Source organism: Euleptes europaea, chromosome 11, assembly GCF_029931775.1.
Source record: "Euleptes europaea isolate rEulEur1 chromosome 11, rEulEur1.hap1, whole genome shotgun sequence".
Classification (NCBI taxonomy): domain Eukaryota; kingdom Metazoa; phylum Chordata; class Lepidosauria; order Squamata; family Sphaerodactylidae; genus Euleptes; species Euleptes europaea.
In genome coordinates this window covers 30,732,040-30,838,937 of record NC_079322.1, presented here as the reverse complement: position 1 = coordinate 30,838,937, position 106,898 = coordinate 30,732,040, and the positions used below count along the sequence as shown (strand labels likewise).

The following is a 106,898-nucleotide window of genomic DNA, read 5'->3' as shown; positions in this document are numbered from 1 at the left end:
TTCTTTCTTTCTTTCTTTCTTTCTTTCTTTCCTTCCTTCCTTCCTTCCTTCCTTCCTTCCTTCCTTCCTTCCTTCCTTCCTTCCTTCCTTCCTTCCTGCAAAACTGAAAGTTGTAAAAACCAATATTTTAAGCATTCCACTTGCTATACACAGAAACATAAAGGCATTCCTTGCCTCACTTTTCCTTGGGATACCGCCCCCCCCCCGCAAGCCCCACATTGTACCACAGTGCTTCACAAAAAAACAGCCAAGCCCACAATTGGTAGCCCTTTGGAGAAAGCGCTCTTTCCAACATTTGCTAGATGAAAAGAGGGACGATCTTGTGTATGTCCTCTCCCAGCACAGGAGCCTCTGGGGCAAAGTTTGTGAAGAGGGCACGGCTAAGTGCAAGACCATCGGCTTAGCATGCTGAAGGTCCCCGGTTCAGTCCCTGGCTTGTCACGAGAAAAGGATCTGACAGTAGGTGATGTGAAAGACTTTCACCTGAAACCCTGGATAGCTTCTGTCGGTCAGAGTAGACAATACTGACCTTGATAGGTAGGTGCGACTCAGTGGCTAAGGCATCTTCACGGGTCATTTTCTGTGGCGGGATCCCCTGTGGGAGCAGTGGAATGCCATCTCTGCCACGCTCCTTTTCACTCTGACGGGCCGTGCGAAAGGAGCATGAAAAAGTTGCAATTGACTGAATTCTTGAGGTACCACCAGGGCCCAGGCAGAGAGGAGACAAGAACTAAGAGACGGGCGCTTCTAGATGCCAATGCCATCGCAGCTTGCTCAAGGAGAGATGACGAAGGCAGCTCCTATCTCACAGGAGTGGAAGTGGTGCCACTCGCACACGCTGCCATTCCCACTTCTGCAATTTGTGGGAGAGAAAGAGGGCTAGGGTTGCCAGCTCCAGGCTGGGAAATACCTGGAGATTTTGGGGGTGGGGCCTGAGGAGGGCAGGGTTTGGAGAAGGGAGGGACTTCAATGCCATAAAGTCCAATTGCCAGAGTGGCCATTTTCTCCAGGGGAACTGATTGATATCGCCTGGAGATCAGTTGTAATAGCAGGAGATCTCCAGCCACCACCTGGAGGTTGGCCACCCTCACGAGGGCCCAGAGAGAGAAGGCAGAAATTGGCTGCCACAAAGAGAGGGGAGGCAGCAGGTCTCAGGGGTTGGCAATGGGGACTACTCAGCAGGCAGGTCCTTACAAATACTTGAAGGGTTTTTTATGCGATTATTTGTTTTTAAGTAGGTACTCCCCAAAGGCATCTGTGGACCTGACTGCAATTAATCCTGACTCATTCAGACCTGTGAATGACTGTTCGCTTTGTAACCCCAGAGAAAATAAAATTGCTTCTAGGCAAAGGTTGTTTTGTAAACGAGAAAAGATCTTGGCTTTTTTTCGGACCATCCAAGTGCTGAAGGATGATAACGATTTGTGTTCTCACTGAATTGGGCCAAGATCCAATATGATCTATTTCTTTGCAAGGAAAATGTATGGATGCCAGGACCGTGTGACTTAACACAGCCAAAGGCTATTAATTAAATGCAAAATTCCCCTGTGTGCCAGATTCCTCAAAGCGTACCAGGAATTCATCTGGAAATCCTTTCAATTTCCCTGTAGAAAATATCCTGTCTTCTGCCACATTACTCATTTAAAGGTAATGATGAAGTACCACTTTGGATTCCTATTACTAAACACCCAATCTACAAGTTGTCAGGATAGCTGCACTGGCTGGGAGATTTCTGAGCTTCTCCCTGACATATTTACACCTCAGCTTTTCCCAGCATTGAATCCGGAAGCCAAAGCCAAATGAGAAGTTTGAGGCCTTGCAGGTCACTTTCCACCACAGATGTACGTCTGGCCATGAACATCTCTTAAGTAGCAAAGAGTCTGAGCTACAGATCTGGTTTGAATCTCACACTTCTTCTACAATCCATAGGCTTAAGACTCAAGGCTGTAGGCCTAAGACTCAAGCCACATTCTCTCAGATAATAATAACCTACCTTACCAAGTATTCCAGCTCAGGGAACAATGGGGACAAAGAATAAGAACGGAGAATAAGTAAGGGACAGGGTAGAGCAAGACTCAGAGAGACATGGCCTTGTCTGTCTATATTGTGAGGTAGGTGAGGCTAAGAGAGAGTGACTGTCCCACAGCCAAGTGGGGATGTGAACTGAGGTCACCCCAGTTCTCTCTCTGTGTGTGTTAAGTGCCGTCAAGTTGCTTCTGACTCATGGCAACCCTATGAATCAATGTCCTCCAAAATGTCCTATCTTTTTTTTTTAATAAATTTTTATTATTTTTTATAACATAAAACAAAACATACAAATAAAAAGAAAAAGAGAATACAAAAGAGCACTTACTTAACAATTAATACTACTTATTATAATAAAAATTACGAAATTCATAATGCCCTGAGAAACCACCACCCACCCTGATATAGTGTCCCATCACCACTTTGGACTTCCGGAGAAGTGTTATGACAGTTTTAAAAAATAGATATAATAAAATCATCATAAAAACCATTAATCAGTTATCTACAACTCATTAACTAAATTAATAAAATTCATTTTCGCCAGTTTGTCCCAATATGCGACGGCCTTTGACCATGTTTTTTTTAAATCTTCCATGTCCTTTCCATGTAAGGACTCTGTTAATTTGGCCATTTGCATATACATCCATAATTTCTCCAAGCTTTAATAGAAGGTTTATTTACTTGCTTCCAGGTTTTAGCTATTATAATTCTTGCCGCTGCAGAACTATATTGACATATGACTCTATCACATCTGTCTAAATTGTTTTCAGGTATACCCATAGACAAAAGGAAGGGTCCGTTTTCACTTCAGAATTAATCAAATTATTAGTTTCATTTAATACTTTTCTCCATTTTTTTAATTTTTTACAAAACCATTATGCATGCATAAATGTACCTTTGTCTTTTCCACATTTCCAACATAAATCCGAATCACCTTTTTTCATCTTGCTTATCATAACAGGAGTAATATACCATCTATAAAACATTTTATATTGGTTTTCTCTTATTTCATTGGAAATTGTAAATTTATATTGTTTTTCCCACAAATTTTCCCATATTTCCAAGTCAATATTATATCCTAACTCCTTCATCCATTTCACCATCACTGGTTTAATTCTTTCATGTTCTAAATTCATTTCAATTAATAATTTATAAATCCATCCTATCAATCCTTTATTTCCCTTGTTTAATATAATTTCAAATCTGGATTTATTTTCATTAAAACCCTTCAACTTATCCTTATTAAATATATCTTTTAATTTATAATACATAAACCAGTCTTTTATTTTAAGCTCTTCTCTACACTTTAACAGCCAAGTCCCTTCCTTACACTCTATAATCTCTCTATAAAAATCCATATCTAAATTTAGTTGCATACCCCTCTTCATAAATGCTTCTACTGGATTAATCCAACCTGGAGTTTTATTTTTTTTAAAATCTTTTTTATTTTCTCCAAGTTTGGAATAAACCAGATCTAGTAATATGAGAATTAAATTATTTATTTACTTTCTCTTTCTCATACTACAAATATGCATGCCATCCAAAACGTAAGTTGAAACCTTCCAATTCTAAAAGTTTTATATTCTCTAATAATATCCAATTCTTTATCCAATTAAAACAAACTGCTTCATAATACTTAAATTGGGTAACCCCAATCCTCCTGTTTCCTTTAGTTGAATTAATTATACACTATTCTATGTCTTTCTTTTCCCCATAAAAAGTTTAAAATATCTTTCTTCCAACCTTTGAATATATGTACTCCTTTTATAATTGGAAAATTTTGGAACAAAAAGAGCATTTTGGGTAATACCATCATTTTAATCACAGCAATTTTGCCCCATAGTAATAGCGGTATTTTCCCCCAATGTTTAAAATCTGTTACAATCTGTTGCCATTGTTTAATATAATTATTTTGAAATAAATTAAGATTATTTTGAGATTACCATATACCCAAATATTTTATTTTATGTTTAATAGTGAAGCTCGATTTTTTAATTAAATCTTGTTGCTGTGAGAGAGTCATATTTTTAACCAATATTTTGGTTTCACTCTTATTTATTTTAAAACCTGCAAGTTTTCCATAAACCTCCACTATTTTATTCCAATTTTCAACTTGATCAATAGGATTTGTTAAAAAACATACAAGATCATCTACATATGCTTTAATCTTAAAATGATTTCTCCCTATTTGAAATCCATGTAAATCTTCCATTTGTCTAATCTTTTTCAATAAGACTTCCAGCACTACTATAAACAATAAAGGAGAAAGAGGACAACCTTGTCTAGTACCTTTTAGTAATTTCAAATTGTGTTGATAATGTACCATTTATCAACAGCTTAGCTGTCTGATAACTATATATATTTTCAATAGCTGTTTTAAACTTTGTTCCCACTTCTATAAAGTCTAATATTTTCTTCATAAAATTCCAATTCACATTATCAAATGCTTTTTTGGCATCTAAAAATATCATAGCTACCGGAGTTGTAACGCGTATTCTAAAAGATCTATTACCACTCTAACATTTTGACTGATCAATCTACCTGGTAAAAACCCCGCTTGATCTTCATGTATTGTCTGATTTAAAACAATTTTTAATCTGGATGCTAAGATCTCTGCAAATAATTTATAGTCATTATTCAATAATAAAATAGGTCTATAATTCTTGACATCTAATAAATCTGAATTCAATTTCGGTATTAATACTATATTTGCTTGTTTCCAGGTTTGGGGGATAAATCTATTCTGCAAACAAGCGTTCATTACTCTTAATAAATGTGGAGATAATAGTTCTTGGAAAGTTTTATAATAAAGTGCTGTAAATCCATCCACCCCTGGAGATTTATTTAATTTACTCTTACCTATACCCTTTTTTAATTATTCCATAGTTATTTTGGATTCTAATATCTCCCTATTTTCTTGTGATATTTTTGCCCAATCGAATTGGTCAAGATAAACATCCATTTCCCTTTCTGATGTTGAATTTTTGCTATACAACTTTGTATAATATTCTACAAATGTTTCCATAATTTTTTGTTTATCTGTTAATACCTTTCCATCTTTCTTAATTTTCAAAATTGGTAATTTTTCCCCTTTCTGTTTAAGCTGCCATGCTAACAATTTACCTGGTTTATTCGCAAGTTCAAAAAATCTTTGTCTATTATACATTACTTTCCTTTCAATTTCAGTAGTTAATAAAAATTCATATTGATGTTGTAATTTTTTCAAATTATTTAACTGTTCCTGTTTTGCTAATTTATCATGTAAATTTCTAAGCTGTCTTTCTCCTTGTCTAATGTTTTCTAATATATATATGTATATATTTGTGCCTCCTTCTCTTTGAACCATCTTGTACTTTGTTGTATTAAAAGTCCTCTAATTACTGCTTTACCAGCATCCCATATTACCTCTTCCTTTATTCCCTTATCTAGGTTGTCAGAAAAATAATTTTGTATATCTATCTTGAGTTTGTCTACTATTTTTTTATTTTTTTTAAATAAAAATTCATTTATTACCCACGGCTTGTTCCTTCTATTATCTATCTTAACTTTTACTGAAACTGCATTATGATCTGATAACACCCTAGGTAAAATCTCAGCATCCTCTGAGATGTTTATCAAACCTTTGGAAAGCCAGATCATATCTATTCTTTAAAAGGTAAGGTGTCTAGCTGAAAAAAAAGTATATCCCTTTTTACTCCCATGTAACAGTCTCCATACATCAAACATCTCCCATTGATCTATAAGATTATTAAAAATACCAGGTAGCTTACCCTCACAGTCCCCCCCCCCTTTTTTTTTTTTTTTGCAGATCTATCTTAGGTTCTACTACCCCATTAAAATCTTCCATCCAAATCATTTTTTCTGTAGCATGTTCAGCTAAAATTGTTGTCAAGTTGTCATAAAATATTTTTTTATTTATATTGGGAGCATAAATTGCTACCAACAATACCTTTTGAAACCACAGGTAATTTCTATCAACAAAATTGTTCAGCTTTGGCCGTATCTGTGATCTTAAATCTTTTGGCTTTGAACAAGAAGGAAATGCCTTGTGGATACTCCCATCTGAATTGAATCCCATTGAACTTCAATCTTTCTACAATCTCAGCAAAATCTTTCCTCTTTCTGAGTAGTCTTCAAGGAATCTCTTTCATCATTCTCATAGGGATGCCCTCTATTGTTAGAGGGGTTTTGTAATGTTTATTTAAGATGAGATCCCGATAGCTTCTGGAAAACAATTGAACCAAACAGTCTCTTGGCACGTTGTTTTTAGCTGCAAAAGCAGAATTAATCCTGTAGGCTGTAATGATCATTCCTTCCACAACATCTTCTTCTTCATGTAGAAATTCTGCCAGAAGATCCTTTAAAAATTTTTTTAAGTCTGTTCCTTCAAGTTTTTCTCTCAAACCACATATACAAATAGAATTTTCCTTTATTTTGAGTTCAAGCATTGCTATGTGGTCTTCCCTTTTTTCTTCTCTCTCCTGAGCTGCTTCCGCCGACATTTCCAGGTTGTCAACCCTCTTCTTGGTGTCTTTATTGTCCTGTAAGCACTTTTGAAGTTTAGTGTCCATTTTATCCTGACACACATTCATAGCTGAAATGGAATCTTGCAAGGCAGCAATAGCATTTGTATTTTGAGAGATGGCTACAGTAATTTGAGAGATAGCTACAGTATTTTGACTCAGCTCTTGTATCATTTCTGTAACCTCTTGAAAGGTTTTTGTCCAGAGTTCATGCAAAGAGTTCAAAGTCACCTCAGGTTTTGATTTAGCAGCCATCTTCACAGCAATAGAGGTACTTATTAGAGAGTGAAACAACTGGTGTTATACTGGAAGCTGAACTTCTGGGTTGTTTAATAGTCTGCTGCACTTGCAATTGTTTAGCTCCTTTAAAAAATTCTTTGGAGTGTTTCTCTGTTTTATCTTTGTCTTCCATTGAATTTAAAAAACAAGCCTGGCTGAAATTTGTAATCCACAGAGGGGTGTGTGTGAAGATGGCGTTTCTTGTTTAAAACATCAGCTTGGGATCTTTGTTATAGATGAAAATCACACAGTATATAAATCAGATCTTAGAGAGAGTCTAGCACATTATCTTCTTTGCCTAATTATTTCATGCCAGTTTTTATCACCTTAACTTTTATACACAGATCAACTTTTGGCAGTGTCTGGCAAAAAATATTTTGTACTGCGCCACAGGTGGCAAAAAGCCCAGATTCACTTTAAATGCAGTTAGTAGAGTTATAGTCAGTAGACTCAGTACTTTAATTTCCAAGAACCAAACTGTCCAACACCTCAGTTGTGATTTTAATGAAGTAAATTAGAAATAGAACAAAAGAAACTTGCTGTTCATATCGGAAATTCCCCTCCTCGGTTTCCTGGCTACTGCAGAAAATGGCGCCCGCTTCTCGGGCTGCACCCGTCAGAGCGACCCCCGCCAATTTCTCGGTGGCAATCGCTACAATGACAGGCAGCCCACTGGCATCCAATTCAGCATCCCCTCTTATGCCGAGGGGTGCCGCTTGCCAGGTGATAGGGGGCCGTTTTCCCAGCCCCCAGCCGCTTTGAGCCGGCGCGCGATCCGCCACGCGTTCCGAGGAGCTCCCTCTCCGACCCGGAAGTCCCAAAATGTCCTATCTTTGACAACCTTGCTCAGGTCTTGCAAATTGAGGGCTGTGGCTTCCTTTATTGAGTCCATCCATCTCTTGTTGGGTCTTCCTCTTTTCCTGCTGCCCTCAACCTTTCCTTGCATGACTGTCTTTTCCAGTGACTCTTGTCTTCTCATGATGTGACCAAAATATGATAGCCTCAGTTTAGTCATTTTAGCTTCTAGGGTCAGTTCAGGCTTGATTTGATCTATAACCCACTGATTTGTTTTTTTGGCAGTCCACGGTATCCTTAACACTCTCCTCCAACACCACATTTCAAAGGAGTCTACTTTCTTCCTATCAGCTTTCTTCAATGTCCAGCTTTCACACCCATACATAGTAATAGGGAATACGATGGCATGAATTAACCTAATCTTGGTGGCCAGTGACACATCCTTACACTTCAGAATCTTTTCTAGCTCCTTCATGGGTGCCCTTCCCAGTCTCAATCTCATTCTGATTTTTTGGCTGCAGTGTCCCTTTTGGTTGATGATGGAGCCAAGGAACAAAAAGTCTTAAACAATTTCAATTTCCCCAGTTCTAGTCCAACACTTTTAATAATTACACCACACTGGCTTTCAAATCCAAGAAAAAGGGTGTGTGCACGCTGGGCAGGTAGAAGCCTGGCTGGAGCCATGAAGCAGCAGGAGAGGAAATGCATGCTGACACATGAACACATGAGCACATGAAGCTGTCTTCTACTGAATCAGACCCTCGGTCCATCAAAGTCAGTATTGTCTACTCAGACTGGCAGCGGTTCTCCAGGGTCTCAGGCCGAGGTCTTTCACATCACCTGCTTGCCTAGTCCCTTTATCTGGAGATGCCGGGGATTGAAACTGGGACCTTCTGCATGCCAAGCAGATGCTCTGCCACTGATCCACAGCCCTTCCTACCACTGAACGTCAAGAGGGCCCAGAGCAAGACTCTGCAGGTATAAGGCTGTAGGTCCAGTCCCCTGCATCCTCAGCGCAAAGCATCTCAGGTAGCAGCGCTAGGAAAGGTTGTTCTCCACCTAAGGCTGTGGCGTGCCAGCCAGTCAAAGAAGACTGTATTGGGTAAAATCAACCAATGGGCTGAAACGGCCACTTTTGGTGCGCAGGTATGACAATGGGATCCCATTGCCCCCGCATCTTCAATCGTTCAACTCGCCAATAGTCTCAGTTCAGCTTCATAGATTGCGCTGTCACGCCTGGTTCCTTCGGATGCCAAGTCAAAGAAGAAACTAACCCACAGAATAGCTTTCGCCCCCTCGAAAGAAATAGACCAAGGCCCAGATATTGATCTGTTTGGAGTGGAGTGATGGGCTGCAATCCAAGCAGAGCACTTTGTGCTGAAGTTAAATCAGCTTGCAATCAACCAAGAAGAGATGAGTGAAAAGCACAGTCTGTGTGAGAGAAAAACAAATCCGCACGGCTGGGGTCGGCTCACATTTCATTGCGAGGGGGCTCGTTTGTTAAGGCTTTTTTTACAAAATTGTGAGAGAGGGTTTCCAAAAACCAGAATATTCCAAACCAAGTGAGTGTGAACTCCAGTTCGTTTCCAGAAGCAGAAACTGGGGCTGTTAATCTTCAAAGCCATAAATGGTCTGGACCATGGCCTCAACAGCACTGAGGGTGCCTGTCCTCTAACATCTTCCTCTGGGGACTTTCTCCACATACACCCAACTATGGAGGCAAGACATCTGGCTACATGGGACAGATATGTCTCAGCATTGGTGCCAGTGAGATTCAAGTGACACCTTCATTTAGGTTTTCCAACTCCAGTTTGGGGAATTCCTGAAGATTTTGGGGGTGGAGCTAGGGAAGGGTGGGGTTTGAGGAAGGCAGGGACTTCAGCAGGTAGGGTTGCCAGCTCCAGGTTGGGAAATAACTGGAGATTTTTTGGGCGGAGCCTGAGGAGGCAGGATTTGGGGAGGGGAAAGACCTCAGTGCCATAGAGTCCAAGTGCCAAAGCAGCCATTTTCTCCAGGTGAACTGATCTCTGTCAGCTGGAGATCAGTTGTAATAGTGGGAGATCTCCAGCTAGTACCTGGAGGTTGGCAACCCTATCAGCAGGGTATGATGTTATAGAGTCCCCCTTCCCAAATAGCCATTTTTTCCAAGTGAACTGATCTCTGTCATCTAGATATGAGTAATTCTGGGAGATCTCTAGGCCTTAACTGGAAGTTGGCAGCTCCCCTTCATTGTTTGCATATATTTGAATGCATGACAAAAGGCTCTCTGTTCTGCCCTGATTATGGTTAGGTTGGGGTGTTTATGCTTCTCTTTTAATTAATGCTGATAACCTGATGCCTTTAAACATTATTACAATTTTAAAACAGCTTCAATCTGCTGTTTTACATCTTACAGATTTTATGTGTTTTTAGTTTTATCTTGATTTAAAAAAAAACCTACAACAGTTAATAGAGTATTGATTGTAAGCCTAGGGTTGCCAACCTCCAGGTACTAGCTGGAGATCTCCTGCTATTACAATTGATCTCCAGCCGATAGAGATCAGTTCCCCTGGAGAAAATGGCCACTTTGGCCATTGGACTTTATGGCATTGAAGTCCCTCCTCTCCCCAAACCCTGCCCTCCTCAGGCTCTGCCCAAAAAACCTCCCCTTGGTGTCAAAGAGGGACCTGGCAGCCTTATGTAAGCCCCTTGGAGTTAATGAAAAGAGTAGTCTAAAAATAATTGGCACCACTAACACGATGATATATGAAGGCTGCTGTATCAGTCCACAGCAAGCTCTCAAGCCATATGCTATTTAGCTTGCAACACAAAAGAGCGTGCAAGAGTTCTTCATCAGACTGGAGGATAACAAAGTAAAAGGGGGGGTGGAAGGCAGAGATTCTGGCGCTGACTCGAAGGCTGCTCAAGGGCATCTTGTCTAGTCTGCCTGGTAGATCTGAATAGATCAAGTGGTACCAGGTGGGGATGTATCAGGCTGCACTTCTGCCTTCCTGTGTGTGGTTAAAAACACAGTTAAGAAAGAATTAATGTCCAGGGGCAAAGCCATCTGTTGTGATCAGAAGGTATAAGGTGCTTTGAAGCGCATCAGGGAGTTCCTGGGATCCTGACAGCCGTTTGTTCTCCTAGGGAAGAGAGCCATAAAAATACACCAAGGGCTCAGAGAGAGAAGAGATGTTTTCTACAGAGAGGTCGCCATTTGTTCTGCCTGCCGGGAAGGACAAGATCAATAGCTGTTGTAAAACATGACCTGAGTGTTGAGATGTGTAGGACGAGAGCCCTAGGTTGATTGGTAGATTGGGGTTAGGGTTGCGAGGTCCCTCTTCACCATCGGCGAGAGGTTTTTGGGGGCGGAGCCTGAGGAGGGCAGGATTTGGGGAGGAGAGGAACTTCAATGCCATAGAGGCCAGTTGCCAAAGCAGCCATTTCCTCCAGGTGAACTGATCTCTATCAGCTGGAGATCAGCTGTAATAGCAGGAGATCTCCAGCTAGTACCTGGAAGTTGGCAATCCTAATTGGGGTGCACCTTCCCACATGGGTCTAAATTCCTTAAGTCTGGATTCGGAGAAGCTTCCCGCCTACAGGACAGGAAGGATTAAAAGGTTGGTAACATCTGTGACAAGAGCCCCGTGGCGCAGAGTGGTAAGCTGCAGTACTGCAGTCCAAGCTCTGCTCACGACCTGAGTTTGATCCCGACGGAAGTTGGTTTCAGGTAGCTGGCTCAAGGTTGACTCAGCCTTCCAGCCTTCCGAGGTCAGTAAAATAAGGACCCAGCTTGCTGGGGGTAAAGGGAAGATGACTGGGGAAGGCACTAGCAAACCACCCCATAAACAAAGTCTGCCTAGTAAATGTTGGGATGTGATGTCACCCCATGGGTCAGGAATGACCCGGTTCTTGCACAGGGGACCTTTACCTTTAACATCTGTAAACTTTTGTCCAAATGCTGGGAGCTGGATTCCTCTGAATGGAGCAGTTGGGCGTCTGGAGGAGCATTTGTTCCACAAACATCCAGAAGGACTATCAGAGGTAACTCTTCTGTATTGTTAAATGTAGCTTAGTGTTCTGTTTTCTATTCTTTTCCTTAGATCTGTGACAACAGGCTGGAAACTATTTTCCCTGTCTTGTGCTCATACCTTAATCTGTAGTGATAAAGTCCTTTCCTGTTTAAGAGCGCAGATTGTAATTCAACTCCTACTTGCGCACTTTAGATCACTCAGTCACGCCTAGACACAATTAAACGTGCAAGCACAGAAGAAGGGTTGGAATAGTCAGAGAACTCTATCCTTTGCACTTGGCTCAGAGACGACTTCTACCGGTGTTCCCCAAGTCATTGGTAGCATAGGAGGCTGGATTTCTTAACTTGGGGTGGTGGCACAACAAAGAGGAACACGCTTCACATGCACATGAACACACATGTAAGCACACATAGACGCAGGGTGGGTTTATGACACCATCTACGGTACCTCCTGGTGATGTCTAGAAAGAGGAAGCTGAGTGGTTGTTGTTAAAATGGCTGGTGGAGTTATTGCAGTAGAGTTGCTAGGTCCCTCTTCGCCACTGGCGGGAAGTTTTGGGGGCAGAGCCTGGGGAGGGCAGGGTTTTGGGAGGGGAAGAACTTCAATGCCATAGAGTCCAATTGCCAAAGTGGCCATTTTCTCCAGGTGAACTGATCTCTATCGGCTGGAGATCAGTTGCAGTAGCAGGAGATCTCCAGCTACTACCTGGAGGTTAGCTAATCTCCTGTTAAGGAAAAATATCCCAACCCGCAGCCACTTCCAATTCTTTTGTTATTTTTATATTTTTCCCATGCTTAGTATCTCTTTAAATACCAGTTCACAAATCTTGTCTATGGTAGTTTAGTATTGTAAATCGTGTATCTATCTTGTCTATGGTGGTTTAGTATTGTAAATCGTGTTATGAAAACTTTGTGAACTGGTATTTAAAGAGATACTAAGCATGGGAAAAATCTAAAAATAACAAAAGAATTGGAAGTGGCTGCATGTTGGGATATTTTTCCTTAACAGGAGATTAGCCAGCCTCTATATACAACACGCTCTTACTTAACTACCTGGCGGTTGGCAACCCTAGAGATGAAATGGCTTCGGAGTTCTTTTGTTGTACTCATCAGTGTTTTGCTTTTAAAAGAAGTGGAGTGCTAAACATAAGTGATGCATTTGTATTTGACCGGGGTGAGGGTGCAGGAGCCATTTGGAAATATCATTTGGATGTATTCCGGTCGGCCTAGCCTAAGGCCGCTGCATATTGTTCTAGGGCTCACAGAAGGGATGAAAGAAAGAAAAAAATAAACTTGCTGGGAACAGTGAAGGCTTGCAAACATCAATGCCAGAATGGAAGAGACATGAAAGTTTGACTAGAGCTTCCTTTCGGCATATCAGGGAACAGAAATTAATTCTGCCAGACTTTCAGGGGCAGGGAAGGGCACTGGTTGCCCCCGGAAGGAAAGCATGACGCGTCGCTCCAGAGAATCAGACGGAAAGGATATGCACGACATCAATGTCTCTCCAAGACACTGCTTGTCAGGATTCTGCCTCTTGTGAGATGACACCAAGAGCTCTGCAGTTCAGAGCAGAGAACATTGCGAACAGGAACGTCTCTTTTTTCCCCATGGTGCTCGCTGGTGTTCAGAAAACTAAAAACACGGATGGTATTTCGATACCTATTACTTAGTAATCAACAGAAGAATTGGACCTCGTTCAAAACCACTCAGTACGGGATTACTCCTTGACACCAGTTTACTATTCAGCTGTTGCAACAAGCAAAGCAATTAAGGAGTCGCAGAAGTGTGGATTTTGTTCACTCGATTGACCCACGTTTGCAAGAAAAGTGGCAATCCTGACATGGTGGGATTGTGAGCTTGGATTCAAGGCCCATTGTTCTTCCAGAGAGTTGAGGTCTTGTGTGATACAAGAGTCAAATTCCAAAACGGATATATTTTTGTGAAGCAGCTATTCGCAAGGTTGGTTTAAAGATGCCCATTCTGTCACCTCAGGATCCTGCCACCTCTGTCTGCTGCAGGAGTACAGCAGGCCCTTTTCTGTTTTTATCATGGATGCAGGAGCCAGCCAATGTAGTGGTTTCAAAAGAAGCAATTTACATGTCTGTTAGTTGCAGGGAATGACAAAGACTACTCTAAGGTATCTGAAGAAGTGAGCTGTGGCTCACGAAAGCTCATACCCTACCAGAAAATATTTTTGTTAGTCTTTAAGGTGCTACTGGACTCTTGCCCTTTTCTACTACTGCAGGCAGACTAACACGGCTACCCACTGTGAATACTCTAAGTCTTATTCATCAGCTCCTTAAAAAAAAAGAAAAAGACAAACTTTCGATCATATCCTCACAACCATAAGGACTACCAGCTTACTTTAAAAGAGGGGGAGCCTCAGGCAGGGGTGCACAGCTCCAAACAATGACATGATGGGTCTGTGGCTCAGTGGTAGAGCTTGGCATGCAGAAGGTCTTGTTATTAGTAGCCATGAATAACCCTCTCCTCCATGAACATGTGTCAACTCCCCTCTTAAAGCCTTCCAAGTTGGCAGTCATCACCACATCCTGGGGCAGGGAGTTCCACAATTTCACTATTTAACTTGCAGGGATACGTAGACTCACATTGGAGCGACCAGGTGTTAATTTAAATTCCATACATGAACTTCTGCATCTACCGCCCTGGAGTAGTTTCTATTTGACTCCCTGTAGCTCAGTCAAAACATGGCTATTCTAACAACCTGGGGAGGCCGTGACCAACTGGGAAGAATGCAAACTTTCTCTGGCGTTAGAACACCAACCACCACCTAAGCAAGCTTGAGAAAATAAAGATCAAAATTTACAGCCCAGGTAACAACTTCCATTGTTAAGAATTTGCATCACTTCAGTCTGTGCAACTCTACAGACCCTTAATGGTGAAAGATCATCCCTCTCTCTATATATAGAAGTGGTCTGTTTCTTAAAGCTTCACGAACAAAGTTATGATTTAAGCATTCCTGAAGTTTTTAGCAAGGGGATGAAAGCTAAAAATCAACCATCAAACTATAAGATTATTTTTCGGTCAATGTCATTTTAAACTACTATCCAAGTCAAATTGCATCGAGGCAGCTCCTGCTTTATCGAGTGATGGTGAAACTGTTGTAGGGGTTGTTGTTTTTTAATGGCCATTTTAGCAAATACACAAGGAATGTTATTTAGGAGTCCTTGGAACGAGCAAGGCCAACTCTTGAAGAGATCATTTGACAGCTGATGTGGAAATCAAACAACAGACTGGTTAATCTCCCTTCAGACTTCAGAGCCGCTTCTGGCATCCAGATTCAGTCCCATACGATCTTGTTGCCTCAGCTACAACAGAGAAAGGGTCAGCCAAAGTGAAAAAATGGGGGAGAGCTTTTACGAAAAGCACTAAGCTACACAGTTAAGCCTAAACGACCACCAGAGGAACAATGATTTCCTTCCCTGTTCTGAAATTAAGATGCAAGGAAGTGATTTCATTCCTTCCTCATAGTTTTTCACCCATATGGGTCCTGCAACCTCAGGAATAATTTTTCCAGGGGTCAAAAGGACATGAGGCAAGATATTGGTGGATCCCATCACACTGTGCAGCTACTGCCTTCTCTTCATGTTAGGATCTGAACACTTCTGCAGCCAATAGTGCAAAAGCTAGGGACACTTGGAACAGCTGAACTGTTTCGCCACTAAAGGACAGTAAGATCAGAATGAGATCTTAAGGAATATTGGTAGTGGTGAAAAGTGCCATCAAGTCGCAGTTGACTTACAGTGACCCCGTAGGGTTTTCAGGATAAGAGATATTCAGAGGTGGTTTGCTATAGATTGCTGCTGTGTGGTAACACTGGGCTTCCTTGGTGGACTACGAAGAAGGAAGGAAGGAAGGAAGGAAGGAAGGAAGGAAGGAAGGGAGGGAGGGAGGGAGGGAGGGAGGGAGGGAGGGAGGAGGAGGAGGGGAAGGAGGTGGAGAAGAGTTGGTTTTTATATGCTGACTTTCTCTTCCTTTTAAGGAGAGTCAAACTGACTTACAATCTCCTTCCCTTCCTCTCCCCACAACAGACACCTTGTGAGGTAGATGGGGCTGAGAGAGTTCAGAGAACTGTGACTAGCCCAAGGTCACCCAGCTGGCTTCATGTGTAGGAGTGGCGAAACCAATCCAGTTCACCAGATTAGTGTCCGCTGCTCATGTGTATGAGTGGGGAACCAAACCCGGTTCTCCAGATTAGAGCCCACTGCTCCAAACCACCGCTCTTAACCACTACACTATGTTGGCTCTGAGATCTGACAAGATAAGGGAAGGCACACCAGAGGTTTTCCTAATTATACCACCGTGTAAGGCCATCCACTGAAGAAAGTCACCTCATCATCCTTCTTGATGTTCTTGTAATCCACAGCTTTCTAAGATCTGATGCCCCCCCCCCCGAAAAGAAAAAGCTCAGCAGTCATCCAGTCATGATGGAAAGTGTGCTTCAAAAGATTTATTAACATGTCTTTGTACATATTTTACACAAATGGAATGTTAAAACATACAACAGAGATCAGTAAAAAAAGGAAAAATATATTGTATGATTGTACTGGCAAACCAAACATTATACCTTAAAAAAACCTAAAATCATTTCCCCAATCATATCTTTCTGTTTAAAAAATATACAAACATGTATTACATTAGATGTTGCTAATTACATTCTCGTATATCAGCAGGGGAACAAAGGAAGACATCTTGCCCATTACCACTGTCTCTGATAGCATTTCCTGTAAGCTGATTCATGCTCAGAGTTCTGTATAATATGTTTTGGAAATGGGCACTTTGATCCAGCAGAGGGGTATGGAATGGTCCAATGAGCCAATAGTCTAGGACAGTACTCCCATATCATTGCTTGTTAATAAAAGCTACGGCTAGCCACTTAGAACTAGCTTCGTTCAAATCAAGTTCCTTTAAAAACCTGAAGCGTGCCTACCCATTTGTCAAACCGTTATGGCATTTTATTCAGTGAAACATATTACGATGTAGTAAGATGTAGCTGAAATCATTTGGTTTAGCACGTAAGGACCATATATCAGACCTCAACTTCAGAAGCTTGTTGGAAGTTTCTTCAGTGAGAAGATAGTGGCTGTCGCCTCTCTTGCCCTTAAAGGGAATTCTCACTCTGTCAACTCGTAAGGCGGCCCAACACCATTCCACATGACTTGAGTGTTCTACAACAGTCATCAAGATCCTCTGCAACACACAATGGCTCTTCAACAGAAAAACCAATGTGAAAAGGATCCTCCTTTGACTAGAGGAAATTTGAAAACCACTGCAGTAGATTATACTGTGGGGTACCATTCGATATACCATTTCTCCAGGGATCATGTTTACATTAAAAAAAATACTTTGCCACTGCTGATACCGAACATAAGATGAAATAAGTTTTATGGGGAAAGGGTTTTTTAATGATTGACTGTATAGCTGCAATGTGCAAGATTTAGGATTATCAAGTAACTAGTCAATCATATGGCTTTTAATCAATTCCCTGGATTGGAATAATTAAATATTATAAAAACTTCAGTAGGGTTTTTAGAGATATACAAGTGCAAGGTAATTTACAATTTAATGAAGCCAACTCTCATCAGCAGGAAAACCGTCTTCATTTCCTATCACAGCACGGCCTAGAACCAAAATTGTGTTAAAACCCCCACCAGTGTACCCTTAAGACCCACCAATTAAAACTGAGAGTCTGTGTAGTGCGGTAGATCAAGTGCTGGGAACCTCAGGTTCAAATCCATGAAGCTCACTGGGTGACCTTGGCCCCTCCCTCTCAGCTCAAGCTATCTCAGAGTTGTTAACAAGGGTGAAAAATGGAGGAAAGTATCACCTAAGCATCCTTGAGCTCCTTTGAGGGACAGCAGGATAAAAGTACCCTGCTAGATAAAATTTCCTTTAATGGATGACACTGGCCCCTACTGCTCTGTCAGCTATCGCTTTTGTCCAATAATCTACCAATTAAAAATCTTTCAGCCGTAGGACAAGAAAGAAAATCCTTGAAAAGCAACATCCAATGAATACAAGAACTGCCACAGGTGCATAAAAACTCAGACAGCAGGTTGCTGAAGGCAACCACCGCAACACATTTGTGAAGCCTTAAAAAAAGGGTGGGGAGAGAACAGACTTTCTGGCAATTCATAGTACACAACGGAGCCACTAAAACCAAGCCAAACAAATAGCGGACGCACAGCTCTGGGTATCTCTGCTTGCTTCATATTACCTTTGAATGACCGAGGCACTAACAGATACAAATCCTCTCTGTAAAGCACCATTGGGCAGCCTGAGGAATTTCGAGGAACATCATCTTAAACCTTTCCCATTCTGCTTCCGTATACCAGTGTTTAACTTCATCATTGAGCTATTTTAGAACAAAGCACTTCTGTCTTTTAATATATCAAGCAGAACACAGTGCAGCCACTGTACTTAATAATAAATAATAAAAAAGACAACCTGGCCAGTTTTGAGCATTTTGTTCTGTGTTTCACTGCCCAGGGCTGGATCAGAACTCAGAGTCATCTGATGCAAGTTAACCCCATTAGACACCAAGAAACAGTTGCTGCCAAAGTTATGGGGGGGGGGAGTTCCTCCTTTGGCTAGGCCTCTGCAACAAAATGCTGAGGTTAACAAGAGAGTTGCTCAGAAAGAGCAGAACATTTCAGACTGTACAGTGAGATGAGTTACGAGGAAGAAGAAAGAGATTTGAGGCTTAAAATCTCAGACAAGGAAGTATATGGTATATAGTAAGGTATGCTACCGAGATCAGCACAGAGATTAACTCATTGGCAACGGTGAAGTTTCCAGCATGTCATAAAGCAAAACACAGGACAGTGTTGGGAAATTCCCACTCTGCTCAAAAGCTGATAAGGAAATAAAAAAAGGGGGGGGGGACATGAGAGATGGGCTTCTGATTTTTTTAAAAAATATCCAAGCAAGCAAACAATATTAACAAACTTTAATGAAAGTACCTGCTTTTGCTAGAAGATGGATGTAAATGGTAAAAAAAGCTTTTGAGGCCTCAATTGAATGAGTACTTTGCAGTTCCTTGAAGGATTTTGAATTGGTAGAGACAATTAAAAAGATCCAACTGAGAAGGTCCCACCTATTCTTATTTCAGAACCATTTTTTTCACATTACTTGGGATCAAAACCAGGTAGCCATTGACTGTACACTTGACAGAGAGCTGTAACCAGTTCTGGCAAGCTGAGCTATTATTATTCATTTATTAAGCATTTTTATACTCTGTCCTTTAAGGAAGTGCATTGCCTCCTGTTATCACGTTATGTCTCTCACAATAACGCTTCACATTTTTAGGTGTTTGTGTAAGATGTTAAAACAGGTCTTTGAGAAAGTTAAAGTCTGAAAAATTAGCATAAGAGTTGAGTACAGTCACGTTTTAAGTTTGCTTAAATTGTTCCTACACCAGCACAAAACGCCATACTAGCTCTTCCTGCAAAATTATGGAATCTCAGTGGATGCAGCAGAGATTATTTGAGCTCACAAGTGGGAATATCATGGAAAAGTATGAGTGTGTAATGTTTCAAAGTACAACTAAAATTTACAGCCAGTGTTAAAATTGTACTATGCTTCTGCCTTGCATGACTGTTTTGGTACTCAACCACAAGCCTAGAAACCAATCCTTGCCTACTAGAAACCACTTTGTTGCTGTCCTGCAGAGGACAAAATTAGGTGTTTCAGAATCCCACACTTGCCGACCACCTTCGGTTTGTCTCTGAAATGTATAGTAGGGGAAGAAGCACGTTTCACGCTTCATCCACCCACTGCTTTTCTGTTTTCTGTGTAGCCTTCCTGCTGGCCGGTTACCCTAAGCCTGGCTCAGACCAACTCTCTCATATCAGTCAAATAAGCGCTGGGGGCTACAGGAAAAGTTGCAAAAGAAAACTGCCCCTTCTTGCTTCTTCCCTGAACATATCCGTTCTTTGTCTTGTGCAGATTGGAAACTGGGAATTCCATGCTTTCCAAACCTCTATTTCTATCCACAAGAGCATGTTGGATTTGCTCACAGTAATACAGAAAGTGCCTATTTTTCCTCCTCCTGGAGTCAGCAACGATTCTTGGCCACAGCACTTGGTACATACTTATGCTACAGAGGCCAGTGATGTGGAGCAGAATTTGTTTTCCAAAATGGAGAATTTTCCAGCAAGTTTTCTGAAGCTATGTTTTTCCATGGAACATTTCGCACCCCATATAGTCAGTCTGGCTATAGTTGTCAGGGTTGCAAATCAATCTTGCCGGATGGGCTAAACGTGGGATACAAACATGGGCTACCCCAGTATACATGATCCATGCTAGTACATGCTGTATTTGCCCCCTTTTGCTAACATTATTTAAATTTTGCTAGCATCGTTTCAGTATTTCAATTATTTATTTCAACTTGAATCAGAAAAATTTCTGGGCTGTACACTCAGCCTGGGATTCTCGAGAGATGGAGATGAGTCCAAGGCCACTGAGCAGCCGGTAGATGCATACATTTATGAGCAAGGTAAGAGCAGTATAAGGACATAAGAAAAGCCCTGCTGGATCAGACCAAGGCCCATCAAGTCCAGCAGTCTGTTCACACAGTGGCCAACCAGGTGCCTCTAGGAAGCCCACAAACAAGATGACTGCAGCTGCAAATGTCTCTACCTGCAAGTTAAAACCTGATAACCAGCAGAGGAGGAAAAAATACATCTCGAAGTCAAGTCAACAGAAGTAAAAATAATGAAATAATGTGACGTACAGCTTATTTCTTCTATTTAAACATTTTAAAAATTTCAGTCACCTTTATTCAATACTTTTTAAACTTAGTACAAACTTCACAAGGTACTTTAATAAATTCCAAACAGGCCCCCTTTCCTTGTGGAAACAAATATATTAAACTCATAATTTTTCTTAATGAGCTTCTTCCCCCACCCAACCCCAGTTATCTCCATTTACAATTCATAGTCAGCCACAACAGCACAGCAATGAATTAAATGACTGAAGAGTCAAATCCTTTGCCCAGCTGTAGATGCTTAAACCTATTATCAGTGTGAATCACGAGCCACTGGACACGGAATTTATTGCCTGACCAACTGTGTTAGATGCAAGTTACTATGATCTGTCATCGAAACAACCTTTGATTTAAAAACAATGTACACAAGAAGTCAAGCCAGGTCCCACCGTCCCCATGAAAACTTCAGGAATCATATCACTTTGCCGATCTTTGCGGCTACACAGCCTGCAGAGTAAAGTACTACAAGAAAATAACTACCTGAAACATTTTAAAAAATACCCGTTAAAATTACCTTAACTGGCAGCACTTGAGATGGTAACTCTTTTATTTTCCCGTTCTTTTTTAAAAAAATTGCATAGCTGCTAAATTATGCCCCTCAAACCACCCCCCATTTTTGCTGCTGCATTGATAACCCACAAGCAGTAAAAGTGGACTTTTGTATACTTGAACAGGAATGAGCACAGTATGCAGATTTCAACAACTCTTCAGCCTGTCAATTAACAATCTGCCCAGGTTATTAGTTCTGCTCATTGGGTTGCATCCTGGCAAAGAGTTACTTACAAAAAAAATGGTTGAAGTCAAGGAATGTTGCATTCTTTTCACAGAAAAAGTGTGAATGGCATATTGACAACAAGGCGGGGGGGGGGTTTCATGAGCGAGGTCACATCATTTGACTGTTCTTCACTGTTTGCCACTTATTTTTCTTCAGTGCGGGAGGGGAGGGGAGGACAGAGACATTCCAACCCAAGAATGGCATCTAACTTGTGTAAATGTTCCAGAGTGTTGATCCAGGGCACACAGCTTCCATTCAAGAAAGGATGCAACAGTATTTTGCTTCTGTAAGATAGGTTTAAAAAAAATTAAACCGAAAATTAGTAACTTTGGCCTGCAGATACAAAATGTTGTCCGTAAAGTCCATAAAGGAAGAGGATTGTTCCTGAATGTGCAGCATTTTCAGAATCCCTGTGTCTCCTTTAGGCAAGCTCTTGGTACACTGCGGGATGAGCTCTGTGCAACATTCCCTCTCCGCCTTTTGAGTCCAAAATGAACACAAGTCCAGTTTCAAATCGGCTTCTGAAGACGGAACTTCAAATCCTCTAGATCTGTTGATCAGTGTAAGAGACTACAAGGAAAGCCACAGAGAAGGAAGTTATTTTTCTTCAAAGCCCAGTAAAGCCAGTAAACTACAAAAGCCGCTCTACAAATTTGCTTTTCATTCAATCCTCAACAAAAGTGTTGTACACAAAAAAGAAGAGTTGGTTTTTATATGCTGACTTTCTCTACCACTTAAGGAAGAATCAAACTGGCTTACAATCGCCTTCCCTTCCCCCCCCCACAACAGACACCCTGTGAGGTAGGTGGGGCTGAGAAAGTTCACAGAGAATGGAGCCTTGTTTACTCACTGTGAGGGCTCCTTCTGTTCTGGGGTCGAAAGGCATCTTGCAGACTATGGGTTTTGCCATCACGTGCCCAGGGAGGCAGGACTAAAATTCAACTTCCTGTCTTCCTGGGCGGGAAAACCACTTAATCCCAGTTTTCGGACTAGCCGAGCTAAAGGAGACAGGTAAGTGCAGAAACAAACAACAACTACAGGAATAAACAGTTTGAAATAGGAATTAGAAGTGGAAACAGGTAAGGCAACTCCTTGTTAAGTACAAGGTGGCGGGCAAAGGAGTACTGTAACATCTAATCAGTGGAAACCTGAATTCGGAAACACCCTATGAGCTGATTGTTGCGGACATCTTGGGAATTAATACTCTTGGGCGGGCAAGATGCCTTTCTACCCCCAGAACAGAAGGAGCCCTCACGGTGAGTAAACATGGCTCCGTTTTCGTTCTGGGGCTGCAGGCATCTTGCAGACTGTGGGATCTCCAAGAGCAGGTTAGTCTGGGTGGGGTTAGGATTTGTCCAAGACGTGCTGCAACACCCTTCTACCAAAGGCTGCGTCAGTAGATGCCATGGAGTCAATCTTATAGTGCCTAGTAAAGATAGACACTGAGGACCATGTGGCCGCTCGACAAATTTCCTCTACTGAGGCTTGCCTATCAAATGCCGCTGATGTGGCTGCGCTGTGTATTGAATGAGCAGTGATTCCGGTGGGTTCTTGAAGTTTGCTGGCCCTATATGATTCGGCAATGCATTGTCTTATAGCATAGCTAATTGCCGCCCTAGACGTTTTGAAACCTTTGGTTGGGTTAGTCAAGGATACGAATAGGAATCAGATCGTCTAAAATGGGGGTACCCTGAGAGTACTTCGGAGGTCTAACTTGTGCCATTCCTTCTCTTTGGGGTGGCTAGGATTGGGGCAGAAGGATGGGAGATGAATTTCCTGTTTGCGGTGGAAAATGGAGTTCACTTTTGGAATGAATGTAGGATCGGGTCGAAGGACTACGTTGTCCTTGTGAAAGACACAAAGACCTTTGCGAGCGGAAAGGGCTCCTAGTTCGGAGACTCTCCGTGCAGAGGTGACAGCTGTCAGGAAAACTGTTTTCATTCTCAACATCTTCATTGGGATCTCCCTGATAGGTTCAAAAGGTGGGAGTGTAAGTGCTGCCAATACTACGTTGAGACGCCATGTAGGGAAACAGTGAATGGGTGGGGGGCTAGTCTGTAGCACTCCTTTCAAGAATGTCTGGACGTGTGGATGCCTGGAGGAAGAAAAACCGTCAATTGAAGGTATGACAGTGGCTAAAGCCGCGACTTGCCTATGAAGCATAGCTGCCTTGAGCCCTTGTTCCACCCCGTCCTGAAGGAACTCCAGGATTTCAGACGTGCTTGGAGCCAGAGGATCAGTGTGCTTTCTCCTGCACCATAATACGAAGGCCTTCTATGAGAAGTTATATATTCGTCTAGTGGATGGTTTTCTGGATTCGATCATGGTGTTAACAATCCCTGTATTGTATCCCTGGTTCAGGAGGTTGCTCCGCTCAATTTCCAGGCGGTCAAGTGAAGCCATTGAGGGTCTGGGTGGAATAGGGGACCCTGGTGAAGTAGGTCTGGAATGGGCGGTAACTCCCAGGGTTGCTGGATTGATAGCTCTTTGAGACTGGGAAACCATGGCCTCCTTGGCCAAAGGGGAGCAATTAGGATGATCATAGCCCTCTCCTTCCTTCCTGAAAACTTTCGGAGTAGCTCTTTTGGCCAGGGGAACATCAGGGCATCCATTGCCTCTGCTTTCGGGTGGAAATATCTCGTGAAGAAATGAGGGAGGATATGATTGTTCGCCGAGGCAAACAGGTCCACAGTTGGGAGTCCGAATCTCTCCCCTATCTGGATGAATATGGATCTGTTGAGGGACCATTCCCCCTCATCAAGGACCTGGCGGCTCAACCAGTTTGCTTGAAGGTTGAGGACTCCCCTGATGTGTTCCGCTGAGATGGAAGTTACTCGGTTCTCTGCCCATGAGAATATCCATACTGCTTCCCGGTGGAGCTTTGATGACCTGGAGCCCCCCTGCTTGTTGAGATGTGCCTTGGCAGACACATTGTCCGTTCACGCAAGGACATGTCGGTGTAAAAGCAGGTCCTGGAAATGAAGTAGAGCCAGACGAATGGCTCTGAGCTCAAGGACATTTATGTGGAGCTTTTTCTCTGTCTTGGTCCATCGACCTTGAGCTATGTGGGTCTGGCACATTGCTCCCCAGCCCTCAAGACTGGCATCCATGTGCAACTGAACTTGTTCCTCTGCTAGGAAGAAAAGGCCCTTGCCGAGGTTCTTGTGATTGCACCACCACGAGAGACTGGAACAGCAGTCCTGATCCAGGGCTATGGTCTTGTTTCTCTTTTTGGCAATCAGATGTTGGTAGGGCTGTAGGAGGCTCGGCAGTGGTCTTGCATGGAACCTGGCCCAGGGAACACAACTTAACAAGACACCATCCGTTCCATTAGTTTGGCGAGAAACATAACTACCCCCTTTTTTGATTCTATCAGGGTTAAGGCTATTGATCTGATCTTTGAAATCTTGTCCGGTGGTAGTATGACTAGATTCCTGCTGGTGTCTAGTATTACCCCTAGATGCTGTAGTCTCTGAGTGGGAATCAGATGGCTTTTCTCTAAATTTACTAAAAAGCCATGTTCTGTGAGTGTCTGGACTACACTGTTTGTGTGTGTCTCTGCTTCCTCCCTGGACTTGGAGCAAATCAGAATGTCGTCCAGGTACGGGAAAATCCTTATCCCTTCTTGTCTCAGAAGGGCCACTAAGGTTACTAACACCTTTATAAAAACATGGGGAGCTGATGCCAGGCCGAAGGGGAAGGCTCTGAATTGAAAATGGTTCCCTGCATAAGCGAATCTTAGGAACTTCCTGTGAAGGGGATGTATGGGGACATGAAGGTATGCTTCCTTCAGGTCTAAGGCTGTCATGAAATCTCCTAGCTGGAGGGCCTCTATGATGGATTTCAATGTTTCCATTTTGAATCTCCTGTATTTGACTGACCAGGAGTTTTAAGTCCAGTATGGCCCTCCAGTCCTCATTTTGCTTTGGGACCGTAAAGAAAATGGAATAAATCCCCCCGCCAATTTCTAGGGGTGGGACTGGTTCTACTGCCTGGATGAAAGACAGGTGATTTATGGCTTCCAGGGTCCTCAAATGTTTTTCCTTTTTTAGAGAACTTGGCGACATTACAAACCTGTCCCTTGGGGTGTTTATAAATTCTATTTGGTACCCTGAGGAGACAACTTGAATGACCCATGCATCGGAGTGGGGAGTCCACCTGTGGTGGAATTGTAAGAGCCTTCCCCCCACTATCATTGGAATGGTGTCATTGCTTAGCATTTTTGGAGAACTTGTCTCCCTTGTTGGCATTGTACTGTTGTTGTCCCTGTTGGGGACGAAAGAATCTACCCCCTCCCCTACGAAAGAAACCTCTATTGTTGTTCCAGCTTCCCCTACGCTGTTCGGGTTTGAAGCGTGTGAGTGAAAGGATCTAAAAGCAGGATAAGAGGAAGAGGTTCTCCCATCCTTTCTGTAGGATTTTGGGTGTATCTTCTTTTTGTCCTTGTCCTCAACAAGGATCTTCTCAAGCCTTTCCCCAAATAGTTTCCCCCCTAGAAAAGGGTAGGATAATGTAAGGGATTTTGTTTTAAATTCATTTTGCCACGGACGTAACCACAGAGCCCTTCTAACCGCTATGTTGGAAGACAGACCTCGGGCTGCGAAGGTCATCATATCAAGAGATGCATCTGCCATGAAGGCAGCAGCCTTCAGGAGTCTATTAAGGCCATCAGCTATTTTGCGATTTTCTCCTGAATATAGCTGAGCAATTTTTCTTATCCACACTATAGAGGCTCTAGCCATGATGGATGTGGCTGCCAAGGCTTGAATAGCTAATGCAGAGGAATCGTGGACCTTTTTGGTCAAAATCTCCGCTTTTCTATCCAAGGGGTCCTTTATATTTCCCAGCCCATCTTCTGCAGGCAGATCTGGGGCATCAATCACAGGTACCTGGAGCAGCTCCATGGCTTGAGGTACCATGGTGTATAATTGGATGGGAATTGTCTGTTGGTCAGAGGTTTGTCTAATTCAGCTTTAAACTGTTTTTCAAAAAATTCTGGGAAAGGAATGGCATGGTTCTGAGATTGAGATCTAGGAAAAAACTCTTTACTTCCCTTCTTTCTAGTGTTTTTGCTGGGTTCTGGGGTAGGTTCAGGTTCCTCATCCAGATCCAATGCAACCAGTGCCTTACTTAATAGGTTCTGAAAATCCTCAGTGCCGAAAAGGCAGGGCTGTTGTTCTTCTAAAATTACAGGAGTTTCCTCATCGGAGTCAAACTCCCCCTCTTCTCTGCTTTCCGCCTCAGAATCGGCTATTACAGAGGAGCCTTCCTCTTTTGAAAGTCTGGTCTGTCTCTGGCATGGGGTTTTCATTGCAGTCTTAGTAGGCCAATAGCATCTGGCTCTCTCGGAGGTACCCTCATCACCCCCACCCTCTGTTTCAGATTGATCTCGGTGGGGGGAATTAATTTGGGAGTTAAGTCCTATACTCTTAATAAAGGGGGAGATGGAGTCACTGAAGGCCTTAAGCATTTGTGACTGCCTATCCAATACGCCACTGAATAAATCAAAGGCTTCCTTGCGGGACAAAGGTAAATCAGGATCAATCACGCTTACATTACCCCTGGAATCTGAAGGTGTACTCCCTCCCAGCGAGTTATCCGCTCTATGGGTAACTCCAGTTGGCTCGGTGCAGCGCGCGGCGTTTTTTGCGGCGTTTTCCAGAGGCCCAGCAGGGCGCGCTTTCTTAGGAGCGCTAGGTTTTTCCGCGCCCGATTCCGCAGCACCGCAAAGGTGGCCATTGGAATCCTCTTTGCGACTCTGCCCTGTCAAGGCGACAAGGGCTCGGTCGTGGTCTTCCTCGGAGAGGAGTTCCTCCTCCAACTCTCCTCTTTCGCCCGCCATCTTGCTCTCCGGAGCGAAGCGGAGGGGAGAGAGAAAAGAGGGGTTGAGAAAGGAGGAAGATCGAGAGGTCCGGGAGAATGAAATGGAGCAGGGGAGGTTTGGAGGAAGAAGAAGGGTTAGAATTAGGAAGGAAGTGCGATACAAGGCTATCTAATGTCGGAGCCAACAGGTGAAGCTGCTTCCCTCTACAAGGTAGGACGGAAACTGGGATTAGGCGATTTTCCCGCCTAGGAAGACAGGAAGTTGAATTTTAGTCCTGCTTCCCTGGGCACGTGATGGCAAAACCCACAGTCTGCCAGATGCCTGCAGCCCCAGAACGAGAACTGTGACTAGCCCAAGGTCACCCAGCTGGCTTCATGGTTAGGAGTGGGGAATCAAACCCGGTTCTCCAGATCAAGAGTCCACCACTCCAAACCACTGCTCTTAACCACTACACCAAGTTGGCTTTTATTACTGCATATAGCTAACTTGTATAAGAATTTAAGACGGCTACCCCCCTTTTTTTCTTAGCAGCACATGTGGAAAAAACCTTAATATTCTTTTCGGGTAAACAGGGTATCCCTTATGTCCCGATGCCTCTAGTATGTACTACGGATCAAACACACAAAATGCATCTAATCCCTGAATTAAGCTTTACTTTATCCCTTAGAAGCTCTTTGATCCATTGACCTTGAGCAGCGTAAATCTAATGTTTGAGGGATATAAGGACTGAAATAAATCTTGCCACTGACAATGTCACTTAATAAAAAGGAATTATGTCAGACACAGAGGCATTAGATTTATATGTTAAAAGGGGAGAGATATAACGTGATCGAAGTTCCTCATAAAAGCGGCATTCCAAGAGGGCATGAGCTAATGAATCAATAGAGCCAGAAGAGCAAGGACAGGTCCTGTCTGGGTATGGTACATTCAAAATTCTGCCCTGCATAACGACAGAGGGGATAGCATTCAGTCTAGCTAAACAGAAGACTCTAGAAAGACGAGGAGTTGTCAAATAATAAGTATAAGCGGGCAAACCGCGTGGTGGTGGTATTCCCCTGAATTAAGCATTCCACTAATGTAGTCGAAAAGAGGGCAACATAATTATAGTCACCGGACAAAAAACCGATTAAAGCGCTCTCGAACTCACTTGTCACTGCAATCATCCTCTGAAGAAGTTACACAACATTTCAGATTACAAACTGTACAAGCTTCGGCTAGTGACACTTTTTAACAGGTTAAAATTAATATGAAAGAGCAGCAGCAGTTACCTACAAACCAGAAACCTCCACCGTTAATCTGAAGGATGCTCAGGACAAGACCGGTTTACTTCAAACCATTCATCTATGCATCTATTGGAATGAAAGACAGGAAAGGATATTACTAAGGCTGCACAGTTGATTGAATGAATAAAATTTATTTATGGCAAAAGCCAGAATAAAGGCTGCACAGTTACTTTGCTGTTTTCTCCAGCGAAGTCAAGGATTTTATATCACTTTCACTATCAGAATGTAAGCATCCAGCCAAGGACATTGTTTTAAATTACTTTTTTATCAATTCACTTACTTAGTGAAGGAATTGAATTTACTTATTGCCAACTACAATGCAGGTAGGGTCCTGTGGAAAAAGACAGTGTTTCTTCTCACTGTTAAGTTACAGTAAATAAAAAGAACCACAATTAGAAAGAGAGGCTATTGCCCTGTTTCATTTTTCATGTAATGTGGGAATACCAGATGGCCTGATTTAAGTAATTTACCACAAACAAAATGGCTTCAAGACCCACCACAGGAAACAAAAGGTTTATTTACTTATCACTTTGTGTTTCAAGGTGACTAGTAAATCACTCTAAGACTGCATCAAATAAAAACAATCCTGGAAACATACCTGTGTTAGGCCTGCATTTTCCAAATCCCATTAAATGCCCTCACACGTAGGGAACATTGAAACAGGCAAGTTTAAAAGATGTGTTTGAGTTTCCACTGGCTGTGATTCTCACACTTAGAAGAAAAGCCACAATAGTTTCCCTCTTAATAGTAAAGTTACCTATTAGCTTGGGTCATAAACTAGAAGGAAAACCAAGGATTCCCCCTGTGGAAAATAAATGGCTCATGGAAGAACAAGACAGTGGGGGCCGGTGGAGCTTGAGTGGTCAGCCCTTCCAAGATACTCAAGCCTTGCAGTCTCTGTTTGGTGTCAGCATCACCGAAACCCTCATTCTCCCTTCTCCATTCAGAGGCCATATGTACGGTTTTATTCTGGTGAACAGTCCTACGATTAAAGAGGAAAGCCCTGTCCCTATCTAATAACAGCCTTGCTTATCTTGGGTTGCTTACACTAAAGGCTTGCAGTGGTCCCCAACTTAGAATAATCTTCTAAGTTTACTTACTGCTTTAGCAGTTTTGTGGTTGCCACTGACTCCTGCACTGGAGGGTCTACAGGTATGAAAAGGGCTGGGGAAGGATCATGAAGAGGAGGGTTACTGAAAATCCCAGATCAGCTGGGATAAGTGAGTTTGCAAGAACTCAGTCTTGTTTCTCAGCTTAGATGTACTCTTCTTATTTTAACAGACCAGTGCCTACGCTAGCAAATGTTAAACCTCCATCTGGTGTCCTGCTCCAAGTCAGATCAAACAGTCACTGAGGCCAGTGGTACTAAGGAAGAGTTTAGCCCCAGTATTTCAACACAAGTGCTCTTGTGCCACACAGGACATGAATCCCTGTCACACAATAAATGCAGGTCAAAGCCATAATGATTTTTGTGACTGCTGTTCCTAGGGTAATTTTAGATCTATCTCGTTACTGCTTTCTAGTTTTTACTGTTTTATCCTGTTGGTTTTTGTATGATTTAGGAGCATTTTATTAATTATTGTTTTATTTATATGTATGCAAGCTGCCACCATGATATCGTTATGGAGCTCTCGGGGAATATTCTGAATAAATAAGGACTGTACTAAAACCTCAGAACAAAGACTTTCTATACTAGAGCCTGAACTAATATGGTGGCCAGAAGTAAACTGAGCTTGAAGGCGCCCTTAACATGCACACAACACAAACACTCCAAATCTCCCTTTGTAAGGATGAGAAAATGACCAGTGGCCCTGGGACAGATACCTAGAATATTTCCCAAATTGGCTCTACCCGGGTCCAGGATGCTCCTTAAGGGAGCATTCTTCAATTTTTACTCCAAGCAGCTGTTTATCGTACTATTTGCCCCCCTAATTGATTCTTGCAAAGGAGAACAAATTGAATATGCTGACAGGGCAGATGCCAAGAGAGGTAACAAACAAAAATAATACTGAAATAAAAGATGACTTACAAAAAAAAAATTAGTTTCATGGGCTCTATTTCAATATTAGCATTGAATCAGATTCTGCGCGCACTCACCCTTTATGATATATGCATAGACAAGGCAATCGTGCTATTGTATCTCCTTGTTGTAGCTCTTCCAGGCATATTGCACACTCCCCGGCATCCTTACTCAGCACATCCTCTACAGAAAACAGGACAAAAAAAGAAAAAACCCTAAGAGAGCAGTATTTTTATTTCTGAAGTTAATAATATACCTGAAGCAAACACACGAGAATGGCAAGGTCCATCAAGTTCAGTGCTGTAAATAAATCCTTTGAGCCCTTTGCGGAGAAAAGGGGGTTAAAAGGCAGGTTACAAAGTTCTTCAGAACCACGACACAAAACTTGTACTGTGGGTTTTGTTTAATTCCAGTGGAAATGTGCTCAGACACAAGCTACTGAGGAGCAGAGCCAATAACTACACCATCCATGCTTGCAGATATAAAACAAAGTTTTGTTAACATTTCAGTTAGATACAGACAGGAAAGAGTTTCAACTTTTCCCTTAGTTCCAAGATCAGTCTTTATACCATGCCCATCTATTTTAAGGTATTTATTGCATTTAAATCCCAACTTTCTTTCATCATGGAAGTCACAAGGGAGTGTGGAACTAAGCACACGAAGGGAGATGCGTGCACACTGCACAGAGCTCTTTGGAAGAAGGGCAAGACAAAAATGAACAGAACTAATAAGGAGGTGGACTGAACGTGCAGTGATTACCCACACTGATCTTCTCTAAGAAAGGAGGCCCTAGAGTCCGCTGTCTCTTTGATCTAGCCCTGCTCATCACAGCTTCTAGTCAAGATGCATACCTGTTCTTTCCAGGATCAGAGGAGCATGCCTATTGTGTTAGGTGCTGTGGAACACAGGCAGGATAATGCTGCTGCAGTTGTCTTGTTTGTGGGCTTCCTAGAGGCACCTGGTTGGCCACTGTGTGAACTGACTGCTGGACTTGAGGGACCTTGGTCCGATCCAGCAGGGCCTTCCTTATGTTCTTCAGATGGCAGCTGGCTACTGTGGAGGTCTCACAAGATGGGTGGGGGCAGGTAAGCTGTGCTCACGCTCCTTTTTGTCACAGTAGCCAGGTAATGGCCAAAGCTAGGTTGTGCAGGACTACATGTCCCTTGAGATCTCCTTACAACAGCCAGCCTGCTGGATTACAGCCAGGCAGCCGAAGACTGAGTGTGCATTCAAGGCATTACCTCCTTACAGGAGGGTAAGCTTCTGCTCTCTGATTTAAAAAAAAAACCTGTATGGCAGCCCAGCCCCAAATGCTACCAACAAACAACCCTGTTAGGATACAGCTTTTGGGTGGGGGTATGAATACACAAAGCACCAAAAAGCTTGTCCTGTCCAAAGAGTTCCGGCTACCTCCTCTCCCCCACACACAGTAGCTCCAATGCGGTTAAACAAAAAAGCACTTTGCTGAGCTTGGACCAGTATAGCTTTTTCACGTATATTGTAAGAGGTGCCACTTCTGAATTCCAAGTCTTGGAGTGTATTTCAAAAGTGCGTGCAAGGCTGATTGACAGGAATTCCCTGGTAATTTGAAGCATGCCAATGTGGAGAAGGAAGCATGAATCTCTTCCCAGTGGCACGGCAGTCCTCTGAAACTGAGCTGTGGACTAGACAAGATGAACGTTCTGCCAGCTTCCAAAATACACTTCAAACCTAGCAGTTTTACACCAGATCATTTGCCGGACTTCCCTTTAAGATCCCTCAAACTTGTGGTGAAAATGCCAACTTTGGGGGGGGGGGGAAGACCTGCCCACCCCCGCTATCCCCACATCACCTGCCAGAGCTAAGAGTTTCAACATGATTGTCCCAAATTACCTTCTGTGTACTGACAGAAAAGACCACAGCACTGCCTCATTGCATGAGCAGAATGACTCTGCTGGGGGAGAGGGGGAGCTGCTGATCTTCTACTGCAGTGTGTGAAGTTTCCTTCTTAAAACTGACTGTTACTGATCCCAGATCATCCTTGATGTGGTGCAGCATAGTAGCCAAGAACATGAATTGTGAAGTTCCTTGATGAAATCTCACCTCAGCCATGAATGTTAGGTAGTCTTAGGTAAGCCTCATGTTCGCAATTTGGTTACAAAAAATACGTACTTGCATGGATGTTGAAAGGCTTACTAAAACATTGTATGCAAAGTACTCTGAACTTAAGATGCCACGCCAACACAAATTATTATCTTCAGCTACAGGAAATTGCTGACTTCATTCCTCTACTACAGGAGATAACGTGTTTTCAGACATTTCTGTATACAGGGGACTTCACCATCAACAGGCAACAAGGGAAGAGAAAAAGATGAATGGTATATTTCTAGTCCTATTACCGCTGGTTCCATTCAGTTTGTGCAGTAGTCACTCTGTATTTCAACACTGAAGTAAAGGTAAAGGTCCCCTGTGCAAGTACTGGGTCATTCCTGACCCATGGGGTGACGTCACATCCCGACGTTTTCTAAGCAGACTATGTTTACGGGGTGGTTTGCCAGTGCCTTCCCCAGTCACCTTCCCTTTACCTCCAGCAAGCTGGGTACTCACTTTACCGACCTCAGAAGGATGGAAGGCTGAGTCAACCTTGAGCCAGCTACCTGAAACCAACTTCCGTTGGGATCACACTCAGGTCGTGAGCAGAGCTTGGACTGCAGTACTGCAGCTTACCACTCTGCGCCATGGAGCTCACTTCAACACTACTTACAGATTAACATCAGAAATATTCAGGTGGGGGACCACCATGATGACAGGTAACTGATCTAAAACCAAAGTATCAACAAAAACAATCTAGGAAAAGGGCTAGAGAAGAAATTACCTTAGAGTATTCCACCTCAAACCATTTAGGACAACTAGATGATCAAGGGAAAGACACTTACCTCTTGCTGGTCTATTAAAAACCCACTATAGTTTAATGGACAGCGTTTCCGCTGGTCCCCTATACTGTTCAAGAAACCTGGAACCCTTTCCTCCCCTGCCACATACAATGCATATGAATGAACAATCAATAGCTAGACTAGTTTAGAAACAGAGATACGTTGCAGAATAGAAGCAGCTGTGATAATGTGCAAATTCCTCCTATTCTGAGCCTTAACCCTTTCTTTAAAAAAAACCAAAAAAAAAACCCACTTGCCAAGAAAAGTGGAACTATTTAAATCTATAAAGGACATACAATTACACAAAATAAGCAATACGCAACCATGCTTATTTTGCTCAATTAGACTACTGTTAGCCATGAAGAACAGGAACACAGAGCCCCAGAGCCTCTGCATAGCCCTTCCCCGGTTGTTACCGGTATCTCTCACCACACACGTTTTTTTTAGCCATAAGGGGTTTGAACTCTCTTTTAAGCATTAACAATAAAACGGAACGCTTTGGGCCTAACAAGATGATACATGTGCAGAGTCTCTTCTTCCTCAGACACTCATTTCTTGGAACATCTAGTTGAGCACAGGGCATGATGCAATGTCAGCATTCTGCACTATTGCCCCACCCAGATCTTACATTACTGGCACTCAGCAAATGGGGCAGGGCAATGCACACCATGACAATGTCGTGTGTTATGTTAACTAGCTCTTATACCAAACAGGAAAGGGAAGGGGAGAGGATATCAAGCAGCAGCAATAACACACCTCTCAAAATACCTTGATAGGTCTTCAAGTTGCTGGATTTTTATACCTATTTACTACAATCTAGGTTTGTGGAAATTCTAGAATATGCAATGCTTTGTATTTTGTAGGATGCAGAACAGCATTTCATCCTTTAGGGACTTGGAGACAATGGTTTCCTTTGCATAGGACTTAGCACATTAGAGGGAGTCAGGTTCCAACTCTCCTCAATATTTATATTCTTCTGTGCAAGAAACTTTCTATAAGCATGAGCATTGGATCACCTCTCACATGCAATCTAAAGCAAGGACTCCTGAAACGGCACACTTTTTCACCAAAAGGTTGCACTACAAATTTTACTTTAATCTCTACAAGGCTTACCACGCCGTCCTTATTGGGCTGGGGGGGGGGCGGAGAGCTTCCCCTGCCTCCCGTTCTGGAAGTCTGCCGGAGCAGCTACCAGTGGGGGCCGTCCTGGTTTGGCTAAAGGTTGCATCACGGTCCGTGTCAGAGAGGAGCTCTACTTCCTCCGCAGTAAAGGCGGGGGTGGCCATCTTGGCTCGTCTCCCTCTCTCTACTTGGCAGACCGGGTTTAAGTCGGCAAAGCCACTTGAACGGCTGCTGGACAGGACGAGATGCAGACAGACACAGAAGGAATGGGGGGGGGGAACAGCGAGGACAGACACAAAAAACAAGGAATTCTGAGGCTAGCTTTCTCCAGGATAAGTTCCAGCTATGGCTGGATCGTCCTCTCTCCGGCAAAGGCAGGAGAATAACTGGAAGTATGGACGTTCCTCGCCCCGAGACAGGAAGTAGTTTTAAAATTTAGTCCTGCCTCTCCAAGCAATGGGACGAGAAACACCCAAAGCTCCAAGATGACCTTCCTTCAGAGAGGGAAAGAAGATCTATTTACATGCTCTAGGTCAACGCTCTTCAATCCACTGGCTAGGTCCATCAGGAGGGTCCTGGAGCCCACCAGGTGGGTCATCAGCCTCTCTAGAGATGCTTTTTGGAAGGACTAGATGCCAGCTAGTGTGTAGAAAGCAAGAAGTATGATACTTCCTGCCTCACCGCGCAGGCATGCACAGAGAAGGAGCAGGATGGTGGGACACTCAAAGTGGAAATGATTGTTTTAGTACTGGTAGGTGTGGAGAACCTTCCCCCCTGTGAAGGTTCTCCATTGCCTCTGGTCATTCCCCTCAACCTGGCTCAGCCACTGTCATCCAATGCCCCATGCATGAGCTTGCAGGACAGAACCCACCCCTTCCCACAAATGTATATTTATTCAGGATCAAGCACCATTAAACTACAGAGGGTTATGTTTTGGATAAACATGCACAAGGCAACATGCAGCTCTAAGTGTAACTGACTTGCTTGTATTTCTTGCTTTCTGCATTCCTACTCCATCAGGCTTTTCCTGTGGTGCTTTCCCCAGACACATATTCAGTTCTAAGCTCCTTGGCTGAGATGTTCATCAATCACCGTAAGTCAAAAGGAAGAATTACTGATGACAATGCTGCAGGTATCAAATCAATATTGGTCCTGGAGCGTCCAGGACAATTGGCACATGCATTGGTAACCAAGCTGGACAACAAGGCAGGGACAAACATGATCAGGGCGGGATACAGGATTGTGAAAGGGAGCGAAAGATGGAGAGAGGAGAGAGAGCGCTGGTAAGGTGGGAGAGCAAACAGCAGAAAGTGACAGGACTGAGACTGTGAAAGGAGAAACATTGGAAAGCTTAACGAAGGCAAGTGAACAAGGAAGGAGGAGCATTCAGGGAGAATGGAGCCTTGACTACTTACCGTGAGGGCTCCTTCTCTTCTGAGGCGGAGGGCATCTTGTAGCTGTGGGTTATTGTCCACGCCCTATCTGGGGAGGCAGGACCAAACTGATTTCCTGCTGCCCCCTATTGGGACACTAACCGCTAAACCTCAGTCACAGGCTTGCCTAGCTCTTAGACAGGAACAAAACGAGGTATAACGGAACAAAACGTAACCTTAACCAATGAACACAGGAAGGAACATTCCTATAACATGACAAACAGACAGGAATTGGGACCGGAATTAGGTCTGAAACTGATTGTCTTCTGAAGGTATGATCAATAGCACGTTGTCTGGACTCTTCGGCCGGGTGGGCAAGATGCCCTCCGCCTCAGAAGAGAAGGAGCCCTCACGGTAAGTAGTCAAGGCTCCATTCTCCTCTGAGGCTCGGGCATCTTGTAGCTGTGGGACCTATAAGAGCTCCCATCAGGGTGGGTCATGCGTTCTCCTCCACAACGTGCTGTAAGACCCTGCGGCCGAAGGCCGCCTGTGCAGATGACCATGTACTGATCTTGTAATGCTTGATGAATGTTGATACGTTTGACCACGTGGCTGCGCGGCAAATTTCATCAACAGGGGACTGCTTGTCAAACGCCGCCATTGTAGAGGCGCTGCGAAGCGAATGAGCCGTAATTCCCAGTGGAAGAGGAGCCCCCGCGGCCTTATAAGCCTCAGCTATTGTTGACTTTAAGGCATAACTAATGGATGCCGCTGACATTCTGAGACCCTTGTTGGGATTGGAGATGTTAATAAACAAATAGTCCGTCTTTCTCAGGTCTGATGTTCTATCAATGAAGATGCGCAAGGCTCTACGTAGGTCGAGAGAGTGCCAAGATCGTTCCTTTGGACAAGCTGGTTTAGGACAGAACGATGGTAAGGAAATGTCCTGACCGCGATGAAAAGAAGAGTTAACCTTGGGGATAAAGGTAGGGTCTGGTCTTAATACCACCTTATCCCTATGAAAAATGCATAGACCCTGACGAATGGACAGGGCTCACAATTCTGATACTCGACGAGCCGACGTGATGGCTACGAGGAATAGAACTTTCATCCTAAGAAACTTAAGAGGTACTGTCCGAAGGGGCTCGAAAGTTTCCTTCGTTAGGGCCTTAAGAACGATGTTAAGGTTCCAGGTAGGGAATCGGTGCACGGTAGGAGGTCAAGTCTGGGATACTCCCTTCAGAAAGGAGGCGATATGCCGATGCTTGGATAACGCCACACCGTCCACCATTGGAACAACTGTTGCTATGGCCGCAACCTGTCTCCGTAAAGTAGAAACTGCCAAGTTTAATCTCACTCCCTCCTGTAAGAACCCCAGGATGTTGTTAGCTCCTGGATGAAGAGGGTCAAATTTCTTTCTACGTGACAAACGCCTTCCACGATGCGGAATATATGCGACGGGTTGCGGGTCTGCGTGCCTCAAGAATGGTGTTCACGACCTCTGTAGGGTAACCCAGTTTGACAAGGCTCATCCTTTCAAGTGCCAGACGGTCAAACAGAACCAGTGAGGGTCTGGGTGGACTAGAGGACCTTGGCGTAGAGTCCCCCACTGTGTTGGTATTCTCCATGGTTCTTGAACTGCTAGCCTTTGTAGAGTGACAAACCATGGCCGGCGAGGCCAAAAAGGCGCCACTAGGAGTACATTGGCTTTTTCCATCTGGATCTTGCGAAGGACCTTTGGAATAATTGGCAGAGGCGGGAAGGCGTACAAAAGAGTCTTTGGCCAAGGACTGAGAAGAGCATCGATTCTCTCTGCGTCTGGGTGGAAATATCTCAAGAAAAACCTTGGAAGTTTGGAATTGTCTGACGAGGTGAACAAATCGACCTCTGGAAGACCAAATTCTTGAGTGATGAGACGAAAGGAGTCCTGGTCTAAGGACCACTCTCCTTCGTTTACTTGCTGCCTGCTCAGCCAGTCGGCTTCCACATTGAGAGTGCCCTTTATGCATCCCGCTCGGATTGACAGAACCTTGAACTAGGCCCACCAGAACAGTTTGACTGCTTCCTGATGTAACGCCGTTGACCTTGTGCCCCCCTGTTTGTTCAGGTGGGCCTTGGTAGTTGTATTGTCTGTCCTGACCAGGACGTGGTGATTGCAAATGTCCGCTGAGAAGAATAGCAGGGCCAACCTCACAGCTCTTAGCTCCAGCACGTTGATGTGTTGGGTCGACTCCTGAGCAGACCAGCGTCCCTGGGCAATCTGTCCATTGAGGGTGGCTCCCCACCCCTCCAGACTGGCGTCCGTAAAGATCTGGAGGGGATCCTCGTGCAGGTACTGCGTGGGTTTGGATAAATTCTCCCTGGATCCCCACCATCGCAGGCTTTTGCAGACCTTGAATGGTAAGGATGATTCTGTCCCTCTTCATCCCAATGTCCCCCTGGTACGAGCGAAGGAGCCACTGTAATTGTCTGGAGTGGAACCTGGCCCATGGCACCACTGCTATGCATGAAATCATGTGCCCTAAAAGCTTCGCTAGGGACATTAGCCTGGCTGATTTGGAGCTGGCGGCCGAAGCTGCCCGACTGACAATTTTCTCTACTCTCTCTCGGGACAGGGATACAGTGTTTTTCCGAGAGTCTATCCGCACTCCCAGATGTACCAGAGATTGTGAGGGGCTGAGGGAACTTTTCTCGAAGTTCACTAAATACCCATGGTCTTGAAGGATCTGCACCACTCTGTTGGTATGAGTGTGGGATTGTTCCCTGGGCTGAGCACAGATCAGGATGTCGTCCAGGTACGGATGTACCTGGATAGACTCCTGTCTGAGGGTGGCCATAACAGTCACCAGGGTCTTCGTGAATACCTGAGGGGCAGAAGCTAACCCAAAGGGGAGGGCCCTGAATTGATAATGGTGGATGCCATGGGCGAACCGGAGGAACCTCCTGTGGTCGGGATGGATAAGGACGTGGAGGTAGGCCTCCGTCAAATCCACCGCCGTCATGAAGGTCTGAGGCTGGAGGGACTCTATGATGGATCTTAACGTTTCCACCCGGAAATGTTTGCGCCTCATTCTCCTGTTCGCGTACTTTAAGTTGAGGATAGCCCTCCAATCCCCATTTTTCTTCGGAACCGTGAAGAAGATGGAGTAGACTCCCAACCCCTTCTCCGGGTTGGGGACCTTCTCCACGGCTCCTATGTGCAAAAGGTGTTGAATTGCTGTGGCGGTTCTGGCCCTCTTCTCTTTCTTTAAGGGTAAGGGGGAAGAAAGGAAACAATCCCGAGGTAGGGAAGAAAACTCCAGGAGATATCCCTGAGAAATTATTTGGGATACCCACGAATCTGGGTTGGATCTGGCCCATATGTGACTGAAAGCCTGAAGTCTCCCCCCCACTGCCAGCAGTGAGGAGTCATTGTGAATTGTTGTTTTTGGGGAACTTATCCCCTTTGTCAGACCTAGTCTGGCCTTGTCTCTGGAACTTCCCCCCTTTCCGAAAGGATCTACTCTGGTTCCATGAGTTACTCTGGTTCCAGGAACCCTTTCTGTAGTCTGCCCGGTATCTGAGAGATACCTTGGATGAACGAAAGGACGGGTAAGAAGAGGATCTATTCTCCTTCCGAAGTTGTCTAGGGAGGACGTGTTTCTTATCCCTAGTCTCAATCAAAATCCCGTCCATTTTTTCTCCGAAAAGCCGGCCCCCTTTAATGGGGTAGGACATGAGAATGGTTTTAGATTTGAAGTCGGCCGGCCAGGCCCTTAGCCACAGGGCCCTTCTAATGGATGTGGTAGAAGCCATGGCCCTAGCCGTGAAGGACATTGTGTCCAGGGAAGCGTCCGCCATAAGAGTGATGGCGCTAAGCACTCTTTCCAGGCCCCCAACTACCCTGCGGTTATCAGCCGGTACCAACTGTAGAAGTTTTTTGACCCATAAATAGGAAGCCCTCGCAAAAATGGAGGTAGTGGCGCTAGCCTGGATGGCTAGGGCCGAAGCCTCGTGAGCCTTTCTTGCCAAATGGTCAGTCTTCCTGTCCAATTGGTCACGGATGGATCCCACCCCATCCTCGGGAATCAACCCAGGGGTCTGAAGGTCAGCCACGGGAGCGTCCACTACATGAACCTTTAACATCTGCATGGCGTGAGGAGCCAGGCTATAGTGTTTTTTGACATAGGCCGGGACCTGCTTATTGGAAGGAAGGTTGAGGAAGGATCAAGGGAAAAGACACAAAAACACCTCTAAAGCCTAAGCCTAACTCCCAGAGCTGTGAAAATCACTGCTCTCCCCACTAGGCAGGACAAAAGACTGAGGTTCAGCGGGTTAGTGTCCCGATAGGGGGCAGCAAGAAATCAGTTTGGTCCTGCCTCCCCAGATAGGGCGTGGACAATAACCCAGCGCTACAAGATGCCCGAGCCTCAGAGAAGAAGAAGAAGAGTTGGTTTTTATATGCCATCTTTCTCTACCACTTAAGGGAGACTCAAACCCGCTTACAACCACCTTCCCTTCCCCTCCCCACAAAAGACACCCTGTGAGGTAGGTGGGGCTGAGACAGCTCTAAGAGAGCTGTAACTTGCCCAAGGTCACCCAGCTGGCTTCGTGAGTAGGAGTGGGGAAACAAATCCAGTCCACCAGATTAGCCTCTGCAGCTCAGGTGGAGAAGTGGGGAATCAAACCTGGTTCTCCAGATCAGAGTCCACCGCTCCAAACCACCGCTGTTAACCACTATACCACGCTGATGTCATGTGACTTCCTTGCAGCCCCATCCTGCCACCTAGGGGATGGACCTGAGCCTTAAAAAAACTAAAGGACTGAATAAAGTACAAGGTAGTAAGATTCCAGGTTACTATTAATGCCTCATGAGAAACAGCCAATATTCTTACTGATGCTGCTCAAGAGATACATTCCACCTACTATTTCGGAAGGCCAGAAACTTTTGGATGGAGTCAACTACAAGTTTTTCCACATTTTCGCTGGATGAATACAGAAAACAAGAGATGAAAACTTTACAATCTGAAATGGCCCATATCTCTCTGCTCATTCTGTTCTAATTCTAATAGTTGGGAATATTAAAACAGAAAAAGTTATTTAGTAGTCTGACACATGATGTTTTTGGTACTGGAGGACAGATCTACTTAGCGGCCATCAATCAAAAGCTGTTTGCATTCTCAGTGAGTCAATTCTGAATAATTCAATACACTGTGTGCTTTTGCAGACAGAACAAGTCTAGAAGCATCAACTTCCATGCAGCCAAAATGCAAAACAGAGGCTGTTACCGCACTAGGTATTCCCAGCGATGTATCAAGAGTTTGGAAATGTTATAAAAAACATCACTTTAAAAGGGTTTTTGGATGCCACGGCTAAAAAATGGTTGGAAGACGTCTTCACAGCTAAAGGGGCCAAACAAAGTGCAAACAGTATTTTTTATAACGGATTCAAACTCTTAATACATCGGTGGGAACACATTGAAAGTGCAAACAGTATTTTTTATAACATTTCCAAACTCTTGATACATCACTGGGAATACCTAGTGCGGTAACAGCCAAAATTAGCTTCTCTAAGCAAGTGCCTATACTTTTTATATGACAGGGAGGCACAAACAAAGCAAACAGCAAAAACAAAAGTCTATCTTCACTACTGATTCGGTGAAAGCATCCAACAAGATTCCATTCTCTACTTCATAACAGGAATAGCTCCCATTCAGGCCAAGCATTAAACACAAAGCAATCTCTTTCGGCATAAAGCGGGGGAGGAGATTGTTGGGTAGGGGAGAGGGAGAGACAAGCACTACAAGTTGACAAAATAAAGATCAGGCATATTACCTGAATACTTTTTTTTGTTCTTGAGCCCACAATGATAGCAGAAGAACACAAAAGGAACACAAATGTACACTTGCCTAGAAAATCAAGAGTGATAATAGTTTTACATCAGCAATAATACAGATGCAACAGAGCATTAAATGCTATATCCTGGCCAATGAAAACACTTCTAATTTGTACTGGCACATAACAATGCCCTTAAATGTAAACCTTCATTTATTTTAATGACTAATACGTTGGCTGCTTTCATCCCCAACTTTGCCTTTCTTGCATTTATGTAACAGGCCAGAATAAGTCTTTAAAGTCCTCAAACTATAGTTCTGTCACATGCAAAAGCAGTTCCAAAAAGGTAGTGAGTAAATTCATGTACAATCTTTTTGCATTTATATAGTATAGCCCTATAGGCCTCCCTGGTTTTTTTTTACAACTATGGGAAAAAATGGAAAAAGGCTCCAATATCAGAGTATGTTCTTGCATTGCTTTTGGGGGGGTGCGGTCAAGTCACAGCTGACTTATGGCAACCCCATAGGGTTTTCAAGGTAGTTTGCCATTGCCTGCCTCCCTGGTACTCTTTGGTGGTCTCCCATCCAAATACTAACCGGGGCCCACCCTACTTAGCTTCTGAGATCTGACGAGGTCAGGCTAGCCTGGGGCTATCCAGGTCAGGGCTGTATTGCTTTAGTTTTACAAATTAAAATCAAACCTACCTAACATATGGAGCCTAACATATGGCAAGAAGTTCTAGGCACCTCGCTAGTGCTTTTACCAGAAAAGCTCTGGCCATTGCAGAGCAAAAACTAAAAAAGTCTGTTTCACAAGTCTTTCCTGCCTTTGGTAAAGTAAGTACAATGACTGTACTGAAGAAGGCTAACGAATCTGCCCCTCCCAACCTATTGTGGTTGGCAAAAGTCTACAAAATCTTTAAGGAAGAGATTCGAATCGCACTTTGTCATTGCTGGAAGTCAAACATGCATATGAACTAGACATGTACCACTTACATGAGGTGGTGGTTGGGGGGGTGGTCAGCCAGTCTCAAGAAGAGTAGGTTTGATGTCACTGCTGAATCTTTACTGGATCCCTTTTGGGGGGTTAAATATATAGTAGCTCATCACAAAAGCCTGAGTAGTCTGAAGTTTTCAGACCTTAAGATTGTGATCCCTGTTCTTCCATCTGGGTCAGAAAGTCTGCCAGAAGTGAGACTGGCATCTGTAAGATATACTGCAACTAGTATGTCTTGATTAGGGAAGGTACAGGTTATTATTTCGAATAAGGCTCAAGCAAAATAAAAGTGTGCTACCAGTAACTTAAGGGTACCGTATATACTCGGGTATAAGCCGACCCGAGTATAAGCCGACCCCCCCAAACTTGAGGCCAGAAAAGGGAATTTCTTATTGACCCGCGTATAAGCCGAGGGTCAATAAGAAATTCCCTTTTCTGGTAAAGCTGCGCTCTAAAATGGCGGCCGCCATTTTAGAGCGCAGGGATGATGTCGCCCCTGCCCCAGGTCGCCCTCCCGCCGGCCTCCCGGGCCCGCCCAACCCACCCCAACCCCAGTGCCATCCAAGGGGGGGAGGGGGAAGATCCCCTGAACCCCCTACTCACCGGGAGACGCGGCGAATCGGCGGCGGCGGCGGAGCGGCCTTCCTGTGCCTGCAGGAGGCCCCCCCAGGCTGCTGCCGGCTGCAGGGAGTGGCGGCAGCGCGGCCTGGAGGGGCCTGGAGGGGCCTCTCTCCGGCCCTGGAAGGCTGCTGCCGGCCGCTGGGAGCGGCCCGGGCGCGGCAGCGGCGGAGGCGCGGCCTGGAGGGGCCTCTCTCCGGCCCTGGAAGGCTGCTGCCGGCCGCTGGGAGCGGCCCGGGCGCGGCAGCGGCGGAGGCGCGGCCTGGAGGGGCCTCTCTCCGGCCCTGGAAGGCTGCTGCTGGCCGCTGGGAGCGGCCCGGGCGCGGCAGCGGCGGAGGCGCGGCCTGGAGGGGCCTGGAGGGGCCTCTCTCTGGCCCTGGAAGGCTGCTGCCGGCTGCTGGGAGCGGCCCGGGCGCGGCAGCGGCGGAGGCGCGGCCTGGAGAGGCCTGGAGGGGCCTCTCTCCGGCCCAGGAAGGCTGCTGCCGGCCGCTGGGAGCGGCCCGGGCGTGGCAGCGGCGCAGGCGCGGCCTGGAGGGGCCTCTCTCCGGCCCTGGAAGGCTGCTGCCGGCCGGGGAAAGGTGCGCGGGCCTGGCGGCGATGGCGGCGGTGACGGCGGTAAGTTCCCCCCTCCCCCCTCTACCGTATTGACCCGCGTATAAGCCGAGGCCGGCTTTTTCAGCCCTTTTTTTGGGCTGAAAAACTCGGCTTATACGCGAGTATATACGGTAAACACTGAAGCTTCAGAATCTCATATTCAGAGCATTTTCTAACTTTTTAATGTTGAAAAGCAGGCTATGAGTTTTTAATGTAAAAATATAATATATGGAACTTTGGGTCGATTTGGATTTCTCTTTTTAGGGGTTAGAGCAGTGTCCCAGGATAGAGGTGCGGCTGGTACAGAGAATACACATTGCTCATCTAATGAGAATGGCCACAGCCCGCAAGTTGGCTGATTAATTTTAAGGGATCAAATCGGTTCCGCCCATTCATTCGGTAATAACTGTTCAAAAGCAGCATCCACAGGCAGCACGGCCGACATGTATACCTGTGACAGGGGAACAGATGCAGATGCTGAGGCTTTATTTGATGGGGAAACACCTTTGCTCATGGCCTAACGTTCTATCCAGTACACTGTGCGGGTGGGGAGGAAGTGTCACAGCAGGGAACAGATGGCAACATATATTATGCGAGGGAGAAAAGGCAGCAGCTGCACAGCGCTACTTTCCCATCACAACCCAGAAGAAAAGCAATTATGGTGTCAAATGGTTTAAAAGGGCACTGGCTGCCTCTTTGGAATAATGCTGCCCCAGGTAGCTGACAACATCTTAAATGCAACAGCCATTAAAAATAATAATAAAAACAACTAAAATCACCAACAGCAGTCAAATGTATAACATGATTTATACCACAACTTCCAAAAGCACTAATAAACTTAAAATGGCCAATTCAGCATAAAATACAGATGCTAATATGTAAAAAAATAAAGGGATGCCAATATGTCATTTAAAATCAATCTCATGTTTTGATGCAACAGTTTACTTTTCAGCCATACAAGGAACCTAAGGTCATTTATGCATGGGTACTTAGACTCACATTCGCCCCGTCTGACTCGGTTGTTCCTTGGAGTTCTGTATGAGTTCTCCGTCCATTAGAAATGACGTTGCTGCCAGCCCTTGCAATGTCCAGGTCTTCCCATTCCTCTGTTAACCCGACTCTTCCCTCTCCCCTGAGCTCAACCCGACTGAAATCTCTGTGCAGAAGGCAAAGCACTGGACACAGAAGCTGGGTTTCTCTCACAGCCAATCACAAAGCAGCGTGTAAAAAGGTGGGGTTTTAAATGCTTCCTGGGAACTCTTTCTGAGCAGAAGAAAGGCTTTTTAAACCAGAGGCTTGGATTTCTCCCCCGCCCCTTCCTTTCAGGTTGCTCCGTTTTTCGTTCTTAAAATGCATTTTTATGTGGCAATTGGGTTCTGGGAGGGATTTTCTCTCACAGTGAGCACTGCAAAGTAAGCCAATTACAAAGCAGCATTTAAAGGGTCGGGACTTGATTTGAGCTTGGAGACTGCTGGTGCATAGACTCCCAACAGGAATGTGTGGGTCCAGGGAGCAACGAACCTCAGGTAAAACTCCCATGCATAAATGGCCTCAGTATCTCAATTAGTGCTGGAGACAGATCCCAATTACTGCTTGTTTCTCTTCCCCTCCCTTCTTTTTAAAGTGTTTACAGTGAAGTTTACACTATCTTGAAGAGTTCTGGGGAATCTGAAAAATTGCTGTGCGACATTTTAGTTAGTACTCATAAAAGTTAATGCACGACAAACTCAATTGTTACGAGGGTCGGATATGTCATCAGTGCCACTTGGCTGGGCTGGGCCATGCCTCGGCAGCCCAGATAAAGAGAGGGATGGTGGTGGATGCCTTGCTGGCTGGATAGGAGCTCTCAAGGGCCAGATGTGGCCCATGGGCCTTATGTTTGACACCCCTGCACTTTTGATTCTGGATTTCTTTCCCACAAACAACATGGCCTCCCGCAATGTGCATTTCTTCATTTTAACGTCAGATAAATGCTGGTTCTGTGTAGTAAATGCTTGCCATTCCACACTGCTCCCAGAGTTCTCTCCAGCTAAAAGCTTGTTGCTAGGCCTCCTGCAATAAAGGGCACCCTGCTTCCTCCTAAGGCAGATGACATCTGGGAAACTATGGGGGGGGGCGGAAATAACAATGATGTTTGAGAAGCAACCTCCACTCTTTGTGTTTGTTTCTTACTGGACTGAGAGGAGTGGGACCAGTTATGCAGAGTGGAATATGAGACAGTCTGAAGGAACTGTATTACTGGACTGGACTAAACAAGTCCTGTATGGTAGCTTTGATAGTAAGCTGCAGCAAACACACACACACACACACACACACACACAAAATCCTAAGGCACCTGAAGGACTAACAGATTTATTACAGCATGTGCCAGCGTGGTGTAGTGGATAAGAGCAGTGGTTTGGAGTGGTGGACTCTGATCTGGAGAACCGGATTTGATTCCCCACTCCTCCACATGAGCGGCGGACGCTAATCTGGTGAACTGGATTGGTTTCGCCACTCCTACACATGAAGCCAGCTGGGTGACCTTGGGCTAGTCACTGTTCTCTTAGCTCTCTCAGCCCCACCTACCTTACAGGGTGTCTGTTGTGGGGAGGGGAGGGGAAGGCGATTGTAAGCCGGTTTGATTCTTCCTTAAGTGGTAGAGAAAGTCAGCATATAAAAATCAACTCTTCTTCTTCATGGGCTAGGGCCTACTTCATCACACACACACTGCACTCTAGCCAGTGACAGCTTATGTTACAATAAACCTGTTAGCCCTTAAGGTTCCACAAAGTTCACTTTTGTTTTTGATCCAAATAACTAGATTTGTTAAGAGTTCCAATAAGACTCTTCAGCCTGAATCACGAGGATGAGCAACCCGAGTCCCGCATGTATCCAACTACGCTGTTTGCATATAATCTGCATATAATGATCCTGTCTGCAAAAGTACCAGTTTTTCTCACTTTCCTTGTTTAAAGGTGTCCACGAAAACACCAAACCAAGAGCACAAGTCGATCCTATGTGGACAAGCCTTGAATTTCCCTCTTACTGCCAGGTACTTTAAGACTGGATGGCTGAAGTGGCTAGTTTGATCTTTAGATTTCTTACCTGTGTTGTTCTCCTCCCCCAAATCCAGATCACAATATAATGGTAACTAACTACACTCTCACAACCTCCTTTAGAAGGAGATCAAGCTGAGGAATGACATCCTAAGGACCACTTTGTGAGTTTCAATGTCCTACCTGGAATTTAAGCTTGATTGCTCATCATTAAACAGCACTCGCTGAATTTTAGTCCTGGCTTCAAAGTAATGAAGATAGACGTTAACATCCAGGTTCTTACTTTGGAAACCCCAGCACAAGCAGTTTAAGCAGTGTGAGTTGCACACCACGTACAAAAAAGATTTTGGTCCCTTAAAGGACCTTGAGGTCGACTATCAGACATATATGAAATGTTATCCTCAGTTAGCCCTGTGTGTGTGTGTGTGTGTACTTATAGTGGTAAATCAAATACTATGTGTACACAAGAGGAACTGTCCAATATCTCTATGTAAAGCTTAAACATTTACAAGATAAGCATAGTGACCATTTGCAACAGCAGTAATCAGAGGAAAAAAGCAATCTTCTGTGCTTTGCTATGCTAACTTTACATCTGTAGCAGGAGAGGGAAACATGGTCTTTATCAAGTTCTGGAGTAACAAATAGGATTAAACTTGCCAATAAATTCTAATCCATTAATGTCATGCTGGAATCTTCATTTGAAGTTATTTCTTTGATGAATGCCAACTGATAAAGAGTAGCCAGCCTACAGTTTTTTTTCAATATTTTGCTTTGCCTTAGTTTGGTGAAATCAGCACACCATCCTACAATAGGGGATTACTCTACTTAACTACCTTGTAACAAAGGCTGTTTAGACAAGCATTCTAGTATTATTATGGAGAGCCAGTGCCATATTTCACCCTGTCATTTCATAATCAATTCCTCAGCAGAATGCACCCAACTAAGAAAGCTATGTAAACTTTTCGAAGGTAAAAAACATATATCAGTTCAAAGTCCTGCAACTACGTCACGATATCAGGAGCTGTCAAATCGTGGTTTGGAAACCACATGCGGTTCTTAGACGGTACAACTGAGCCAACACAGCTGAACAAACACTTTGGGTCTCTCTGCAATCCCTGCCATTTCAACTTTCTTGGGCTGCAGCCTGCAGGCATCACTGGCAGCAAAAGAGGATCTTTTGAAGAGGCATATGAAGCTTGCAAGAGAACAGAGAGGACAGCTTGCAAGAGAAAGAAGAGAGGGGAGGAGAAGTGTGAATGGCATAGCTAAGGGAGACAAGCAGTTGTCCAAGGGGGTTGGAAAACACAGAAAGAGAGGACAGAAAGTTATCCAGCTGCCAAGGGTGCTGAAGAGGTGTGAAGAGCAAAGAGTGCTCAACCAAAAAGAAGAAGAGTTTGTTTTTATATGCCGACTTTCTCTACCACTTAAGGAAGAATCAAACCAGATTACAGTCACCTTACCTTCCCCTCCCCACAACAGATACCCTGTGAGGTAGGTGGGGCTGAGAGAGCTTTAACACAGCTGTGACCAGCCCAAGGTCACCCAGCTGGCCTCATGTGGGGAAACAAATCCAGTTCACCAGATTAGCATCCACTGCTAAAGTGGAGGTGTGGGGGATCAAACCCGGTTCTCCAGATCAGAGTCCACCGCTCAACCACCGCTCTTAACCACTACACCACACTGGCACAAGTCACAAACACAATCCCAAACCAGAGGAAAGAGAGGTGGCTAACAGGACAGGGAAGACAAAGAACCATTAATGTATTGCTCTTGCATTGTCCTTCCTGCGGCCATGGATACCCTTGGCTACCTGCCAGGGGAGGGTAATGGACTGATAGCCTGCCAAGGTTAAGGGCAGGCTACAGGGCCATTCCCCTCCCTTTCTCCCCACCCAAGCACTGCAGGCCTCACCGAGAGAAAGGGGGGGTAATCTGTACCTGTAAGGCCTCTTTCCTTTGACAATGTATTTGACCAGAAAAGGGGGGGGCGGAACTGCACCTCTAATAGGCTTTCCACGCCACCCATTTTCTGCAGGATACTGGGACAGTGGGGGGGGGGGCAGTGGCCTGCAAGATTGCTAGGGCATTTGGTATGCAATGCCAAGAACACTTAGTTCAGAAGAAGCTCAAACACAGTGATAATTCATTCCAAGTAAATGTACGCTGTTGACCATTTTAAAAGGTTCTCTTATTTATATTGTTTATAAGGTTTGTAGTGTTGACAGCTGTAAAAGTAATGTTTAAAATGCAACTGTTTTCTTGCTAGCATTGCAAAAACTGATAAAGGTTGTTTGTTGTACCCAAAGAGGACTTTGTTTTAGAATTTTCAGTATGCAGAGTTAGATGTTTCACTACCCTTTCTAGTCTGACGCTAGACCACATCCTGTGCAATCTAATCCCACATCTAATTTTATCTTTTGTTCATGTATGGCTCCTCTGAACGCATGTCATCAAGTTTTAAGGAACGTAAGCGTGATGACGAAAACCAAATTTTTAACACAGAATGCAGGGAAGATCTTGCATTCCCTGCTAAAAGGAGGCAACCCCTTGTGCTTTATCTGTAATGCATCACTTAATGACAAAGCAAGCAATTAAAACTATGCAGAATTTTAATAACTAAAACTAATTGTAGTTATAAGGCATCTTCCAGATAAGTGCAGATGTTGCAAATAAGATGCAAAATGATCTGAAGAATTGTCAGGCACTCAGCCCTATTTCTTGCAGAGTCCATATGCAAGATAAACTGGCACTCTGTTGCCACATTTCAGCAGATATAATTTTATAAAGAAAGAGTGGACTCCAGTGGTACCCAAAACCCATAGTACTGATATAAAGAAAGCACATAACGAAGTACTGATAGGTGCCAATGTTCCATTGGATAAATTTTTAGGTGTTACAACACATGGAGCACCCGTAATGACAGGAAGAAAGGTATGTCTTTTCACAGTTCTGAAAAGTAATCCCAAATTTCTTCCTATTCACTGATCATCCATCAAATGCTTCAAGAAAGAAAACAACTTGAAAACAGTCCTGGCAGTTGTCAATTTCATATGCTTCAATGGAAAGATTCCTCATCAGTTCAGAAATTTCATTGAAGAGCTACATCTGGAAGACAAACCTACCAATCTCTATTTTACTGTGTTGTGAGATGATTGTCAGCTAGCAATCTAAAACAAGACTGTGGAATTACTAAAGTCCGTCAGTTTCCTTAAAGAAAAAGTAGCACTCCTACATGGAAGATGAAGAATGGATGAGGATTTTGATGTTTTCACAGATATCCTGAAGCACCTACTTTTCCCAAGAATAAAGTAACTGTCTCCTGAAATGAAAGAATACAAAATCTGAAGAAGGCAGATTTAAATTGCTAGGACTGCTTCAGGATTTTCTGGCCAGGTGTGAAGACCAACAAAAGTTGAGATCCTGCTTTGCCTTTCTTGCAAACCCATTTATGATCCATCTAATCGGAGATGGCTGTACAATTCCAAAACTCATGGTTACAGAAACATCTATGATATTAGAACTACAGGATCACACAGCTCTAAAGCTGATGCATAAATCAGTCAACAACTGAGTTCTAGGACAAAGTGTCAGAACAAAGTATCCTGGTGTGTGAGTTACTCCAAATTTTTGGCACAACACCCCGTGAATCACTGCACTCTGAGATTAATTCAAACATCAGGCAGTGCTTACAAAAAAGTCCTGCCTTGACAACATAGCAGCCAAACGTCAGAAGAATTTCAGCCATTGTGGAGACTCACAACGCTTCAACCTCTAGCAGTAATTAGGTGTCTCATTTCTCTTTAGTCAACACCACTTCGTTTGGAGCAATTCCATACAGAATCAATTTGTGTTTGTCTCTGAGCTGCTGGAGGAATGCTTTCTAAACAAAATACACATTACAGAAGATTAAGAAGTTACAGATTGAGCAATTAATCTTTTAGAACTGCACATTTATGAAATACACGCTTGAAAGCACTCTTTGAAAGAAGCCCATCTTACTGGTGTACCACAGAACTAATCTATAAATTACTGTTCTCTTATGAGACACTTATGGACTATTAAAGGTAAACTGCTGCATAAATACAATGACTCAGTGTCTGCCCTAAAGTACAACTCCCAGAAGTGATAAGACTGCAGCAGTTGTGGACACAATTTATGACAACCTCTGAGTGACCTCTCGAGCTAGTGACTGATTAAGTATAGGATGTTTCAGGTAGTTCCTATCACATGATGGAGAAGGTAATCATTGTGCATTTGCTATCAGGAACAGAACATGTGCTATAAGTATCTCAGGACTTGCCTGCCAATATGTATTACGCAGCAAAAGTTTACACAAACAGTCCGCTCTGTAATTGTTGTCTGAATGGTATTTAACCGCTTTTTGTGAACGACTGATCAGTATCTCATTAGCATTTGTAGGGATAGGATTTCTAGTGGTTCAAGTACCTGAGTAACCTGTTCAAATAAAATGTCTGAATAAGTGTACATGTAGGATGCCATGCAGATACAGTAAAATGTTTTACTCAGACCAATCCAAATAGCAAAGTGTGCAAGCTTGTGGCTGGGGACAGTTCTAACAGAAGGTATTGTTTTACTACCCTGCAGGGAATGGACCAGGGAACAAAATGCCTGAGTTACGCTGACACAGGCCAGTAACATAAGGGACTCTCGAACAGCAGTTCCCAAGAGGGCATCTTGGTTATCTTCTGGTCACTAGGGGTGTGGGGGGGAGGTAGTTGTGAATTTCCTGCTTTGTGTAGGGGGTTGGACTTGATGACCCTGTTGGTCCCTTCCAACTCTATGATTCTATGAACTGTTTTGGTATGATGATGCGCAAGTCAAATTTACTTGGTATGGTGATCCACTTTAAAAAACCACGCACAAATCAATAACACCACAAAAGCCTGGGACCCACTTCCACAGGCTTTGCAACCCACAGATTGGGAAATGCTGCTCCTGCAGTTTCCTCTCATGCTGTCTCGCTTCCATGGCAGTATCAGAGCTGTGTTCATGCATAGTCCTTATTAAACTTCTTTTGGGGGTTCCCTCTCATTGTGGAGGTTAAAGGAAGGTAATATTCTTCTGCATGCCTGAGGATTCCCCTGTGTTTTCATTTACCTCTCTTTTCTTTATGCCATGGCCCTGTTGAGCTTATTTCATTATCCGCTCAGTGGCCAGGACGTTACCAAACGTCTAATGTCTAGAGGAAAGGGGATTAAAATTTATGAAAATTTAACAAGGCTTGAATGTCAGTACGTCTGTCTTTTTAAAAACCTTTCACATGAGAAAGTAATTCATTAAACGGGCCAGCCTGTAACTCAGCTTATTCTCTCTGCCACTGTAGTTGAGTGTTATGAGAGCATTGGTTTGAATTTTCTTTACTACTTCTGTTTTCTGTTTTGCAGTATTCTCTAGAATACCACATGTGGCTAGTATTTTTAATGATCATGCATAAAATAGAATAAAGAAACTGAAAAGGGAGCTTGGTAGTCACAAGGACTCATAGAGAGCTATAGAAGGGAAAGAGGAACAGGCTCATGGGTAAACCAAGGTTCTGTTGAGAACTGTTTTAGTCTACAGAGGAACAGGGTTGTTGAGCTAGATTTAATTTTTATTCAGGTTTGTGATTAGACTTTATAAATGGAAAGAGTCTGGAGCGTGAAGCATGCAAAATGGAAGAACAGACGAAACAAAAGCCATAATGAAGAAAATCAGGAAAATTAGTTTTCCTTCTTACTGTAGTAGTTTGATCATGGCAAGTATAGTGCAGCTGCACAGGTGATTTTGAAGAAAAATATGAAGACATCACCTTTAACTGCTATGTCACTGTGTTGCATGAATGTGCACAAATTTGCAATTTTTGTTTTTTTTAAAAGCAACTTTCAGGTGTTAGTTTACTGCTGCTGCCAGTGATTCTCAACTTTATAAAAATTGAAAAGGCATCTGTTGGGGTTTCTCTTTTTTCCCCCCTTGAGATTAGTAAACACCCTGAACTGAAGCCACTTTGGATGCTTGCCAGAATTCCACTCTCAACTGTTCTAAAACAGACTTTAAAAGTATTGGGGTGGGGGGGAATGTGGGTGTGCTCAGAATGAAGCAATAGTCTCATTAAAATAAGTGAACGGACTCAATCTATCATCTTAATTCTGGGATAGTTAATGTGGTTGGGGAACGGGAAGCAACTAAAATACTGAAGCTTCTTCCCTGCAGTTCCTTTTTTAAAATCATGAGAGTAAGAATATGCAAGAGTATGCAGTTTGACTGGCGATCTTGTGAGATGGCCCAATCAAGGTTTATTCTAACTCCTGTAACTGTTTGTGTTGTACACCTGTGTGTTGACCTACAAATCTTAGTACTCTCAATGATATTAACATGCATATTAACTTCAATTGCCTTCATTGTGTAGTGAATACCTTGCTTGCTGACATAGTAGCTTTCTGTAAATAGTAGTTCTGTTCCCTGAATGCAGGAGAAAATAGTAAACAGTAGTTCCTTCCCTGGACTTAAGGTTAGGACTACATTGCCATAAGGGGAATGATGAAGCACAGCCCATCTCTTCCTGCTACAATCAACTGAGGTTGACCTAGTCATGATGCATATCTATTCTCTCCAGGATCAAAGGAGCATGCCCATTATAGTAGGTGCTTTGGAACACAGGCAGGATAATGCTGCTGCAGTTGTCTTGTTTGTGGGCTTCCTAGAGGCACCTGGTTGGCCACTGTGGGAACAGACTGCTGGACTTGAGGGACCTTGGTCTGATCCAGCATGGCCTTTCTTATGTTGATCTGATCTGCCATGACCAGGGCAAGCAACATGTTATTTTGGACAAAAAGGAAGCTGCCGCTGTTCCCTCTCTCTAATCTCCACCATCAACACTTCATGGATAACATAAAGAAGCGCCTGAGCTACTCTCCTTATCCCCCATCTGAGATGAGGAGAGGAGACACTAGGAGACAGCTCTGCCATTTCCCCTCAGACTCACAAGGGATCTTCTTTCTGAGTTTTTCCCCCTCATGCCATCTGGAGGAAGTATTCACTGTAGCAGGACACTGCAACATACCCGACCTCCCTAGCCTCTCCTATCCAAATAAAGAACATATGACACACAGCAATCCCACCCCACTCCCACACACAATGCCTACAAGAACTCAACTTTTACTAGGTAAAAAATGAACCTTGGACTACTCACTGTGAAGGTTCCTTCTGCTCTGAGGTGATGAGAGCCATCTTGAAGATGCCCTCTCCCTCAGAGCGACAACAGCTCATTCCCTCAAGGCTGTGCTTATGCTGTGGTATTTTTTTTTCAGGACTGCAGAACCCAGTGCAACAAAAAAGCCCCTCCCCCCCCAGGACAAATCCACCCTCCATACAGTTCCTTGTGGATCACCCACTTGCCAGGTCCACCATTCCAAATGCAGATTTTAGACCCCTCAAACTCAAGATTATCATCTGGCACAAAGCATCATAATTATCATAGCAGCAACTCTCTCAACTTGGATGTGAAGCAGTGCCCATTCTTCCAGTGTTGCTTCCTTATACTTGCCCTACTATCTGAAGGGAAAATGCAGACATCTAAAGTGATAACTACAGGCCATTTCATTCAAATTGTACACATTCAACAGCATACTGTTCTACTCATGCTATTCCGAATGCTTAGAGACAAACCAGCAGATGTAGCATCAAATACAGTGCTGCAGGAAAAAATCCCTGGTGACCATTTGCCCGGGCTCCTAAAAATTTTATTCCAGTGCCAAGCGTTTGAAATATTTATTCTGGCTTGCAAATAAGCACAATATTGGCTCAAAATTGGATGGTGCTGCCTAACCATTTGAAATATTTCTTCAGCACAGGGGATGGACGGATTACAGTTTACTTAAGGTTTTCCACCCTGTGCCCATCGCAGCTTACAATACTGTACAAAAGATCCACCAAGGTTTTCTGAGGGGGATAAAACAACAACTTTCAGCCCATTCCTGAGGGGGAGGTCTGAGTCGGTGGCTGGAGGCACTTAAAAATGAAATATGGGGGGGAGAAATTTGGCTAGGAAAAGAAAAGAGAATGGGGGGGAAGTCATCAGAAAGGATCAACTGAAAGGTATTTATCAGCACCTGGTAATCATAGGTAGTTACAGATTTGCATTGCCAAGTAAAAAAACATCTGATTTGTAAGGCTTAGCTAACATTGTATTAATCTAATTACCCTAATACATGAAGTAATCAGCTTACTTTCTTACCATTGTAGGTTATCCTCGGTTTTGTCAAGCACATCACAAGATGTAAATCCATTTCATCTGAAGATACAAACTTGGAACAAACAGGACACTTGAATCCTAGAGTGAAAGAAAAAAATATTGTTAAATTCAGAAAAATCATGTCACCTTTCTAGCTCCATATCTGTGCTATATCTAAAGCAACACCGTTACTTAACATTTGAAATTACTGAGCACAAGTGAGGGTGGAACTGTTTCACCTTAGAACAGGTTCTATCTTAGAGAGAATCAAGTCATTGACACAACACAGCAGCCTGGATAGCCATACAGCTATGTCTGTAGATGATGCCCTGTTCAGACTTACATTTGGCCTAATACTGACAAAGTGGATTATAAATTACTGTGCATTAAATGAATAACCAACCATGTGTCAACCCTAGCATTCTCAAACAGAAAGAAGTATCAAGTACAAGAAGACCCATATATAAAAGTAATGACAGAAAGTCAAAATCTGTTTCAATCGCTATCTGTTTCAATGAAACCAATGATGATTCATATCTAAAGTCTCCCTGGATCAGACTGCCGTACACTACCTCTCATATTGGCCAAGCAAAATATAACATTTTTTAAAGTAACAATGGTAGAAGTTGTACTTAAAACTGGAAGTTGTTCAAAAACATTCAAGAACGTATTCCAATTGTCCCAACCACATTCAAATACATGTAAAAAACTCCAAACAATACAAAAAGAACACCCATAATGATTCCAAAGTACCCGTGGGCCAAACCATTTCCAAAACCAAGAAGACAATAACCAAGGTGAAAAACGACAGATCAACCTTGTTTTTTTTCTTTCGGTATTCAAAAAGGAGAAGCTACATTAGCCAGATCCCTCAGTCATAAAATTATAGAACCAAAAAGTTGGAAGAGGCCAAAAGACCACCCAGTCAAACCCCCTGCACTATGCAGGATTACCTAAAGCATCCAATCTCTGTTTAAACACTGCAACTGATTCCACCACTGAACTGCCCTTACTGGGTTTTTCCTAATATCCCGCCGCCTGTAAATTGAACCCATTATTAAGAGTCCTACCCTCCGCTACCAACTGAAATAATGCCCTATCCTCCTCTAAATGACAGCCCTTCAAATACTTTAAAAGAGTAATCCTAGCCCCTCAACCTTCCTCTTCTCCAGGCGGAACATTCCCAATTCCTGCAGCCTGTCTTTGTAAGGCTTAGTCTCCAAACCCCTAATCATCGTCATCACTCTTCTCTGTACCTGCTGTAAAGTTTCTATGACCTTCTTATAAAAAGCCTTCCAGAACTGCAAGATCCATTAAAAAAAGAACCCCAACAGCAGCAGCAGAGCTCCAGAATTGAGCACGCTCTTTAACAGCTCACAGTATGCACATATTCAATGTTAGAGAACAGAAAAGTAAAATAATCATAGCATGACAGATGAGTCTCCTTGAATGGATGGGGATAAACCTAACCAGTTATTTAACCCTTTAGGACATAATGTACCCAAAAGCAGGAATCTCCTGCAGAGACAATTTATTGATATCAAAATAAGGGCATGCATATTTGGCAATATGAAAAAAGAAAAATCAGTCGCTGTCCTTTTTAGGGTGCTCATCTAAAAAAATCTATATGTCAGTTAGTCAGATTCAGACTGATGTTCTCAAAGAAGAATTGCACTTTATGTGTAAGGGTTGACTGATTATTGCCTAGATGAGGAGGAAGAAAGGTGTAAAAATGAGTTGTTGTCTGTGGATTTAATAAGCAATTTTACTTCAATTTGCAATTTAAAATACATACTTCTGTGTTACGAAACACTATCCTTCAATGAGAATAAGAACGTTAAATAGTTGGCTGGAGACTGCTGATCCAATTGAAGTAAAAAACAGTGAATGGCTCTGAAAAATGTCATTAATATAAACAAACATACAGCCTAAAATGTGTCAAAATACCCAGCTGGAAGACTGAAAAGCAGATCTCTTCAAAAGTTCACATGAATAAATTGGTGATATTAAGTGCTATAGTACTACCCATAAACATACTAGGAATCTGGTAAAAAAAAAAAAATCTCACTACTAATTGAAGTTCCTTTCACTTTCAAAACAAAGTAGTGTCTTTGACAAGAGACTTCATAGCTGAGAGAAAGAGAATTATCTGATGGTTAACAAATAAAGCTAATGGCACAAATATGGAATTGGATCTGAACACAACTGGCCTTCCTAGAAGAGGATCTTTCATCATTTTGAATTTTGGCCATTTTAAATAACAGGTACCAGAGAAACATAACTAAAAATGAGGACACCAATTCACTATCTATCCCAAAAACAGACTATCACATGTGTGTGTGTGTGTGTGTGTGTGTGTGTGCCCTCAAGGCACTGATGACTTATGGCAACCCTGTAGGGTTTTCAAGGCAAGAGACGTTCAGAGGTGGTTTGCCATTCCCTGCCTCTATATGGGCTGAGTTTTGAGAGAACTGTGACTGGCCCAAGGTCACCCAGCAGACTTCGTGTGGCAGAGTGGGGAATCGAACCCAGTTCTCCAGATTAGAGTCTGCCGCTCTTAACCACCACCACCACCCTCCTAATAACTAAAAGTATATGTTCACTAGAGACATTGCCAATTAAGCTATTAGAAGATGCATTCCTCAACAGTTTCTCAGCCTCATATATGAGTCCAATGTGTCCTGAATAACCACTGGCCTCACCCCATCAGATGACTTTTACTGCAAGTGACCAATGCTTACTGAAATCCTCCAAGGCAATATGTGACCTGCTGCTCTATGTCCCAGTTTCATTTGCACGACAGTAGCCCCTGAAATATTCAGGATGTACCAGGAAGATCGGGAGCCAGCGTCTGCAGGCTCCCGAGCCCTTTTTTTATTTTTTTATCCTTAGTTTTTGCGTAGGGGGTGGTGGTGGTTCTCTATTGGCTTGCCCCGCTGCTTCTGTCAGTTTCAAGTGTCTTTGTCAGTTTCAAAAGGTTTTTTTTTTTTTTTGCCAGAGTTGCTTTGGGGCTTCCTTTCCATGGGCTTCCAACCCCCAACCCCCCGGTTCCTGGATTTGTTCTGCTGTCTGCGATTTTCTGAATTCACATTAGCCCTGTTGATTTTGCACTACCACAGTGGCACTGGGTTCTGTTGGGCATTCTGTACATTGCAGTTGGTTCTGTTGGGCTTGCAAAAGTGCCCCCTCCACCTTCAGGTGTGGGTGCACTCTTGCAAGCCCAGCAGAACCAATTGCAACCTGCACAAGCCGAGCAGAACCCGGTGCCACTCTGGCAGTGCAAACCCTACCAAAGTAATGTCAAACCAGAGAATCTCTTTAAACAGCTCACAATATGCACATATTTAATGTTAGGGAACAGAAATGTTGGTGCCTGCACCTTTAAAACAATGCCCCAGTCACCCAGAAATAGACCCCAAAATTTGGATTCCTGAAAAACAAAAACAAATCTGAATACCATATAAGTATTGGAATTCGGGCATGCCAATTTTTTTGGGTCCAACAAACCCAATCTGGAAAATACTATTATTATTTTTTTGCACACCCCTACTCAGGAGTCTGATGTACAGAAAATATGTTATTTATGTTTTATTTAAAAATCAAGACAAGCCCTGGCAGTAGAAGTAGTAACAAAACATTAGGTAGTATTGTATGGGTTTGTGACAATAAATGTAAAAAGCATGTCATATGCCCAGTAGGCTCTTAGCTATTTTATAAATTGTTTCATAACTTGCAGACACATCAATCTTTATACCTACCACAGAGCACTTCAAAACCAACCCTGCACAGGACTTTAAAAAAGTGAAACTATGACAACCTTGAACTGTGGAAGACCTAAGAAAACAAAAAAGCTAATCAGAAAGAAACAATATAATATTTATATTAGCCATAGCAGTATACACAAGTAAACCTGTCTACAACACTGGCTTTCTGGCAGGGTCAACGTACACACATCTAAGCCATTATTATAGAAAATCAAGTATAATTACTTATTACAGAGTTCACATTTGCATTGTTAGCACTGACACCCAGCATCCTAATTAAACTTTTACAGCAAAGAAAGACAAGCAGTGTCATTCCATTTTTTACCATATGCAAAAAGAATCTGTATTTCAGCAGGTCAGTGTACCTATTACAGTTTAGGAGTATAAAAGTTATATTTTTAAATCTCAGAGCAATCGCCACTGGGATTAATACTAGCTCCCCTTACCATATTTGGGATTATTACTATTAAAAGGCACAATGTAACACCAGATTGTCAGTGGTCAAGAATATGAATGTAATTAGACTCTGCGTGATTTTTCACCACTGAATTAACAGAACTTGACCTGTCACAGGACAGCTCACAGTCCAAGTTAATACCAGGCAAGCAGTGAACAGCCTGGATCAATTGCATGATGTGCATGTGACACTTTGCCCAATACTATGCATCACATTAGGATATGAGCATTTTGTTAATAAACATGATTTGATGTGGTAAACAGAATGTGCCAGGCAAGCTGCAGAAGGCACATCCGCCTGAAAGAAAATAGTCTCTCCCAACCGTTTCAAGAGGAACAGAAACCTACAGGCGGCTCTGGCATCAAGGGTCCACTAATACAATCACCAAAAATGTGACCAAAAACTTAATTACGGTGACCAGCAAGGAATACCGCAAGTACATTCTCTCATCAAAGAACAAAGTTTTACAAGCTGCCAGCAAAACAAGAGGCAGTGAGCTAGCTACTCTTTAAATGGTACCATACTGGAATGCAACATGGATGCCATTGTATGTAGTGGAGCAAAGGGGTTGCTACAGATATAGCCATGCTGTGTCTGCTGCCTCCTGTAAGGATTTCCCTTTACGCTCGCTGCAAAATCTCCTCAGTGGGCAGCTGGAAAAAAGGGAGCAGAGAAGGCCAAGCCACTGAGGTTACTAGAAATGATGCCTGGCCAGCCAAAATTTGCGGAACCCTAGCTAAGAGAAGTCCTTTCACTAGATAAAGCAATCCCATAAACATCTCTGGTCAGGCCAAATCCCAGTCCCATGCTAAGCATTTTGTGTGCATTAAGATATGTAAATTCCTGCTTCAGTGTTCTTTAAATGACTTAGGACAAATAAACCTTTTATCCTGTCATTCTACTAATATGGAACCAAGCTGATTTACTAGCAGGCCACTAAAATCACATCATAATACACAGAACAGCAAAATAAAACGTCAATAAGCCATTCTCAAGCAGAACAAAATACTGCACACAACACAGATCACCCATTTGACTAGCCAGCTAAATGAGCTGATAAACATTAACCCTTCAGTATCTTCAAAAGCTTTCTTGAAAAATTCTGGCATGAGTAAGGAGCTTGTAAGAAATTACTTTCCCCCTGCAAAATTGAACTCCAATTCCCAAGTTCCTTCCCAGTTCTTCTATATGGAGCATCTCCTCAGTTTCTGATTTCTACTGCATTTCCTGGCCTCAGCAGCTAGAACTGACTAGTCGAATGGAACAGCAAAACCAACTCAGATACAAGCCATTAATCAATACTGGGAGCATACATTCCACCACCAACTAGGCCAGGGGTGGGGAACCTTTTTTCAACCAAGGGCCATTTGGATATTTATAACATCATTCACGGGCCATACAAAGTTATCAACTTAAAAATTAGCCGACCAAGCCCCAAGCAGGCAGCTGCTCCAATGACACTCCCCCTGCGCAGGCAAGCAGGCAGACATCCAACTGGTGGCACAGGATGGTCTGTTGCACCAGCCGGGTGTAGCTGTCCAGCCACATGCCGGAGTTGCTCCTGTTCTGCCTGGTTGAGGCAGAATTCTACAGCTGGCTCCTGCTACCTCCGCCTACAGGGATGAAATGAGGACACACTGGCTAAGAACTCGCCCCCCCCCATGCATTCTGGCCCTGCCCCTCTTAACCCCTCCGTTGTTGCCACTTCTGCCCCCAGCCCTCTTGTAGTACAGAGGGAATACGTTTCTCCATGGTCCGGGTGGGAAAGGGTTAACACAGTTTCTCGGGGGGTCCTAGCAGCTCCATAGCTAATGACTTTTCTTGGCAAAACATCCTCACATCTGCCTTGAATAGAGGCTATTCCTGTCTGCGGGAGGGGGCGGATCACCAGTCTTACATCCTTCTGAGCTAGAGATGTGCCAGGACCCATGAAGGGCCAGCCCAAATGATTCCGCGAGCCTTATACGGCCCCCAGGCCTGACATTCCCCACCCCTGAACTAGGCGCATAACAACTACCCAAACTCCTGCAAATGTGATTCTATGAAACCTTTCAGATAAAAGGTAATAAACATTAATAAAATAATAAAAGCCTCCAGAGAGAACTCTTCACTCCAAAACAGATATGGAAAAGCACGTCTACTGGTATTCCCTTGACAGGAAAAAAAATTGGAGCCAATCTAGCCTACCTAGTAAAGGCAATAGAGGCTAATCCCATTTGTGCCACTTCTGAAGAGACAACTGTCTCAGTACTATGACCTGAATACAGTGGCTCCCTAAGCTACCTGTGCTGTAGAAATGATAGTACAAAACATAGCCCTTGTCCCTGCATAATGAGAAAAGTGATCCAGGATACAAACATCCAGTGGTCTACTATGATATCTATTCAATTACATGTCCAAAGAGATTCATTGTGATTTTCTCCCCAGGTTGTCCTAAGCAAGTAATTGGACGTTTTGGATATCAGCAATCTCCCCCACACTACTGTCCAATAATGAACGGGAGGTATCCTTTGTACTTAAGAAACAGATAGGCGAGACACATATGGCATAGAGAGGTACTTCTAGATCCTTGAGGACTGAGAGACTACAAGTTAGGATTCCTTCCAACAAAGAGAATCCTTTTCCAAGGCACAAAACTCAATCCAGGAAGTCATTCCTCCACTTTAATTTCCTGTTTTACACACCAATTGATTAGTATATGCATTCCTCTATAGGTAACAAGAAGGAAACCAAAAGCCAGACACCTGTGGAGGGGAAGTATTAAAAAGTGATATATCTTATTTTTATTTATTACCATTTAAAATTCAATTAGTCAAGCCATATGCTGAAATCCTGAACCTATAATGACAAAAAAGCATTGGTATCTGAAGAAGTGAGCTGGGGCTCACAAAAACTCATACCCTGCCAGAAATTTTGTTAGTCTTTAAGGTGCTTCTGGACTCTTGCTTTTTTCTACTGCTAGTGACAGATTAACACGGCTACCCATTTGGGGGGGGGGGAATCATCCAACAGACTAAAAAAACATAGTGAACAGCACAAAAACTCAGTTTCAAAGGTCACTTTATAATTTTCAGCAATTCACTTGATTTAGGACCAACCAGATCAGACAGAATATAGATCTATACTCATTAACTCCCATTTGTAAGCTTTTTGTACTAGTATAAAATCAGAACATATGCAGACTTAAAACTTCTCTACACAATTAACTGCATAAAATCAAGTGTTCTTAAATAGAACGACCTGTAAACTGATGGTTAAATTCACTGATAGTTGCCATTTTCCAAACCATCCCACTAAGTTCTACTTGCAGTCTTCTCTCAGAACTTGGAAAGTGGCATCAGAGTAATTCAGAATTTTCATGCCAATGTTCGTGGGGGAAAAATGTATCCATGTGTACATTTAAAATATATCCCCTTAGAGCCTTGTTCACCGTAGCATGTCTCGAGAATTCAACCTGAATGCCTCATAGGTTAAAATATATCAGAAATAATTTCATTCAGTCAAATACTGCACATACACCTTTCACAAGTGTAGATGCTAGAGATGCCAGAAATTATTTTTATGTCTTTGCTTGCCAAGAATTCTCTAGATCAGCATTCACTGCTCTTTGGAAGTAGGGGAAGATTGTTTAGGATGAAGTACTACTGGCTTGTTGCTCCACTTTGACATCACACGGTTAAGGAACTCTTAAGTAGCATACAAGCTATTTAAACAGCATTTTAAGAACTACTATTAAATGGCAAAATGAATACCCCCCTCTTTTAACAATGATCACACTGCATCCTTAACATGGCTTAAAATTTCACAGAACAACTGACATCTTACTCTTGTTGTAAAAGAATTCAAGAGCATAAATATGTTCAAAATAGAATCCTCCTTAGGTGCTGAATGGGATGAGGATGCGACCTGTTCTGTTACTGGTCACGTTGATGAGAAGGAAGCTAACATTTAAGACGGGGAACTCTCATAGAAATTACTCTGCAGTCCCTACGAAGAAACAGTGAATGATGGCGGGAGAAGCATGCATGTATGTACAAGTTTATTAGTATTTTGCTGCAAATAAACACTTTGTTCAACACAAAATGTTCCTGCCTGAAAGATCACGACTGAGAGATAAACATGCAAATGAAAAGTCAACCATTATGTTTAAATCCTACAACAGCATGCCAAAATCTGTAAAAAGCCCATAGAACTATTTAGCCACTCAACGCAAGTGACACTTCTTTAACAGTGGTTCATAAGTAGTTTTTATTCAGTTATTTAAACTGCCTAACAGAGGGTTTAAAATAGATTCTCTCAATGAAAAAAATATGCTTGTGAATAGTTCTACATTTCTAGAACAAAATGTTAAAAAGTGAAGAACATCTGAAACCTTAGTTACTACCAGGCCCTTGCTAGCTATTCAAACAGTATTACTGTACAAGCATGGTGTAGTGGTTAAGAGCAGTAGTTTGGAGTGGTGGACTCTTATCTGGAGAACCAGGTTTGATTCCCCACTTCTCCACATGAGCGGCGGAGGCTAATCTGGTGAACCGGGTAGGTTTCCCCACTCCTGCACATGAAGCCAGCTGGGTGACCTTGGGCTAGTCACAGTTCTATTAAGAGCTCTCTCAGCCCCACCTACCTCACAGGGTGTCTGTTGTGGGGAAGGGAAGGTGATTGTGAGCTGGTTTGAGTCTCCCTTAAGTGGTAGAGGTCGGCATATAAAAACCAACTCTTCTTCTAACAAATCCATGACTGTGAAGCACAAGACAAGACTATGGTAACAAGTGGGACCAACATACCATATGACAACAAGTAGTAGGATAAAGGTTGTGAAACTTCAATAACTGGATGATGGTTAAGAACAATAACACTGACAACAAGTTTCACTAACAGCAGAAAAGGCTGCCTTAAATACATTTTATCAAATAAAAAGACTCAGAAGACTCAGCAATAAAAAAACTGAGCAGACGGGGACAAGAGAGTAAACTGCAGATACCAGGGTACTGCAGTCACCAAATGAACGGATGCCCTTGAAAAGCACGCAAAGACAAAGTGTCTTGGAGAGTCTCAATTCTATCACTACACAAACAAAGGCAGTAATGGAGATCTGAGAAAGAATTGAAGTAACAAGCTGTGTCTGCAGTTGACAAAGTTTTCACCAAAGCAAGTAGGAGTACCGTGTCCTCACTAGGGCAAAAACTTTGTAAAATCTGCTTGAAGTGATACTTACCAGTACCTATCGGTTCCTGGGGGGAACTCAGCAGCAATAAAGAAAGAGAGGAAAAACCTTATCAATGACAAGAGTCAGAATTCAGTGTTAATACATGCACACATCAGTGATAGAAACTTCCATTAGATGAACACTAAGATTTCAGTGCAATTCTTCCTTCACAAGGGCCTGGTACTGATGTAGAGCTGGCTCCTGCAAAACTACAGTTTGCAAATCAGAAGCCAACACATTTCTTCCTATCCCCTGACCTTCTCCCTACTGCCAGTTCCCTACTCCCTTCCTTTGTCTTTTCTACCATAGTTTAGTATTAAATATACATCAACTATGGTTAATACCAATAAGGTTTGTAAACTCACTTCAACCCAATTACAAATACTAGTTCAGGCTGCAACCCTGTTTAGCACTAACCACGGTTAAAGGCCAGTGAGGGAAGAGTGAGAATTGTTGCCAGAGAAAATACATTTCCTGAGTGGCAAGCCATGGTTTTCAGAGAAGGAAGTACTAAATCTGAATTCTTTTGTCGTCAAGTCACAGCTGACAGCAACCCAGTGGGGTTTTCAAGGCAATCGACTTTCAGAGCTGGTTTGCCACTGCCTGCCTCCACGTCATAAGCCTGATATTCCTTGGTAGTCTCCCTTCTAAATATTGACCAGGGCTGACCCTACTTAGCTTCTGAGATCTTACAGAGATCAGGCTAGCCTGGGCTATCTACATCGGAGGAAAACAAGTTAAAGTGCTGTGAGAGTGTAAAGTTCATATTCATGTTATGATCTGCCAATTGAGATTCCATCTACTTGTGTGTCTGTGTGTTAAGTGCCGTCAAGTCGCTTCTGACTCATGGCGATCCTATCAATAAAAGTCCTCCAAAATGTCCTATCTTTGACAGCCTTGCTCCATCTACTTAGGTTCTCTGAATTCCCAGCTTCCACTAAAAACTCTCTTTTTTGTTGCAGATATGAATTTCCTCTTATATCTCTGCAAAACAGCTTTGCCTGTATGCAACTATACAATACCCCATTAATTCTAAATCAATGCAGCGTTGTTCACGAAACCCTGCAAAAGGCAGAACTAATAGGCTCAGATGGGGACCTGAGGCCAAGACGTACACTTTTTTCCAGATGTACTGGCAAGCCACAATTTGGCTCTATATGAACAACAAAAGGGGTCTTCCTCATTTTCCTCTACCAGCCCCACCTTCTCCTCTCATGAACACACCTAGTTAATTAGGTGTTTAACTTTTGCAGGCACCTATGATTTGCCGTTATATCAGAGCCAGAGAACTATGGTTGTGCTTTAAACCTTGCTTTCAAGGCAGACACACACCCAGTTTAAAATGTACAAAGAAATTAATGCGAGGTACTAGAGATACTAACTTTATAGACAACACATACAAAGCCAATTAATGATATTATTTTTTTAACTTAAAATACAAACATACTTAAAACAATAACAGTAAGACTGTTAAATAAAAGAAAACACTGTAAGTATTTTATTTTTGTAAACTTGTTTGTGTTTTAAGTAAAAACAAAAATCATTAATTGACTTTGCCTGTGTCTTCTATAAAGTTCTTATCTCCAGTACCTGGCATTACATTGCATGGTATTTATTTATTTGATACACATAGACCAAGTGACATTTATGTTATATTTGGCCCTCCTAACAAATGAGTTTGACATCCCTGGCCTACACATTTCATAAAATAAATAAACATTTTCATGTTGAACAACAGGACGGAACAAAGAGAATCCCGAAGCAAAAACAGAAGGATGGGGACAGACAGGCACAAGCTCAGCATAAGCGGTTAACACAAGGAGACATGTAGATTTAATCTTCTGAATTCACTGACAAGAACTGGCAGCCCACTTATGATCACACCATTTCCAGTATAACAGCTTAAAGTTCCATTAAGAAGGGGGTTGTGGAGACAGAGCATGTCCCATTAAAGGGTGCACAGGGAAAATGTCTCTGCACTCCTGTGATACTGACGACCTAACTAACACCAGCCCTATACAGTATTAGCTTCCACTGCCCCACAGTAGCTGCATTATGTTGATCCCACAGCTACCGTGGCATAACAACATCTCGGTAATTTTTCCCCATGACGCTTTTAACGCAAAAAGTTACACGGGATTGCTGTTCCCCTAGAATCGACACAGAAAACATTTGTTATAAAACTCCTACTGTGCTGTACAATGATTGTCAAACCATGGACCAGGATTTCCGAGTGGGCCCCACTTGATGAATTGCAATACTTTATACAACTACCCCTCCTGAGAGAACTCAGAAGTGAACAGGATTCCTTTTAAACAAAAGTAAGCTGAGAAACTCTGGGTCCACCTCCACTGATGTCTTACGACAGGCTTCCCCGACCTTTTTGAGCCCATGGGCACCATTGGAATTCTGACGCAGAGTAGTGGGCGCCACCACAAAATGGCTACCACAGGAGGTGGAGCCAACCACAAAACAGCTGCCACAGGAGGCAGAGTCACACACACAGAAGGAGCCCAAGTGTAGGGGAGAAGGGATAATTTGAAGAGCGGTGAGACACCATAAAAGCAACACTGTGGTGGCAGCTGCCACTGAAGCAAGGTTATTTTAATCTGTCCAGTCAATCAGATCTCCAGTGGCCTATCAGAAGCCCCGCTGGGCAAGTGTCACACCTGGCTCCACCCACTTTCTAAAAACGCTTGGTGGGTGCCAGGAAGTATGTCAGCAGGCACCATGGCACCCATGTTGGGGACCCCTGTCTTCTAACTTCCTGCCATGCACTTGCAGGTCAGTGGGTTCCATGCTACTGTCAGAGGGTAAAGATTTGCCCCTGGGCTGCCCTGCAAAGTTAAAGAGCACTGGTGTGAGGGTCTCTGTCTATGTGTCTCTGCTTCCCATCACCTGCTTTGTTATCAGTGAACTCGTAAAAGCAGTTCACACCTTCTGGTCTCAGGCGCCAGGCCTGATTGCCCCTAGTATCTTCCCCCCCCCCCCGCTGTTCTTCCTGTCAGTACTCCCTCAGGCCGATGCGGCCTTGGAAGTGTGATAGCTTCACCAGACTTCCTGGGACTCGTCTGATGTTTTGTATTATGCCAAGCCTGTAACTTCCCATAACAATAAGTGTGAACCCCAGTGCCCCAGTGCCCTGGAGTCAATATATTCTGTAAACCCGAATAGCCCCTCACTTGCAACTTTCTACCTGTGCCTGTCTCATCTCCTGATGTCTTCAATAAATCCTTTGTTTCTTTACCATCGTCTGAACATTTGATTTGGAGAAGCAAACTCAGAGAGAGGGGATCTCTCACATTAAGTTGCAAGTCTTTGCCTCTCGGACTGCTGCTGTACCTTTTGGGACAGAATGCAAGGCGACGAGGAAAACACCCCTACTACCCCTGTGGCACCGAAGGAACCGGTGGTGCCGGAGAAACCGGACCCCAAGGAGGAGGGTGCCAAGCCAAAGAAACCTAGGGATCCCATCCCCGACCAAGGCCGGGATGGACGTCCCCGAGGACTTTTCAACAATTGGCTGGACTCCCCCAAGGGTTGGTCTCTCTCCCGAACCGCGGCGAAGGATCGCCGTTTAGCCTTCCCCAGCACGGGACTCGAAGGGGACCCGGCACGCAAGGAGGCCCTGATGGAGGAGGAACGCAAGCAGTGGCAGGAGGATCGCCAAGCTATGCAGGAGCAGATGGAGACCATGCAGCGTGTGATGGGTGAGATGGCAGCGGCCCTTGACGCACTGAAAGTGCAACCGCCCGCCGGCAATCTCCCGGACGGGGCACCGGCAGCCCCTCCCGTGCCTCCTAGCCTCCCGTCCCGTCGGGACCTGAAAGTCACGTATGACGGTTCAGGGGACCAGTTGACCTTTTTCATGGTCCAAGTGGACATTTTTATGCGAGAACAAGGCCGAACCTTCACTTCCGAGGAGTCCCGGGTGCAGTACGTGGCTTCCTTACTGCAAGGGGAGGCGGCCGCCTGGATGGTGTTGCAGTATGAACTCCGCTCGCCGGTGCTGCGATCCCTGGACGAGTTTATGGTGGCACTCCGAAACCGCTTTGAGGACCCGACTCTGGGTGAGCGGGCTAAAGCCTCCCTGATGCAACTGCGCCAAGGGACCAAGTCGGTGGCGCAGTATGCAAGTGAGTTCCAGTCACTGGCCAGCCGAATCCTGGACTGGAGTGAGGCCACTTTGGTACAGTGTTTCAGGGAGGGCCTCAACCCGGACCTCCAGCATTGGGCCTTTATGCAAGGGAACCCCCCGGATGTGGAAGGTTGGGTTCGCCACGCGGCCGACATCGAGAATCGCAAACAACTTCTGACCCTGTCCAAACAACGCATTGGACGAGACCCGAGACCCCGGAGCGACCGGGGCCGAGACTTCCGACTGGGGGGCAGCGGGGGTCCCTCGGCCGCTGAACGCCGCAAGCGTTTTGAGACCGGTGTCTGCCTGACCTGCGGAGGTAAGGGACACTTTGCGTCGCAATGCCCCTCTCGTTCGGGCCGTCCCAACCCCCCGCGCCAAGCCCCGACCGAACCACAGAAGGCGGCTGCCGAGGACCAGCTCCGCCGCAGGAGCGGACCACCGGGCCGACGTTCCGGCGCACCCTCCGCTCTCCATGCGCGCCCCCAGGACGGGGTCTCCACTTCTACTGGCCCAACGGGGTCCCGGATTACAAGTACTACTTTTGATTCGGACGGGTCCCCGACCGCCACCACTCCTTCCCCCTCTTCCAGCGAGGAGGAGGAGTGGGAACAGCCGGCAAAAAACGCCGTCGGTCTGCTGTAGAGGGGGCTCCGCAGCAGACCGCCCCTGTTGTTGTGCAAGGAGCTCCACCGATGGTAAGCGCCCAAGAGGACAATGTATATGTGCGTGTTCACCTTTCCCTACCTAAAGGGGGGCCCAGTTTAGAATTCCCCGCTTTGGTTGACTCGGGGTGTGCCCGCACCATGATTAGTGAGGACACTGCCAAGAAACTGGGAGTCCGGCGCAAGCGGCTTCCGGGACCCCTCCGCTTTTCCCAAATGGACGGGAGTGATTTTAAACGGGGCCCGGTGACCCACAGAACTGCAGCCGTGATTATGTCCGTGGGGGAACATTGGGAACGCTTGTATTTTACCATAGCCCCTATAGTAACCCCGGTGGTGTTAGGGATGAACTGGCTACGGGGACACAACCCATCCATCGACTGGGTTCAACGGGTGCTCTCGTTTCCCGAAAACCCCTGTAGGTTACATGACAAGGAACGGGTTGTCCGGTCTCCGGCCGCCGCTGTGGTAGGGTCCCCCCCCTCAGCCACCGTTCCTCCTCAACTGCCCATTGAATACTCGCAGTTTGCGGACGTCTTTGATGTTAGGGAATGCGACGAACTACCCCCCCACAGGGAGACGGACTGCGCCATCGAAATTGTGGGGGAAGGCAAACTGTCTAAAGGGAAGGTCTACCCCATGAGCCCTAGTGAAAAGGCGGTGTTACGGGACTATCTGGATGCCAACTTGGCGAGGGGTTTCATACGCCCTTCCAAGGCTCCTTATTCGGCCCCAGCCTTCTTTGTGAAGAAAAAGACGGGAGATTTAAGACTGTGCATTGACTTTCGTAGGCTGAACGCCGTCACCCAGTCTAACGCTTACCCTCTCCCTCTTATTCCCGACCTTCTAGCACAATTAAAGGAGGGCCGAATCTTCACCAAACTGGACTTAGTGGAAGCATACCACCGCATTCGCATTAAAGAAGGAGACGAACCCAAAACAGCCTTTTCCAGCTGTTTTGGAATGTTTGAGTACCTAGTCATGCCTTTCGGACTTTCGGGGGCTCCCAGTGTGTTTATGCAATTAATTAATGAGGTTTTACATGATTTGCTGTTTCGGGGGGTGGTGGTATTTCTCGATGACATCCTTATTTACTCTGAAACCATGGAAGAACATGTGCGCCTAGTGCGAGAAGTGCTCCAGCGGCTGCGGGAGCACAAACTGTATGCTAAAGTGTCCAAATGTGAGTTCCACCAACCTTCCATTACATTTCTTGGGTACGTGATTTCCCACCAAGGGTTAGAAATGGACCCCGCAAAGGTCCAGGCGGTGCGGGATTGGGAACCCCCCACTACCCGCCGCCAGCTTCAGCAGTTTTTGGGATTCGCGAACTTTTACCGCAACTTCATTCCCAACTTTGCCCAAGTTGCGCTTCCCCTCACTGCCCTGTTGCGTACCAAGGACAAGGGGGCTAGCGCCGCGCTTCCCTCAGCCCGTTTGCAATGGTCCCCCCAGTGCCAGCAAGCTTTTGAACGTTTAAAGCTGCTTTTTTCATCCGAACCCGTTTTGGCTCACCCGGATTGCACCAAGCCTTTTGTGGTGCAAGTGGATGCCTCGGATGTGGCCATGGGCGGGGCCCTATTGCAGAGGGATGAAGGGGGGCGGTTGAGACCATGCGCCTACTTCTCCAAGAAGTTTTCCCAGTCCGAAATCAACTGGGCTATTTGGGAGAAGGAGGCGGCGGCGGTCAAACATGCCCTCACCATATGGAGGCACTTTTTAGAAGGTGCCGAACTACCGTTTGAAGTGTGTACCGATCACAAGAATCTCGAGGCTCTCAAGGGAGCTAGAAAGCTCAACGCCAAACAAATTCGGTGGGCCCAATTCTTCGCAAAATTCCGGTTCACCCTCAAGCATGTCCCTGGCAAAGAGAATGCCCTAGCCGACGCTTTGTCACGACTTCCCCAGTATCGCAACGATTTCGATCGCCCAGTCGACTCCCTGTTCACTCCCGAGCAGCGAGGGGAGGTTCCTAGCTTAGCCATCACTACCCGGTCCCAAGCCCAACAACCCGAGACCCCCCCTACGCTCAAAGGCATCCCGGAAGCCTTCCAACAGCGGCTCCGGGACGCCTCCTTACAGGAGGAGGAGCACCATCTCCTCCCCACTGGCTTGGAACGATCCAACACCTGGTGGGTGCAAGGGGGAAAACTATATGTCCCATCCTCCCTTCGTAAAGAGGTATTGGGACTTGTACAGGGTGCCAGGTTGGCGGGTCATTTTGGTTTCATAAAAACTCTTCACCTGGTACGGAGGCAGTTTTGGTGGCCCGGTATGAGATCCGATGTAGAGCTGTATGTGCGCAGCTGCCCCACTTGCGCCACAGCTAAAAGACGGATGGGAAAACCCCCAGGGCTTCTCAAACCGCTTGAGAACCCCTCCCGTCCCTGGGAAGTCATCGCCATGGATTTTATCACCGACCTACCTCCAAGTCGGGGAAAGACGGTTCTCTGGGTAATCACGGACCTCTTTTCCAAACAGGTCCATTTCGTTCCATGTGCAGGTCTTCCTTCAGCCCAGGGCTTGGCTAAACTGTTCGTCACACACGTCCTCAGGCTACACTCGATCCCGAGGAAGGTCCTCTCCGACCGGGGGGTCCAGTTTGTTGCCAAATTTTGGCGAGCCTTCCTAAAGCTAATGGGGGTGGAGGAACAGGGCCTTTCTTCCGCCTATCACCCCCAAACGGATGGTCAAACTGAACGAGTAAACGCGGTGGTAGAATGTTATTTGCGTTGCTATGTAAATTTCCACCAGGACGACTGGGTCGACCTGCTGCCATTTGCCGAATATGCGTACAACAATGCGCCTCATTCCTCTACCGGCTTTAGTCCCTTCCAAGTAATATACGGGACGGAATTCGGTCCTTTCGGTTCCGCTCCCGTCACGCCAGATCTCCAGTCCACCCCTGATCTTCAGGAGTGGATTCAGGTAGTCAAATCTACCTGGCCATGGCTGCTCAAGAATCTTGAGAGGGCAAAAAGCAAGTACAAGGAACAGGCAGACAAACACCGGTCTCCGGGATGGGAACTTAAGGTGGGAGAACAAGTCTATCTGTCCACAAAAAACCTCCGCTCTCTGCGTCCCTGCAAAAAATTGAGCGACCGTTATGTGGGACCTTTCCCCATTACCAGAGTAATCAACGAGGTTACCGTGGAACTGGAACTCCCGAAGACCCTCAAGGGGGTCCATCCAGTCTTTCATATAAGCCTCCTCAAACCTTATGTGCCAGCTCCCCAGTTCCACCCCCCTCCCGCACACGAGATTCCTACCGTGGTAGGGGGGGATACCCATTTGGAAATATCCAAGGTTTTAGATTCCAAATGGAAGAAAGGGAAACTGTTTTACTTTGTTCGTTGGAAAAACCTTGGGTCCGCTCACGACGAGTGGGTGGCCGCACCCCACATGGCGGCCCCTCGCTTGATCCGAGAATTCCACCTCGCTTATCCCGATAAGCCTCGCCCTCTCGAGGACCCTGGAGGGGGGCCTTAAGGGGGGCAGAATGTGAGGGTCTCTGTCTATGTGTCTCTGCTTCCCATCACCTGCTTTGTTATCAGTGAACTCGTAAAAGCAGTTCACACCTTCTGGTCTCAGGCGCCAGGCCTGATTGCCCCTAGTATCTTCCCCCCCCCGCTGTTCTTCCTGTCAGTACTCCCTCAGGCCGATGCGGCCTTGGAAGTGTGATAGCTTCACCAGACTTCCTGGGACTCGTCTGATGTTTTGTATTATGCCAAGCCTGTAACTTCCCATAACAATAAGTGTGAACCCCAGTGCCCCAGTGCCCTGGAGTCAATATATTCTGTAAACCCGAATAGCCCCTCACTTGCAACTTTCTACCTGTGCCTGTCTCATCTCCTGATGTCTTCAATAAATCCTTTGTTTCTTTACCATCGTCTGAACATTTGATTTGGAGAAGCAAACTCAGAGAGAGGGGATCTCTCACAACTGGTATGTTTCATTTAAATATAAAGAGTATTTCTTACTATTTATTTGATCACAGGAAGGCTTCAGCAAGAGGAGTACATAAACTAGACAAAAGTTGGGATGGTTATCTTCAGGATAATGGGATCTAAGGATGGTATATCCGTAAACTTACTACCAAAAATGGTAACACATCTAGCACAATGCTGCCAGAAACTAAAGTCAGGAAAGCGAATAAGAGAAAAGGGGATATAGGGAAATAATTCCACAGGGAGAATAGTATAAAAAGAATGTCCTGGGCATAAAGTGATTTATCTGACAGGATTTACCTTTTGCTTCTCTTATTTTTACATCCTTCAATATTTTGTTATTTTAATATTTTATTACTTTGATGTATTAATGCTGATGTAGCTTTTAGGCCTCTCAGATAAACAGCGCTTTTGGTGATTTTATTAACAGTGTCTGCGACTGATCCCTTTCCATGTGTTGAAGGGCTAAAGATGCTGCTTTTTCTAATGACAGCTTTTACAGTTAAGTACTTAAGACCACCATTTGTCCTTTTTCTACAGGAAAATGAACTGCGAGTCATTTTGGTTGGAACTCATTTCAATAACAGGAGAATGCAAAGCAAATAGCAGGATAGCAAGAAATTCCTAGAAAGTAACCTATTTTCACAAAGGAAGCAAGTCACTGTGAAGAAAATGTCCAAAGCCTTGTATGTTCTGTTTCAGAGGGCCACATTCTGGTCAACACACAAAGTTGCTGCCGATATTACAAAAAAACAAACTTGTATGATTCTCATTGGTAAATGTAATACAATTCACGTAAAAGGTTCCCCATTCAGTCTTCAGCAACAGGATCTCAGGTAGCACAAACAAGAAAGTTCTGAGAGTCAAACAAGAGGTCAGGAATTTCCACTCTTTTGAAGGAGCCACATGAAGAGGTAAGGGTTTACACTTACTGTTATTAGTTCTTTAAGGATGAGACAGGAGGCCAACTTTTCTCTTTCCTTTTAATGGCTTAGTCAGTTTCAATTTATAAAAACCAGGAGGGGGTAAAAGCTGTGAACCCCCTTTCTTCTGCCCATGTTGCCCCAATCTGAATCAGAGTTATGTGCAGCTGTAATTGAGCTTTATAAGATATGGGCTTGTCAATTTCCCAGTGTCTCATCCAGTTTGACCCTGAACTCCGGAGGCCCACTGGCTTATCAGACGGCACAATATGATCTAGACCAGGGGTGTCAAACATAAGGCCTGGGGGCCGGATCTGGCCCTTTGAGGGCTCTTATCCAGCCCACAAGCCAGCGGAGGCAAGCCCCCTCCCCCAGTCCCGATCTGGGCTGGCCAGCCTGCAGCGGGCTTGCCAGCCGAGGCAGCCACCTTCCCCAGTTCCGATAAGTTAATTACCAAAGACTGTTAAATAAAAGAAGATACTGAAAGAGTGTTATTGTTTTAAGAATGTTTGTATTTTAAGTAAAAAATAATATCATTAATCAGCTTTCCCTGTGTCTTCTATAAAGTTTGTATCTCTGGTACCTGACATTAAATTTTATCGTACACATGGCCTGGCCCGACCAAGTGATAGTTTATGTCATATCCGTCCCTCGTAACAAATGAGTTCAACACCCCTGATCTAGACAGTCCACTGATGTAACTCAGTATAAAGGCAATTCCTTTCTTCTCTTTAAAGTTCTCCCACATACCACAAAAACCCTAAAAATTATGTACATATGCACCTTTATGACCAACATTTTACTTCTTAATTTTGCTTTCTCGTGCCAGAAATGTATTATAAAAGGCAACCGGAAGCAAGTTTCACTGTCTGCAATAAAGAACACATATCGTGTAACAAAGCAATTGTGCTAAATGGAAGGACAAGTTTCCCTGACTAATTCTTCCACCCAAAAAGTGCAAATAAAACCTATACACTCCACTGCAGACCCATTATTCTAGTCCTTTCCTGCACCACAATCCATTTCCCCAAAAATGTGCAGCTTCATTGCTGAGTTGTATTTTCCACAAATGGACAAGTGTGCAGGATGAATGTAGCTCATCTTGACAATGTGAAACACAGAAACCACAAAATGGTTTGCAAGCTCAAAGCACAGATTTTTTAGAAGTCACCTTGAGAGGATAGTAACAATGAATCTACTCCAATGAATCTAACAATGAATCTACTCAGAGCAACCTAACAAATAGACAGGTTTTTACATGCTGGTTTCCTCCTCCATGGGGGAGTACATTAAAAGGTAAAGGTCCCCTGTGCAAGCATGGGGTGATGTCACATCCCAACATTTTCTAGGCAGACTTTGATTACGGGGTGGTTTGCCAGTGCCTTCCTCAGTCATCGTCCCTCGACACCCAGCAAGCTGGGTACTAATTTGACCGACCTCGGAAGGATGGAAGGCGGAGTCAACCTTGAGCCAGCTACCTGAAACCAACTTCCTTCGGGATTGAACTCAGGTTGTTAGCAGAGCTTTGGACTGCGTTACTGCAGCTTACCAATCTGCGCCACAGGGCTTTATTTTCCTGTGAAAAAAGTTCCGTTTCTGAGGAGTCACCAATTGCTACCACAACATGAAATAAGCTTGGCATTTTCAAAGCTGTAATTAATGTTTTCCAGGTGATTATCCCTACCAATTGTGTGAATGCACACACATATGTTTTACATGGACAGTGAATAAAACTACAAATACATATAATTACAATTTTTTTAAAAATCAAGTTGTAGCCTATCACACATGGTCTTTAAAATTTTTGTTACATATGTCAAAATTAATGTGGCAAATCAGACAATGCTCTACTTAAGGCATCGGAAAACTTTCCAGTTCATTTTCTCAGAAAACCTATATCACTGGAGGAGAATCAAAAGTGTGATAACCCTCCACCTTCTACATAAAGGGGCACAACTCGCTATTGCCAGATTCTATACAATGCCCCAAGCAAGAAGTATTTCTCCCCCCTGGTGGTGGGAGGAGAGACAATAGGGTAGCATGAAAACCAACAAGCAAAATCCCCTATTCATTCCAGAACCCAACTTATTCCCTGAGAATTAGGGTGTGGGGTGATTTTCTTAAGTAGTTCATTTGGGTTGGGGAGAGCGGGGTAGAAATGTAATAAATAAATTTAATAAATTATCTAAACTGGGCGTACATTTTCAAGTACCTGCATTACAAAAACGGCTCCCTCTGTCATCAGCCTTCCCCCACAAAACCAGATAACCTATTTTCAAAACAAAGTTAGGATTCTATATGTACACACGGCCAACCTCTTTAAAATAGAACGATGATTAGAATATTGATCATGAAGTTTCAAGCTTAGCAAGATATGATATCATCCAGGACAATAAACTAGGGCAACCTTAATCATCTCGCAGACCAGTTTGGCTAGCTGGACAAGGAGGTCTATTGTGTGACAGAACAAATCCATGCAACAAGAGCCCCTCCTCTGTTTGGTGGCCACATTTCATGTCAATTGAGAGCTTCTGCAGACTAATTTATCTTTACATGTAGTCACTATTCAACCTTCCCCAACTCATAGTATATCCATCTATTTTATCCTTTCCTTTGTATGCTTCTCCTCTGCCTTTTTGTCTTCACCACAGCCCTGTGAGGTAGATAAATAATTAATTTATGTCATTTTTAGCCCACCTTGCTCATTAAGAGAAGCCCCATGGTGCAGAGTGGTAAGCTGCAGTACTGCAGTCCAAGCTCTGCTCACGACCTGAGTTCAATCCTGATGGAAGCCGGTTTCAGATAGCCGATTCAAGGTTGACTCAGCCTTCCAGCCTTCCGAGGTCGGTAAAATGAGTACCCAGCTTGCTAGGGAAGGCAATGGCAAACCACCCTGTAAGCATAGTCTGCCTAGTAAATGTCGGGATGTGATGTCACCCCATCGATCAGGAATGACCCAGTGCTTGTACAGGGGACTACCTTTACCTTTTTTCTCACTAAGACTCAAGTCAGATTACATACAGTGTAAATTAATACAAGGATAGGACATCCAATAAACAGTGCAATACGATTTGCACTGTCGAAGTCCAAAACCAAGCAGAAATCTGAAACACAGGTGAAACAAAGAATAAGCATTAATGCAACATGTCAAAATGATGCAGAAATTACACAGCAGGATCATACTACAGCAACTGATGGTACACACGATACATAGCAGTATAGTCCACAATTGTGGAACTCCGCCCCAAAATGTGGTGATGGCTACCAACTTGGAAGGTTTTAAGAGGGGAGTGGACATGTTCATGGAGGAGGCGGCTATCCATGACTACTTGTCAAAATGAATACTATTCATGGTGCATGCCTATTCTCTCCAGTATCAGAGGAGCATGCCTATTATATTAGGTGCTGTGGAACACAGGCAGGGTGCTGCTGCAGTTGTCTTGTTTGTGGGCTTCCCTAGAGGCACCTGGTTGACCACTGTGTAAACAGACTGCTGGATTTCATGGGGCTTGGTCTGATCCAGCATGGGTTTTTTGCATGTTCATATTTCCCTGTCCTTTTACCAAGCAGCTTTCTAAACCATTTTGTTACAGTACAGCCCTATTGCCTGTGCAAAACAACCTCCATAAATAATTCAGCTTTGCATAATTTGCAGAAAGCCAGGGGAGTGGGAGCTTTCCTGACCTCATCAGGCAGGCCATTCCATAAGATGGGTACCACAACAGAGAAAGCATGTGCATGGGCCATTGCTGATTTTGTCCACTTGTAGGATGATACTTGCAGAAGGTCCTGCTCAGATTTTTCTGTAGGGATGGTTTATTAAGTAGTGGATAGAAAATCACTCCTTTGAGTGGCTGAGGTAAGATACACTGAGCTAGTGACTGATTTATGGCAGAAAGTAAGGACTTATTGGGACTGACCAGGATGGCCTAGACTAGCCAGATCTTATCAGAACTCACAAGCTAAGAAGGGTTGGCCCTGGTTAGTACTTGGACCACCAAGGAAATCCCGGTTTGCTGTGCAGAGGTCGGCAATAACAAACCACTTGTTTGTCTCTTGCCTTGAAAATCCTATGGGGTCGCCATAAATCAGCTGTGACGTTATAGCACATTCCACCACCTCCAAGGGCTTGTGGATGTGGCCCTTACATAACCCTGACCCACTATACCACACACGCTCTTTGTCTAAGATCTTCTAGGCAATTACTAGCCCAGATACTACTTTCAGTCACATCTCTGTGAGATAAGCACAAACTGGTTAATCTGTATAGTCACACTGACCACAGAACTATTTAAAAACCATGGGCAAATTTTGCTTGACAGTACAATTTAGAAAAACACTAATATCTAGTGACTCAGGTATTATTAAAAATGGACTGCACTCCAATTTTTGTTTGCATGAGTGGCAAAGAACCCAAACATATTAAGTGTGCACTCTACCAACGGTCATCCATTTTCTGTTTATGCTCCACAGAACAGTAAACCCCACTGGACTCTGGACACACTCTGGACGCATGCAGTTCAGTGCAGAGAAAAGAGTCAGCTCCTGTATCTTGCATTGTGTTATGGTTCCCCTTCTCTTAGTGTCATGATTTCTCTGAGAAAATTTGCTAAACAAGGTTTTTCCCATATAAGGTTTAACAAACGCTGCTTTCAGGGTATCTGCCAACTCCCGCATACTTGAGGATAGTGAAATAGGAACTTTTAAGAGTAGTAGGGTAACAGAAACCTACCACCTTTGCAGAAAAAGAAATTACATGGGGTTGAAACAAACTAGAGAAGACCAAAGATTTCACAAGAGCATGGTCCTCTTATCAGAGACTACTCCAGACAGCAAACGTTTTTGAGAATAAATCTCCCAATCGTTTTCAGATCACTCCGCTCCTTGGTAAACCAGGTGGCTGGGTTTCATCCCAAAGGCGGGAGAGGTCAGCGAGGGGCAACCTTGTCGCTGGCTTCAAGGAGCGTCATGTTCCACATTTCCACTGCAGCCTCAACAGAACTGCAGCCTCAACAGAACAGATATTTGGAATCCTAAAATCCGTCAAAGTGTTCTGGAATCCAGTAGGAACCACAATCCTCCATGGGTGGACCGTTCTAACCGGACTCCCTCTCATGCGGGATGTCGGGGCCACATTCACCTTGGTTTTAAGTAGGTAGTGGTCAGACCATGGTTGAGGGTGAATCTCCAGCCCTGAAACCAAACCTTCCCTCAAAGGCTCAGTGCAAAAAATTCTGGATAGTCTTTCAGACACATTCCATCCTTATTATAGTTAACTCTGTACAAGAATATTCAGATAGTTTTTTAAAATTCAGCTCTACTCCTTACAGCTTTAAGTCCAAGATTCATATTAGTAGTTTAAAGGGGAAATGCCCTCCCTCATCCCACCTAAGCCCCAACTACGGGGGTTACCGCATTATGTATTTCCAGCGATGTATTAAGAATTTGAAAATGTTATAAAAAACATCGCTTTAAAAGGGTTTTTGGATACCACGGCTAAAAAATGGTTGGAAGACGTCTTCACAGCTAAAGGGGCCAAAGTGCGAACAGTCACTGGGCCATCTGAGCCAACATGGATTCTCTGAAAGAGGTACTTGGTGCCACAGCCTTATGGAGCTGTGATCGGCTTATCTGCTCCAACGGGTTTTACAAAGGACAGCTGTGCATTCCAAGAAGCAGCTGTCACATGGCTTTAACAAGCAACAGGACCTAAATAGCAGTCTTGCAAGACAGCCCCTGAGGGCAATTCATGATTCTACTTGCATGCCAGGGAAATGTTAGTAGCAGGTCATTCTCCATTAAGTTGCTCGAATCTCTTGCCCTGCTATTGGAGACTGGAGTTGAGTGTGCAAAGACAGAGGTTTGTATCTGTACTCTGCACAGCCGTATCTGAAATCCCTCTGACAGATGGGGCATTTCTGGTTATGTGGAACGGTAGGACACACGCCAGAGAATTTAAAAAATCTATCATATGTGCGAGCAGGCAAAAATTTTTAGTGCTCTGCCTGCTGTAGGGTGTCAGCAAAACAGAAGCTGCACATTAATCACACCTACTGAGGAGCCACAACTGAAGGCAGAGTTAAAGTAATTTTTAAAAAGGGAAAGAAAATTTCCACCTCTTGGCTTTTACATTAATGGGAAGAATTAAGTTTGTGTGATTGTCAGCAAAAGAACAAGTTCTTCTCCACAAACAAAGTGAAGGTGTTTCCACTTCTCATCGGCCAGTCAATGTCACAAGGGGGGCGGGGAACACCACGAAAAAGCCACAGTTTCTGGCAACTCATTTAAAAAAAAAATACAGGTCTGGTCTTCAGCAGTTTGCTTCTTTAAAGAATATCATTATATCAGAAAAACGTAACCCTCAAGTTCTTCTGGTACTTTCCAGAAAGCATCAATTTCCTTCACCTTTGGCTCTGCTCTGCAGATGTGCCTGTCACAAGTGTAAATCATCAAGGTATGTTTTAGAACCTGCTTTTTCGTGCAAGCACCTACAGAGCTAGTGTGGCATAGTGATTAGCCTAGGATCTGGGACAGCCATGTTCACCCTGCCATGGAAGCTTGCTGGGTGAACTTGGGCCAGTAACACACACTCCGCCTAGGCTGTTACCGCACTAGGTATTCCCAGTGATGTATCAAGAGTTTGGAAATGTTATAAAAAATACTGTTCGTACTTTGTTTGGCCCCTTTAGCTGTGAAGACGTCTTCCAACCATTTTTTAGCCGTGGCATCCAAAAACCCTTTTAAAGCAATGGGGGTTACCGCACTTTGTATTCCCAGCAATGTATTAAGAGTTTGAAAATGTTATAAAAAACATCACTTTAAAAGGGTTTTTGGATACCACGGCTAATAAATGGTTGGAAGACATCTTCACAGCTAAAGGGGCCAAAGTGTGAACAGTATTTTTTATAACGTTTTCAAACTCTTAATACATCGCTGGGAATACAAAGTACGGTAACCCCCTATGTTTTTTATAACATTTCCAAACTTTTTCCCCCCGATCAAAAATAAGAAATATAATTAGTTGGTAAAATATGATTGTACAAATTGCTTTTTTTTAATCTAAGTATTTAATTTTTAAAATAAAATAAGAAATAAAATAAAATTGACTTCCCCTTCACCTTCTTCCGTCCTTTTATAAAGTTTTCCCCCTTTTGTTTATAGCTTCTAACCCCCATATATTTCTTAACATTTAATCTAGTCTTTTTACACCTCTTTGATTAATTTCTTTAATTTATTACATTAATGTATATATTATTTTAAGTGATGGGTTAGATCAAAGTATTGTCAATACATTTTGACAATAACATTTCCATGCTCCCCATTCTTCCATAAATTGAACATCATCTTTTTGATTCACTAATGCTGTAAGTTTGGCCATTTCTGCCAGGTCTAACATTTTTTGTATCCAGTCTTGTCAGGAATTTCCGTTGCTTTCCATTTAGCTGTATATATCAGTCTCGCAGCTGTAGTTGCATAGATCAAAAAAGATCTGTGCGATAATACAGTATCTGGTATCATACTAAGTAACATCATCTCAGCTGTTTTAGGTATATTGACCTGTACTATTAGCCTTATTTCATTATATATCATGTCCCAAAATTTTCTTGCTTTGTCACACGACCACCACATATGATGAAAAGAACCAATATGTTTGGTGCACTTCCAACAGTTTAGGGACATTGATTTATAAACTTTTGCCAGTTTTTTTTGGTGTCAAGTACCGTCTATATATCATTTTATAAATATTCTCTTTGAGTGATTGAGACAGTATGGATTTCAAGTCTTGTGACCAAAGTCTTTCCCATTTGTTTAAGGATATATCATGACCCAATGTTTGCGCCCAAGTGATCATAGTAGGTTTGATTCGTTTTTGTTCACAGTACAGTTCCAACAGCAGTTTATATGTCTTTGAAATCAAGTGGTCATTTGTATCCAGTAATAATCTTTGAAAGGCTGATTTATTCTTTGAAAAACCTGTTTTCATATCATGTACAAAAACAGAGTTTATTTGATGATACTGAAACCAGGTCAAACAGTCTTTAATTTCATCATAGCTTTTTAACCCGCACACATTACCATCCCACTTTAAAAGATCATGATATGTGATAAATTGATCTGGTCTCAAAGGTCATAATGTTAGCATTTCTTGCGATGAAATCCATAATGGCGTCCTGGTTTCTAATAAATGCTTATATTTTTGCCAAATTTTCATTAATGAAGATCTAATCATATGATGTTTAAATGCTGCATGTGTTTTAGTTTTATCATACCATAAATAGCCATGCCAACCACTTCTATTGTCAAACCCCTCTAAGTCTAGTAGACGTATATTTGTTAAATCCATCCAGTCTTTCAGCCATACTAGAGTAGAAGCTTCAGCATATAACTTAAAATTAGGTAATGCAAATCCACCCCTTTCTTTTAAGTCACCTAAATATTTATATGCAATTCTTGGTTGTCTCCCCTGCCAGATGAAAGAAAGTAAATCCTTCTTCCATAAATCAAAATATTTTAGTTGAGTGAGTATTGGTAAATTCTGAAATAAAAACAATAATCTTGGCAATATATTCATCTGCACCGTTGAAATGCGTCCCAAAAAGGAGTTTTTTATTTGTCCATTTTTGTATATCCATTTTTATTGACTCCCACAACTTGAGATAATTATTTATAATCAAGTCTTTGTTTTTGGTGGAGATCCATATCCCTAGATATTTTACTTTGTTTGTCTTCTTCCACCCTGATTTAAAAAATTTCTTGTTCAATGTTAGGAACGTTTTTAAATATTGAGTTTTTTCTTCCAAACTCTTGATACATTGCTGGGAATACCTAGTGCGGTAACAGCTCTAATCTATCTTTCACAGGGTTGTTGCGAGGAAAAAATCGAGATGAGAATTATGTGAATAAATATTTTACAAAGTTCCAATTACAACAAACTTTTTTTTGTATTTGAAATCTAGATCTATATACTCATTAATCAAATCTGTGGAGTTATGGAAGGAGTATGAGGAAACTGATTCAAGGAGTTTCCTCTTGAAATAAAGCACAGCAATTTATCTCCAATCAGCAACAGCGAGGTATCTTGAAGCCTATATAAAAATGCACAGAATGCAAGGGGGGGGGAGGAAAACACAAATATCTAGCAAAATAACAAGTAAAAATAAAGCTGTTCACAGTATACAATTTTTGTAAAACTTTTACTATCTATATGCAAGACCTCAGCAAGGCTGTTAATGATAGGATGCTTTGGAAGGCATGGATTCAAGGGTCACCATGAGTCAGAAGCAACTTGATGGCATTTAACACACACACACACACACAAAATTCCCAGAAATTTTGAAGACCTGAAAGGAAGGGCAATTTGAAATACGTGCAATACTTCCTTCCTTACTGAGTCTAAACTTACTTTACTGCTTTAACAAAATGAATCATTTATAACTTACTACTTTGCATATTTATGAAATGCAAGGATATGAACACCTTTATTTTCTACAAGCACTTCCAATACTAGAGAGAGTGCATGCAGCAATCTGCTGTACCCTAGGTAGCAACCTTAGCACATATATCTTAGTTGTTCCTATGTGTCAGGCAGTAGAAATAAAAGTTGAAAACAGAACACTCAGATTTCATAGTAAAAAAAAGGATGTGTTAATTGAACAGAAACAGCCGCATAGAGTTATCACAGAACTAGATGCATAATTTGATACAGAGTTAAATTGTGTAACATGGAATTCTTCAATAGCATTATCAGCATACAAATTATAGCATAATTGTGGACAAAATTAGTCACACAATAAATACTTAGGAGTATGTTTGGATATGTCTTGGATCTCATGGAGTGTCAGACTAGGATCTCAGAGAGCCAGATTTGAATCCCCATCCTGCAATGGAGAGCCAGCGTGATGTAGTAGATAAGAGCGGTGGTTTGGAGCAGTGGAGTCTGATCTGGAGAACCGGGTTTGATTCCCCACTCCTCCACATGAGCAGCGGAGGCTAATCTGGTGAACTGGATTTGTTTCCCCACTCCTACACATGAAGCCAGCTGGATGACCTTGGGCTAGTCACACTCTCTCAGCCTCACCTACCTCACAGGATGTCTGATGTGGGGTGGGGAAGGGAAGGTGATTGTAAGCCAGTTTGATTCTCCCTTAAGTGGTAAAGAGAGTCGGTGTATAAAATCCAACTCTTCTTGCTGGGTGATCTTGGGCCAGTCACACATACTCAGTCCCTACCTCACAGGGCTGTTGTGAGGATAAAATGGAGGTGCAGAGAATGATGTAAGATGCTTTAAGTTCCCACTGGGGAGAAAGGTGGGTATGATGAAGCAAAAAACTAAAGGCACACCCCTTTATTTCAAACAGTTTCAAGACTTAGTAAGTACCTGGGTTACAGATAGGGCCAAGGAGAGAACCACTCTCAGGCATTCTATTTTCCAATGAAGACAAGAGAGTGATTGCACAACTGTTTCTATCTGGCATAAGGAAAACCCAGGATCAAAGTTCCCACACCCTGTGTTTTTTCCCCTGGTACATTTCTGTCTCCTCCAGAAATACTGGTTTCAGTAGTAAAGTCTCAGTGCATGTTATAAATCAGGTTTACTCCAGTTTGTCTAACCTTTGTTTGGTATGTTGTGTGATTTACCAATGCTAGATAAACATGAGCTTGAGTATTCAACAAGATTTCAAGGAAGAGTAAAAGTACTATTAGCAGTAGGAACTATAGAAACTAAACATCAGACGCACTGTTTTGAAGGTCACAGAACATCCACATGCAAGGTAAATGAACAGGCTATTGCTTGTTTAGTTTCCTTATCTTCGCACTAAAGAAATCTCTTTGTCTAGTAAATTCACATAGTCTCCTTCCATTTAATAGCTCAAGAGTACAGTTCCCTAAAGCAAGTAATTAAGTTTCCAGTCCCAAAAAGGGAGCCATACTTGAAAATAAGTCAAAACTATACAGCATGTTGGGGTGATACTGAAAGCAGGAAGACCTACATGAACAAGTTCTCTCATACTTTTATCTCAGGTAGGATAAAATCATCCTACTTGAAAGAATGCCAGTACTTCAGGTCTTCAACTCTCTCTCTCTCTCCCTCTGTGTGTGTGTGTGTGTAGGGGAGAATATATTCGAGTTCAAGATTTCAGAATCCGCATTACCTTCATTTTTTCCAAACTCACTGTACCCCACAAACATCAAGACATTTCATTTACTTTTTAAAAACAGCAAACACAGAAACATTTTAATTTAGCTGCCAACTCAATCTGGTATTATCATTATTTTGACAGCCAAAATAAGCATCCATACAACAAGTTAAAAACTGGCACAGTGTCTCTTTCCTTTCTACCAAGCACAGACCTATCTAGCTGAACTCCTTCTGCAACTGTTTAATTATTCCAATCATCCATCTTCAGTTCCAAGGAATGTCCCTGGGGTCTGATTCTTTGTGCCATTATTTCAGCTTCAGAAAATTTAAGATGACTTTTAAAAACCCAACTAGTATCATAGCTGACTGCTTCCATAGGCTGACTAAAGGGGCAGACTATGTCTGTGCTGATGTAACACTTGTTAGGAGAGGAGCAACTCCGTTGTAATATACGCACTCATTTCCAAATGGAAAATGATACATAGTGACTGGGTTATAAGAAGGTGGCGCATGTACCATTTTAGTCATACCTGGCTAGATGTGTATCATCTCGTGTGTGCGTGTGTGTCTGAAGTGCCATAAAGTTGCAGGAGACTTTTGGCGACCCCATAGGATTTTCAAGTCAAGAGGCAGTTTGCCATTGCCTTTTTCTGAATAGCAACCCTGGAATTCCTTGGTGGTCTCCCATCCAAATCTAACAAGGGCCAACCCTGCTTGGCTTCTGAGATAGGGCTAGCCTGAGCCATCCAGATTAGGGGATCAGTGGTGCATCTCTTCGCCTTTTTCCACTTCTGTAGGATGCATGGATCTGCCCATCTTAATTATTGTTATCCTTGATTCTGTGCTTAGGATGAGACCTTGTACAATTTGACCTCAATTAATTCTTATCCTAAATGTAAAGAGTTACAAATTGGTGTTGCAGCACTTAGTGAAACCTTCCCCCTTTCACATCTCTGGAGGAGGATTTCCTTCCTTCAATATCTCATGTGGCAGAACTCTTTATTTCAGAACGTTCCCATCCCAGCTGACCACCACCCATCACAGTGTAGCCTGTCCCTTATGGAGTACTGGACACTATCACCCTTAGTAATTGTTCCTATCTCCCCTTCCTGGCCCTCGCTTATATGCATTTCAGGGTATTTACCGATCTCAAGGGTCTCTTTATATTCCCCTTAGGTTATACCCTGGTGGTTAAGAGCGGTGGTTTGGAGCGGTGGACTCTGATTTGGAGAACCGGGTTTGATTCCTCACTCCTCCACATGAGCGGCGGACGCTAATCTGGTGAACTGGATTTGTCTCCCCACTCCACATGAAGCCAGCTGGGTGACCTTGGGCTAGTCACAGCTCTCTTAGAGCTCTCTCACCCCACCTGCCTCACAGGGAGTCTGTTGTGGGGAAGGGAAGGGGATTGTAAACCGGTTTAATTCTCCCTTAAGTGGTAAAGAAAGTCAGCATATAAAAACCAACTCTTCTTCTCTTTGGCTTCTAGCACTTTAAGCTTTCACTGTTAAAACTGCTTCCACCTTTCATACAATTTTACTCAGTAATCATGCAGAAACATTTTATTTGACAGACACACATAAGGGAACACAGGGAAAACCTTAAGGATAACATGCAGCAGTTAACTAATAAATATACTATTAACTTATATAAAAAAGAGAAACAGCCACATTAAGACCCTGACAAACCCTCCTCATACACTGTCAAAAGACTCTTCCTTATGACCCCTTCCCCACTGTTCACACTCACACCGGCAGGCCCCCTCCAACCCTCAGCCAATCATACTCCAGAATCACTATCCTTCCCACACTCTCTTTGGCTGACTCGCTCTGCCACTCAAGCCATCTCTCCTCCCATACTTACCAATACTTAAACAACCACTGTTACATTTTCACATAATCCAGAGAACATCTCACAGCATCACACTGTTATAGTGGAATAAACAAGCAGAATCTCACCTAACCATGCATCATCATACCAGACCCAGGGAGGTACAGCATGCTAATACTACAAACACTGGTTACAGAGGCCCTAGTTTGAATGAGACACTGGCAGCTTAGAACTCAATAGAAATCACCATGGTAAGAATGGGGGGGGGGGGCGCTTATATTTCATTCCAGCAGTAACTTACAAGGTGGCTTAACTGGAAAGGAAAAGTTGAAAAGCCTTGTGCACATGCAGGCGATCTACAGCACTTTAGATCCTGACCAGGGTTTTCTTTTGAGTTTTCCATGTGCTCTTCTATCCTTCATGGTGGTTGACAGTGTCATCAAGTTGCCGCCATCTTACGGCAACCTCGCAGGGTTTTCAAGGCAAGAGGCGTTCAGAGGTGGTTTCCTGTTGCCTGCCTCTGTGTAGCAAGCCTGGACTTCCTTGATGCTCTCCCATCCAAGTATTAACCATGGTCAACACTGCTTAGCTTCCAAGATTGGCCTGGCCTATCCAGGTCAGAGCTCCATTTCTCATACTCACACCCAAATGTTGATAATAAACTTTGGGAGCTGAAACTGTCATTTATAGGTAACTGTTGTACCACTCCTCAAAAACATGAGATATGATAGGAAGAATTTTGCAGTTTCTATTAAAGCTCTTAAGTATAATTGAAAGTACTTATAGATTTGTTCTCTCTACAGAAATCTCAGTCCTTATACCTCAGAGCTAATTGAGAGATTTGAATATTAACCTTTCCCTTCAATTAGAAAACCAAAATCACAAATGAACTGCAGCCAAGATCAAAATTAATTTCACACATAATACAACAATCATTAAGTAACAAAAGATAGCTTCCTGGGTAGCAAAGCTTTTACTTATCAATTTGTTTCAGAGCAAATGCTAAGCCAAGTCTCGAAGTGTACAGCATAAAAAACACCCTTGATTTAAGTTCCAAGCTGTGAAATAACGATATACCTTAGGCATATTCATACTATATACAGCAAAGGATACTAGACAAGCTTAAGCTAGGAGCCCTCCAACCCATCTACTACTAAGACAACCTTTATTAACATAAATTGCAAGATCATGTGTACAAGGCAAGTATTACAATAAACGACTGCGATTATACCTAGAGCACTGCTTGCTTTCATTGTGGGGCAATGTTATGCAAATAACAGCAGTATACATACATGACAATTACAAAAATATGTTGAAAGTTTTGAATTGCAGCATTAGGCCATAATTGTTCTTTTTCTAAAAAAGGGTCTAATGCTGCAATGCCCTGACCTGGATAGCCTGAACTCACCATATCTCAGAACTAAGCAGGGTCGGGCCTGACTAGTATTTGGATGGGGGACCTCCAAGGAATATCAGGGTAATGATGCAGAGGCAGGCAATGGCAAACTATGTGTGAAAGTCTCTTGCCTTGAAAACTCTACAGGGTCACCATTAGTCAACTGTGACTCGACAGCCAAAAAAAAATGCTGCAATCCTATGCAGGCTTGCATACCTTTAAAAATCAACCAGGTCAGTTTAAATCTGCATAGGCTGCGCTGCACAGAAACTGTTCAGATTAACAGAAACCAAGCTCAATCTAGTTGATTCTAAATGCACACCTTGGCTTAAGTTAGAAAAAGGCAACTGCTCGATGAATAAGATGAAGTTACACCTATCCCAGAACCCTTTGCAAGAATCCCAACAACCATTAGGAACTCGGCGGGCCAACCTTCTCTCCAGGCAAGATTCCAACCTAAAAGCTACTGCACAAGTGACCAAGGTAACGTCAAAATAACACAATGTCCATTCTCAACGGTTGCTAAAGCAAAGCCTTGGTCACCATGAAGCTCAGTGATGTATACTCGTGGAGAGGGGACACACATGATTTCATTCCCATTATGACACCACCGTAGCGTCTTTGAGGGAGCAATTTATAAAGGACTTATAACAAACTGGCTTGTAAATACACATAAAGTAAATCTGCATATACTTTCCATTTGCATATTTTAGCTCTCTTCACAACAAGCATATGTGATTGGCAGTTACTGCCTCCAGGTGAGCACTACGCAAAAGCTCTACTCATGGAGAAGCTAGCTGTGTTTAACATTTCCTGCCCAACACACTGCAAATATCTGATACTGGTGTGCCCAGCTTCTATCAATTGGGAGATACATGGGAAAGGAGCATTTAAACAGAACACTTCCAAGGTGTTTTTGCTTTCCAGCAGGGCTCACATAGGGACAACTGTATCTAGTAGCCTACAAGGTTGGGAAGAACCTCAAACACAGTTTTCAAACATTACTCAAAATATTCACTGAGTAACGTTACAGCATTAATATTAGTGGTTATATGGTGCTTTCTACTTGTATATAATCCGTAAAACCTACAAATAGGTTTTTTTTAAAAAGTCACAGAATAGTACAGGCATACTGGAGGAAAGTAATGTCACTCATCCCTATTACATCACATATTCAATACATGCCTGTGGCATAAGCACACCTCCATTCCACACAGCTTATTAATTGCTATCTAGGAAAGTACCACATTTTCTCCAGGTACACATACCCCATTTTCTGCATATTCAAACAGCAATAACACCACATGCCCAAGATACCCCAATTATAACCCCCCCAAAGTAACTGTTTTCTCCAAAAATCATAATAAACCTGAACCAGTCACTGGAAACAGGGAAGTGATCAAGGACATTTCTTGATCTGTAGCTGAGGTGCTGATCCAGCCAACCTGACTGGCCACCACTTACTTTAGAGGTGAAGCAAGTCTGCTTCTCCTATACAGGAGCACTGTCAAACTGGCTTCTCCAAGACTCAACATTCAGACCCTGTACACAACCACCATGAGCAACGAGAAAGAAACCACAAGCAGTTATGTTACCCGTTCCAGTGCTAAATGGATTTAAGAACCAGACTGTTAAACATGCACTCTACTTACCATTCAGAAAATGCATATAGACATTTGGGCACTACTTTGCAATACTGTGCTTTTGCTAAGCTCTCATTAGATATGTGAGCATGCTTACACTGAGGCTGAATGTACCCTTACTGTCAAGGTCTGTCCAAATGAGTTTAATAGGGCCTGCTCCTAACATGCAAGGCTATAAATGAAGGTTTATTTTCATCCTTAATTTTTCATCAGCATTTCAATATTGTATAGATTTAATTTGTACTATGGGGAATTTTTTTAAAGCACAGAATGTGTTATCAGAATATTTTGTCTGGGGACAGTAAACTAGTTTCATAGTTGCAATAACTGTTATTATAAAGTTCTCAGTGTGGGCAATTCATTAGCTTAAAAAAAAAAAGGAACCACCTGCTTCTATGTTTCAAATTGGCATCTAAAACAGACTTTGGTCAGGTTTAAAATACACTGCACGGATACATGAATAAGCTATCAAATTAAGTCCTAATTATATACCGTAAGTAGAAGAAAGGAGAATTTACAGATCTACCGATAGCAGCTACTGCTATAAACACACATGATACTAAGAGCAGTGCTGACCGTTCAGTTTCACTTTTTTAGTTCCTCTTCTGTTTCAAGGGCATTTTAAAAACATAACCAGTGATAAACAAGAACAGGAGAAACTTCCCTCAAACTCTCTCCATTTGGTCAAGCTTCTCTTGGTATTTTTTTTTTTTGAATCCTGGAAGTGTCTATAAAAGCAGAACAGACCTGTGTAAAACAAGACACATTACACTCCCGGGTTTGTTACTGTTCTTCAAGGAGAAGAGCAGGAAAAAAATAGATTAGTGAAAAGTTGCAGGATTTCTCAGAATGTGACAAGATGCAGGAGCATCAAAAAGCTGCATCGTTTTTCGACAACTACTTCACAATTACAATTACTAAGGCCTCCTGTACGACCATGTGTTGATCATTGTTAATGTGCTGTTACACCACTGGTATTGTCATTTCCCGTTGGATACGCAGGAACAACCAAGCATTACGTCTACACCTGAATAAGCGAGCTGTAGCCCACAAAAGTTTGCATTGAAAAAAATGCTGTTACACAACAGTCAGGTTTTGTTGTCGATGCAACAGACTAGCACAGCTACCCATCTGGAATTACTAAGCACTGTATTACTGTAGCACCATGTCAAAACCCTTTTTTAAAAGCAACCAATGGCATTCAGACTCCACTGAAAGTAAAAGCACCATAGTCGGCATGTTCTATCTCTGGCATTCACATATCCAAGATCCTTATTTAAAGCCCTTCCTGAACTGGGACCTCCTTATCCGTGGGCTAGCCTCCACCCAAGGCAGCTCTGATAATTAGACAAGGGATTATTAGTAGTTCCTCCACTCAGGTCACTTAGAATTATTTCTCCTCAGCCTTTCTCAGCGGCTGTCCCCCTGCTACAGAACAGGCCTCCCAAGGATGCAAGGAAAACCCCAACCTCATAAAGAGATTTCGGAGGCTCCGTAAAGCAGACTTTTTCTGACATGCCGTTGGTAGCTTGCAGGCAGAGGTTACGGCCTGCTTCCTTTTTTTCTCTCACTTCTGCAAATTGAGATTTTATTTGGTTTTAATTGAGGTAAGCTGCTTAGACTTTTGTGGGTGGGGAGAAAAAGCTGAACAATTTTTAAAACAAATTGCAGGGAAGCAAGGTTCCACTGATCTCAACAAGGCTTATTCTGATTAAACCTTTTTAGGACCAGGCTGGAAGGGTGTGTGTCTATAATCAGCAGCAGGCTCCCTAGTACTTGTCAGCCAGTCACACCTCCTGTGGAGGCAGAAATACAGGCGTGCAAGGGAAGGGAGAAAGATCCTAGTGTGTTTAGAATGCTTAGGAGAGGTACTATAAAGACAGATGGATTCATATGTAACACTCCAACCACCTATATGTTTGGAGATGAACACATGAAGCTGCCTTATACTGAACCAGACCCTTGGTCCATCCAAGTCAGTATTGTCTACTCAGACCGGCAGCGGCTCACAGGCAAGGGTCTTTCACACCACCTACCTGCCTAGTCCCTTTAACTGGAGTTGTTGGGGACAGAACCTGGGACCTTCTGCATGCCAAGCAGATGCTCTTCCACTGAGCCACAGCCCCTCCCCACAATGTTCACTTTACTGAAAGTGGGAGAGGACTAGCTCACAGGAAGCTGCCTTATACCGAATCAGACCCTTGGTCCATCAAAGTCAGTATTGTCTACTCAGACCGGCAGAGGCTCACCAGGGTCTCAGGCAAGGGTCTTTCATACCACCTACCTGCCTAGTCCCTTTAACTGGAGTTGTTGGGGACAGAACCTGGGACCTTCTGCATGCCAAGCAGATGCTCTTCCACTGAGCCACAGCCCCTCCCCACAATGTTCACTTTACTGAAAGTGGGAGAGGACTACTCACAGGAAGCTGCCTTATACCGAATCAGACCCTAAGTCCATCAAAGTCAGTATTGTCTACTCAGACCGGCAGTGGCTCTCCAGGGTCTCAGGCAGGGGCCTTTCGCGTCACCTGCTTGCCTGGTCCCTTTAACTGGAGATGCCGGGGTTTGAACCTGGGACCTTCTGCATGCCAAGCAGATGCTCTACAAACTGAGCCACTGCCCGTTACCCTCTTTATTATTATAAATAATAATATTTCTACTCTCTCCTACACCCCCCTTTTGTAAAAAATACCGGAATGCCGCGCTGGTGTTTCCAATTCCAACCCACCCGCCGGCCGGTGTCCCCTGCTTGCTCAGCGGCGCTTTTACCTCCAAACAGGTGAGGCGAGAGGTGGGCAGGTAAGGAGCCGATGACCAGGCGGGGCCCCCCGCTCCCGCCGCCATGCCCTCCTCCTCCTCCGGCGACGGGCCGCTCCCGCCCGCCTTCCTCGGGGGTGCTGTTGACCGAGTCCTGGGAGCCGTAGAGGCCGCTGCTGCTGGGGATGTGGAAGGCGGAGTGGGCGGCCCGAGCCCCGGCGGCGGCGGCCGGCCCGCCCAGAGACCTGCTCCGCGGCGCCGCCACCGGAGGAGCCGCCGCCGCCGCCGCCGCGCCTCCAGGCCCCGCGTGGTGCACCCCCGCCGCCAGGTGCGTGTACCGCCCCCCGCCGCCTGTCGGCCGGCCGCCCGTCCCGTGAGCGCCGCCGCCGCCGCTGCTCGAAGGTAAATCCCCGCCGGAGTAAGCCCGAGTGCGGCCGTTGGCGGCGGCCGGGCCGCTCTGCTTGGCGCCCATCCTCCTGCCGCCTCCTCCTTTTCGGCCTCCCCGCTTCTCGCTGTGGCTCCGCCGCTGGGGGGCCCCGCCGTCGGGGGGCCGGGCCCGCCTCGTCCTTCCTGTCCCGGCCGAGGGGCGGGGGCAGGAGCGGGCCGCGAGAGGGCCGCGCTCAACTGGCGTCCCCGGGGCTGCCGCTGCCGCTGCTGCCGCTGCGGCGCCGCCTCCGCCGTGGCGAGTCCCCCGAGGCGACCCTGCCGGCCGCGGGGCGGGCTGAGGCCGCCGCTGAGGGGGGCGAGGCCGCCGCCGCCGCCGTTGGGGCCCGGAGCCTCAGGCCCGCCGCTGCCGCCATCCTCCTCGCCGTCCCCCCGTCCTGGCTGAGGGGGGGAACGAACCAAGCAGCGAGGGCGCCCCGAGAGGCCGACTTCCCCCCTCCGCCGCCCCGCGCTCGAGTGAGTGTGAGGCGCGAGGGGCGGCACCTCCGCGCGGCCGCTCCTCTCCCTCGCCTCCCCTCGCGGGCTACCTCCGCGTCGCCATCATGGGGAGGAGGCCGAGGCGGCTCAAGCCGCCGCCTCTCGTTCCCGCCCCGAGGCCCCCTCCCCCTCTCGAGGGACGGCCCAGTTTTGGCGCGCGAGGGGCGGCCGTTAAACCGAGGAGAAGGTCGGGCCTGTTTTCCCCGCGCAAACACTGGCCGCGGTATGTCTGTCTCTCTCTCTCTCTTCAACCTCTCTCCCCGACACGAGGCAGAAGTTCAACAGGTGAAGCTTGTCCTAGCAGAGTCGGGGGGGGGAGGAAATGTGTTGGATTTGATCCAGGCCCAGTGGATCGCGATTGTGGTTAGAGAGAATCAGGTCAAGCACACAATAAAACAGAGTCAAAGGCTTTTCTCTTAAATCAAACAAAAAAACCTTTCCTTTCCTAAAAATAGGGAGGGTTACATGCAGTGAAAACAAATAATCTTTCTATCTAGTCCCCTATAAATCTTGCTAGGAGTGCTAGCAGGTGCTAAGGCTTAAACCCCTTTTGTCCCAGCTCAGGAGAGCTAAGAACAGGCATCTTGCTTCTGTGAGATTCAAAAGTAACTAACGCATCCTGCCCCAAAGTTTCACACCTTTAACAAAGGAACAGGGTAACAAACGATTCTGACTCCCGTGCCTTTCTGCACGTCTGCAATGGTGATTCCCTAGCCAATAGTATACTTACATCTTGTCATTTCATCATCACCTTGAGACTATCTAAACCAGGGGTGGGGAGCCTTTTTCGTGCCAAGGGCCATTTGCACATTTATAACATCATTCGGGGGCCATAACCAGGTGTAGATCTCCCAGTGGGGGGGGGAGGCTAGGGTTGCCAGGTCTCCGGCCACCACCTGGAGGTTGGCAACCCCAGGGGAGGCCACGCAGAGAAGGCCTGGAGGGCGCCCCCGCTCCCCCCCCCCCAGGCGGGAGGGCAGCCAGCGGTGGGCCCGAGCAAACGAGGTGCCAGGGGGGCGCAGCTTGCAGTCGATCAGCAAGGGAGGAAGGAAAGAAAACAGAGAAAGAGGAAAAGGAGAGGGGGAGAAAGAAAAGGACGGAGGGAGACAGACAAAGAAAGAGACAGAAAGAGAGGGAGAGAGAAAAGCCTCCCCCCCACACACACACACACACGCCGGCCCCACACGACCTGGCCCCAGGCTCCATGCCCTCCCACCCCCAGAGTCCACAAAAGGCCCCCCGAAGCCCGATCGGCTCCTGCGCGCATGCTCTGCCACCAGGAGCTGCGGGCCTCTTTTCCCCCCTCCCTCTCGCTGCTCAACAGCTAACAGGCAGCAAGAGGGGCTTACAGTGTGCCCCGGCGTTCCTGCACGTTGCTGCTATAGGGGGCAGCCTTGGGGGAAGCGTCCCTCCCCCTCCTCTCGCTGACCAACAGCCGTCAGTCGGCGAGAGGAGGTCCAAAGGGCGGCGCAGCGCCCCTGCAAGCCATGGCCCCAGGAACACCCTCAGGGAGGGCCGCCCTGTGCTGCGCCTCCAGGGCAGGGCCCTGGAGCGCCTGAGGGCCACAAAAATGTCCTCGGGGGCCACATACGGCCCCCGGGCCTGAGGTTCCCCATCCCTGATCTAAACTGTTGATATAAACAAGTTAACTCTTTAACTGCCCTCACAGAAATGGAACTCGCATTGAATCCCTAATAAAATGTGCATGTGTGTGTTAAGTGCCGTCAAGTCGCTTCCGACTCATGGCGACCCTATGAATGAAAGTCCTCCAAAATGTCCTGTGTTGACAGCCTTGCTCAGATCTTGCAAGTTGAGGACCTTGGCTTCCTTTATTGAGTCAACCCATCTCCTGTTGGGTCTTCCTCTTTTCCTGCTGCCCTCCACTTTTCCTAGCATGATTGTCTTTTCCAGTGACTTGTCTTCTCATGACATGACCAAAGTCAGACTCAGTTTAGTCATTTTCGCTTCTAGGGTCAGTTCAGGTTTACCCTAGAAGCTACGTGTGTGTTAGGTGCCCTCAAGCCTCTTCCGACTCATGGGGACCCTATGAATCAATGAAATTAAATCAAAAGAGTTTCTGACTAGACTTTCAGGAGAATTTTCTAACAGTTAGAGCGGTTCCTCAGTGGAACAGGCTTCCTCCGGAGGTGGTGAGCTCTCCTTCCCTGGAGGTATTTAAGCAGAGGCTAGATGGCCATCTGTCAGCAACACTGATTCTATGACCTTAAGCAGATCATGAGAGGGAGGGCACCTTGGCCATCTTCTGGGCACGGAGTAGGGGGTCACTGGGGGTATGTGGGGGGGAGGAAGTTGTGAATTTCTTGCATTGCGCAGGGGGTTGGAGTAGATGACCCTGGTGGTCCCTTCCAACTCTATGATTCTAATGTCCTCCAAAACAGCCTATCCTTAACAGCCTTGCTCAGGTCTTGCAGATTGAGGGCTGTGGCTTCTTTTACAGAGTCAATCCCTCTCTTGTTGGGTCTTCCTCTTTTCCTGCTGCCTTCAACTTTTCCTAGCAGGGGGAAATGCACCTGTTTAATTTGTCCAAGGTGCAGGCCTGGGAGGGGGGAGGCAGCGGCTTTGTTCAGAGCAGGTTGACAGGGCATCAAGGATTCTTTGGCAAGCCGGTGCCCAGGAGAATAAGAGAGAAGGCGGTGCAGTGGTTAGCCTTGCATCTGGTCCAGTTGTTGCACCCATAATGCTCACTGGATGACCTTGGCCCTCTTGCTGTCTTCTAGAGCTGCTCCTTGGAGGAAGGGTTGCCTAAAAATGTAAAAGTCAATAAACAAGCCCTGCCCTTGCCTCCCCCCCCCCCCATTAAAGTCAAAGAGGGACGTTACTAATTTCGAAGTACCGGTTTCTAAAATAAAGAGACTCGAACAGAGGCGTCAAATATAAGGCCTGCGGGCCGGATCCAGCCCCTTGAGAGGTCTTATCTGGCCAGCAAGGCAGCCACACACCCCCTCCCGATCTGGGCTGAAGAGGCATGGCCCGGCCTGACCAAGTGGCATTTATATCTGGTCCTCGTCACAAATGATTTCGACATCCCTGGGCTAGAGCCTGCTTGAATCACTCACTCCACTTTGGAAACTCTAATCACAGCTTTGTAAAGAGGCAGGCTAGGTTTGCTGAACCACAGGAAAGTAAAATGCAGTCTGTATGTGCTCAGAAAGCATGTGTATTACCTAAAGCCAGGTTCTGCCTATAAGCCCAGGTGAGCCTTGCTTCAAGCCAGACCCTTCGGATTCATGTATTTGATACATTTATTGGTTTTAGTCCACTCTGTGCCACACATTTGGAATAGGAAATTATATTGAAACTTGCCCAAATAATTAAAATGCCTCTCATGTGTATTGGGTCCAAGCTGATTCTAGGACTGTATTGGACACAAAGGCAGTACAGATGCTAGAGTGTACTGAGCTGATGGGCTCAGGGGCTCATCCGGATTCCAGCTTACTCTGTCTCGAGTGCTGTAAAAAACAATTTTAAAAAAAATCATGGTACCCTTTCCTCTAGTACAGTGGTTCCCAAACTTTTCAGACGACCACCCCTTGCTTCCACAAACTCAACCCCAGCGCCCCCTACCCTATCCCACCTCTAGCACCCCCCTGCTGCCCCCTTGCCTCTTAGTGCCCCCCTAGGTAATCCCACCGCCCCCCAGGGGGTGGTACTACGCACTTTGGGAACCATTGCTCTAGTACAGTGGTCGGCAAACTCATTAGTCAACAGAGCCAAATATCAACAGTACAACTATTGAGATTTCTTTTGAGAGCCAAATTTCTTAAACTATATAGGTAGCTCACTGTTTATTAACTTAATAAACTTTAATTAAAGTTTTAAGTCTTAATTAAACTATAGGTACACTGAATAAAACTTGATATCATACTTAATAATGATCTTATTGATAAAAATTAAATTGTAAGTAAGGTATCCATAAAATTAAATCATGACAATGACTGACAAACACTTAATGTGAACAATGGCCTTGCATCTCCCCAACCCCCACTGACCACTCGGCGGCCGCCCTGGCACATCCCGGCCGCCTCGGCCTCCCGCGCTCACCTCTCGGTCTCCTCCTCCTCGCCACCGCCTGGGCTCTTTCCTTCCTTCCCTCCCCATCTGTCCGCCCGTCCGCCTGCCCTTCTGCCCCTCCTCAGCGCCTCGACCGAGGAGGAGGAGGAAGGTGGAGGGGTGTCCTCCCCCCCTCCCCTCTCGCTGGCGTTCTCCAGCGGCGGAAGGGAAGGGCAGGCCACGAGGGCGACGCGCTGGAGCTTGCAGGTGAGGAAGGCGGGGGAGGGTGTGTGTGTGCTGGATCGGGGCCTCCCTCCCTCTCCCCGGTGCTCGGGCCAGCATGTTGCAAAGATCCGCCCCCCCCCCCAGGCGCAGCGGCGGAGGCTCTGGGCTGGCGGAAAGGTGGAGAACTTTTGCGAGACTTCTGCGTGCACGCAGAGCCCGGCCGGGGCAGGGAAGGGACTCCAGGCTCTCCTCCGCCGCGACGTGCAGCCCCGATCCTCCGCCGAAAGAAGCCAGCCCCCCCCCCGTGCCCGGGGAAGGTGGCTTCTCTCAGGTGGGCGGCCGCAATCCTGCAGCCCAGAGCCGCACTCAAGGGGCCAAAGAGCCGCATGCGGCTCTTGAGCCGCAGTTTGCCTACCCCTGAGGGAGCAGCTGGGATAGTTATCCATGCTAGGAGGGCAGGGGTAGCAGCCAAGGTTTGGATGAGATTGAGTGAGTGGAGGCCCTGTGTTTCTAAGGAGAAGCAGAGAGATTTCCTGCCAGGGCTGCTCTGAGGGTACAGCATCCTAATGACCTCAGAAAGCACTACCAACCCTCTGGCATGTGCCAGCAGCAGTAAAGAAGGGTGCTCTGTTGTGGTTGGGGTGGGGAGAGTGAGTTGATGGGGGTCCCTGTACTGGCTGATAGGGCTGAGAGGGAGGAGGGGCCGTGGCTCAGTGGGAGAGCATCTGCTTGGCATGTAGCAGGTCCCAGGTTCAATCCCCAACATCTCCAGTTAAAGGGACTAGGCAAGTAGGTGATGTGAAAGACCTCGGCCTGAGACCTTGGAGAGCCGCTGCCGGTCTGAGTAGACAATACTGACTTTGATGGACCAAGGGTCTGATTCAGTATAAGGCAGCTTCATGTGTTCATGTGTACCCCACCCTTCTCCACAATGGGAACTCAGAACAGTTTACATTGCCCCCCTCCTCAGTTTTATCCTCACAACAACCCAGTGAGGTAGGTTAGGCTGAGACTAAGTAACTGGCCCAAAGTTTCCATGGGCATAAACAAGTGTACACTGTCAAAAGGGCTGATGTGGGATGTGTAGCTCCATAGCTCTCAGTGAATTCATTGTCTGTCTATATAATTATTGAATAAATTAGCATAAAATGGACCTTGTTTGGCAAGCTGAAAGGGAGGAATGAAGACTGAGGCCCCTCTGAGTTTTCTTTATTGACCTAAGAGAAAGTATAAAGCTTTTCAGTGACACTACAGATTCACAGACCCAGAGCTTGGGTGTGTTTCTGTGCTGCAATAAGTAACAACTGCTGTTCCACGCAACCAGGCAAAAAAGCCATATGCCAACTAAACTTAATTCTTTTTAAAAACGTTTTTATGTTGCCTTTCTGCCCAAGTCAGGGTCCCCAAGCAGCAAAAGGCAAAACATTAAAATTAACTTTTAAATGTCTATATATAAACAATAAAACAATTCAACAAAACACAAACACACAAACAGGAAGGAGGATCAATGCAGATCACTAGAGGAATGCCAATCCCCCCCCCAAAAAAAGTCTTCATTTGCTGCCAGAAGACAATGCTAAAGGGGAACAAACGAAGGGAGGGAATTCCCCAATTTAGGTGTCACAAACCAAATGCCTGTTCTTGGTTTGCCACCTGTCTAGCCTCAAATGGCGGAGGAAGCCAAAGCAGGGCCTCCAAAGCAGTCAGGTAATGCATTTAGTGTTTCCAAGGGGACTGTGTTGTCTAAGGACTAAACGTTAAAGAATTTAATCCTCTCAAACTTTGAAAAATAATTTTATTGGCAGTTTTGTATAGCATATTGTTTAGCAAATGCAATATCTGCAAGGTAAGCTTCTTAAAAACATGACAAATAAACATGTTCTAAGTCCTAGGTTGAATATTAAGATTCACTTTAAAACTGGATCATGTATATTTGAGTTATACTGGAAGGGATGGAATTTTTTGCATGTTGATTAAAAATTTAAGTCTGCACTTTCGAATTAGCTAGCTGTACAGCAAAACCTGAACGTCCTCTGAAATGAAAACATCATCTAGTGTGCGTGGGGGGGGGAGGGGTGCTTTTTTGCATCACAAATCCAGTTTTCAATTACATTATGTAGGCAGAGAAGTTATAGACCACACTGCTGCTTCGTCAACAGTTTTGTTTCTCAAAAATACAGATATATGTTCAGTATTCACCTGTAGAGAATCATGCATATTCTCCCCCCACTAATTGTGTAGTTTTCTTGGAGTATGTGTTCAGAGCTTACCTGTCAAATTAACATTTCTTGCTGAATCATTTTTGTGCTCTGATTTTCCTCGTATTTCATATGGAAAGTGGTAATTACATTCTGTCGAAAAAAGGTAACGGACCATACTGCTTTATCTTGAATCATCGGAGGAATCTTCAAGCCACCCAAGTGCATAGACTGGAGTAGCCCTGCAGAGGACTGCACTGTTAGGGAACTCTTAAAATAGTTCAGTCGTGTCAAAATCAGCGACTGCTGTAAGATGAAAAATCATGGAATGTAGAATGTGATGAAAATGTACTTGATCATTAATGTCCTTGATCATTAATTCAATTATACTTACAATTAGAGAAGAAATCGAAAAGTACAATGTAGATTCCAGTTCAGAAGCTATTTTAAAATGTGCTATAATAAAATGGGAAAATAAAACAAGAAAATAAGTATATGACTCATCGTCCAGTCAATCTACTCAAGATGCTTGGTTAGGAAAACCCCAAACAACAGCTCCTTCACTTTGATTTCAGGATTCAGAAGAAGAGTCTTAATTCTAGTACTTTTCAATATATGTTTAGTCGGTTTGTTCTCTGCATTTTCATTAAGAGTCTTAGATTGCTGCTCACTTGGTTTTTTGACCACAGCAACCTGTGCGATTTCGCATGTGTTGTGACAGTTTGTTATAGGATGCATTGATACAGTTACTAGGTAATACCAGGCTTACATAATACAATAGGTCAAAACTTAGAGAAGAGCTCTTCATATGTTCATCATTAACTGCTGAGCCTTGAGAAATTTCAAAGTGCATTTCAGAATTTTCCCATTACAGCTAAGCTAACAACAGCTGATGCAGTTCCACTTGCTAGCATGGCCAGAGTGTTTCCTGCTAGAAATTAAAGTCCTTTGGAGCAGAAAGACGGCATATACTTTTTTGTAAATATATAAAGAAGCAGATAAATAGTAGGCAATGCATTGTATATGAACTGAATACGGGGTGTGTAGTTGACAGTATTCAAAGGCATACGAGTACACACAGGAAGAACCATCCAACTGTAGTTTTTGTGTGAATATATAACTGGCTGTTGGCATATTCTGATTTCATACATCAGATTGGAACCTACTGATACAGGTGGTTCAGGACTTTGGAACTGGATTTCATATCTGTGACTATGTAGGCTGCATTTGAAATTTTGCAGATGTGTTGGGAGTGCAGTAACATCCCATATAAATGTGTAGCATATCACTGAAAATGAAGTGAGCATTTTGAAGTTAACATTTCAAAAATTCTTTAGGAGAGAGAACATATTGTCATGCTCCATTAAAGTCACTTGGTCAGTAGCCCACAATACATTGTTTTCTAATTCTGTAATCCACCTTCAATTGCAAGGAGAAAAGCAGACTATACATAAAGAAAGTGATACAGAAAGCATCTAATTGCAGTAGATTGTGTAGCCTGCATGCAGTATAAGGCCAAGTGTTTAAAAACTAGTAAGTGAGTAGTAAAATAACAGCCTATTCCTGAGCTGTTGGCGGCTGGGGACGGCGTGGACGAGGCAGCTCCTAACCAGTTTCCCGTACACTGAAAGCTCGAAAAAAGACTTTTAAAGGCTTTTTGTTTTTTCATTGGGGCTTTTCACCCCATTTAAAACAGTGAGGCTACACCTGCTAAAAAGCAGGCGCAGCAACACTGTTTGTCCCAGTGCCGTACCCAGAGCAAAAGGGAACAGGAGGCAGCCCCACCACCTGGAACACCCTGGGAATGCCCCCGGGACCCCGGTGTGGACCTTTATGTTGGTGGGATGCCCAGCTGATGTCCTGGGGTGGTGCTGTCATGGCAGTGCCAGTAAACCAGTGTCTGGGCCTCTATGCCAGCGTTGGGGCAACTCATGGTGGCGTAAGTAGCCCAGATGCCGGTGCGGGGGGCCCCAATGCCGGTGCAGCCCCTTCCTGGCCTCCTGAGGACTTTTGTCCTCAGAAGTCAGGAATGGGCTCTATATAAATGATATGTTATCTGTGGAGTTGGTATTCTGTTGTAATGGCCTATGGATACATACATTAAAGTGATTTGATGGGAATGTAAGCGCTTGAATAGCACAAATGAGTAGATCTGCTTTTTCCTTAGTTACTTCACTGTCTTCTTGCTGTTAAGACGCAAACACCAAACCAAAAAAATTCAGGCAAACTGCTATCACACTAGGCACTTAGTCTGAGTTTGTTTATGGGGCAGGTTCTAGAATGGGGGGGGGAACTATCAGCCTGGTCTTGGCTGGGAAGGCTGGGTTAGAAATTAAATAAATAAAAGTTACAGCTGACAAACTGATACAAAACCTGCCATCCTGAGAAAATCAGCATTGATTTTGTCACAACAGCAGTGGAAAATGTGCTGGTAGTATTTCTAAAGGAGATGTCGGTCACTGTTCCCACTGACCAGGGGTAAAACTTTTGTTTCTTGCAGTGCTCTCCGTTCATGCCCAGGTGTCTACCCTCTGCTTTTCTGCAGGCTAACCAATGCGGTGAAGTGGTTAAGAGCCGTGGTTTGAAGTGGTGGACTCTGATCTGGTGAACCAGTTTGATTCCCCACTCCTACACACAAAGCCAACTGAGGGACTTTGGGCTAGTCACAGCTCTCTTAGAGCTCTCTCAGCCTCACCTACCTCACAGGGTGCCTGTTGTGGGGAGGGGAAGGGAAGGTGATTGTAAGCTGGTTTGATTCTTCCTTAAGTGGTAGAGAAAGTTGGCATATAAAAACCAACTCTTCTTCACTATTCATACTGTCTTCCTTTGCCTCCTTGACATGTGGAAAAAAACCTATGTTTAAAAGGATAGTTTCAGGTGAGTAGCCATGTTGGTCTGCAGTAGAAAAGCTAAATTCAAGACCAGTAGCACCTTAACAGCCCATTCCTCAGAATTGGGATGAAACTTTTTAGGAAGCGGCGTGACCTCGCCGCCAGCGTAAGAACATGTAATCGCTCGATTACACATACGCTGGCGGCAAGGCGAGTTCTGCCAGCAGGAAAGCGCTGCAGGACCGTGCCTCGTGTAGAGAGGCTGCGCCAGTGTAGGGGGGCGGGCCAGGGGGAGGAGCCGCCGGTTAGGTGGCCTATCCCGGTCCGGCCAGTTACACCAGTGGCGGGAACGGCGGTGCTGTGCCTGCTATTTAGCAGCCTCGCTGTTTTCAGTGGGGCTTTTGGCCCCATTGAAAAAAAAGCTGCAAAACGGCTTTTTTTGTTGCCGCAGCGTGCGCGAATCAGCTTAGGAAGAGGCCTGTTCCCCACCGACTCCGCACGCCAACCTTTCAGGAATGGGCTGTAAGAGACAAAGATGATTTTCAAGGTCTGTGCTTTCAAGAGTCAAATCTCCCTTCATCAGATGTCCGATGATGGGAGCTTTGACTCTCGAAAGCTTATACCTTGGGAAACTTGTTTGTCTTTAAGGTGCTACTGGACGCAAATCTTGATATTTTAAAAAAGTGAGTTTGAATAATTTATTCAGCATGCTAAATAAGAACTACATAAGGAAAAAAAAACTCCAGAGGATCGCCCAGACAATGGCATCTAAATATAGACCAGGGCAGGTGTGTGTATGTGGAGAGCAGAGACAGGAGAGGTGAAGGCAACCAACAATGGAAAAAGGCAGAATGGAAGAAGAAAGGGTAAGAAGGAAGGAATGTGAGCATTTCTTCCCTATCTCGAAGGAATCGGACTGGGTTGCGATGCTGGCTTATCTTATTCCTACAGCAGTCTTATAAGAGAAGCTACTTAGAGACACTGGCTAGTATTTGGATGGGAGACCACCAAGAAATACCAGGGTCGATATGCAGAGGAAGGCAATGGCAAACCACCTCTGTTAGTCTCTTGCTTTGAAAACACTACGGTGTCACCATAAATCGACTTCAACTTGACGTCACTTCTCTCACACACACACATTTAGAAACACAATGACTTGCCCTTGGGTGAGCTTTCTGGCTGGGCAAGGAACAGAACCTGAGTTTCCACATCCAAATCTCTAAAGGCACGCTTCAAGGCAAATTATTATGTGCAGTGTCTAAGAGATCCAGAACAGGAGAAATGATATATTTGCTTGTGTTTACTCTTGCTGCCCTTCTGTTCTCCCTCTGGTTCTCAGGGGTGTGGGTGCGAGGGCTCCTGCACCCTGCCTTTGACCTTGATGTTGTGCAATGCCAGGGCACTAAGGAATAACATTTCTCCTACTTCACAGTTTGGTGGCGGAGAAAGGTGGTAACCTGTCCTGTGAGGCTGAACCTGGCAGGAGGATTCTGACAATATCTTTGTAATTCAGTCAGCCTAATAATCCTCCTTCTGCAGCCTCCCAGTGCAAACTTTTCCTGCCATTGATTGTGTGTACCTTGTGCTGGGATCCAGGGACTGATCGGATAGCCTTCTGCTTTACCATCCACTTAGCTTGCCAAAAGGTGTCCTGTCTGATGTTGATGGTGTCCTTGTGGCCAGCATAAGGATGCTGCAGCCATTTTAAAATCATTTTAAAAATGCTGCAAGGCTCAATCCTGATTGGACCTGCAGCATGGCAGGCCAGGGCACTCATGCTCCCTGCCTTATCAAGTGCCAACCCCCCACCCCCACGGCTGTTTTTGGCACTTGGAAAGGCATGGGGAGGAAGAACCATGCTGTAGAGGTTGCCAGGTCCCTCTTCACCACCCATGGGAGGTTTTTGGGACGGAGCCTGAGGAAGGCGGGGTTTGGGGAAGGGAGGAATTTCAATGCCATAGAGTCCAATGGCCAAAGCAGCCATTTTCGCCAGGTGAACTGATCTCTATAGTGTGCTTCATGGCTAAGTGGGGATTTGAACTCTGGTCTTGGAACAATACTTTTATGGAGTTCTAGGATTGATCCCATTGTAGTCAATATATTTATGAAGTCCCTTCATAATATCACCGATATGTAAAGGCTCTGGTATTAGGTGACTGTGTTGGCTAGAAGTGCATTTTTCCAGCTTTATATATCCCCAAAGCTTTTGCCCTGGCCATACTGATCTGTGAAGCAGTAAGCTCAAGGCTTGATTCTTATGAATCGCTGCAGAACAGAGATTTTGAGTAGACTTTTGGAGTCTCTTAATAAGATTAGAGGACTTGCACGGATTAGATTCTCAGTTGGGGAGGGTGGTCTTATTTGTATTTTGTTTTTGGTGCTTTTTGTTGAATTTTTGTTTTAGATATTTATATTGTTGTGCTATTTTTATTTATGATAATATGGACTGTTGGTTCCAGTTACTGGGAGAAAGATGGGCTTCTACATTTTAAAATTAATTTAAGAGTAAAGGTACCAAAAGAATACATAGGCTTTAGTGTGCCTGGTAGCATCTCAAGATAGCTAATCCTCTGAAGAAGAATGCTTACAACAGCAAATCCTCTAACAGTGCAATCCTAAAACACTTGCCTGGGAGTAAGCCCCATGATTGAATAGACCTGAGTAGGGTTCTTAGCGGATCTACTTAGAATTACTCACCAAGCCATTAAGACATTATGTTTTTCTCCAGGCCTGTTGGCAACCCTAATTTTAAATTTAAATTCTATTTAAATAACTAGAGCTTGCCTTCCTGCAATGTGTTTGTGCAGCACTGAAGTGCCAGTCATTTCAGTGATTTAAAATAACCATCATATTCCAGCTGCAGTACACTTTATGCTGGATGAGACTCTTCATTAATATGTGCATTTGTACTCTCCAGGATGGCTAATGTCTATATTCACAGGAAAAAGGTGTTCATGCTGGATGTGGAGATCATTACAGATATCCAGAACAAACAGATGGGTAAATTGAATAGACTGGATGGAAGATTACAAAAATGTCCAAAGGTACTGGTTAGCTTTACCGACTAGATGTGCTGCTAAAGAGAAAATAGTCCTTTTAACCAATACAAACACACACACAAAGAGACCCCGCAAGAGAAGAGCATATAGTGTACATCTCTGCAGTAAACTAGTCCACACTGACACCTAGTGATACAAGGTTTTGGACATCATTGCTGAAGCCAAGCAACATATGGGGGCTGGGAATATTAGTAGCCTTATTTGGAAATGATAATACATATCCTTACCACTACCTCTATATACAAAAGCAATATTTGGACTAATTCGTCAGAACACTCATTGCAAATGCTGAGCCATTGAGTTATAGCCTTTATATCCCTCCTTTTTAAATTGGGATCTTGTAATAAACAGTACTTAACTTACATAGATCATTTACAATATTCACAACAATATAAAATATTACAAAAGAATTATAGTAAATAGAGTTTGTCCATTGTTCCTTCAATAATTAATGCAAGGGAACCAGTTTTCCACAGTCTATTAGTTTTTTGTTTTCTTTCTGTCTTACATAGCTTGTTAATTTAGACATAGTAGTTTAATAAAGTAGTTTATTTTCCTATTCTTTGACAGTTGAAACCTTGTTTATTCTCCAAGATTTGACATAAATTATTTTGAGTGCAGTACCGTATATACTATGCATGTGTGATGCCTTCAGATTACTTCATTTGCATAATGCCATAATTATTGTAAAAATCTGCAGACAGTGGTTATTCAGAGATCTGGTCCAAAACGAACAGACTGTTACATCCTGCAGCACTATCATCGT

The 106,898-nt window shown here is 44.3% G+C and overlaps 1 protein-coding gene across 2 annotated transcripts; it reads right to left on the bottom strand.

Annotated features, from left to right (window-relative positions):
• Positions 1 to 21,739: 21,739 nt before the first annotated feature.
• ZNRF2 (zinc and ring finger 2) lies at positions 21,740 to 93,368 on the bottom strand. 2 transcript variants are annotated; one of them, XM_056857815.1, is made up of 5 exons: positions 92,900 to 93,368; positions 55,026 to 55,121; positions 30,405 to 30,510; positions 28,293 to 28,373; positions 21,740 to 21,770 (listed from the first exon to the last, which is right to left on the bottom strand). In XM_056857815.1, the coding sequence occupies exons 1-4, from the start codon at positions 93,357 to 93,359 to the stop codon at positions 28,316 to 28,318; spliced, it is 720 nt and encodes a 239-aa protein (XP_056713793.1). In that variant the 5' UTR covers positions 93,360 to 93,368; the 3' UTR covers positions 21,740 to 21,770; positions 28,293 to 28,315. The 2 variants fall into 2 exon arrangements, with proteins under 2 accessions (XP_056713793.1, XP_056713794.1); XM_056857816.1 differs by lacking the exon at positions 21,740 to 21,770 and having other exon boundaries at positions 28,234 to 28,373.
• Positions 93,369 to 106,898: the final 13,530 nt, after the last annotated feature.

Coding starts and splice junctions, on each gene's coding strand:
- ZNRF2 (XM_056857815.1), bottom strand. CDS start 93,359: ATGGGCGCCAAGCAGAGCGGCCCGGCCGCCGCCAACGGCCGCACTCGG. Junction 55,122..92,899: donor CTCGCCTCACCTGTTTGGAG/GTAAAAGCGCCG, acceptor CTTTCACTCTAG/GATTCAAGTGTCCTGTTTGT. Junction 30,511..55,025: donor ACCGAGGATAACCTACAATG/GTAAGAAAGTAA, acceptor TGTTTTCTGTAG/AGGATGTGCTGAGTAAGGAT.